Raw genomic sequence first — 137,470 nt, forward strand, 5'->3', positions numbered from 1 at the left:
GTGACAGCGACATAACCTGCGCTAAATCTCCTTTTTTCTTAGCCGCTGGTGACAGCGACAGTATCTGCACTGCATTTCCTGAATAACGTTTGCCCATCCTAAATATCTGTGACATTCAGTAAAAAATTTTCGCCGTTGGTGATAGCGACATTACCTGCGCTACATCTCCTGAATAACGTTTTCGCATCCTAAATAATTTTTTCGCTGCTGGCGGCAGTGACATTACCTGTGCTACATCTTCTGTATAACGTTTGCACATCCTAAATATCCATGACATTCCGTCAAATTTTTTCACTGCTGATAACAGCGCTACATCTCCTGTATAACGTTTGCGTATCCTAAATATCTGTGACATTCAGTCAAATTTTTTCCACGCTGGTGACAGCAACATTACCTACGCTACATCTCCTGTATAACGTTTGCGCATCCTAAATATCTGTGACATTCAGTCAAATTTTTTTGTCACTGGTGACAGCGACATTACCTGCACTACATCTCTGGTGTAACGTTTGCGCATCCTAAATGTCTGTGACATTCAGTCTAATTTATTCGCCGTTGGTGATAGCGACATTACCTGCGCTACATCTCCTGTATAACGTTTGCGCATCCTAAATATCTGTGACATTCAGTCTAATTTATTTGCACTTACACTTACAAAACCTGCGCTACTGTACGTGTGACATACTTGTAAGCATATATACCATTTAATATGCTCAAGGCAAGCAGTAAGGGACGAGGAAGTGGTTGTGCTGCTGATGGTGTGCACAGAGGTCGTGGCCCTGGGCGGGGTGAAACTGTGCCTGCTGCCAGAGCACAAGAAACACACTCATCCATGATACCTAGCTTCATCTCCCAGTTTGCAGGGCAGCACAGAACACCACTCTCGAAGTCACACCAGTGCGACCAGATGGTCGGTTGGATTGCAGCAGATAATGCTTCCAGTCGGTTAAGCACCACCCTGTCTTCCACAAAGTCCAGTCTCAGTAGCAAAGAGTCTGGTCAACAGAATCCTCACCCTGATCCTCCTTCCTCCCACCATGGAGAGTGTTGGCAAACAAGTGATCCCACACTCGGTATTCCGAGGAGCTCTTTTCAGCGCCATTCCTTGATTTGGGACTCTCGCCAAGCCTGCTTGAAGAGGGACATGAGGAGATCTTGTGCACTGTTTCTCAAACTCTTGAGCATCCACAGTCAGAAGAAGATGACGGTGGGGAACGGCAATTAGTGTTTCACAAGGTGGATGATGATGATGAGACACAGTTGTCAATAAGTGAGGTTCTTGCTAGGTCAACAAGCCAGGAGGATGACCAGAGTGAGGAAGTGGAAGAGGAGCTGGTGGACGATGAAATCACTGACCCAACCTGGGAAGGTGGCAAGCCAAGCGAGGACAGCAGTACAGAGGCTGAGGGATCCGCACCACTGCAACAGGCTGGAAGAGGTAGTGGGGTGGCAAAAGGGAGAAGGTGGGCCACGCCAAACAGGCCCACAACTGTTCCCCGGAGCCTCTCCTTTGCGGAATCTCCCTTGCCAAGGGGTAGGTGCTCTGCAAGCTTTTTTGAGGAAAGTGTGGACGATAAGAGAATTGTCATTTGCAACCTGTGCCGTACCAAAATAAGCAGGGGCGTAAACATTAGCAACCTCACCACAACCAGCATGATCCGCCACATGGCATCAAAGCACCCTAATAGATGGGCCTGTGTCCACAATCAGTGTCTGCGGGTCACACCACTACCTCCTCTTCCCCTGTGTTACGTGCTGGCAAATCCCCTGTCCAAGACACAGGCCCGGATGCCTCCCGCCCTGCACCTGGACCTTTGCAAGCGCCATCATCTAGCACATACACTTCTGTGTCCCATCGCAGCGTACAAATGTCTCTAAATATTTCACACAGAGAAGATATAGACAGATTCAACCGAATCATGTTATAAATAGAATCAAACTAAGCATAGGAAACGAACGTGACTTTAAAAATACCTTTAATGTCAAAGTAATGGGTATTGGTACAACGGTACCTATTAACTAACAATATGTGATGTAATCCTCTAAGGGAGATATATTAGTAATAATCTGGCGACGGGAAAAAGATCAAGATGAATCAGGAGAGGAGGATAGTCAGGGGACCACAGGGGATACTATCCCTGTAATGCCCTAACCTATCCTCAGCCCAGGGTTGCCCCCTGATGGCGGAGGTTCCCTGTCCCCGTGCCTAATCCTACAATATTGCTGTTAAAACCCTATAGAAGGGGAACATTGCAAATAATCAGAAATCAGATAAGGAAAAAGGATAATACATGAATATAAAGATAATGTCTGGTGTGCCACAGATAATCATACACCAACACTTCTATAGACGAAAAGAAAACCCCTACGCGTTTCACCTAAGGCAAGGATCATCAGGGGGTGAAATTGATAACACAGTAATGAATAATAATAATTGATAATATAGATTTTTACTTAGCTCCCCATCTGGATACACAGAAGCATTGGTTTTGGCTGAATAATGATATCCTAAAAGTATCAAAAATACATGTCATATAAACAGTGCCATATAGAGTGATGCCAGGTGACATACCTTAGATTACTTACATGCTACCAAGAATATTGATAAACCAATGCTCCAGGGAAGCTGGGGAGTTACCCAGCCTATTACAAATCATTTATATTCTATTATTCCTGCCGCTATACTGAGATCCGGATGCCACACGCGTCACTTCCGGTGCTATGGAACGCACCGGTGTAACGCATCACCTGTCTGTGCGGCACTTCCGGTGCTTTGGAACGCACCGTGGAACGCATCCGAAGATTCTATGCGATTGATAGGTCCCAGAGAGGAGCAGTTAATGCGCATGACTGAGACTTAAAGATGCGATCCCAGGTATTGGGCGAGCAGGCTACCTTGTAAGATGACTTAAGCAGACACTGCCTGATGAGCGTAGTGTCATCATAAAGGCCTATATAAGCTGGAGGGATATGAAGATTAGAATAAAAACACACAAATGAGGTATTATTAGTTTAATTAGGATACAAATGTCCTTACCCCAGGCCTTTGAACGAAAGTGCAAATACCCAGCCACCCACCCACAGGCCATAGCACTAAATGCACACCTTTCAAAATTGCTGGCCCTGGAAATATTGCCATTTAGGCTTGTGGACACTGAAGCTTTCCGCAGCCTGATGGCAGTGGCCGTCCCCAGCCATCACTATTTTTCCAGGTGCGCCGTCCCCGACTTACACCAGCATGTGTCCCTTAACATCACCCATGCCCTGACCAACGCAGTTATTGGGAAGGTCCACTTAATAACTGACACATGGACAAGTGCTTTTGGCCAGGGACGCTACATGTCCCTGACGGCACACTGGGTGAATGTTGTTGAGGCCGGGAGTGAGTCGTACCCTGTGATGGCAGGTGCTACCCATGCCAAGGATCCATCAGGATTTCCCCCACCACCTACATTAGTGGCTGCAACGCCCCTTCTCCTCCTCCACCTTCTACTCCACTTCCACCTCTGAATTATCATCTTGCAGCACCAGTCAGCCATCAGTCAGTAGCTGGAAGCAGTGTAGCACTGCAGTGGGGAAGCGGCAACAGGTCGTGCTGAAACTAATTTACTTAGGTGACAAACAGCGCATCGCCACAGAGCTGTGGCAGGGGATAAAGGACCAGACTGAGCTTTGGCTCTCACCACTCAATCTACAACCAGGCATGGTTGTGTCTGATAATGGCTGTAACTTGGTGGCGGCTTTGGAGCTCGGCAAGCTCACACACTTACCATGCCTAGTCCATGTGTTCAACTTAGTGGTTCAGCGGTTTCTCAAAACCTACCCCAATTTGCCTGAGCTACTGTTAAAGGTGCACCACGTGTGTGCCCATTTCCGTAAGTCATCTACAGCTGCCGCCACTCTGGCAATGCTGCAGCAGCGCTTGCAATTGCCAGCTCACCGACTGTTGTGCGATGTGAGCACACGCTGGAACTCCACGTTCCACATGTTGGCCAGGCTTTGTGAGCAGCAGAGGGCAGTAGTGGAATACCAGCAGCAACATGGTCGTCGCCTTTCCAGTCAGCTTCGGTTCTTCATGAGCGACGAGTGGGCATGGATGTCTGACCTCTGTGAGGTTTTACACAACTTTGAGGAATCAACACAGATCAGCGTAACCATCCCACTTCTGTGTCTATTGAAACGCTTGCTGCTCACAATAAAGGCGGACACTTTGCATGTGGAAGAGGTGGAAATGAGGGAAGACATTACACAGGGTGATAGCCAGACCACCCTCCGTTCGTCTTCTCAGCGCGAATTGGATAATAATGAGGAGGAGGAGCAGGAGACGGTTGCCTCCGGTACAGAGGGTAGTTCCCATAGCAGGTTTATTTCATCTGTTCAGCATGGATGGGCCGAAGAGGTGGAAGAGGATGAGAAGATTGAGAGTCATCCTTCTTTTGAGGACAGCGAAGTCTTGTCTGTTGGGACTCTGGCACACATGGCTGACTTTATGTTATGCTGCCTTTGCCCGTGACCCTCAAGTTATATGCATTTTGGCCAACACCGATTACTGGTTGTTCACCCTTCTGGACCCCCGCTACAAAGAGAACTTCTCATCTCTCCTTCCTGTGGTGGAGAGGACTAGCAAAATGTTGCAATACTAGAAGGTCTTTTTGGAAAAATTGCTCCCAAAATTTCCAGTTTACAATGCTGGCGGCAGAGTACGTAGTTCCTTGGGTAACCAAGGAGGGGAAACAAGGGGAACACACAGCAGGTCCAATAGAGGCAAGGCAACACTCTCCAAGGCCTGGGACAGTTTGATGATACTACGCCAGCACCCTCACCCTGATGCGCGGCCTAGTGTCACAGGGAGGGAAAAGTTTTGGAAGATGGTGAAGGAGTATGTAGCAGACCATGTCAGCATCCTCAGTGATCCCTCTGTGCCTTACAACTATTGGGTGTCCAAGCTGGACATGTGGCACGAACTGGCGCTCTACGCCTTAGAGGTGCTAGCCTGCCCTGCCGCCACCGTTTTGTCAGAGCGGATATTTAGTGCTGCTGGGGGCATAATAACTGATAAGTGCATCCGCCTGTCAACTGAAAATGCTGACAGGTCGACTTTTATCAAAATGAACAAGGCCTGGATTGCACCTGACTTCTCTACTCCACCAGAGGAAAGCGGCTGAACATAAAGGCACTTTAAATGTGGCTTTTATGGTGTATTGAATACACTATTCCCATAAACCCCTTCCACCACAAAATAGTGTATATGGTTCAATCTTCCTTTTCTCGTCCTCCTCCATCATATCAACATGCTTATTAGGCTGCCCTTGCTCCTAATGTTTTAGAGGGTCAGCTCAGCCTCAGACCCTCACCCCTAATGTTTTAGATGGTCAGCTCAGCCGCAGACCCTCACCACTAATGTTTTAGATTGTCAGATCAGCAGCAGGCCCTCGCCCCTAATGTTTTAGAGGGTCAGCTCAGCAGTAGACCCTCACCCCTAATGGTTTAGATGGTCAGATCAGCAGCAGGCCCTCCTAATGTTTTTGAGGGTCACCAGCAGGCCCTCGCACATAATGTTTTAAGGCCATCAATCATAATTTTTCAAGGGTGTGTATGATGCCCTCCTTTATGTGTAATAAAGGGTGTATTGGAGTGTCTGTTCCTTGTAATTTTTGACAGCCCTTTCGCTTAGTGCATAGACTTTGAGTGTAGGAGTCCCACTACCTGAACAATTGTACCACAATGTGAATGAGGCCCTCCTTTATGTGATATACAGGTTGTATCGGAGTGCCTCTTCCTTGTAATTATTGGCAGCACTTGCACTTTATATACAAGTAAATATACAGGAAAGAATGTTTTCTAACAATTTTTCCTCTAAAATTTTATCTTCAGTTTTCTACGCATTATTGTCAGTCTGTAAAATGGCGTACTACTCGGACAACATCGTTCCCAGCAGCGACCTGGGAGTCCAAGGGCATCCAGACATCCTCCTCATGCTGTTCCCGAACCATTTTGGTGGTGTTTCCATCAATTTCTGACCTTTTCCTGTGACCCAGACACCTCCCCTCTTCAGAGCAATGGGTGCCTGGTTTAATGCTCGGGTTCTCCCTTTGACTTCCATTGTGCTACTTGCATTGTTCTACTCGAGCACCCGAGCACTTTGGTGCTCGATCAACACTAACAGCCATGCATGCCCAAGCCATCACACTGCCTCCACCGTGTTTTACAGATGATGTGGTATGCTTTGGATCATGATGCTTTTGCCATACTTTTTTCTTTCCATCATTCTGGTAGAGGTTGATCTTGGTTGGTTTCATCTGTCTAAAGAATGTTCTTCCAGAAACGTGCTGTTTTTTTTTTTTTTTAGCAAAGTCCAATCTAGCCTTCTTATTCTCAAGGCTTATGAGTCGCTTGCAACGTGCAGTGAACCCCTGTATTTCCTTTATGCAGTTTTCTCTTTATGGTAGATTTGGATATTGGTACGCCTATATCCTGGAGAGTGTTGTTCACTTGGTTGGCTGTTGTGCAGGGGTTTCTCTTCACCATGGTAATTATTCTGCGATTATCCACCACTGTTGTCTTCTGTGGGCGTCCAGGTCTTTTTGCATTGTTAAGATCACCAGTGCTTTCTTTCTTTCTCAGGAGGTATCAAACTGTAGATTTTGCCACTCCTAATAGTGTAGCAATTTCTCTGATGTTTTTTTTCTCTTTCTCGCATATGAAAGTTGGCTTGTTTCACCTGCATGGAGAGCTCCTTTGACCGCATGTTTACTTTTTAGCAAAATCTTCTAAATGCAAGCACCACACCTCAAATCAACTCCAGGCCTTTTATGTGCTTTATTGAGAATGAAATAATGAAGGAATTGCCCACACAACAACATTTCAGTCAATTGTCCAATTACTTTTGGTCCCTTTGAAAACAGGGTGCCACATGTAAAGGAGCTGAAACTCCTAAACCTTTTGTCAAATGAAATCTAAAAGTCTGGACTTTATGTCCATGATATAACTATGACTTGAATATGTTTTAGTAAGCAGGTAATGAAAACAAAATTTGTGTCAGTGCCAAATATATATGGACCTAACCGTATATTAGTGTTTTTCTGTTATTTTTTTTCTCTTTTTATTTCACCCATATTAAAAGGATATATTATAATATATAATAATAATAATAATAATAATAATAATAATATTAATAATAATAATAATAATAAAAAAGGCCTTACTATATTGAGAATAGTGTTTTTTTTCCCCTCAAAACCTATAACTAGCTTATTCACAGACACAATATATAATTATAAATAAACCAGTAATATTTATAAGCTTTCTAAAAAAAACTTTAATTCTCAATATGATAAGGAATATATACTTTTCTTATTGGTTAAATATGGAAGGGAAAAAAACGTTGAAGTTTCTCCCAAGATTCAAACCTGGGATCGCACTATGCAAAACCATTTACTTAACCACTAAGCTATAACATTACCACATGTACATCCCTGTCTTTTCTATGATTATAAGCTAACACAAATTACTGATGTCTATATTCATATATTGCATTTGTGAATAAAATATTAATATGTACATTAGCTTTCTGAGCAGATCTCAGTGTGGGGAAGCTATAGTACATGGTGTATATAATATTTTCATGCTAGCACACAGCTCTTGGACAGGGCTCTGCTGTCTAGCCCTGTCAATCAAGGGGAGAGGATAGGGGGTGTTACATAGCAGTGCTCAAAGGATTCAGTCCCGCCTCCTGGTTCTCAAACTTACATTTGCATATGAATAGACACAGATTTCTCTGCAGCTGTTTAGCATACAGACAAACGAAAGGTATTGTTTTAATCAGCATGATGAGACCTACCAAGCAGTATGTCTGGTTTAATAGGGTTCACCGTGGTGAGAGGGCCACTTTAATTCTTCATAAGGTTAGGTGGGCAAAAATTGCATTTCTGTAAGTGTTTTTATATTTAATGGGGTTGCCCTTGTGGTATAATATCAAGCAATAGTTTTTTCATGTTTTACTACTTTTGCATCATAAAATCACTTTATCATCTCCAAATTCTAATGCCTATAACATTTTTTTCTGTTTAGGCCTATGAGAGCTTGTTTTATGAGGGATGAGCTGTAGTTTTTACTGTTTACACCTGGCTTTTTGATAGCTTTTTGTAAAAATTTTTGGAAGGTTAGGTCTGAAAAAATTCTATAGCTGTCAGTGCTTATTTTTTGGGGTTTCCCTATGCAATATAAATTGCATAACTTTTTTGCAGGTTGATATGAATATGGTGCTATCAAATTTGTATAGTTTTTTCATTCTTTTTATACAATAAAATACATTTTTAGGAAAGAAAATGTTATTTAGTCTCCATTTTCTAGGATGCATCACTTATATTTTATCTGTACATTAAGCTATATAAGGGCTTGGTTTTTGCAGGACAAGTTGCAGTTTCCATTGGTGCGATTTTGATGTACAAATGGGCTTTTGATCACTTTTTGTTCTATTTGTTTGGTAAGTAGGATGGCTAAATACAGTAGTGCCTGTAAACCCTTCAGAATAATATGCTATTCTGTGGGTCGATAACGATTAGAAAAGTACATTATAGTTTATAGTGTTTTTTTTTTTTAATGTTTTACTACTAACACTTTTTTTAATAAAATCATTTGAATTTCTACGTTTTTTTTATTTAATCTAGGCAGCTGTGTGTTTTTATTGGTAGCTGTAGTTTTTATTGGTACTATGTAATGTATTAGCGGCTCACCCCACAAGTGATGGACAGAACTGGATGCCGAGTGCACTGACAAAGCTCCAAGTACCTATGAAGCAATTGTAAATAGTACGCTCCCCAGACATACAGTTATCTAGTTACAGTGATTTAAGGGAACCTGTCACCTCCAAAAACCATCCCAAGCCGCCAGCAGTACCTGACAGTAGCCGGCAGTGTGTTTCTGACGATCATGTTCTTCCTGAAGGCAGATGTGGCAAAAGCTCTGAAAATGTTCTTTTATCGCCTGCCCGCACAATTTTCTAGTCATGCTTGAAGTAAAGGGGGCAGCGGCCTCCTTGCTTCAAGTCAAGATAACCGTGCCCCCGTCCCTGCCCCTTCGCCTGTGACTGACAGCGCTTATGCACGAGAGTTTGGCTGGCTTTGCCGAACTGCCGTCTGTCAGTCACAGGTGCCACATTATCTCTCTTTAGCCTTTCCACTGTAAACTGCTGACCCTGCAGCCTCTTTGGGTATGTTCACACAGAGTGTTTTCTGTGCTTTAAAAAAAACTAATGCAGAATCTGCATCAGGTATTTTTTTAATGTGTTTTTTTTCTGACGCATTTTATAATTTTTAATGCAGTTTTGCTGTGGATTTTCATTCCTGCCTATTTTCAATGGGGATTCTGGACATGGAACCCGCATAAAGAATGGCCAGGGCGCTTATTTTTTTCCATGGTGCAGTTTATATGCAGCAAAAAAGGGGTTGTCCCATCCGGGCCCCTGAAGTGAAGGGAGAGCGCAATCTGCATGCATGGCTCTGTAAATAGCTGATCACTGGCAATTCCATAGCAGTGAATGGAGATAATGCTGCACATGCACACTGTTATGGGGGATCTGTGGATGACAGACTGTTATGGGGGATCTGTGGGTGACACACTGTTATGGGGGATCTGTGGATGACAGACTGTTATGGGGGATCTGTGGATGACACACTGTTATGGGGATCTGTGGATGACACACTGTTATGAGGATCTGTGGATGACACACTGTTATGGGAGATCTGTGGATGACACACTGTTATGGGGATCTGTGGATGACACACTGTTATGGGAGATCTATGGATGACACACTGTTATGGGGGATCTGTGGATGACACACTTTTATGGGGATCTGTGGATGACACACTGTTATGGGGGAACTGTGGATGACACACTGTTATGGGGATCTGTGGATGACACACTGTTATGGGGATCTGTGGATGACACACTGTTATGGGGGGATCTGTGGATGACACACTGTTATGGGGATCTGTGGATGACACACTGTTATGGGGATCTGTGGATGACACACTGTTATGGGAGATCTGTGGATGACACACTGTTATGGGGATCTGTGGATGACACACTGTTATGGGGGATCTGTGGATGACACACTGTTATGGGGGATCTGTGGATGACACACTGCTATGGGGGACCTGTGGATGACACACAGTTATGGGGGATCTGTGGATGACACACTGTTATGGAGGATCTGTGGATGACATACTGTTATGGAGGATCTCTGGATGACACTGTTATGGGGGATCTGTGGATGACACACTGTTATGGGGAATCTGTGGATGACACGCTGTTATGGGGATCTGTGGATGACACGCTGTTATGGGGATCTGTGGATGACACACTGTTATGGGGAATCTGTGGATGACACACTGTTATGGGGGATCTCTGGATGACACACTGTTATGGGGGGATCTGTTGATGACACACTGTTATGGGGGATCTTTGGATGACACACTGTTATGGGGGATCTGTGGATGACACACTGTTATGGGGGATCTGTGAATGACACACTGTTATATGGATCTGTGGATGATACACTGTTATGGGAGATCTGTGGATGACACACTGTTATGGGGAATCTGTGGATGACACACTGTTATGGGGAATCTGTGGATGACACACTGTTATGGGGGGATCTGTGGATGACACACTGTTATAGGGGATCTGTGGATGGCACACTGTTATGGGGGATCTGTGAATGACACACTGTTATTTGGATCTGTGGATGACACACTGTTATGGGGGATCTGTGGATGACACACTGTTATGGGGATCTGTGGATGACACACTGTTATGGGAGATCTGTGGATGACACTGTTATGGGGGATTTGTGGATGACACACTGTTATGGGGAATCTGTGGATGACACACTGTTATGGGGGATCTCTGGATGACACACTATGGGGGATCTGTGAATGACACACTGTTATGGGGATCTGTGGATGACACGCTGTTATGGGGATCTGTGGATGACACACTGTTATGGGGATCTGTGGATGACACACTGTTATGGGAGATCTGTGGATGACACACTGTTATGAGGGATCTGTGGATGACACACTGTTATGGGGATCTGTGGATGACACACTGTTATGGAGGATCTGTGGATGACATACTGTTATGGAGTATCTGTGGATGACACATTGTTATGGGGGGATCTGTGGATGGCACACTGTTATGGGAGATCTGTGAATGACACACTGTTATGGGGGGATCTGTTGATGACACACTGTTATGGGGGATCTTTGGATGACACACTGTTATGGGGGATCTGTGGATGACACACTGTTATGGGGGATCTGTGGATGACACACTGTTATGGGGATCTGTGGATGACACACTGTTATGGGAGATCTGTGGATGACACACTGTTATGGGGGATCTGTGGATGACACACTGTTATGGGGAATCTGTGGATGACACACTGTTATGGGGAATCTGTGGATGACACACTGTTATGAGGGATCTGTGGATGACACTGTTATGGGGATCTGTGGATGACACTCTGTTATGGGGGATCTGTGGATGACATACTGCTATGGGGGACCTGTGGATGACACACAGTTATGGGGGATCTGTGGATGACACACTGTTATGGGGGATCTGTGGATGACACACTGCTATGGGGGACCTGTGGATGACACACAGTTATGGGGGATCTGTGGATGACACACTGTTATGGAGGATCTGTGGATGACACACTGTTATGGAGGATCTGTGGATGACACACTGTTAGGGAGGATCTGTGGATGACACACTGTTATGGAGGATCTGTGGATGACATACTGTTATGGAGGATCTGTGGTTGACACATTGTTATGGGGGGATCTGTGGATGGCACACTGTTATGGGAGATCTGTGAATGACACACTATTATATGGATCTGTGGATGATACACTGTTATGGGAGATCTGTGGATGACACACTGTTATGGGGAATCTATGGATGACACACTGTTATGGGGGATCTGTGGATGACACACTGTTATGGGGGGATCTGTGGATGACACACTGTTATGGGGGATCTGTGAATGACACACTGTTATTTGGATCTGTGGATGACACACTGTTATGGGGGATCTGTGGATGACACACTGTTATGGAGATCTGTGGATGACACACTGTTATGGGAGATCTGTGGATGACACACTGTTATGGGGGATCTGTGGATGACACACTGTTATGGGGAATCTGTGGATGACACACTGTTATGAGGGATTTGTGGATGACACACTGTTATGAGGGATATGTGGATGACACACTGTTATGGGGATCTTTGGATGACACAGTGTTATGGGGGATCTGTGGATGACATACTGCTATGGGGGACCTGTGGATGACACACAGTTATGGGGGATCTGTGGATGACACACTGTTATGGGGGATCTGTGGATGACACACTGCTATGGGGGACCTGTGGATGACACACGGTTATGGGGGATCTGTGGATGACACACTGTTATGGGGGATCTGTGGATGGCACACTGTTATGGGGGATCTGTGAATGACACACTGTTATTTGGATCTGTGGATGACACACTGTTATGGGGGATCTGTGGATGACACACTGTTATGGGGATCTGTGGATGACACACTGTTATGGGAGATCTGTGGATGACACTGTTATGGGGGATTTGTGGATGACACACTGTTATGGGGAATCTGTGGATGACACACTGTTATGGGGGATCTCTGGATGACACACTATGGGGGATCTGTGAATGACACACTGTTATGGGGATCTGTGGATGACACGCTGTTATGGGGATCTGTGGATGACACACTGCTATGGGGATCTGTGGATGACACACTGTTATGGGAGATCTGTGGATGACACACTGTTATGACTCTGTGGGTGCACAATCTGGTTGGATGACACACTGTTATGGGGATCTGTGGATGACACACTGTTGTGGAGGATCTGTGGATGACATACTGTTATGGAGGATCTGTGGATGACACACTGTTATGGAGGATCTGTGGATGACATACTGTTATGGAGGCTCTGTGGATGACACTGTTATGGGGGATCTGTGGATGACACACTGTTATGGGGAATCTGTGGATGACACACTGTTATGGGGGATCTCTGGATGACACACTGTTATGGGGGGATCTGTTGATGACACACTGTTATGGGGGATCTTTGGATGACACACTGTTATGGGGGATCTGTGGATGACACACTGTTATGGGGATCTGTGGATGACACACTGTTATGGGGAATCTGTGGATGACACACTGTTATGGGGAATCTGTGGATGACACACTGTTATGAGGGATCTGTGGATGACACTGTTATGGTGATCTGTGGATGACACTCTGTTATGGGGGATCTGTGGATGACATACTGCTATGGGGGACCTGTGGATGACACACAGTTATGGGGGATCTGTGGATGACACACTGTTATGGGGGATCTGTGGATGACACACTGCTATGGGGGACCTGTGGATGACACACAGTTATGGGGGATCTGTGGATGACACACTGTTATGGATGATCTGTGGATGACACACTGTTATGGAGGATCTGTGGATGACACACTGTTAGGGAGGATCTGTGGATGACACACTGTTATGGAGGATCTGTGGATGACATACTGTTATGGAGGATCTGTGGATGACACATTGTTATGGGGGGATCTGTGGATGGCACACTGTTATGGGAGATCTGTGAATGACACACTGTTATATGGATCTGTGGATGATACACTGTTATGGGAGATCTGTGGATGACACACTGTTATGGGAGATCTGTGGATGACACACTGTTATGGGGAATCTGTGGATGACACACTGTTATGGGGGATCTGTGGATGACACACTGTTATGGGGGGATCTGTGGATGACACACTGTTATGGGGGATCTGTGAATGACACACTGTTATTTGGATCTGTGGATGACACACTGTTATGGGGGATCTGTGGATGACACACTGTTATGGGGAATCTGTGGATGACACACTGTTATGAGGGATTTGTGGATGACACACTGTTATGAGGGATATGTGGATGACACACTGTTATGGGGATCTTTGCATGACACAGTGTTATGGGGGATCTGTGGATGACATACTGCTATGGGGGACCTGTGGATGACACACAGTTATGGGGGATCTGTGGATGACACACTGTTATGGGGGATCTGTGGATGACACACTGCTATGGGGGACCTGTGGATGACACACGGTTATGGGGGATCTGTGGATGACACACTGTTATGGAGGATCTGTGGATGACACACTGTTATGGAGGATCTGTGGATGACACACTGTTATGGAGGATCTGTGAATGACACACTGTTATGGAGGATCTGTGGATGACACTGTTATTGGGGATCTGTGGATGACACACTGTTATGGGGGATCTGTGGATGGCACACTGTTATGGGGGATCTGTGAATGACACACTGTTATATGGATCTGTGGATGATACACTGTTATGGGGAATTGTGGATGACACACTGTTATGGGGAATTGTGGATGACACACTGTTTGAGGGAATCTGGGGATGACACACTGTATTGAGGTAATCTGTGGATGAACACTCTGTATGGGGGATCTGTGGATGACACTACGTGCTGATGGGGGATCTGTGGATGGACATACATGCTTAGGGGGGATCTGTGGAGGACACAAAACAGTGTATGGGTGGATCTGTGGATGACCACTGCTTATGGGGGGATCCTGTATGGATGACACACGTTAGTGGGGATCCTGTGGAATGACACAACATGTTAGGGGAGTCTGGTGGGATGACACCAACCTGTTATGGAGGATCGTGGATGACACACTGTTAGGGAGGACTGTGGATGACACACTGTTAGTGAGGATCTGTGTATGACATCACTGTTATGGAGGATCTGTGGATGACACATCTGTTATGGGGATCTGTGGATGACACACTGTTATGGGGGGATCTGTGAATGACACACTGTTATGGGATCTTGTGATGACACACTGTTATGGAGGATCTGGTGATGACACACTGTTATGGGGATCTGTGGATGAACACACTGTTATGGGGGATCTGTGGAATGACACACTGTTATGGGGATCTGTGGAATGAACACACGGTTATTGGGGATCTGTGGGGAATCGTGGATGACACACTGTTATGTGGGGATCTGTGGATGACACACTGTTATGGGGGATCTGGGATGACACCTGTTATGGAGGATCTGTGGATGACACACTGTTATGGGGATCTTTGGATGACACACTGTTAGGGAGATCTGTGGATGACACACTGTTATGGGGGATCTTGTGGATGACACACGGTTATGGGGATCTGTGATGACACACTGTTATGGGGGATCTGGGATGACACACTGTTGGGGGATCTGTGAATGGACCACACTGTTATTGGGATCTGTGGATCGACACACTGTTATGGGGATCTGTGGATGACACACTGTTATGGGGGATCTGTGGATGACACACTGGTTATGGAGGGAGCTGGTGGATGACACACTGTTATGAGGGATCTGTGGATGACACACTGTTATGGGGATCTGTGATGACACACTTGTTATGGAGGATCTGTGGATGACATACTGTTATGGAGGATCTGTGGATGACACACTGTTATGGGGATCTGTGGATGACACACTGTTATGGGGATTCTGTGATGACACACTGTTATGGGGATCTGTGGATGACACACTGTTATGGGGGAATCGTGGATGACACACTGTTATGGGGATCTGTGGATGACCACACTGTTATGGGGGATCTGTGGATGACACACTGTTATGGGGGATCTGTGGATGACACACTGTTATGGGATCTGTGGATGACACCTGTTATGGGGGATCTGTGGATGACACACTGTTATGGGGATCTGTGGATGACACACTGTTATGGGGGATCTGTGGATGACACACTGTTATGGGGATCTGTGGATGACCACTGTTATGGGGGATCTGTGGATGACACACTGTTATGGGGAGTCGTGGATGACACACTGTTATGGGGGATCTGTGGATGACACACTGTTATGGGGGAATCTGTGGAATGACCCCACTGTTATGGGGGATCTGTGATGACCACTGTTATGGAGGGATCTGTGATGACCACTGTTATGGGGATCTGTGGATGACACACTGTTATGGGAGATCTGTGGATGACACACTGTTATGGGGATCTGTGGATGACACACTGTTATGGGAGATCTGTGGATGACACACTTGTTATGGGGATCTGTGATGGACAACACTGTTATGGGGATCTGTGGATGACACACTGTTATGGAGGATCTGTGGATGACACACTGTTATGGAGGATCTGTGGATGACACACTGTTATGGAGGATCTGTGGATGACACACTGTTATGGGGATCTGTGGATGACACACTGTTATGGGAGGATCTGTGGATGACAAACTGTTATGGGAGATCTGTGGATGACACCTGTTATGGGGGATCTGTGGATGACACACTGTTATGGGAGATCTGTGGATGACACACTGTTATGAGGGATCTGTGGATGACACACTGTTTATGGGGATCTGTGGATGACACACTGTTATGGGGATCTTGGATGACACACTGTTATGGGGATCTGTGGATGACACACTGTTATGGGGGATCTGTGGATGACACACTGTTATGGGGGATCTGTGGATGACACACTGTTATGGGGATCTGTGGATACACACTGTTATGGGGGATCTTGGATGACACACTGTTATGGGGGATCTTGTGGATGACACACGTTATGGGGATCTGTGATGACACACTGTTATGGGGATCGGTGGATGACACACTGTGATGGGGGATCTGTGGATGACATACGTAGGGACTGGGAGCACACTGTTATGGGATTGTGGATGACACACTGTTATGAGGGATTGTGGATGACACACTGTATGGGGGATCTGTGGATGACACACGGTTATGGGGGATCTGTGGATGACACACTGTTATGGGGGATCTGTGGATGACACACTGCTATGGGGGACCTGTGGATGACACACAGTTATGGGGGATCTGTGGATGACACACTGTTATGGAGGATCTGTGGATGACACACTGTTATGGAGGATCTGTGGATGGACACACTGTTAGGGAGGATCTGTGGATGACACACTGTTATGGAGGATCTGTGGATGGACCTACTGTTATGGAGGATCTGTGGATGACACATGTTATGGGGGGATCTGTGGATGGCACACTGTTATGGGAGATCTGTGAATGACACACTGTTATATGGGGATCTGTGGATGATACACTGTTATGGGAGATCTGTGGATGACACACTGTTATGGGAGATCTGTGGATGACACACTGTTATGGGGAATCTGTGGATGACACACTGTTATGGGGGAATCTGTGGATGACACATGTTATGGGGGGATCTGTGGATGACACACTGTTATGGGGGATCTGTGAATGACACACTGTTATTTGGATCTGTGGATGACACACTGTTATGGGGGATCTGTGGATGACACACTGTTATGGGGATCTGTGGATGACACACTGTTATGGGGATCTGTGGATGACACACTGTTATGGGGGATCTGTGGATGACACACTGTTATGGGGAATCTGTGATGACACACTGTTATGAGGGATCTGTGGATGACACACTGTTATGAGGGGATATGTGGATGACACACTGTTATGGGGATCTTTGGATGACACAGTGTTATGGGGGATCTGTGGATGACATACTGCTATGGGGACTCTGTGGATGACACACAGTTATGGGGGATCTGTGGATGACACACTGTTATGGGGGATCTGTGGATGACACACTGCTATGGGGACCTGTGGATGACACACGGTTATGGGGGATCTGTGGATGACACACTGTTATGGGGGATCTGTGGATGACACACTGTTATGGAGGATCTGTGGATGACACACTGTTATGGAGGATCTGTGAATGACACACTGTTATGGAGGATCTGTGAATGACACATGTTATGGAGATCTGTGGATGACCACTGTTCTGGGGGATCTGTGGATGACACACTGTTATGGGGGATCTGTGGATGGCACACTGTTATGGGGGATCTGTGAATGACACACTGTTATATGGATCTGTGGATGATACACTGTTATGGGAGATCTGTGGATGACACACTGTTATGGGGAATTTGTGGATGACACACTGTTATGGGGGATCTGTGGATGACACACTGTTATGGGGGGATCTGTGGATGACACACTGTTATGGGGGATCTGTGGATGGCACACTGTTATGGGGGATCTGTGAATGACACACTGTTATGGGGATCTATGGATGACACACTGTTATGGGAGATCTGTGGCTGACACACTGTTATGGGGATCTGCGGATGCCACATTATGGAGGATCTGTGGATGACACTGTTATGGAGGAGCTGTGGATGACACTATTATGGGGATCTATGAATGACACACTGTTATGGGGGATCTGTGGATGACACTGTTATGAAGGATCTGTGGATGACACACTGTTATGAGAGATCTGTGGATGGCACACTGTTATGGGGGATCAGTGGATGACACACTGCTATGGGGGATCTGTGGATGGATGACACACTGTTATGGAGGATCTATGGATGGCACTGTTATGCAGGATCTGTGAATGACACTTATGGGGGACCTGTGGATGACACACTGTTATGGAGGATCTGTGGATGACACACTGTTATGGAGGATCTGTGGATGACACACTGTTATGGAGGATCTGTGGATGACACACTGTTATGGGGGATTAGTGGATGACACACTGCTATGGGGGATCTTCGGATGACACACAGTTATGGAGGATCTGTGGATGACACACTGTTATGGGGGATCAATGGATGACACACTGCTATGGGGGATCTGTGGATGACACACTGTTATGGGGGATCAGTGGATGACACACTGTTATGGAGGATCTGTGGATGACACACTGTTAACGGTCAATACATTTTTATTGAGATTTTCAAAAAGCAAAATCACTGCTTACAGTTAAACATGTAAACCTTGTAAGAAAAATAAATAAGATCAAGTAAAATACAAAATAACAAAGATATCAGTACAATACAGTGTACATATGATGTCCAAAACAGAATCTAACAGTTTTGATAAATGTTCCAACACACAGCAATGAGCGCAGCTACCTTGTAGTAATAAACAAAACAAAAACAAAACAAAAAAAACAGCATGAAGGAGCAGTGTCCCACCGGCGACAGTGCCATCAAGGAAAAGACTTGAGAGGAGCAGGACGGGAAAAATAAGTTACCACAAACATTCAGGCAATGCAATTGCAAATCTGCTAGATAGCCATCGAACCCAATGATTATGTGAACGGATGCGGGCAGAGGACGAAAGACCAAATACCATTTCACAGTGCATGTGGTGGTTAACTGATTGGATTACATCGGCTATTGAAGGAGTATGTGCCCGTTTCCATTGTCGGGCGATAACATTACGAGCAGCGGACAGAATATGAGCCACCACCCAACGCACCTTTGGAGCAACCACCGCCAGGCCCAGCCCAAGGGTGGAAAGGGCAGGGGTAAGGGTAAGTTTGGAGTCAGTGACCCGATGGATCAGGGTATCCATTCTATACTGCATTTCCTCCAACAAAGAGGTGAGTAACCTGGTGAACAGTGAGGTAACCTATTAGGGGTTAAATACCACCGCAATTGGATCCTTCTGGCCTGCTCAACATGATTTAAACATTTGGATCATTTGAAGGACCAGTACATTGAGTCCTTCCTTTGAGCATCAGTAAACCCGAAGTTTAGCTCTTGTTCCCACCTGAACATATATGGCTGTTTAACATCAGCTTGTCTTAAGAAAAGCTCAGAGTACTAGGATGATAGTCTAAGGCGGCATGGTGTGGCAGCTGTAATATATTCTTGACCAATATTAGTACTGGAGTGAAAGTGAGGTTGCGGGAGACTATTTAGCAAGTGTCTAATTCTGAGAAACTGGTAAAATTGAGAGTGTGGAAGAGAGTAGGTAGAATGCAGGGACTGAAAGTCTACCAGGGATGAGCCTGAGTATAGGCAACTGAGATAGTGTATCCCGCTATTGGACCATACTGTTAGGTCCAGGTCCGGGGTATGATATACTAGTGAAACTAGGGGAATTTTTTCCCTTGGGACGCTGAACAGTTTTAGAGTATCCGTGACGTGTGCCCAAATAAATAACGTTGCTTGCATTGTAGATAGTGGTACACTGAAACAAAATCGTTTCAAGCTATAAGCGGCTAGGAGAGCAGGCAGGGACTGCTGTCTAGCGTACGTCTCCTCTATTTGCAACCATTTTTGAGGCGTGGACGGGGACCACCATTCCAGCGCTTGTTCAGTCAAATTAGCTAGGTAGTATTTGTAGAGGGAGGGGACCCCCAAGCCACCCGATTTGATAGAGGGGTAAAGGGAAGTTTTCGGGATTCTAGGGTGCTTGCTTTGCCAAAAAAACTTGGAGAGGTCCGTTTGGAGTTGTGTGATGAGTTTTTTAGGTATTTGCAGCGGGAGACACCTGAAAAAATATAACACTTTTGGTAAGGAAAGCATTTTAGCTGCATTGATAGGCGCCATCCAGGAGAGCTGAACATGTGCCATGTGGGAATAATCAGCCTGTAGCTCCGCCCTCAGGTTTTTGAAGTTAATGGAGATTGTTTCCGCCACACTGCGGGCAAGTTCCACCCCTAGGTATGTAACAGACCTATTCTCCCACTAATAAGGGTAAAGTTGTTTTAGCCTACCGACGGTACACTCCGGAATAAAGAAATCCAGTACTTTAGTTTTAGTGATATTGAGCTTGTAGTACGAGCATTTTGAAAACTTTTGTAACACTCGGGTTAGAGCAGCCAGAGAGCTTTCTGGGTTTGTTAAGGTCAGTAATACATTGTCGGCATATAATCCGATCACATGAGACGTCTTACCTATTTTAATTCCCTCAATTTGGGGACAGGTTCTAATTGTGGCCGCCAGCGCAAATATTAGCGGCGACAACGGACACCCCTGCCGGGTTCCATTGGAGATCTTGAACGAGTCAGACACAAAACCAGAGGCTAGTACTTTGGCGGTTGGATTTGTGTATAAGCCCAAAACGGCTGCGAGGATATTTTCAAGCAGACCAAATGACTGGAGTATATGACCCAGGAACCCCCAATGCATCCTATCAAAGGCTTTTTCTGCGTCTAGGGAAATGAGCATTGTGGGGTTCCTGGATTTTGCTGCTAGTTTCACCAGATTGAGCATCCGCCTAGTGCCATCTCTGCACTATCTCCCTGGGACGAAACCAACTTGATTTAGATCCACAAGGGATGGGAGATATTTATTGATGCAGGTTGCTAAAATTTTAGTTTAAAGTTTTAAGTCCGAATTGAGCTAGGATATGGGATGGAAATTGGCAGGGGTGTCAGGAGATTTGCCCGGTTTTGGGAGAGTAACCACTATGGCGGAGAGATTTCTGTGGGGATTAAACCTGTATTAAAAAGGTAGTTATAAAGGGAACACAGATGGGGGAGAAGCTGAGTCTGAAATACCTTATAATAATTTATTATATAGCCATCGGGCCCTGGGGCTTTACCGATTGGGGTAGATTTGAGAGCTGTCGCTATCTCTTCTTCAGTGATAGGTAGGTTAATTGAGGCTAGGTGAGCATCTGATAATGTAGGCAGGTTGAGGGTGCCCAGAAAAGAGGTCATATCTATGTCATCAGGTTGGGGAGTTGAGGGGTCATCTTTAAGGTTATACAGTTTAGCATAGCATGAGGCTAACGCGTTTGATATTTCTTGCGGATGCGTGATAGTGTTGCCCTCATGGTGTAACTTTTCAATCCTAGAATTTGCAGCCCTTTTCTTGAGTCTATTCGCTAGGAGGGAGCCAGCCCGGTCCCCCGTGTGATAGTAGGTGGTTTGTATCCCGCGTAACGATTTTTCACGATTGTATAAGAGGAGCGACCTAAGATGCGACTGATGGTTCCGCAAATCAGACAAATGTGCAGGGGTGGGGTCAGCTTTATATCGTTCTTTCGCTGTTTCTAACTGCAGCAGGGCGTTTTTAAGCTGTTGGTCTCTTAATTTTTTCCTTAGAGAGGCAAACTGAAGGAGGATTCCCCTCATGAATGCCTTGTGGGCTTGCCACAGGGTAGAAGGTGAGATTTCTGGGGAATTATTGAGTGTGAAGAATTCAGAAAGGTGAGTTCTGAGTTCCTCCAGCCGCTTGGGACATTTGAGTAAGTACTGGTTCAATTACCATGGGGGGGGGGGGGGGATTGGTTTGGCAATCCTGTGGCTATTAGTAAGGAGATTGGGGCATGATCCAACCAGGTGGCTACCAAGATATCAGAGCTGACTACATTATGCAGAAGATCCCTAGAAACTAAAAAATAATCAATTCGGGATTGCGAATGATGCGAGGATGAGATGTGTGTGAAATCACGTTCTCCCCCGTGCTGGTAGCACCAGATGTCGTGCAATCCAGAAGTCTTAAGTGACTTCCTCAGATCATCGTGTAGGACACCAGCACGGGAGAGGCAATCCACCCCGCATCAATCGGAATATTAAAGTCCCCTCCCATTATAATAGCGCCCCTTGCCACCTTTTGTGTTTTTTTACAGATCTTATTGAAGAAAGACTTCTGTCTAACCGTCAGCACAACTAAGTATAAAAACTGCAGGGGGCCCCTTTCAGAAACAGGGGCCCTGGGCAATTACCCTGTTTGCCCCCCCCAATGCCAGCCCTGTCCCTACCTTAAAGTGAGCCTGTTGCCTCAAGAATTTTGTGCAATTTATGGGCAGCGTGTTAAAGAGGAGAAACTGAATAGATTGATATATAGTCTTTGGGAAAATATTCAGTATAACTTGTAATTTATTCAATACAATCCCTGCTCTTTCTCTGATTGGGAGTCCAGTGGGTTGTCTGATTCCTGCAGATCAGACTGTTCAATGTCACAGGTTCACTTTAAAGGATGAAGGTTTCTGTAGAGGAACTCAAAGTTGTCCACCTTATCGGGCCTTTTGGCTAGACCCCTTCACCATGTCACTAGACCTTTGAACGGAAGCACACTAATCTGCTCCCCGACGCTCGGTCCTGGCTCCTTCAGTCCGCTGCTGCACTCTGGTCCCCACCTGTAAACTTCCTGTTTGATGGGGGCCACGTGGCCAATGACTAGCCACAGCATTGGTCTTTCCCCCATGAGACACTTGACCCAGTGATGTGATGCATGGGGGACATGTCACTGCTTCCTTCTGTAGTATGCTTCCTTCTGTAGGTCTGGTGACGTGAGGGAGGGGGGATTGGCCCAAAATGCTTCATCCCTCTACTTCTAAAGTGTAATATGAACCAGCCCTTCTTATACAGAAAATGTCCCAACATGTCACCAATCAACAAAGTTGGCCATGAATCTCTTGTGATTGACACAGATTTACCAATGAGCAGCTTTAATGAATTGAAAATAAAATGGCCGATATAAGTACAGAATATCACCTGTAAATGAATATGTTAATTCAATAGTGTAATAAACCAGCCCAGTATATAATGACTGGCAGGATAAACATTGCTCAATAAATGCCTTCATTAATGTCATACATCTCTGTATACACAGCTCCTAAGCTTTCTCCACTCAGAACCACCTTCAATAACTGCTCACATACTGTCTGGAATTCACTGGAGAGGAAGTGAGAACGTGAGCTTATTAGCTAAGGTTTCAGAAAGCAACTAAAATAAAGACTGCCCTTAACCCCTTAAGGACCAAGCCTGCTTTGCTCTTAAGGATCAGGCCAGATTTGAAAAAATCTGATATGTGTGAACATTTTTGAAAATATCTCTTCCAAAAAAATATCTCCCAAGGATAGAAAACCAGCTTGCTAGTGCCTCATAGCTGGTCTCTTTAAGGAGACCCAGCACCCACCCTGACATTGTAATGGTTTGGTGTATCTGAGTTATTCTGACACTGTTTTCTGGTGACATACTGTACTATACTTTACCACCATTTTCCTGCATGACGCACGTGATTAAGCTAGTCGTGCAATGCTTTTTTAAAAGGTGCACTGGCTTATGGAAGGTACTGGTAATGTCCAAGAGACTGTCCTCACATTTCAGCCCTTCTTTCGTGGCGAGGAACTCTCTCCTGAAAAGAACGGTCTTCTGGAACACAAGGCGGGGCAACACAAGTAGGTGGCGTCAGCAATACCATCCCAACAGAACCAAATAACACAGTGTAGCACAACTATGGAGCAGGGGCTTAGGGGGTGAGGTCACAGCAGTTGAATTAGGAGGGCATATGCGGTCACTTGCTGGGTAAATACGCACCTGATTCTCACAGCATTATTTACCAGCATTATGTACGTGGTCATCGGCAGAGAGGAGGACGTGGGTGGCCCCCTGGGCATCGGCCCACTGGGAAATTTCCCTGTACGGTCTATGGCCAATCCGTCCCTGCCTGTAGCTATTGAGGACCCAAAGGAGAAAGTCCTATGGAGGATGAGAAGTCAGTGGTGCAGAAGAAGGAAGATGATGATGATGACACTGGCCACAACACCCAATGATCTCAGTGCGGGGCGAAGCCAGCAATAACTGGCTCCTTGGGCACACTGACCAGAATGATAGGCTGCATGCTTGCCTGCTTACGTAGTGACAGGCAATCATATCATTCACATTAAGCAGCATGATAATTAGAGGATAGCCTTGCTTTAAGACCTTCTCTAGCAAAGCAAAATGGGGGAATGTTTACCGCCTGCTGAAAGGAAACACATTGTATGCAGTTTGCCACGGCTTTTGGGGAGCAGATGCCTGCCACCAGCATGTCTGAAAGTAAGCTCAAGGGGAGTTTCCTTTCTGCTGCAGCTCAGGGGCCGTGTCCATGCTCTCCCTATCACAGCTCAAGAGGCAGATGAGGGATGAAACTGAGCATGTGCGGCCTTCTCAGTGAGCGGGTCAAAGAAATGAGAAAAAAACAAAACAGCAGGTAGCACTATACAGGTACATTTTATTGAATAACTCAGTGGCTATGCTAAATTTTTAACTACATGCAATTACAAAAGTATTCAGATCCAAGTACTAATTTAAAAACTGTGACAACCCCTTTTAGGGCTCTTTCACATCTGCGTTCTTTTCTTCCGGCATAGAGTTCCGTCGTCGGGGCTCTATGCCGGAAGAATACTGATCAGGATTATCCTAGTGCATTCTGAATGGACAGTCCGTCCTTCAGAATGCATCAGGATGTCTTCCGTTCCGGACGGAACGTTTTTTGGCCGAAGCAAATAGCGCAGCATGCTGCGCTTTTTGCTCCGGCCAAAAATCCGGAACACTTGCCGCAAGGCCGGATCCGGAATGAATGCCCATTGAAAGGCATTGATCCGGATCCGGCCTTAAGCTAAACGTCGTTTCGGCGCATTACCGGATGCGACGTTTAGCTTTTTCTCAATGGTTACCATGGCTGCCGGGACGCTAAAGTCCTGGCAGCCATGGTAAAGTGTAGCGGGTAGCGGGGAGCAGCATACTTACCATCCGTGCGGCTCCCGGGGCGCTCCAGAGTGACGTCAGGGCGCCCCAAGCGCATGGATGACGTGATCGCATGGATCACATGATCCATGCGCATGGGGCGCTCTGACGTCACTCTGGAGCGCCCCGGGAGCCGCACGGACTGTAAGTATACTGCTCCCCCGCTCCCCACTACTACTATGGCAACCAGGACTTTAATAGCGTCCTGGCTGCCATAGTAACACTGAACGCATTTTGAAGACGGATCCGTCTTCAAATGCTTTCAGTACACTTGCGTTTTTCCGGATCCGGCGTGTAATTCCGGCAAGTGGAGTACACGCCGGATCCGGACAACGCAAGTGTGAAAGAGGCCTAAGGCATAATTTTTGGGGGCTTGGTCCTAACAAGTGACCCTTTCTTCTGACAAGTAGCACTTGTGTATCGTAAAGGCAGGCATTGTGCCCCATAAAGGAATGATTTTTGAACACTTGGTTTCCCAACAAGCCACAGTTTTTTTCCCATGACACCATGTGTGTTTAAACACCATCTGCCCCCGATAAGGGAACATTTTTGCAAGCTTTGGAATATGAAAAAGAATGACATGCGAAAGTGTTGTCATTAACGCTGTCATCCAAGAGTTTGCCCATAGCTATGTATATAGAGAATATTAGGAAATACTCAGGGCCCAATAAAATCAGTGATTTGACATGCCAGGTTCTTTAGAGCAAGAGACTCCAGATGAAGCTCATAAATTGGGGACCCCCTTTTAATTAATTTGTAAAATCCCAGTATTGTATTAAAATTGTTTCCAGACGATTCATTTAGATTGAAACATATTAGGTTGACTGAATGATAACTTTCATATAGACATCGCAGAATAGTGAAAATGTTTATTATGTTTTAATTGCCAGTGATTACATGTAGATTATCTGTTAAGCACAAAATGACAATGCGATGTGCAGAAAATATTGCAAATTAAATATATTTGTATAAATAACAGATGCCTTCGCAGCTAAAGTTAGTGACCTAGTGTGATATTACACACTATGTAATAACTGATTCTGCTGACTATTGGTTCACTCTTCATGATATTAACTATATCATAGTAATTGTAAAAGCATTTGTTTAAGGACCTATTCACACAACCGTGGGACCAATGTGCCCTTGTTGGGGACTGCAAACCACGGGGTTCACAAAACAAGTGCACCGACTGTGTGAACTCCGCAAGATGTGGCAAAAGATAGGACATGTTCTATGGAGACGTGGACCCGGAGTCCCATGGAAACACACGGGAAGTTCACGAGAATATATATTGCATATTGTATTACATGTCATGTAATTTCATGTGATATTACTAAAGAGAAAATGCATAGACTGCCAGTGATCTTACATCCAATGCAAGAACAGTTTTATTACTTACGAGCTGAAGGACCCGGCTTCGCTTGGGTATATTTAATCAATTTAATTTAGTGTTTGTGTGTGTTGTTAAAAGATATCAACACTATCCACTATAACAGTGACATCTACAGCACCCCGCCCCCTTAACAGTGACCTCCACAGCTCCCCACCCCTTAACACTGACCCCCCCTCCACAGTGCCCGCCCCTTAAAATTGGACCTCCACAGCTGCCCACTCCCTTAAATTTGACCTTTACAGCAGCCTTCCCCTTGTGAGTTTTACAGCACACCACCCCCTTGACAGTGACCTCCACAGGGGCCTACCCCCTTAACAGTGGCCTTTACATCAATTTACCCCTTAACACTGACCTTTATAGCGGACCATCCCTTTAACTGTAACCTCCACAGCAGCCCGCCCCTAGGGTGGCCAGAGGTCCAGTTTTAGGCCGGACAGTCCGGCTTTCAGACTCTCTGTCCTCCATCTTTTGCAGGGCCTGGACGGACACAAGGATGTCCTCTGAGTGTGAGCTGCAGGGAGAAAATCACCCTCCCCCCCCCCCCCCCCCTGCAGCTGACAGAAGTAAATTTTTAACTTCATTTTTTCAATCCCTGTTGGCTGAGGAGTGGGAGGGGACATGGCCTAACCAGATCGGGACGTATCCTTTTGCTCACTCTAAGACAGCAGCACTGTGCTTTTTGATTGTGAGCTGCAGGTAGAAAGTCACCCTCCCCCACAACCCTGCAACTGACAGAAGTTGATTTTTACCTTCATTTTTTCAATCCCCATCGGCGGAGTGGGAGGGGTGTGGCCTAACCAGATCAGGGCGTGGCTTAACAGGACCTGGGTGCGGGCTTTTAAGTTCGTCTTTTGAGGGTGGACACATTATGGTAGGGGGCGTGTCTGGACCCCTTCTCGCAAGAGTGATACCCCTCTGGGCACCTTACTGGCTCATTTGCTTACCAAATAAACTGGATTTTCAGAGGATAAAAACATCTATTGCTGGAACAATGGCACATCTTGAAATAAGGTACTAAGTGCTATTAGGCCATGGCTTTACTTCAATAGCGATTATCCTAGTGACAGATTTCCTTTAAAGCTCATCTACAGCAGTAAAGAAAAATGTCTGCGTTGTTATGGAAACCTGGTGTACAGCTGTGTATGTGGAGACTAACGGCCTGTGAGCTTCTATTGGCTGATGAGGGTCATGTGACCAAGCTTCTATTGGCTAATGCATTTTTTGGGAATATCTCAGGAACGATACGTCCTAGAGAGCTGAGACCTGGTCTAAAACCTTCCCGGACACCTGATGTACCTGTGTGCCAATTTTTTTATTGTAAATGCGACAGTGCGGATTCCTTTAGTGGACATACATACATACATACATACATACACACACATACACTCAGTTTTATATATTAGATGCATTATCATTTTGTAGTTTAGATCCTTAATGGTTGGTCTTTCTCATCAGGTTCATCTTCGCTACTTGTAGATTCTTCTCCAAATAGATCTGTCCCTACATAATAAGAGCTGTCTTTATCTTTGGACGCAATCTTGAGGGTGACAAGTGAAGGTGTATCGCTCATGCCAATCAGAATGGTTTTTCTGTCAGCAGCTAAGGTCAAACAACAGATTTTACTATCAGGGGTAAAAACTGAAACCACAGTTCCATTGTCCAGGTCCCACAAGCTGACATCACCTATGGATAGACAAAACATAGAACACAATGTCTATCTTTCATGTAAACCATCAATATAGATGTTCTCATTCAAAGAGTTTTCTTTATTTTCTTGACTATAAAAATTGTAGATTCACACTGAAGGCATCAAAACTATGAATTAACACACGTGGAATTATATACATAACAAAAATGTGTGAAACAACTGAAAATATGTCATCTTTTAGGTTCTTCAAAGTAGCCACGAAAAAGTAGCAAGAAAAAAGCAGCTAAGTAAAGAAAAACTAGTGGCCATCATTACTTTAAGAAATGAAGGTCAGTCAGTCCGAAAAAATTGGGAAAACTTTGAAAGTGTCCCCAAGTGCAGTCACAAAAACCATCAAGCGCTACAAAGAAACTGGCTCACATGCAGACCGCCCCAGGAAAGGAAGACCAGTCTAATTGACACCCGGCTCATGCCAGACTGCATAGAGGCGGGCTTAGGGCAGGGGAGTTACAGCCTGGAGTGAGGGAAGGGCTACCCCCTTGACTTCTATCGTGACTTGTGATGCTGGAGAAGAGTACTTTATAAGGTGATTTTTTCATGCATATACATGGCAGAAAAGCGGGAAAAGACTGTATGATAACACAATGAGGATGATCTATAAGGTACTTTTGATAGTTTATTAAGTGAAATGCAGGTGAAAGGTTCGCTTTAAGAGGAGAATGTGTGAATCAGGCCTTCATGGTAGAATATCTGCTAGGAAACCACTGCTAAGGACAGGCAACAAGCAGAAGAGACTTGTTTGGGCTAAAGAACACAAGGAATGGACATTAGACCAGTGGAAATCTGTGCTTTGGTCTGATGAGTCCAAATTTGAGATCTTTGGTTCCAACCACCTTTTCTGCGTCGCACAAAGACACGGTGGTTGGAACCAAAGATCTCAAATGGACGGATGGACTCTACATGTCTGGTTCCCACCGTGAAGCATGGAGGAGGATGTGTGATGGTGTGGGGGTGCTTTACTGGTGACACTGGTGGGGATTTATTCAAAATTGAAGGCATACTGAACCAGTATGGCTACCACAGCATCTTGCAGGGGCATGCTATTCCATCCGGTTCACGTTTAGTTGGACCATCATTTATTTTTCAACAGGACAATGACCCCAAACACACCTCCAGGCTGTGTAAGGGCTATTTGACCACGAAGGAGAGTGATGGGGTGCTGCGCCAGATGACCTGGCCTCCACAGTCACCGGACCTGAACCCAATCAAGATGGTTTGGGGTGAGCTGGACCACAGAGTGAAGGCAAACGGGCCAACAAGTGCTAAGCATCTCTGGGAACTCCTTCAAGACTGTTGGAAGACCATTTCAGGTGACTACCTCTTGAAGCTCATCAAGAGAATGCCAAGAGTGTGCAAAGCAGTAATCAAAGCAAAAGGTGGCTACTTTGAAGAACCTAGAATATGACATATTTTCAGTTGTTTTACACTTTTTTGTTATGTACTGTATGTAAGGGCTCATGCACACAAAAGTACTTTTTGTCTGTATCTGATCCACATTTTCTGTGGATCGAATGCGGACCAATTAACTTTAATGGGGATGCAAAAGATGCGGACAGCACATGGCCCTGCAAAAAACTTAGAACATGTCCTACTCTTGTCGGTTTTACAGACAAGCATAGGACAGTTCTATAGAGGGCAGGGTGTTCTGTTCCGCAAAATGTGGAACACATATGGCTGGTATCCGTGTTTTGTGGATCCGCAATTTACGGACCTCATAAACGGCAAGGGCCGTATGCATGAGCCCTAACAAAATTGTTTTAGACTTCATGCATCCAAACACCCCACACCCTATTCACTATTGTCTTACAGGTATTCACAGAGCTGGGTACACTTACCTGATAGTAAGATTGCTTTTGATCCTCTTTCTATGATTTGTATTTTGCTGTGTACTGTAAGACAGAGGTTTTCATATCCTGGAATTATCTTGTGTTTACGCCTGAAAGGATCCCAGACCTTCAGTCTATAATGAAAAGACAAATACAGTGTTAATACACCAAATAGGACATAAGTCACCTAACATTGGCCAATCCATTACAATTTCGCCAAATAGGAAGGGAATGTTTTCAACCCCTGCATCATGTGCCTTGATGCTAAGAAAAATTTGCATATCTATGTTAAAGGGTCACCGTACTTTCACACAATTTCATTTCATTTAATAGAGAATGGTGTAACTATCACATTTCTAAAATCACTTTATTTAAAGAATGCCTGCATCCACCTGAAAAAAGCTGTAAAGTCATGGCCACTAGTGGTCTCACGTCCACCTAATTTGCAGTTCACTGTCTGTTGTCAAGAAAGATCTGTCCCTAATAACTGAGACGCAGAAGATGGCAAAGAGGAGGTGGTGGCATTTCAGAGCAAGCGGAGATCCAGAGCTTGATAAAAGAGCCTCATGACTTTCTGTATGTGTGATGTCCCCCTTCTTATCTGTTCTGTAAACTTCGGAGTGAAAACAAACATAGTGGGAAGTAAGAGAGAATGTTACAGCAGTACAGTGCTGGCACATTTCACATAGGGAGAAACCCCCTGCTTGTCAGAGAATTGCATCTAGCTGTGCAGCCAAAACAGGGAATAATATGGCTAAAAGAAACATTAGGGAAGCCCCAAAAAACTGTTTCTTTACAGTTATAGTTATACAAAAATGTACGGCCATTATACACACTTTTTTTTAAACCCAGGTACTCTTTAAATGTATTACAAAGTATTAAAACAATACTACTAAATCATTGAACATGTAGGACTACTGAAAACCATGTATGTTGTCCCTAAACTGGAACACCTCTGTACTCGCCACAATATTAAATATAAAAATGTGTACTTGCAAGCAACTGATGCTGTTAAATTAATATGCACAGATGCATATGATTTCATAAAAAATTGTTGAATTTGTGCAAGAAAAGAAATATAGAATTGTAAAACTGTATATGCTATTAGAGATTCATTGCCATAAAAAGCAAGATGCTGAGCATGATTAACAGCTAGACCAGGGTGAGCTGAGATGTAGAAACAGTTTTACAAAGCAGATTTTGTCAATTCAAAGTGAAAATCCACAACCTTTCCAAAACCTAATGGGCCTCCTGTGTAATTTATAATCTGCAGGATGCCCTGAAATCCACAATGCCCGTTTTATCATACATGCAGTTGGGGTACTTCATTAAGCATGCAAAGTCTGAATATGGCCTATCTTTTTGTGACCTCTTTGTCACATAAACTTAAAGGGCTTCTGTCAGCCCACTAAACCGTATATTTTTTTTTTGTTTACTTATAATCCCTATACTGCAATTTATGCCTACATAATCTAATTAATCATTTTGGTTTAGTAGATTGTGTTAGAAACGTGCCTTTAAAATATGCAAATTACCTTGCTACCAGCAAGTAGGGAGGCTACTTGCTGGTAGCAGCCGCATCCTCCGATCCTAAAGACGCCCCCCCTCCGCATGTTGATTGACAGGGCCAGGGAACGGGATCATCCTCTGCTGGCCATGTCTGCTATCAAGGACTCGCGCCTGCGCCGTAACGGTATTCAGTCGGCGCAGGCGCACTGAGAGGCGGCCGCTCCATCCACAATGCGCCTGCGCCGATGACATTACATCTACACCCGGCGCAGGTGCATTGAGGATGGAGCGGCCGAGCGAGCGAACGCCTCTCAGTGCGCCTGCGCCGATTGAAGACAGGTACGGCACAGGTGCGAGATTTTGAATGCAAACAGGGCCAGCAGAGAACGATCCCGTTCCCTGGCCCCGTCAATCAACATGAGGAGGGGGCGTCATTAGGATCGGAGGATGCGGCTGCTACCAGCAAGTAGCCGCCCTACTTGCTGGTAGCAAGGTAATTTGCATATTTTAAAAGCACGTTTTAAACTAAATCTACTGGACCAAAATGATTAATTAGATTGTAGGCATAAATCGCAGTGTAGGGATTATAAGTAAACAAAAAAAACAAAAAAACGGTTTAGTGGGGTGACAGAAGCCCTTTAAAAGAAGGCATACTAGATCTAATTAATATCCATGGGTTCCCAACAGAACGTTGTTGAGATTCCATATGCAGAAGTTCAGTCTGGATCGTTTTTTCAAGGGCCCAGAAAATGATACATTTTTGGGGTGTTGATTAGTGTTGAGCGAGCATGCTCGGCTGAACACCAGTTCTGCTCGAGCATCGCAGTGTTCAGCCGAATATCGCGTGTGCCAAGCGCGATGCTCGAGTCAGTGTATTTAAATCTAATGCCATTGGGTTCCAGCAGTATTCCACTAGTATCGTGACACCCAGTGTATTTAAATCTAATTTAGCGTCTATTTCTGAAAAGTTTCTGGCAGGATTCAAACTCACAACCTTCTACGTTACAGCCAAGAATGTTAACCACTACACTATAGATCCGCATGGCCAGTCTGGCAGGGACAAAGCCTAAACACAGGAAGCACCAGAAGCTTGAATAGGAGGTTGCAGGACAGAAGGATGAAGCAGAGCCAGGCAGGCGGAGCCGTTACCGGTAGCAACGGTGCAGGACCGAAGGATGCAGCAGAGCCGAGGTCAGACGAGCAATGGGTAAGGGCAGGCGGCACAGGAACGTAGTCAAGCAATCCGGGTCAGCAACAGGAGGTAGCAGGATGTCACAGAGTATTAGGGTAAACCGCAAGGAGGAACAAACCAGAGGGCTAGTTCCAAGCAAGAGGACTGCACAAGCAGAAGCTAAACACAATACTCAAGCAATTAGTAACAGGCTTGAAATGTTTAAATGTGAAACAGGAAGTAAGATGGCACCCAGCTGAGACACAATCCACCATCTTAACTGAGGAAGAACTTGAGGGCAAGACAATCTGAACTAAACAGACATAGCAGGTTTTCTGACACTGGGTGTCCCCAAGTACTGACTCCATATATGGACATAGCTATATATGGAGTCAGAGCAGGGACTCCTAAGTCGAACTAGAGTCCCGACACCCACCCTCTTCAGAGCAGGGGGTGCCTGGTTTAATGCTCAGGTTTTCCCATTGACTTCCTTCGTGCTCGGGTGCTCTGTAGAGCACCCGAGCATCGGGAAGTGTTCTACTCGAGCACACGAGCACTTTGGTGCTCAACCAACACTAGTATTGATTTTTTTTTTTTTTAAACGTCATCAGTTTTGATGAAAAAATATTCATGTTTTCCACTTACATGTTTTCAGAAGACACTCCAAAAGCAATTCTGTCAGCTTCGTCGGTGATAGACACACAACAAATATTTGGTTCATTTTTCAGTCTTTTCTTGACCTACAGAGAAATTTCATAAGTCTTCAAACTTAGAAACATAGAAACACGGATTACAGATTAAAAGATGATCATCAAAACATGTAAGAAACATTTCTTACAAAAACCTCTCTAAAATCTAAGTTAACAGATTAAGGACCTTGGACGAGAATGCTCATCCTAAATTGCCAGTATTTAGCAGAGTCCTGCAGTCCGTCCCCTGCCCCACATGCGCTGTCTTGATCAGCGTCACATGATCCACCCCATCAGGTCAACGCCGTAAAAAAAAAAAAAAAAAAAAAAACTGGGCCAAAAAAGGCATTTTTTGTCACCTTACATTACAAAAAGTGTAATACCAAGTGATCAAAAAGCCATATGTACCCCAAAATAGTACTAATCAAACAGTCACCTCATGCTACAAAAAAATTAGCCCCAACATAAGACAATCGCCAGAAAAGTATAAAAAATAAAGCTTTCAGAAAATGGAGACACAAAAACAAAAAATGCTTTTATTGTGTACAATTTATGGGTGGTTTCCACTATGTAAGCCCCACAAAGTGACTTTATAACTGAAAATTTATTCCAAAATTTGCATCCTAAAAAAACTATTACATTTACAAAATAATGCAAACATGAACGTAGACATATGGGAAATGTAAAGTAAGAACTCTTTTATGCGGTATCACTATCTGTCTTAGGCCTCATGCACACGGCCTCAGGTCTCATGCACATCCTAATGCATTCTGAATGGAGAACAATCCATTCAGTATGCATCAGGATATCTTCAGTTCAGTCACTGTACGGTTTTTGGACAGAGAAAAAAAACACAGCATGCTGCAGTATTTTCTCCGTCCAAAATTCCGGAACACTTGCCAGAATGCCGGATCCGGCATTATTTTACATTGAAATGCATTAATGCCGGATACGGCTCTAAGTGTTCTGGAAAAACTGATCCCGTTTTGCGGTCTGTGCATGCGCAAACCTTTAAAAATGTGAAAAAGATAAATACCGTATCCGTATCCGTTTTTACGGATGACAACTGGAGAGACGGATCCGGTATTGCAATACATTTGTGAGACGGATTCAGATCCGTCTACAAATGGTATCCGTTTGCATACAGATTGCCTGATCCGGCAGTTCTGGCGACGGAACTGCCTGCCAAAATCCAGCAACGCTAGTACCCTTAAAAGCAAATAATAAAACATTTTAAAAATTGCTAATTTTTCTAAATTTTCTGTACATTTTGGAATTTATAATAAACAAAGGTGAATTATATAATCTCAAATTTACCACTATCATGAAGTACAATGTATCGCGAGAAAACAGTCTCAGAATCGCTTGGATAAGTAAAAGCATTTTGGAGTTATTACCACATAAAGTAAAACGGCATGGTCCTTAAAGGGGTATTCCCATCTCAGACAATGGGATCTGCACCTATCTCGTAAAGGCAGCTGGCAAAGATGCTTAGCACTTGTTGGCCCTTTTGCCTTCACTCTGTGGTCCAGCTCACCCCAAACCATCTCGATTGGGTTCAGGTCCGGTGACTGTGGAGGCCAGGTCATCTGGCGCAGCACCCCATCACTCTCCTTCATGGTCAAATAGCCCTTACACAGCCTGGAGGTGTGTTTGGGGTCATTGTCCTGTTGAAAAATAAATGATGGTCCAACTAAACGCAAACCGGATGGAATAGCATGCCGCTGCAAGATGCTGTGGTAGCCATACTGGTTCAGTATGCCTTCAATTTTGAATAAATCCCCACCAGTGTCACCAGCAAAGCACCCCCACACCATCACACCTCCTCCTCCATGCTCCACGGTGGGAACCAGGCATGTAGAGTCCATCCATTCACCTTTTCTGCGTCGCACAAAGACACGGTGGTTGGAACCAAAGATCTCAAATTTGGACTCATCAGACCAAAGCACAGATTTCCACTGGTCTAATGTCCATTCCTTGTGTTCTTTAGCCCAAACAAGTCTCTTCTGCTTGTTGCCTGTTCTTAGCAGTGGTTTCCTAGCAGATATTCTACCATGAAGGCCTGATTCACACAGTCTCCTCTTAACAGTTGTTCTAGAGATGTGTCTGCTGCTAGAACTCTGTGTGGCATTGACCTGGTCTCTAATCTGAGCTGCTGTTAACCTGCGATTTCTGAGGCTGGTGACTCGGATGAACTTATCCTACGCAGCAGAGGTGACTCTTGGTCTTCCTTTCCTGGGGCAGTCCGCATGTGAGTCAGTTTCTTTGTAGCGCTTGATGGTTTTTGTGACTGCACTTGGGGACACTTTCAAAGTTTTCCCAATTTTTCGGACTGACTGACCTTCATTTCTTAAAGTAATGATGGCCACTCGTTTTTCTTTACTTAGCTGCTTTTTTCTTGCCATAATACAAATCCTAACAGTCTATTCAGTAGGACTATCAGCTGTGTATCCACCTGACTTCTCCACAAGGCAACTGATGGTCCCAACCCCATTTATAAGGCAAGAAATCCCACTTATTTAACCTTAAAGGGGACACCTGTGAAGTGAAGACCATTTCAGGTGACTACCTCTTGAAGCTCATCAAGAGAATGCCAAGAGTGTGCAAAGCAGTAATCAAAGCAAAAGGTGGCTACTTTGAAGAACCTAGAATATGACATACACTACGTGCAGAATTATTAGGCAAATGAGTATTTTGACCACATCATCCTCTTTATGCATGTTGTCTTACTCCAAGCTGTATAGGCTCGAAAGCCTACTACCAATTAAGCATATTAGGTGATGTGCATCTCTGTAATGAGAAGGGGTGTGGTCTAATGACATCAACACCCTATATCAGGTGTGCAAAATTATTAGGCAACTTCCTTTCCTTTGGCAAAATGGGTCAAAAGAAGGACTTGACAGGCTCAGAAAAGTCAAAAAATAGTGAGATATCTTGCAGAGGGATGCAGCACTCTTAAAATTGCAAAGCTTCTGAAGCGTGATCATCGAACAATCAAGCGTTTCATTCAAAATAGTCAACAGGGTCGCAAGAAGCGTGTGGAAAAACCAAGGCGCAAAATAACTGCCCATGAACTGAGAAAAGTCAAGCGTGCAGCTGCCAAGATGCCACTTGCCACCAGTTTGGCCATATTTCAGAGCTGCAACATCACTGGAGTGCCCAAAAGCACAAGGTGTGCAATACTCAGAGACATGGCCAAGGTAAGAAAGGCTGAAAGACGACCACCACTGAACAAGACACACAAGCTGAAACGTCAAGACTGGGCCAAGAAATATCTCAAGACTGATTTTTCTAAGGTTTTATGGACTGATGAAATGAGAGTGAGTCTTGATGGGCCAGATGGCTGGATTGGTAAAGGGCAGAGAGCTCCAGTCCGACTCAGACGCCAGCAAGGTGGAGGTGGAGTACTGGTTTGGGCTGGTATCATCAAAGATGAGCTTGTGGGGCCTTTTTGGGTTGAGGATGGAGTCAAGCTCAACTCCCAGTCCTACTGCCAGTTTCTGGAAGACACCTTCTTCAAGCAGTGGTACAGGAAGAAGTCTGCAAGGTAAGAAAAACATGATTTTCATGCAGGACAATGCTCCATCACACGCGTCCAAGTACTCCACAACGTGGCTGGCAAGAAAGGGTATAAAAGAAGAAAATCTAATGACATGGCCTCCTTGTTCACCTGATCTGAACCCCATTGAGAACCTGTGGTCCATCATCAAATGTGAGATTTACAAGGAGGGAAAACAGTACACCTCTCTGAACAGTGTCTGGGAGGCTGTGGTCAGAAATGTATATTTGTGAATGTTGAGATGTTATATTGGTTTCACTGGTAAAAATAAATAATTGAAATGGGTATATATTTGTTTTTTGTTAAGTTGCCTAATAATTATGTACAGTAATAGTCACCTGCACACACAGATATCCCCCTAAAATAGCTAAAACTAAAAACAAACTAAAAACTACTTCCAAAAATATTCAGCTTTGATATTAATGAGTTTTTTGGGTTCATTGAGAACATGGTTGTTGTTCAATAATAAAATTAATCCTCAAAAATACAACTTGCCTAATAATTCTGCACTCCCTGTATTTTCAGTTGTTTCATACTTTTTTGTTATGTATATAATTCCACATGTGTTAATTCATAGTTTTGATGCCTTCAGTGTGAATCTACAATTTTCATAGTCATGAAAATAAAGAAAACTCTTTGAATGAGAAGGTGTGTCCAAACTTTTGGTCTGTACTGTAGGTGTGGGTCCCAGTGGTGGCACTTGCACCTATCAGACAATATGGCACCTATCTGGCGATATGCCCCGATTGTCTCAGATGGGATTACCCCTGTAAGGTGAAAAATGGCAAGGTCCTTAAGGGGTTAAGTTACAGCTGCACTGTAACATTTCATGTACGACAATGGTGTTGCAATGTGACATGCGACTTTTACTCTATTGACTTTAGAGGGGTTCCCTGGGAATTAAAAAAATTTAAATACTTAAATATTACTTCATTATAAATATATTCCCAAGTACCTTTCATTAGTTATAATGGCTCGTTTTGTCTGGGGAGCAATCATTAGGAGAAATGGCCGCTGTCCAATTAGTACACACAAAACATGTCCTAATCACACAGCAGGATAAGTTACTTGTGAACACTGAGGTAAAGAGCTGTCTCATCCTCCTCTCTGCTCTGCTTATCAGGGATTATTATCCTGAATACAGATAAGATCTTCAGCTGAATCTCTGTAGGAATGGGGTTCATGAGCAGATGTGGCTAATAAGCAGCAGCACTTGTATGCAGTCTCCATTACCACAGCCTGTCCTGTCCGTCCTCTGTACTTCATGTCTCCTCATGAACTCTATTTCTACAGAAATTCTGCTAAATATCATATTCAACTATATTCAGGAGCATAATCTCTGACAAGCAGAGTAGAGAGGAGGATGAGGCAGCTCTTTATCTCAGTGTTGTGAAGTAACTTGTCCTGCTGTGTGATTAGAACAGGTTTTGTGTATACTAAAAGGATGCAGCCATTTTGTTTCTCCTAATCATTGCTCCCTAGACAAAAAGAACTATTATAACTAATGAAAGGCATTTTGCAATTTATTTATAATAAAGTAATATTTATGTATTTTCCTTTTCTTAATTCTTGTAGAACCCCTTTAATGCAAGTCCTGCATGGCACATGACTCATCTGCAACTTGGCAGTGTTTTAACATACAAATCACAGTTCTAAAATAGTCCAACTTGAAATCTTGCACTACATTTCGCATGTAGCCACACCCTTAGTGATCCAACAGGCACCATTCATTTCCATCATTTGATGGCTCAGGTGCTTCCATCATCCTGCTCTTATAATTTACCTGAGCATTAACTGGAATTAAAAGTGCTGCTTTTGGACCCATTCCTAGTGATGTGTCTGTATGAGCATGTTATGTCTACTGGTTTAAATAACATGTTACCGTAATTCTTTTTTTTACCATATATGCATTTTTTTTTTTTTTCAAAATAAAACTTCTTTTTATGGAAAAAAGTTTTACCGGTAAATATGATTTTTTTAAACTTTTTTTATGAATATTAACAATTTTTTTTACTCCTACTAAGGGACTTTACAGTACAATCATTTGATCACTTATGTGATGCTTTGGCATACTCTGTATACCAAAGCATTATCACCTGTCACTCAAACTGACAGGCTTCTGTCACCCCACTAAACCGTTTTTTTTTTTTTTTTTGGTTTACTTATAATCCCTATACTGCGATTTATGCATACATAATCTACAAACCGGATTCCAAAAAAGTGGAGACACACGATATTCACGATACAAATCGTGAATAAAAACTGAATGCAATGATGTGAAGGTGCCAACTTCTAATATTTTATTCAGAATAGAACATAAATCACGGAACAAAAGATTAAACTGAGAAAATGTACCATTTTAAGGGAAAAATATGTTGAATCAGAATTTCAAGGTGTCAACAAATTCCAAAAAAGTTGGGACAAGGCCATTTTCACCACTGTGTGGCATCTCCCCTTCTTCTTACAACACTCAACAGACGTCTGGGGAACGAGGAGACCAGTTTCTCATGTTTAGAAATAGGAATGCTCTCCCATTCTTGTCTAATACAGGCCTCTAACTGTTCAATCGTCTTGGGCCTTCTTTGTTGCACCTTCCTCTTTATGATGCGCCAAATGTTCTCTATAGGTGAAAGAACTGGACTGCAGACTGGCCATTTCAGTACCCGGATCCTTCTCCTACGCAGCCATGATGTTGTGATTGATGCAGAATGTGGTCTGGCATTATCTTGTTGAAAAATGCAGGGTCTTCCCTGAAAGAGATGACGTCTGGATGGGAGCATATGTTGTTCTAGAACCTGAATATATTTTTCTGCATTGATGGTGCCTTTCCAGACATGCAAGCTGCCCATGCCACACGCACTCATGCAACCCCATACCATCAGAGATGCAGGCTTCTGAACTGAGCGTTGATAACAACTTGGGTTGTCCTTGTCCTCTTTGGTCCAGATGACATGGCGTCCCAGATTTCCAAAAAGAACTTTGAATCGTGACTCGTCTGACCACAGAACAGTCTTCCATTTTGCCACACTCCATTTTAAATGATCCCTGGCCCAGTGAAAACGCCTGAGCTTGTGGATCTTGCTTAGAAATGGCTTCTTCTTTGCACTGTAGAGTTTCAGCTGGCAACGGCGGATGGCACGGTGGATTGTGTTCACTGACAATGGTTTCTGGAAGTATTCCTGAGCCCATTCTGTGATTTCCTTTACAGTAGCATTCCTGTTTGTGGTGCAGTGTCGTTTAAGGGCCCGGAGATCACGGGCATCCAGTATGGTTTTACGGCCTTGACCCTTACGCACAGAGATTGTTCCAGATTCTCTGAATCTTCGGATGATGTTATGCACAGTTGATGATAGATGCAAAGTCTTTGCAATTTTTCGCTGGGTAACACCTTTCTGATATTGCTCCACTATCTTTCTGCGCAACATTGTGGGAATTGGTGATCCTCTACCCATCTTGGCTTCTGAGAGACACTGCCACTCTGAGAAGCTCTTTTTATACCCAATCATGTTGCCAATTGACCTAATTAGTGTTAATTGGTCTTCCAGCTCTTCGTTATGCTCAAATTTACTTTTTCCAGCCTCTTATTGCTACTTGTCCCAACTTTTGGGGGATTTGTTGACACCGTGAAAAATTTAATCAATGTATTTTTCCTTTAAAATGATACATTTACTCGGATTAAACGTTTGATCTGTCATCTACGTTCTATTACAAATAAAATATTGACATTTGCCATCTCCACATCATTGCATTCAGTTTTTATTCACAATTTGTTTAGTGTCCCAACTTTTTGGGAATCCGGTTTGTAATTAATCATTTCAGTTCAGTAGATTCTGTTAAAAACTTACTTTTAAAATATGCAAATGACCTTGCTACCAGCAAGTCGGGCGGCTACTTGCTGGTAGCAGCCGCATCCTCCTATCCTAAAGACGCCCCCTCCGCATGTTGATTGACAGGGCCAGGGAACGGGATCATCCTCTGGCTAGCCCTGTCTGCTATCAAGATCTCGCGCCTGCGCCGTAACGGTATTCAGTCGGCGCAGGCGCACTGAGAGGCGGACGCTCGCTCGGCCGCTCCATCCTCAATGCGCCTGCGCCGATGATGTCATTGAGTACACCCGTCCCTTCCGGGGGGTGTGGGGTGACAGAAGCCCTTTAAGCCATTCCTCGGGCACTACCTAACAGGCATACATCCATGTCAGGCCTGGGTGCATTTGCTAGGCCCCTGGCTGCCAAAACAACCATTAGCACCCTGTCATCGCATTTGTCGGCGCCAATGGGGACAGTGGAAACCCCCTCCCTCTGTCAAACTACTTAGATGCCAGAGTTACTATTAATCAATAATAAAAATGTGCATTTGTGTCAATTACTGACAAATTAACACTGAGGGAAAATGGAAAGGGGCTGCCTTAGGCCCAGGGGCAGATTGGCCATAGACCTTACAGGGAAATCTCGCAGTGGGCCAATGCCCATTGGGCCGCCTCAGCCCTTCTCAAGGCTGCCCAGTAGAAGTTTTTGGGGATGTATTTTGTGCTGCTGGCAGTATTATGTGATGGACTGTGGTATTTGGCTCTGTTGGGGTTGTATAATGTGCCACAGTATGGTATTGCTGGCCCTGCCTTCCATCAGTTTGAACTCAACTACAAAACCAGGCCACTTTTAGTATTTTTTCCAGGGACACTTTGAATTCCCAGTCCGCCCCTGCTTAGGCCACATTCACATCTGCCCTGTGAACTCCGGTAGTCTGTTCCGGTGAAGCCGGACACTGTAGTTCTGTTGCAGTTTACCCGGATATCACCGTGCACCGCCAGATCCCCATTCACTATAATAGCATCCAACGGCCTTCGGCATATATGCCGGCTTTCGTGCAGACAAAGAATGCTGTGTGTAGTATTTTTTGTCTGGCCGAAAGCCGGCATATATGCCGGATACAGTGACCGGATAAGGTGCCGGAGTTCACAGCTGAGATGTGAACCCGGTCTTAGTGAGACTCCTTTAATTTGTGGTTTCCTTCTGTGATTGTGCCTTGGTTTCCTCCTCTTTGTTGAAATAGACTAGATCATTTCAGGTTTAGAAATGCCCCATTTCCAACATTCTCTAGGGTCCAGGGATCTGAGGATTTCCATTTTTATTACTGGAATACAATGGTAAATGCTTTTGTTATCATTGAATGTCAACCACAAAACACAAAGACACAATATCCCATATATCTTACCAGTCCATTCTGAAGATCCCATAAAGTTACATAGCTAGTTTTGTCAGCATCACAGTAATTGGAGAGAGCCAAGAAACTGCCATTGTATGTCAGAGCAGCATTATGTAAAAAGAGCATTGATGTCTTGTCCTCCAGAGTATGCAGGTGGGTGACGGTCTCCAGGCTAAACACACAGAGGTGGTGGGCATAGTATGAGCATACGATCACCTGCAAAATATGAGAGTGATCAGGGTGCACCGGACTCAACCAACGACTTTATAGAAAAGAGACAATAGTTTTTGCTGATTTATTCAGCATCTAACAGCTGATACATTTTAAAAGAAAAATATTACATTTACAAGATATTTTAAAGAAATGTTCAGGGTTGTTTTGTTCCAAAACCAGTGCCACCCCATTCCATAAGTTATGTGTGGTATTACAACTGTCAGTACTGTTTTAAGAAAAAGCAGCCACCTTTTTCGAGTTTTGGAGAACTTTAACATATAGGGGGTCATTTATTAAGGGAAATGCAACTTATTTTAGTCATAAATATAGTCGCAAGTCCCTTTTTAACTGGTTGGATGACAATATTTTATGATTTTCATCATTTTGCCTTCAACCTTCTTTACCATTTGTATATTTTTGGATGTTTTCTAATAGGTGGTATTACCTTTTCATCCTCACTCAAGAGGTACTGATCTATAACATTGTTCTTCTCATTAGCCAGCTGTTGGATCCTTTCCATCTCTTGCTTTATCTCCCTCTCCTTCCTGCGTTGCTTTGCAGTTTTGGTCTCGTTGCGTCTTTCCCATGGTGTGATAATAGCTGAAATTACAATAATACCTAGTTTGTTTCATGTACAGTGTACACACTGGGAGGAAGCTAAAGCCAACATGCCATACAGTCAAGTTTTAAGAATGTCGATTTGTAGGTCATACAGGGAGTGCAGAATTATTAGGCAAGTTGTATTTTTGAGGATTAATTTTGTTATTGAACAACAACCATGTTCTCAATGAACCCAAAAAACTCATTAATATCAAAGCTGAATATATTGTTTTTGAACATTCAAAAACAAAACAAAAACAAATCAGTGACCAATATAACCACCTTTCTTTGCAAGGACACTCAAAAGCCTGCCATCCATGGATTCTGTCAGTGTTTTGATCTGTTCACCATCAACATTGCGTGCAGCAGCAACCACAGCCTCCCAGACACTGTTCAGAGAGGTGTACTGTTTTCCCTCCTTGTAAATCTCACATTTGATGATGGACCACAGGTTCTCAATGGGGTTCAGATCAGGTGAACAAGGAGGCCATGTCATTAGATTTTCTTCTTTTCAGGGGCGTCGTTAGGTCAAAACATTCGGGGCTTGAGCCCCGGATGTTTTGACCAGTGCCCCGAATGTATTGCTTGCAGTGCACTGGCAGGGCCGGCCAGCGCTCTGACTCTCCTGCGCTACACCGGCCCTGCCGCTCAAGTCCTAATCCGCCTGCCCTGTGCCTGCAGAGAGCAGACTTAACTTGAAAAATCATCCCCAGATTCTGCAGCCGGCCGCTCATCTCGGTGATTCCTACTGCAGCTCCGCCTCCGGCAACAGCAGGCAGCGCGGGGCGGCGCTTGCTCACTGACGTCAGGCGTCTGCTCCTCCCACTAGGCGACGCAGGCGTATGACGTCAGCGAGTGAGCACCGCCCGCACTGCCTGGAGCTGACTAGCTGAATAAAACTAGAGAGACTCTCTGACTGGGTAAGACTAGGTCACTATCACAGTATCACTATGAGCAAATTAAGTTAAAGTTACTAGGATTACAGTTTAAAATAATGTCCAGTTGTACACTGCTGTGAGTGGAGGGGAGGGGGATCTGTGGTGGATGGCACTGTTATGGGGAGGGCTGGGGGATCTGTGGGTGGCACCCTTATGGGGAGGGGGGATCTGTGGATGGCACCGTTATGGGGAGGGGGGATCTGTGGATGGCACCGTTATGGGGAGGGGGGATCTGTGGATGGCACCGTTATGGGGAGGAGGGGATCTGTGGATGGCACCGTTATGGGGAGGGGGGATCTGTGGATGGCACCGTTAAGGGGAGGGGGGATCTGTGGATGGCACCGTTATGGGGAGGGGGATCTGTGGATGGCACCGTTATGGGGAGGGGGATCTGTGGATGGCACCGTTATGGGGAGGGGGATCTGTGGATGGCACCGTTATGGGGAAGGGGGATCTGTGGATGGCACCGTTATGGGGAGGGGGATCTGTGGATGGCACCGTTATGGGGAGGGGGATCTGTGGATGGCACCGTTATGGGGAGGGGGATCTGTGGATGGCACCGTTATGGGGAGGGGGTCTGTGGATGGCACTGTTATGGGGAGGGGGTCTGTGGATGGCACTGTTATGGGGAGGGGGGATCTGTGGGGTTGCCCAGACGGCTAGGCCCTTCACTGTAGTTATTAACCCCATTCAGCAGTCCCCCATTCACTGAAGGTGGGACTACTGAAAGGGGTTATGACCACTGTGAAGGCCCCTCACCCTTTTGGTGGCAATGAGGGAGTGGCTTCATGGGATGGGGGTGTGGCTTCATGGGATGGGGGCGTGGTTTCATGTGGGCTCGTGCCCCGGATGTCTTCAGACCCTAGCAACGCCCCTGCTTCTTTTATACCCTTTCTTGCCAGCCACGCTGTGGAGTACTTGGACGCGTGTGATGGAGCATTGTCCTGCATGAAAATCATGTTTTTCTTGAAGGATGCAGACTTCTTCCTGTACCACTGCTTGAAGAAGGTGTCTTCCAGAAACTGGCAGTAGGACTGGGAGTTGAGCTTGACTCCATCCTCAACCCGAAAAGGCCCCACAAGCTCATCTTTGATGATACCAGCCCAAACCAGTACTCCACCTCCACCTTGCTGGCGTCTGAGTCGGACTGGAGCTCTCTGCCCTTTACCAATCCAGCCATCTGGCCCATCAAGACTCACTCTCATTTCATCAGTCCATAAAACCTTAAAAAAAATCAGTCTTGAGATATTTCTTGGCCCAGTCTTGACGTTTCAGCTTGTGTGTCTTGTTCAGTGGTGGTCGTCTTTCAGCCTTTCTTACCTTGGCCATGTCTCTGAGTATTGCACACCTTGTGCTTTTGGGCACTCCAGTGATGTTGCAGCTCTGAAATATGGCCAAACTGGTGGCAAGTGGCATCTTGGCAGCTGCACGCTTGACTTTTCTCAGTTCATGGGCAGTTATTTTGCGCCTTGGTTTTTCCACACGCTTCTTGCGACCCTGTTGACTATTTTGAATAAAACGCTTGATTGTTCGATGATCACGCTTCAGAAGCTTTGCAATTTTAAGAGTGCTGCATCCCTCTGCAAGATATCTCACTATTTTTGACTTTTCTGAGCCTGTCAAGTCCTTCTTTTGACCCATTTTGCCAAAGGAAAGGAAGTTGCCTAATAATTATGCACACCTGATATAGGGTGTTGATGTCCACACCCCTTCTCATTACAGAGATGCACATCACCTAATATGCTTAATTGGTAGTAGGCTTTCGAGCCTATACAGCTTGGAGTAAGACAACATGCATAAAGAGGATGATGTGGTCAAAATACTCATTTGCCTAATAATTCTGCACGTAGTGTATGTTATACCTAATATTTTTATGTTTCTTTCCTTTTTTTCTAATATGGTCTTTGACCTAGTTCACCTAGTGTTTTGGTCAAGCCAGGATCGGAGTCTACACAGAGAGAAGGAATAATGCAAAGATTTGCTCGTGTTTGGCTCACAATCGTTGTGGAACTCACTAATTGAACACTGACCAAAACACTAACAGGAGAACTAGGCCTCACTGAGCGAATTCATCAGTGTATCACTAGAAACCTGTAATTGACTGAGAGAAAAATAACACCATTGCAAAGAGTAAAGTCATATGTACCGGTACCTGCACGCCATTTTACTGGAAATTGGTGTGGATTTGCAATGGTAAGTTTTGTCCTTGAGGTTTTAGCAATTAAAACATCTCAAGGACCTCCTAAAACAGCATTGTCAAACATGGGCATAGCACAATTGCAAGCAGTTTTTGATCTCCCCTCAAAGGGGTTGTCCAGGAGTTCCAAAATTTCAAACAAGTTGTGAAGGCCAATTTACTATTGAAATAAACATAGATTAATAGTGGTGGTTTTTTAATTTTTTTGCCACTTGCCACCCAATCCTCTTAGCACATGCTACTTGACATCACATGTCAAATGTATGGCACATGATCTAGAGTGCTACCTGAAAAGGAAAGAATGGGTCGCGTGACCCCCGCCAAAAATTGGTGGATCGGTATAGAAATGAAACAGGGAATAAATGACAAAATTCTAGACACTGGAATTTGAATTGTTCCATCATGAAAAAAGTCATTGAAAACACTTTTAAAGTTATCTAAATATGACTGTTAAATGACTGAAAAGGAAGCTAAAAAGAGAAGTTCATTAATGTACTTTAAAAAAAATCTTAAAAATAAATCAATAAATAAATCATTTAGACAAATAGTTTTAATATTGTAGTCTGCAGCTCAAGACTTTTGATATCAATCCAATCCAAAATAATTTACAATAAAAAGTTGAGAATTGCCAGGGAATGTATGGCTTTCATGGCAACAACTGTATATAAACCATCACCATCAACTACCGATAAGGCATAGTAATTAGTGAATTATACATCAGATATTTTATACTTCCTGATAGCAGAACTACTGTTGCACCTGAATAAGTGAAAGTGAGATCTGTTTTTACCTGTCTCATTCATTTTCTTCTTTCGCTGCTTCACTTTTTTCTCAATAGTTTCCTTAGATATGTCATTGTCTGCCATTATGTCCAGGACCAAAGACTTAAATTGTGGCCTTAACCGATCCTTTATAAAGCCTGTCTCCATATTCCAAATAACAAAATGATCCCTACAAAACAGCAAAGGACATGGGTTATTTATGGGTTAACATTTTATTTTCGACCCCCTCTTACTTAATATAATAAGATGGCAAGATCATGTCTTTTGGATATAAAATACACAGGGAATGGGCTGGCTACAAGTGCACATGGGCTTTTGGGCAGCAGAGTGCCATTTGCCACATATCTAATCTACCTTTAGCTTGAGAGCATGTCCAAATCACCATGGTTTTCCGTAAGCAGAGTTTCTAAGCGCAGACATCTGTCCAGGTTTTCCTGGTGCTGACGCCAGCTTTGTGCAGAAACAAGAAGGTTTGTACATTCAAAAGGTTTTCCTGGAGTTATCCTTAGGATAGGTCACCCATATCAGATTGTGAGGGGTCTGATTTCTAGCACCCCTGATAATCAGCCTTTTGAGTGAGCCGGGGAGCTTGGACTAGAGTTGTGGCCTGTTCCTGGTGCACAGTACTGAGCATAGCATTGTCTAGCTCAGCCCTATTCACTGGAATAAGGATCTGCAGAATGGACGTGACCATTGGCCGTTATGTCACAGGCCAAGCAAGAGTACGCAGTGCTCACCCAAGGAGCGTGGTCTATTCCAACAGCTGATCTCAGGGGCGGACTGGGAACTTAAAGTGGCCCTGGAAAAAAAACTAAAAGTGGCCCTATGTTGTAGGCGGGTCCAAATTGACAGAAGGCAGGGCAACTGAAGTAGGACGGGCCAACAATACCATAGTGCAGAACAAAATACTGCCCCAGAACCAAATACCACAGTGCGGCAGAAAACACTGCCCACTTTAATTAATGCTGAGAGCATCAGATCTTTATTATCTGGCTGTCGGCCAAGAGGAGGGCTTGGGCGGTTGTCAGGGCATCGGCCAACTGAGAAATTTCCCTGTAGAGTCTCTGCCCAGTTTGCCCATGGCTGATTTGCTATTCCCTGCAATGGGAGCAGTGCTGCAGTAACCAGCTAACCAATGGAGCGGTGTAGTTTTGGCCTCAACCTCTGGTGCTGGAGCTACAGCAGAACAGCCGATTGGCAGGGATGTGGAATAAAAAAGAACCAGAAAACCCCTTTAACTCCTGGAAAACCTGGTTTAAGTGCTAGATGTATGGCATCAGGCATGGGGAAAGGCATTGTAATGCAAGCACATATCATTTTTCATTTGTATCATATACGTGATGAACACTTGGCTATCCCCACATGAATAGAAAATCTATCCCTCCCACTGTAGATTATTCCACATTCTCACCTATTTTCTGAAAGCCCCAGGAGTAGTCCTTTGTCCAGGACCCTGTACTCATGCTTAGGACAAGGTATAACATAGAGGCCTGTCTGCCGGCGGACGTATTTTTTCTTCAGCAAATCATAAGTGAGAAGAGTCTATGAAGACAAAGTAGCCATACAATTATACAGAGTGACCTCCTACTTTATACAGCTCCCAGAAGATACGTTCAAACAATCTACTGCCATTCACATAGCAAAATGGCTTTCTCAAAAATAGTCATGGATTTCTTCTCACCTGAAATATAGGTCTGGGGGTGTCAGTGAATGAGGCCATACCCCTGTCAGTGAGGATATAAAGCTTCATGTCTCTGACTAACACAATGTCGTTGCTCTCCATCAATCCTCGCTCCACGCGCACAGCACTGCTTTTACACTTTGATTTCACAATGTTCCAGACAGTGATCACCCCGGGCCTCACACTTCTGCAGACCGCATATCTGTACAGCACAGACAAGTCATTATCACCATGTTTTATTACATTGTAGACAACATGCATGGCTGCCTGAGTAGAATGGATTGCGTCCATTGCACTGGAAATGTCCATTATTACAGTACATTATTAAAGGGCATCTGTCAGCAGGTTTGTACCTATGAAACTGGCTGCCCTGTTACATGTGCTTTTGGCAGCTGAAGGCATCTGTGTTGGTCCCATGTTCATATATGTCTACATTTATGAGAAAGATTATGTTTTAATATATGCAAATTAGCTTCTAGGAGCAATGGGGGCGTTGCCATTACACTTAGAGACTCTGTTCTCTCTGCAACTCCCGCGCCCTATGCACTTAGAATGACAGGACCAGATGTGATGATGTTGATGAACATGGGACCAACGCAGGTGTCTTCAGCAGCCAAGTGCACATGTAACAGGTCAGCTGCACTTTAACAACTATAGTCTATTACACTGGAATTTTTTTTCCGCCTTTTAATATTAAGCATAAGTAGTATATATTTGTTAAAGATATAGAATATGTTGTCAAAAAGGTGATTGTCTGTATAAGACTTTAATCCTAATTGGAGAGTGCAGCAGCCAGTGACCAGGTAGCATTTCTTCATCATTACATATGAAAATACTTGTGAAAATCATTAAAGTTTTCTCCTGGTTTTAGCAAATACATTTGATTAGAATACAATTTTTATACAATGTATGGGCAATATGGATGTAGATATATAAAATGAGTCATTTTGATATATTTTACTTCAGGCTTAAAGGGAATCTGCCACCAGCGACCTCTTTATCCAGCTGTTTGCATAGAGATTTGGCTGTGGTTTATCTGATTACAATTCTGTTTTTGTTGTGTAGATCCTAGGCTGTGTTACCGAGTTATGATACTTTTTCTTAATATGCAATATGAGAGCATCACCATTGCTCCTGGTGCACACAAGCTCCACTGCTTTCTGCTACCACACTGAGAAGATAAGCCCATGCTCCTCTGTCTCTCTGCTGGACCCCTCAGAAGAAGCAGTACATTGAGTGTATGATCATTTCAGGAAGCAGGGGAGGAGATGACATGGCTCTTAATTGGAGAAGGAGGCTTTTTTCTCTTTTCTTATATTTGCTTGTACTATTGATTTAGGAAAAGTTTGTTGAAACAATGGTGCCTATGTAAGGGATTACCTGGGAAAGTTCTTCATTGTAACAATCTCTTGAAGTCCCATCGGCTATCTTTGCATTGTTGATGTTGACGGTCAGAGACTGGTCATTTATACGGTTGGCTAAATTCCATGATCGTAAGACGTGCTCTCCTTCACAGAAAGCTAGGCAGTACCGAAGATCAAAGCACACTTCTAAGACATTGACACGAAAATATGTTAAAATGGCATTTGTGTACATAAGATCATAATACATGTAAAGAGTTTAAGACAAGCTTGAATGTGACGTTACTACACAGTCGGCTCACATTATTATGACCACCAACCAATATCCAGTGTAACCACCATGTGCAGCATGGACAGCAACTAGACGGGCTGGGAATGACTCATTAAGGTCCTGGTAGGTTGTCGCAGATATCTGGAGCCATGCTGACTGCTGTCCATCCCACAGTTGCTGGAGGGTGCATGAGCGAACATGAGGATTGTCGGTGGTCCAACAGCTGCTCAATTGGGTTCAAGTCTGGGGAATTAGGGGGCCAGGGTAGTACCTGGAAGTTTTGGTCATACCGTTCCAACCGATGTTGGACATTTCTAGCCGTGTGACATGTCACATTGTCTTGATGGAATATCCCATGCACGACCACCCAAGGGAGGACAATCAGCATGTATGGGTGTATGTGATCTGTAAGAATGGATTCATACCCAAATCATTTGAGAGCCCCTTCTACATGGATGAGTGGGCCCAGTGAATGCCATGAACATTCCCCTGACCATAGTATTGCAACCACCAGCTTGTGTTCTTCCAGCAGTGGTTGCAAGGTATTTGTTCTCTGATGTTTCTTGCCTGACACGCCAAAGTCCATCTATTCGATGAGGCAGTAAACATCTCATCATCACTCATCAGAGAATACAACCCTTTGCAAATCAGCTGAGGTCCTATTCTGATACTGCAAAGAAAATTGAAGCTTTTCTACTGATGCAACTTTGTTGGCAGAGGTGCAGTGGCCATCCATCTGCTTCAGAGCCCCATATGCAGTAAGGGTCCCTGAACTGTTGTTTTAGACAAACGTCTGGTAGCTCCCTGGTTCATTTTGGCAGTCAGCTGCTCCACTGTAGCATGTTGGTTTGCCCTTGCGCACTTTCATAGCCAACATTCACCTCTGACATCCATGGCATGAGGTGCTTTGCAGTTTCCATGTTGATTGTTTGCAATGGTGCCATTTGTCCGCTCACTATACACTTTTATCACAGCAGCATGCAAACAGTTCACAAACTGCGCAATTTCTGAAATACTTCCACCCTTGGCCCAAAACACAATAATCGTCCTTTTTTGCAACTCTGATAAATCATACCTTTTACCCATGGCAACAACGAGGGATATGTGTGAAGACACCAAGAAGCTCACAACACCTGACTTCTTTCATGAGCTACATGGCGAAAGTAGGAAGTGGTCATAATAATGTGACTTGACCATGGGTTTGGGTACTGAACATTATAATTAGTACGTGAATGCTAGGAAACACTCTGAGGTTGCCTTGGTTGAGGTGTTGGTCTACATTACCCCAGTGGTTCAGTGCTGTTCACAAGGCTATGCATCAAGGACTATGAATGACTATGACCACGCTCCTGCTATTCAGGTCCGTTCTTAGGCCTCTTTTACACGGGCGTCGCGTGTGAGGGCCGAACAAGATGCGGGTTCGTTGCAGGAAAATGCTCAATTTTTCCGCACGAGTGCAAATCATTTTAATACGTTTTGCACGCAATGAGATAAATCGACATGTTTGGTACCCAGACCTGAACCCGGACTTTGGGTTAGGTGTTCTGTAGATTCTATTATTTTCCCTTAATACAGAATGCTTAGTAAAATGTCCATTGAGGGGTTAAAAATAATAAACAAATTTAACTCACCCCATCCACTTGGTCGCATAGTGGATCTCCTCTTCTTACTACTTTCTTCAGGACCTGGCTAAAGGACCTTTGATGACGTCACTGCGCTCATCACATGATCCATCACCATGGCGACCGACCATGTGATGAGCGCAGTGACGTCATCAAAGGTCCTTTAGCCAGGTACTGAAGAGAAGAGGAGATCCGCTACGCGATCAAGTGGATGGGGTGAGTTAAATTAGTTTATTATTTTTAACCCCTCAATGGACATTTTACTAAGCATTCTGTATTAAGAATTGGGTCCCCATCCTGATTGTCTCCTAGCAACCGTGCGTGAAAATCGCACCGCATCCGCACTTGCTTGCGAATGCTTGCGATTTTTACACAGCCCCATTCACTTCTATGGGGCCTGCGTTGTGTGAAAAACGCACAATATAGAGCTTGCTGCGATTTTCACGCATAAGTGATGCGTGAAAATCACGGCTCATGTACACAGCCCCATTGAAGTGAATGGGTCTGGATTCAGTGCAGGTGCAATGCGTTCACCGCACGCATTGCACCGGCGTGGAATTCTCGCCTGTGTGAAATGGGCCTTAAAGAGGAAGCAATGTCATGGAGGTCTCACATTCTTTATGTTACTAGTGCAATTCAATGATCAGTCTATCTCTAGTACTAAAACAACAATTTTCTCTTTACATGACCATCAGTTTTACTTCTCATTTTGGGTTAATTTCTCTGGACAAATAGTCACACCTCTGTGCCTGATACACACTTATCAAATAACACCATGCGACTGTTCTTATCGGAAAACTACTACTGCTTACCTCCTAGTGGCACCGATGAAAACTTTGCCATGTGTTTATGGTCCTCTGTTTCTAGATTCCAAACTACTATCTCAGTGGTATTGGCGTTTGGGAGCCGAGAAAACGCAACCACGTGAGATCCTTGACGATTCACAGCAAACTTGGTAATGAAGTCATTGCAGCAGCCCTTCACTGTGCGAATATAGGCAAATGTGTGCACACTGAAAAGCTCTATATGCACCATGTCATGTAATTTTGGCGAAGGATACCTGCAAAACAGTGTTTATTAGACTTTAGAGATCAAATACCAATTACTTATGTCCTATATTATTCTGTTTAGTGGAACGCATCCGGACGGAAAACTTGCTTGTGTGAAATTAGCCTTAGAGGAAACGCTTACATTCCTGTGAAAGGGAATATTTTGCATTATTCATTATATACCTGCAGATCAGTAGGAAATATTCCTTTGTTACAGCCACACCTTGAACCGAAGCCACTGGATCTTGTGCAGTGAGTTTGGCAACGACCGCTCCTCGTCTGGCATTCAGTACCATGGCTTCCTTCCCACTCCTGTCACAAAGGAAACACAAGATCATTTCCAATTGCACATTGCTCTGCCCATAGTCATTTTAGCATCTAACTCTGAAAAAAATAAAGAATATAGCAGCAGCTTTGTATTAGTTTGATCAGATTAAGGCCAAGTTCACACTTTCCTTGTTATTATTTCCATCAGTTATTGCCGCAAAGTGAATGTTGCAAAATTTACAATGTAAAAAGACAGTGGTGGTATTGGAGTTTTTTGTTTTTTTCATCCACCCAGCTGTTTCCAAAACGCTTCCATTTTGTCCCTATTCATTGTCAATGGGGACAAAACTGAACTGAAGGGAATGGAGTACACCAGGATGCATTCCGTTCTGTTTCATCGCAGCAAGCAGCGTTTTTGAGTGCGTCCTGGGATGCGGAGCAAGACGGATCCGTCCTGACTCACAATGTAAGTCAATGGAGATGGATCCGTTTTCTCTGACACAAAAGAAAACGGATCCGTCCCCCATTGACTTACAATGGTTTTAGAGAAGGATCCGTCTTGGCTATTTTAGAGATAATACAACCGGATTCGTTCATAATGGATGCAGCCAGTTCTATTATTATGGCGAAAGCGTTTTTGCTGATCCATGACAGATCCAGCAACAATGCTGGCACGAAAGTAGCCTAACTTATGTGTACCCAAAAATGGTGCATTCAAAAATATAACTTGTCCTGCAAAAACAAACCTTCATATGGCTATATCAACTGAAAAATAAAAAAGTTATAGATCTTGGAAAGAAAATGAAAAAATGGAAAAAAAATAAATTCTTGGTCACTAAGACCCAAAACAGGCTGCTCCCTGAGGGGTTAAAGTATGAGTTGAGTCATGTGCTGTACCCTTTGGCTTAGGTTTAGGCCTCTTTCACACGACCGTTTTTTTTTCCGTTTTGCGGGCCGTTTTTTGCGGTCCGTATACGGTCCGTATACGGAACCATTCATTTCAATGGTTCCGCAAAAAAAACGGAATGTACTCCGTGTGCATTCCGTTTCCGTATTTCCGTTTTTCCGTTCCGTTTAAAGATAGAACATGTCCTATATTTGGCCGCAAATCACGTTCCGTGGCTCCATTAAAGTCTATGGGTCCGCAAAAAAACGGAATGCATACGGAAATGCATCCGTATGTCTTCCGTATCCGTTCCGTTTTTTGCGGAACCATCTATTGAAAAAGTTATGCCCAGCCCAATTTTTTATATGAAATTACTGTATACTGTATTTGCCATACGGAAAAACGGAACGGAACAACGGAACGGAAACGGAACCACAACGGAAGCAAAAAACTGAACAACGGATCCGTGAAAAACGGACCGCAAAACACTGAAATGGACATACTGTCGTGTGAAAGAGGCCTTAGGCTGATATCCCAAGTCATTGTTCCAAATCTGTTTAAATGGCCAGACAGTGACAGTTAGTGTCGATATCCAATAGGGGCCCTATAGAGCCAGCGTTTGTCCTATTAAAGAGCTTGCTGTATTCAGTTATGGGCACACAAAAGAAAATTAATTTACAATGAACCAAAATAATTTCATAAGTAAAATATGCACAATTGATGTCGCCGTGTGATCCTTTGTCTCGTTCTTACAACCGAAAACGACCGCCAGAAGTACAATTGGGAAATCCTTGGTGTAGTGTGCGTCGATGTGTGCGCAATTCCTCCAAAATAACATCACAGAGACGTTCTCAAGTAGGCTCCCTCCCAACGGCTAGGCGTGGTTTATTTATACCAGAAGATGGAAGGCGGTCTTACAATCATGACCATTGAGGAGACAGGTTATGGTATGAAGTGATTGGCTGGAAGGCGGTCTTACAATCATGACCAATGGGGAGACAGGTTATGGTATGAAGTGATTGGCTGGAAGGCGGTCTTACAATCATGACCAATGGGGAGACAGGTTATGGTATGAAGTGATTGGCTGGAAGGCGGTCTTACAATCATGACCAATGGGGAGACAGGTTATGGTATGAAGTGATTGGCTGGAAGGCGGTCTTACAATCATGACCAATGGGGAGACAGGTTATGGTATGAAGTGATTGGCTGGAAGGCGGTCTTACAATCATGACCAATGGGGAGACAGGTTATGGTATGAAGTGATTGGCTGGAAGGCGGTCTTACAAACATGACCAATGGGGAGACAGGTTATGGTATGAAGTGATTGGCTGGAAGGCGGTCTTACAATCATGACCAATGGGGAGACAGGTTATGGTATGAAGTGATTGGCTGGAAGGCAGTCTTACAATGGTGACCAATGGGGAGACAGGTTATGGTATGAAGTGATTAGCTGGCGAAGATGTGATTGATCGAGCGTTCACATACATATTTGCGCCCTTTCCATTGCTGCGCTTATCCTCGTGGATGAAGAAAGTATCCTGCAGTAATACCAGGCCGGGCACAAATCAGCTACAGGTCGGGACAACCAGACCATCGTGCGAAAGTCTCTGCGCAGATGCGAACGCGAATGTGAACGAATCTGCGCATCTCCATAGGATAGATGGCGACCATACGGCGAACAATAATTTTTCCACAACACAATAAAGAAAATATTATATTATTATTATTATTGCATTTAGAACCATTCACCTATATTTTCATATACCTGTAAATCAAAGAACTACATAGTCAGCAATAATCATAGTAGATACAGTATACAGACAGCTTGCCCCATACAATTTACTATGTTGGACTTACCTGTAGGCAAATACAATGTACTCTTTAAATGAATTCCGAGAAACCAGAATGGAGTGGTTTTTATGGACTGGTGTTTCATCGGCAGGAATGTCTATCTGACAGATAATCTTACAGGAGTCAGCCAAGTCAAACACCTGGAAGACACAAAATCACAAATAAAATACCAGCAAAATACAAAAGGCACTTTACATGTACATTAAATTCACCGGAGCAGAGTTAGTAAAGCAATATTCATACGCATTGGGGAAGATTCACTCATCCTGACTCACTTTTGAGGCTGAAGGCCTCATGCACTCAACCGTATTTGCGTCCAATCTGCATTTCTTTGTGGATCGCACATGGACCCATTCATTTCTATGGGGCAGTAAAAAATGCAGACAGCACAGGGATGTCATCCATGTGCTGTCCGCCCCAAAAAACTAAAATACAATAGAACATGTCCTATTCTTGTCCATTTTGCAGACAAGAATAGGCAATAGGGCGGGACGTGCAGGACAGTGCGGGACCGTGCGGTTTGCAGATAAGGTTGTGTTCAGACAGTGTAAACTTAGAAATATTGAATACTGACCTTAACTAAATGGCTTCCATCAAAAAAAGCTAAGAGAAGCTGGCCATCCATAGCAGATGTCAGGATAGGGGCATCCAAACAGTCACTGTCAGCGAAGACCATTTTACTACATGAGAGGTCCCATATCTGGAAACTGTGGTCCTGAGTGACAGCGATTATTCTGTTCTGCATACACGCAGTGATGGAGTCGGTGTTCTTTCCAATGCCATGAAGAGTGAATACAGGCTTCCCCGCCGTTAAGTCCCAAACCTTCAGGGTGCCATCTCTGGAAGCGGTCAGTGCTCGTAGATCAACCTGCACTTCTGCAACGGCGGTAATGCTGTCGGTGTGGCCTATACAACAACAGGGAGGTACAAGGTACAATACTGCTTCTTAGTTGTCTTATTGTAATAGAAACGTGTGGTTACTGTATGTTTACTATGGGATTTTCAGTATTAATGTTCAACAGTGTTTTTTAAGGATCCTATTGTCTCTGTCTCGTGATATGTCTGTTTCACTGAAGACTTGTATTCACATTAACCCCTTCCCAACATCAGCTGTACATGTATGGCGGAAGTTAGGACTTTAAAGATGGCTCCCACCCAGCTCAGCAGACCCATGGAGGCAGAGTCCATGATTGGCAATAACGCTGTTCACAGACTTTTACCACCTCAGCTGCCATGGTCAAGTACTGGGAGCGCTATGACAAAATCGCAGGAGGCGTTCGGTTGCTTTGGCAGCCTTGGGCCTTCTGAAGGCAAGAAGGTTGTGCTTCTCCTATTGATGCAGGTTGTAAATCATTGCAGTATATGAGAGAAGTGATCAGATGATCGCATGTTAAAGTCCCCCAGGGGCACTAAAAATAAAGTGTTACAAAAGGTAAAAGAAAGTTTTTAAAAATATAAAAATGTATGAAAATTCAAAGCCTTCTCTTTCCCCGTTTAACAAATAAAAATAAAGAATAAAAATAATAAGCATCCTTAGTATTGCTGCATCCAAAAATGCCAGAACTATTAAAATATAAAAGTATTAATCCCATATTGTAAGCGATGTAATGGGGGGGAAAAATAATCAAAATAGACGATTCACCATTTTTTTGGTTGTATCACTTCCCCAAAAATGGAATCAAATGTGATCAAAATGTCACACACCCCAGAATTGTATTACTGAAAAATACAGATTGCCCTGTAAAAAAATGAACCCTACACACAGCTCCATAGTTATGGGGGGGCAGAAAAGTTATGGGGGGCAGAATATGGCGATGCAAATAATATTTTTTTTTTGTCCACACTAAGGTCCTGTCCATAAAATGGCTGCTGATAGAGGGTCATGTGACCAGACATAACTCAGCCTCCTCCAGTCAAACCCACTGCACCTGCTCTAAACTCCCAACAGAACAAGTAGATATGGTAGGTGCAGTGGATATGCATGGAGGAGGCATCACATGGAGGTGATTTGCCTGGTCACATGACCCTCCATCAGCGGCCATCTTATGGACAGGACCTCTGTGTGGACAGCACAATAGACTTTGTAAACAGAGGAGTATACATTATAAAATATAGAAAATAGTGCAGAATTTCAACAAAGACTATATTAGTAAGGGCCATATACCGTAATCATCTCACAAACACATCGTTCAGCGGTAACCAGAAAGTGGCCAACCCCTTTAAGTATAATGGAGTTTGAATACATGCCCTTAGGCATATCAGCCACTTGACTGTATGGATTTTATTTAAGATATAATGCTCTGGTGCTCACAGGGAGAGTTATTTATGATTGTAAAGGTATCTCATTCTGTATGATATCTTTGTACAATATTTATATACAATAACATTAAAGAAAATCTGCACTTAAAAGTAAGAGAACTAATAAAGAAATGGTCCACACATTTTTTACAGATGTATTTCAAATACAGTTTGCATGAAACTCATGCGAATTATGTGAAATAGACAGCCATCGTACCTGCTAAGGTGTCATAGAGAATCCCTCCAGGTGGCAGAAGGCACGTGAACGAAGGTATGAAAGTGGCAATAGAGGACTGCTGACACTGAGACATCAAGGACGGCAGTATCGGATATTTCCTTGGATCACCTAGAATTAACAAAATTAGTTGGTTAAATGTTAATGTAAAGGCTATCAAAACCTCAGCAGTTTTTGTGATACAGGGGTTACATTTCAGTCTATTTGCAGACTGTCAATTTACGTTTACTCTGTCCTGTCTGATTACAGCTCATGTGCAGCTCTTATCTCTGATCTCCTGACCTCATAAACACTCATTTAAAGGCTATGTACACCTTCGGAGGCAAAAAAAATTATGACTGAATTTTACTCATTACGGGCTAAAATAAAAAGAAATTCAATTGGTCTTTATAAAAAATATTCAGCTGTTCTGTCACAAAGGGTTAACTGTTTTGAATTGTACTTTTTTACTTTCACTTTGTGCCAGTCATCTAATAACCCTTTTCTCTAATTTACTAAGACAAACGCTTATTTAAGTCACATTCTTATCAGTAAACACTGAGCTATAAAGAGCGTTTATAATGTCAGAGAGCAGAGATAAGGAGCCTGTCAGAGCCCCAACTGACAGAGCAGAGAGCAAATTCAGACCCCTCTATTAGAGCATCTCAACCTTGTACAGAAAAAAGGGATCAATATTTGTAATAAAGACCAATTTAAAAATGATTTTTAGCGGAGAATGAGTACAATGCAATAATAAAAAAATGCCCAAAAGATGTACATAGCCTTTAAGCCATATTCTTATCAGTTCAATGATAATATAGCTATACTAAGTGTTTATGAGGTCAGGCGATCAGAGATAAGAGCTGCACATGAGCCGTCAGCTGACAGGACTTACAGTAAACAGAAAGTGATAGTCTTCAAATAAACTGAAATTTAACCCTTGTATCACAGGAGTCCATAGACTTTAAATTGTGCATTGAGATAATTTTCCTGGACATGCTTAGAGACCTGGTCAAACAATTCTTTGATGCTGATCTATCAAGTATACTACCAACACCTTTAAAAGTGCTACAGTACAATCAGTATACAGTATTTTATACTGTGGGTGTTTCAGAGGTTTTAGGTTGAGTTCACACCACTGCTATTTATTTCTTTGTTCTGCTCCATTTGAGGAACAGAACAATAAAAATAACAGAAGTGATGCAGCATATAACTGACCCAAACAGAGCCTAACACAGGTTTCAGCAACCTTCGGCACTCCAGCTGTTGCAAAACTACAACTCCCAGCATGCTCCATTCCCTTCTATGAAAGTTCGGAGAACAGTTCCGAAGCTTTGCATGCTGGGAGTTGTAGTTTCACAACAGCTGTAGTGCCGAAGGTTGCTGAACCCTGGCCTAACAGATCCTATTGACTATAATGGAGTCTGTTGGGTTTTCATTCAGGATCCCGCTTTTATAGATATATAGCGAGATCCTGTAAGGAAGAATTACCTTTTGCTGTGGTTGTACTTTTCTGTAAGATATGTTTACACAGAGCAGATTTTTTTTTGCAAAATTTCTATGACTGTTCCATATATCTGAAGGGAGTTTGCAGAAATCCATGCACATGCTACAGAAACAACTCCATTCGCATGTATAAAACGGATTTCCAGTTGTAGAGGCTTTGCATGTAAAAATACCTTAAAAGGGTTGTCCCATGAAAAACGTTTTTCAAATACTTTTGTAATTGCATGTAATTAAAAATTTAGCATAGCCACTGAGTTATTAAATAAAATCTATATGTATAGCGCCACCTGCTGTTTTTTTTTTTTTTTTATATTTCTTTGACCTGCTCACTGAGACGGCCGCACACGCTCCATTTTATCCTTTAACTGCCCCCTGAGCTGTGATAGGGAGAGCATGGACACACCCCCTGAGCTGCAGCATATAAGACACTCCCCTGAGCTGTGATAGGGAGAGCATGGACACTCCCCCTGAGCTGTCAGTCTGATATAAATCTAGCAGAGCAATGAATGAGGAGATCTCTGGATCCATGTGAGGTACAGGTCTGGTTCTAGCTTTGTTAGAAAGAGATTGTCATGTACTATATGATGTATGATGTTAATTTTTTTATATTAGTCATGGGATAAATCCTTTAAGTTAAACTGAATATTACATTTCCTTAAGGTATGGCCACAAGTAAGCAGGTCCACTGTAGTTTTTATGCAGCCAAAAATCCTCGGTGTATCCTGTCCGAAACCCACAATGGCAAAATCCACACCAAATTGTGCAGATTTTGCTGCAGATTTTCGTTCTGCCTTCTGTATTGCAAAGGATGAAATACACTGTATATATCTGCAACATCAATTGACGTCCTGCAGATTTAAAATCTGCACCACCTGTGCAGTTATGTGCGGATTTCGGTGTGGACTCTGCAGTGTGTGGATGGGATTAGTGAAAATGTCATCCACGTCAGTGCTTCTGTAAATGCTTAGGAAAATCCACACCACTTATATAACCCGTAGCGGCTCCCTTAGAGTTATTGTTGCATCATTACATATATTTCCTATATACATTAAATATTAATATCACATCATTTTGGTTTAATGAGTGAGACTACTGGGGCGTGATAGAAACGAACACAAATATGGCGAAGGCGATCTTTCTTGTCTCTCCTCCAAGAGCGGTTTGCATGGTGGATTTGCAGTAGGTCCAGGCACTGATTTGCAGGATAAGGTATAATATATACTTAACTTGCAGCACAGTATGGGTACGGCCACGTGGTCAAGTTCCTAATGAAGTTTTGGAAGCCAAAATCAGGAGAGGATCATATAGGAGAGAAAGCATACAGGACAGATATGACTTTTCTGTTTTGGGTTCACCCCTGGTTTTGGCTTCCAAAACTGCATAGTTTAAGAAATTAGAAATGAACCGAGTATTATTTAGTTTGGTGCTATAACTTACCGGGGGCAACAGGTATGTCGGTGGCATCTATCTGGTGCAGTCGTCCTTTGAGCTGTGATGCCAGCTGACAGGGGTCTCTCTGTAACACCTTCATAGATAACTGAAGAGTTTCAGATAGCAGATTCAAATCAAGTATTGGCCTGTCAATCAGAAAGCAGAATCAGGGCATGGTCTGTGACGTAATATCATATAAACCGGTAAATTTGCAGATGGGGTACACATTTTTCTGTGAAAACTGATACAAGGCAATGCTAGAAAGAGTCTCAGGTATCCACACCCATGGTAAATCTATACAATAAAAAACCATAGCCAAAATACTGGCTTGGGATGACGGTTTTTTTTTGCAGTTCCTTTATGGTTTTAACACCTTTTTTGGTTCTCTAATCCCTGCCAATCCGCTGGGTCCTGTGGCCAATCACAGGTCTCATCAGTCACAGCAGCTTGAACGGTATCTCACAGCTGTGACGCAACGCTGAAGTCGATGTGACCACTGAGGCCTATGATTGGTAGCAGCAGTCATAGGACCCAGACACTTTCTGGTCACGTGGGGATCATCTGTGGGACCATGGGCAGTTGAGTCTGGATTTTTATGTTCAGAGGCATAGGTCTGGAAGATAGGGGTTGTCAGCTCCAAAGCCAGAGAACCCCTTTAACATACCTCAAATCGGGGTTCCCCATCATAAAAAATGATGGAATATCACATTGACTGATTACTGACTGCCGGGAACCTCAGGATTCCTAATTACGCTCCTTTTCATTACACTGCACTTCATCTCTCAGATATTGATGACCTATTCTGAGGATAGGACATCAATATTAACAGATGGACAACCCCTTTAGGGGGAGATTCATCAAGACTGGCGTTTTCAACACTGGTCTTAATATCCCCTGCATAGCCAGAGGATGTGCTTATTTTATGATGAGGCACGCACCTTGTCATAATGGTGCCTAGAACGAAATCTACTATACCTCTTAGCTGGCGCAGATTTCAGTTATCGTTCACACAAGAAAACTGTCATAAACAATGATAGATCCATCCACACCCATGCCACTCTCCCTTTTCAGAAAGTGGCGAGGGCAAATTGTATTTCTGGAAAGATTTCTACATAAATGGTGTTTAAAAAGTCGTAAACCTAGGGTTTGCAACTTCTTTACACCAATTTTCTGACATCTAGGGATGATAAATCTCCCCTTAAAAGGGGTTGTCCGGGTTCAGAGCTGAACCCGGACATACCTCCATTTTCACCCCGGCAGCCCCCCTGACTTGAGATTCGGAGCAGTTCATGCTCCGATGCTCTCCTTTGCCCTGCGCTAAATCGCGCAGGGCAAAGGCATTTTTTGGAGATCCGGTGACATAACGGTGCTCTCCATAAGGCTGCCAGGAAGCCCAGTGACGTCACCAGTAAATCGGCTACGGCAGCGCTAAAGCCCGTCCATCAGAGCCGGTGACGTCTTCCGAACACACTGCCAGGCACAAGTTTCCGCCCGGCAGTGTGTTATTGAAAACAAGGGAGCGCATCGGAGCATGAGATACTCCTATGCTAGCCTCAGGGGGGCTGTCTGGATGAAAATAAGGGTATGTCCGGGTTCAGCTCTGAACCCGGACAACCCCTTTAAATCTTTCCCCTGCCAATGGCAGGCCAAGTTTTCACCTAAAAGGGTTTTCATAGCTTTAAGGAAAGCTCACATTGATATAGTGCAGTGTACAATATTGCACATTGCTATAATTTTGCACCTTGTATTGCATGCAAAAATCACACATTCTTGTGAATAAGGCCTGAAAATGAGCAGGTAATATTTTCTTGTAGCTGAAGGGTGGACCCCACAATGAATTCCACTGGTGGCCCCAACACACCTCAGTGCAAAACTATGAGTACGGTTTCCCAATCATGGATCAGGTCTGTCACCTGGGATCTCCATCAATGAGCCAGAATGAAGGCCTGCTATATCAGAGCAACTTTGTTCTGGGTCATAGATGAGAGGCCTCTCAAGCAGAGGATTTCATCCATGACGTTCTTATGCCCTTTAAAGAGAATGCTCCATCTATAATTTATTAATTTTTTTTGTATGAGGTGGCACACTTGGTCAGGGTCACCCGGCTGTTTTTGTGTGTAATAACAGTGGCCGAGTGCCACATAATTCTTTACTGAGAAAAATGGTTGTTGAGTGTCTGGGTCGGCTTAGGAGGGGGTTAACATGTGCACTCCTTATTAGTCTACACTAGCCTTCAACTATTCTAAACCCCCTGAAATCCAATAATGGACAATGGGTGGGGAACACAATTGCACGAGTACAAACTATACTTTGGTGACCCCTTTCAAATTTTGTAAAAATACCATAAAGAGGTTTTCCCATGTAAAATATTCTACAGTTTTCAAACCAGCAGCTGGATCTGTTCCACAGCTCCACAAAAAAAGATAGACCATGTCCTATTCTAGTCTGCTTTGCAGACAAGAATAAGCCTTATTACAATAGATCCGCCACAAAAAATGGATGCAACATTGATTCAAAACGGACGTCGTCCGTATTTTTGGCAGATCTTTATTTTGCGGTCGTGTAAATGAACCTTAGAAAGAGGTTGTCATGCACTAGATTATGTATGATATTTATTTTTTACATTAATAATGGGATATCCTCTTTAAAATTAGGCAATGGTAATGAAGCTTGCAGAAAAAGTAAATATTATATATTAAAATTAAGCAAAATTTATGAATTAATTTCAAGAAGATTAAGTCAATAATAACAGATTCTGGAGTAAAACTGGTATCATTTCATATGCAATATCATGACTTTAGGGGAGCAAAAACTTTAAAAATGTTCTCCGTCACCAAGGTAAAAATCTTCTATTATAGCACCATCAGTGGAGGCCAAAATATTAGAATTTAGATAACTTTTACTGCATTCAGCAAATACATGTAGCAAATACGTACTTGTGATACATAAACAATGGCACGTAGTGACTTTTCAAAGTTTTGCTCCTCTCTTATGGTCAAACACGTTCACCTCCATACTAAAGGCCTTACCGCTCAGGATTTATAGCAGCTTTTATGTCATCCTGGATTTCCACCACGGAGATAGCCCAAGCTTTATGGAGCAGGTACTCATAATTGAATATGCACTCTGTCACCAGACGTTGTAGTTGATTAGATTGCAACAGATGATATGATGTTCCAAGGATTTTACGCAGGTTAAACACATGGACAGCTCGGTTTTCATGCTTTACCACCCATGACAGTGGCATGATTGCTGTGACACTATCACTTTTATTAAGTCTATGGCGACTTTGACTTTCCAGGTAGTAATTGGTAAAAGCAGAGTGGATAGAAAGTTGATGCTCCTTTGACTTCACATTTCTATTCATACACACAGACCTAAACTGGTTGTGAGCCCAGTTAATGACATAGCTATCATCTGTCCTTTGTTCCACCAAGTGGATCCCAAAGTCATTACGTAACTTGATCCAGAGTACTTCTGGAAACACTGGTACTACCACTCCCTGGTACTGTCTTATTTCATCCATTACCGCTTGGTCAAGTGACAGCAAGTCTAAGAGTTCTTCTTGTGTTATGCCATTTCTGGACAATGAGATGTATGATGTGGTCTTTTTTACTACTTGGTCTCCATGTTTTTTCTCTAGTCTTGATAGGAGCCAGGAATAAATCTTTGAGATATTAGGATGCAAAAGGATTTCACGGTCAGTGGTATAGGATGTCCACTGATGTGACTCCATATATGAGCAAACTGCGTAGAGTGGAAGAGGGCATGAGGTACAGGCCTCAATCAGGACTCTTCTTTGTTGCCCAGTGAGTTTACGACAATCTCTGTTTAGCCAAGACTCAATCATGTCAATAATTTCCACTGAACTCAATGGTGGTATCTGAATAATATTCTGTTCCAATGTAAGTTTCTGCAACAAAATATAATAGAAACATCTAAGAAAACAGTGGGAAATCTGGCATTTTAATACTGGTGTATTGCAGGCATTTCATGTACGTTGAGTAGTCTACATAATAAAAGGATACTATATGAGAACGTTATGAGAGATATCACATGTAGATCCTTTGACTTGATGATCACCAACAGTTCATTAACCCCCAATTGGCTCAAACCAATCAAACCAACAGCATGTATCACGCTATTCATAGACATGGAACCTTTTCATAGATATAGATCTATAGAAAAAGCCAATGATTCCGGGCTCGTTCACACAAACGTTTTTTCCGTTCCGTATACGAAACCATTCATTTCAATGGTTCCACAAAAAAAACTGAATGTACTCCGTATGCATTCCGTTTCCGTATTTCCATTTTTCTGTTCCGTTCAAAGATAAAACATGTCCTATTATTGCCCGCAAATCACGTTCTGTGGCTCCATTCAAGTCAATGGGTCCGCAAAAAAACCCACCAGAAACACTACTGAAACGAAAAACGGATCAGTTAAAAACGGCCCGCAAAACACTGAAAAAGCCATATGGTCATGTGAACAAGCCCTTTACTTTGTGAGAAAAAGTATGGAGTTTCTGGATCTGCCAAACTCAGGCATGGGGATAATTGTTGTCCACCTGATCCTTCTCCTGTAGCTATCTGGCTGTGACCAGCTACAGTGCACTTAAATATTATAGCACAGGGAATGCCATGGTAAAGTTAACATTATGATTGCCATTACCTACTACTGCCAGATAATGGCAGATACATTTTCCGTTAATACAATAAAAAACACGAAGCAACAATACTTGTGATTACCTGTAAATGCCTGAAGGAGGCACAGTCTGATGAGACAGACACAATGAAGTATACATGTGGGGGCAGCTCTGTGGGTATCCAGGACAGATGTGCTTCACTTTCTGATAACTCGTCTGTACCATCCAAGATTACCATGAGTGGTCTACCTTCAGTAGCCAATTCCAGAACGGTTGAGAACTCATTTATCAATCCTTTGAGAGTCTTAGAATAGAAAAAGTAACAATTACTGATCAACCCAGGCTCTATAAACTTTTTGGTAAATGCACCTCTAGTTCTATTAGGAACAGATTGATATCTAATATATAAAGCTGAGTGTATGTATGTGTGTATGTATGTCTGCTAAAGGAATCCGCATCGTCGCATTTACAATCACGAAATTTGGTACACAGGTACATTAGGTGTCCGGCAAGGTTTTAGACTGTGTCTCAGCTCTCTAGCACGTACCATTCCTGAGATATAAAAAAAAATATGCAAATATGGCACATCACATGACCTTCATTAGCCAATAGAAGCTTGCAGGTCTTTCTCCTCATATCTCAACTGCCATACACACGGTCACATGACCCTTATCAGCCAATAGAAGCTCGCAGGCCCTTAGTCTCCACATACACAGTTTCACACCAGGTTTCCATAACAACCAAGCTATTTTTGCTTCACTGCTGTAGGTCAGCTTTAAAGGAGCAAGGCACTGTGGATGACACTGTTAAGGGAACGGAGTGCTGTGGAGGTCACAGTTAAGGGGGCAGGCTGCTGTGGAGGTCACAGTTAAGGGGACAGGCCGCTATGGAGGTCAGTGTTAAGGGGCAGGGTGCTGTAGAGGTCACTGTTAAGGGGGCAGGTATTGTGGAAATCACTGTTAAGGAGAAGGGGTATTGTAGAGGTCACTAATAAATGGGCGGCTGCTGTGGAGGTCACTGTTAAGGGGGCAGGCACTGTGGAGATCTCTGTTAAGGGGACATGGAACGGTAGTGGTCACGGTTAAGGGGACTTTCCGCTATGGAGGTCAGTGTTAAGGGGCAGGGTTCTGTAAAAGTCACTGTTGAGGGGGCGAAGTATTGTGGAGGTGACATTTTAAGGGAACTGAGCTCTGTGGAGGTCACTGTTAAGGGGGCAGGTTATTGTGGAAATCACTGTTAATGAGACGGGGTACTGTGTAGGTCACAAATAAAGGGCCAGCAGCTGTGTTGGATACTGTTAAAGGGGCTGGCACTGTGGAGGTTACTGTTAAGGAGGTGGGGGACTGTGGAGGTCACTATTAAAGGGGTGGGCACTGTGGAGGTCACTGTTAATGGAACAAGGGACTGTGGAGGTCACTTATTAAAGGGGCAGTGGGGTACTGTGAGGTCACTGTTAAGACAGCGGGGTACTGGAAGGTCACTGTTAAGGGAGCGGGGTACAGTGGAGGTCACTGTTAAGGGAGCATGGTACTGTGGCAGTCACTGTTAAAGGGGCAATCACTGTGGAGGTCCCTGTTAAGGGGGCCGGGAATGGTGGAGGTAACAGATAAGGGGACTGTAACCTATGGTCAGTGTTGAGGGGCAGGTGCTGTAGAGGTCACTGTTAAGGGGGCAGACCCCTGTAACGGTCACTGTTAAGGGAGTAGGGTGCTGTGGAACTCACTGATAAAGGGGCAGGCTGCTGTGAAGGTCAAAGTTATCAAAGTTATGGGGTGGGCTGCTGTGAAGGTCCTATTTTAAGGAGGCGGGGCACTGTGGGGGGGGGTCAGTGTTAAGGGGTGGGGGTTGTGGAGGTCACTGTTAAGGGGGTGGGGTACTGTACATGTCACTGTTATAGGGGATACTATTGATATATTTTAACTGACACCCACACTCCGGGTCCTTCTGCTAGTATGTATATATTCTGTATTTAAAGGCCAATTATCAGGGCAATTATCAGGGAGGAGCGTTCCTAGGAATTCTCATTGCCAATAACTGCCATGTGTAAAGATGCCGCCGATCACCAAATGAATGAGCAAACGCTCGTTAATAGGAAAAGAACATTGTTAATGCAGACTCCAATATGATCATTTCTGGGAGCAGATCGCTCATCCCCATAGAGAACAGATGATTGCTGCGTATAAATGCAACTCTCACCTCCTATGATCAGCAGGCGACTATCAGGAAAGAATGATTCAGTTCATCAGTTTCGATCTTTTCACAGCTATTGAGAATCATTTATGGATTTGAAGACATATTTATAGAAATACAATGGAAACTGTAATTACTTAGGTCGTCATTCAAAGGACAGTGCAATGGAAGCTTACTGAGTGCACTGGTTGGACAAACCCTTAAATATTCTGAATAACTTAGCAGGGATCAGCTCTCCAGATGCCCTTCCATTGTATAACATCTATGGAAATATAAATGTATAGCCCAGATATATGCAGCAGCATGCCATAAAGTTGTATACGTCGCCCGTGTTGTCAACAATGCTTTTCAATGCAATTACCCCTCAGGTTTAAATACAGTTTTAATAAAAAAGTATGCCAATGCACGGATGTATGCTAAAAGGAGAGTCCATAATGGTCTATGGGAATGTCCAGTGTACTGCATATAGCGAGAATATTTCCAAGTGTAGACAGAGCCTAAGGAGACATTCAGTCTGAGTTTCTAGTTGTGTCATTTGTGTCATTTAATACATTGCCAGTGTGCCTGCATTAAAGGTGATGTAACATACTATATCTAAGGGGTAAAGGTGATGTAACATACTATATCTAAGGGGTAAAGGTGATGTAACATACTATATCTAAGGGGTAAAGGTGATGTAACATACTATATCTAAGGGGTAAAGGTGATGTAACATACTATATCTAAGGGGTAAAGGTGATGTAACATACTATAAGGGGTAAAGGTGATGTAACATACTATATCTAAGGGGCAGTTACATTTTCCCCGTCTATTCACTCATGCCCCAAGTTCGACCAATGAAATACAAATTCAGTTACATCATCCGTTACCATTACATCCTTACTCTTTCCTCCAGGACTATGTGCTGCATCCACTATTATTAGACTCACTCCTGCCAATCACAGCATTAAAAAGGGTTACTTAATGAGGTTTTCCACAACTGAAATATGTCATCAATATCAGATCAATTGGAGCTTCTGAAAGAAGATGCTACAGCACACTAGATCTTGCACAACTCCGTGCACTTGTGTAGCTGCAGGGAACGTACTGCAAGCTCAGCCCCATACAGAACCCACAGATCTTTTCTCGGCCACTACATATTGTTTTTGTAAAGAAAAAAAAAAGCAGATTGGGTTTCTTATCTTGAGTAACCTCTTTTAAGGATGTGATTGAGAGGAACTAATTTTATGTAACCTCTTTGAATATTCCTTGAAAACCACAAAAAAACCTAACTTGCTACTTTCACATCTGCGCATTGCCTTTCCGCTACGGAGATCCATCATAGGATCTCAATACCGGGGGAAAAACGCTTCCATTTTGTCCCTATTCAATGGGGACAAAACTGAACTAAACGGAATGCACCAAAATGCATTCCGTTCTGTTTGGTTGCGTTCCCATCGCGGACAGAAAAACACTGCAAGCTGTGTTTTTCTGTCTGCGATGTGGTCCGGAGCAAGACAGTTCAGTCATGACACACAATGTAAATCAAGGGTGGCGGATCCGTTTTCTCTGACACATTAGAAAACGGATCCCGTCATGGCTATGTTAAGGAAAATACAACCGGATCCGATGGTTGTATTATCATGACGGATGCTTTTTTTTTGCTGATCTATGACGGATCTAGCAAAAGCGCTAGTGTGAAAGTAGCCTTAATGCGCTGGTATCACTATTCACTCTATATCTGGTCCACTGGACAAAATTTGCACTTTGTGTCTGTTGGGTCACTCTAGTATGCTCTTTAGCTTGTCAGCTTTTTTGCTTTAACTTTTATTATTGGTGTTAAATAAATTGTAAATTATAAATTGTTCTTACTGTTATTGCATTTTTTTTAAATGCAGATATTCATAAGTCTGCAGTCTAACATTACATGCCAGACATTTCAGCGTTAGACACCATTCAATCTTGTGTACAGCCCTGTAAGGTTTTTAAATACTTTTTCCCATTCATTGGCCCCTTACTGGGTCAGATTTACTAATCCTGGAGCTGGTAGAAGCTTAGACAAAGGGGGTTATTTATCAAAGGACTTGTGACCAGTGTTGAGCGAACTTGTGTTTTAAATTCGGCGTCTAAAGTTCGGGTTTTGGTTATCCAAGAATCGCATTATGGATTCCGCTACCACGGACCATAACGGAATTTAGAATCCATAACGTGATTCTTCTATAACCCGAACTTTAGATGCCGAACTTAAAACACAAGTTCGCTCAACACTACTTGTGACTATTTTAGATGTAAAAATAGTCACAAGTCCTCTTTTTGACCAGCCTTGCGACAATATCAAGTTGAACGGCCGTTATCAAAAATGTATTGACAGTTGGATGGGACGGGGCGGAGTGAGGGCATGTCAGGGCAGCGCCAGGACCTTCAGGCCCAGTAAATTTTCTAACATGTATGCCTGGAAACAGGCGTACATGTTGGCTAAGAAAGACGCCAGCATGGGGCTAGTGTAGTTTTTTCACCAGGCGCACGACTGCCTCGTCATAAATTAAATTAATCCTCTGGCAGAGCAAGGGAAAACCAGCGTGAAAACTCTGTAAATGTGCCCCAGGCTGTCTAGACCTGCACCAGATTCAGAAAGGCTCAGGCTGGATGATAAATGGCGAACAGAGATAGACACTTTGTGGGAGATTTATCATCTCCCTGCTGATGTAGATTTCCGTTTATGTGCCGCATCCTCTGGCAGTGCACGGGATATCAAGAACAGAGCAGAAAGTGCCTGTCTGCATAAATCTCCCCATTTATACCAACTATTGGTTGGCTTAGTTTGAGACAGAATTTTACATCAAATTTTGTGCTAAACTGAGTCACATTTTGGCACATTTACACCAGACTGTAGGTGCAATCACATTAGTAAATGTGGGCCATTGTCTCTTTAGTGCTGCGTATACATGGTAATATGTGATCATATAATATATAACTGGTACCTCAGAGAACTGTGTTTTCAGGTTATATATATCAGCTATCTGGTAGCACAGGTTTTGTAGCAGTAGGCGAGTGTGTCGGCTGTTCCCAGTAGCACCGATAAATCGAGTCACGACCCTCAGGTCCCTAATTATTCAAAAAAGAGTGAAAATACTGAATATACAGTAACTTTGTTAATTATAGGTAATTATAATACCTCATTACTGACACGTCACACAACAGCTCTCTTTCATGTCCAGGACATAACACGTACCAACATGCAATATTTCTACTTTTTTCAAGCTAGTAAGTGCAATATCATTAGAATTAAAAGGCATAGTATCTGATGTTTTATGTAGTTAACCAGTGTATTTTGGTTGCTATCATTATTACTCCATCAAATACCATCACAGAGATCACTTAAATATGAGAACTGGTGGGAATCAGCTGATTACTGCAGATCCTGTTCTCAAAACCCCTGGCAGATAGCTGATATTGCCCAGAGATTGTGCGACTGGCTGTATATTTCAGAAGCTGCAGTGGATATGTAGTATAACATTGAAGGCCTTTCAGATGAATGGCCGTCCATTTGCACACAAATATGATACAAGTCCACAGGAGAAAGTACTACTGCTTGTTGGAATCTCTTTGCTCAGGTTCATAGACCTTCTCTATGTCCTCTATACAGTATATCCTAATAGGGCATATGAATAGGGATTGTCCCATCAGGATATTTTCTTACCCTTAGAAGAGATAGAATACCTTACGTTTCATCTGGAATATCAGTTGGAAGTTGATTGGTTGCTGCGAGTAATAGCGCTGTTCTTTTTTACCCTTTTTTTTTAACATACCTACAGAGCTGGGGATTGGAGATCTACTATTCTTTCTGGGAAATCATGTACAGTTGCAAGAAAAAGTATGTGAACCCTTTGGAATGATATGGATTTCTGCACAAATTGGTCATAAAATGTGATCTGATCTTCATCCAAGTCACAACAATAGACAATCACAGTCTGCTTAAACTAATAACACACAAAGAATTAAATGTTACCATGTTTTTATTGAACACACCATGTAAACATTCACAGTGCAGGTGGAAAAATTATGTGAACCCCTAGACTAATGACATCTCCAAGAGCTAATTGGAGTGAGGTGTCAGCCAACTGGAGTCCAATCAATGAGATGAGATTGGAGATGTTGGTTACAGCTGTCCTGCCCTATAAAAAACACACACCAGTTCTGGGTTTGCTTTTCGCAAGAAGCATTGCCTGATGTGAATGATGCCTCGCACAAAAGTGCTCTCAGAAGACCTATGATTAAGAATTGTTGACTTTCATAAAGCTGGAAAGGGTTATAAAAGTATCTCCAAAAGCCTTGCTGTTCATCAGTCCACAGTAAGACAAATTGTCTATAAATGGAGAAAGTTCGGCACTGCTGCTACTCTCCCTAGGAGTACGCCGTCCTGTAAAGATGACTGCAAGAGCACAGCGCAGACTGCTTAATGAGGTGAAGAAGAATCCTAGAGTGTCAGCTAAAGACTTACAAAAGTCTCTGGCATATGCTAACATCCCTGTTAGCGAATCTACGATACGTAAAACACTAAACAAGAATGGATTTCATGGAAGGATACCACAGAGGAAGTTACTGCTGTCCAAAAAACTCATTGCTGCACGTTTACAGTTTGCACAAGAGCACCTGGATGTTCCACAGCAGTACTGGCAAAATATTCTGTTGACAAATGAAATCAAAGTTGAGTATGTGTGGAGAAAAAGAGGCACAGCACACCAACATCAAAACCTCATCCCAACTGTGACGTATGGTGGTGGGGGCATCATGGTTTGTGGCTGCTTTGCTGCGTCAGGGCCTGGACGGATTGCTATCATCGAAGGAAAAATGAATTCCCAAGTTTATCAAGACATTTTGCAGGAGAACTTAAGGCTATTTGTCCACTAGCTGAAGCTCAACAGAAGATGGGTGTTGCAACAGGACAACAACCCAAAGCATAGAAGTAAATCAACAACAGAATGGCTTAAAAAGAAGAAAATACAACTTCTGGAGTTGCCCAATCAGAATCCTGACCTCAACCCGATTGAGATGCTGTGGCATGACCTCAAGAAAGCGATTCACACCAAACACCCCAAGAATATTGCTGAATTGAAACAGTTCTGTAAAGAGGAATGGTCAAGAATTACCGTATTTTTCGCCCCATAAGACGCACTTTTTCTTCCCCCAAAATGGGGGAGAAATGCCCCTGCGTCTTATGGGGCGAATGCTGCCAGTTTTACATCGCAAGCTGCGATGTATGAGCAGAGCGGGGACTCGGGGAGGGACTGGGAGGAGGAGCTGGGGGCCGGCAATAGCGGCGGGGCGGTGCAGTCAGTGTAGTATAGCACCGCCCCGCCGCTCCAGTATACTAATATAAGATCTCATATTCAAGTAATAGTTATTAAACATGCCCCCCAACTGCTATTACTACCTTACATCCTAATCGCTACTGTAGAATTCAGGCAGGCCGGGCGGGCGGCAGCGTAACTCGTGTCACCCTGCGCCGCCTACTTTATGAATGAAGTAGGCGGCGCAGGCAAGTGACGTCAGTGAGACCCGCCGGCCGTCCGGCCTGAATTTTACAGAAGCGATTAGGATGTAAGGTAATAATAGGAGTTGGGGGGCATGTTTAATAACTATTAATTCAATATGACATCTTATATTTGTATGGCGGCGGCGGGGTTCGGATTGCGATCTGTGGATGGCACTGTTACAGGGGGGGGGGTAATCTGTGAATGGCACTGTTATGGGCTGGGGGGTCTGTGCATGGCACTGTTATGGGCTGGGGGGTCTGTGGATGGAACATATATAACAGTGCCACCCACAGATCCCCCCCAGCCCATAACAGTGCCATCCACAGATCCCCCCTGTAACAGTGCCATCCACAGATCCCCCTGTAACAGTGTCAGCCACAGATCTCCCCCTGTAACAGTGCAAGCCACAGATCCCCCCATAACAGTGCAAGCCACAGATCCCCCCATAACAGTGCAAGCCACAGATCCCCCCCATAACACTGTCCGTCATCCACAGATCCCCCCATAACAGTGTCCGTCATCCACAGATCCCCCCTATAACAGTGTCCGTCATCCACAGATCCCCCCTATAACAGTGTCCGTCATCCACAGATCCCCCCATAACAGTGTCCGTCATCCACAGATCCCCCCATAACAGTGTCCGTCATCCACAGATCCCCCCATAACAGTGTCCGTCATCCACAGATCCCCCCATAACAGTGTCCGTCATCCACAGATCCCCCCATAACAGTGTCCGTCATCCACAGATCCCCATAACAGTGTCCGTCATCCACAGATCCCCCATAATGGTGTCCGTCATCCACAGATCCCCCCCATAACAGTGTCCATCATCCACAGATCCCCAGTAATAGTGCCATCCACAGACCACCATTAGTTCCAAACCCACCAAACACACAGCACACCTTTTGGTTAAAAATATTTTTTTTCTTATTTTCCTCCCCAAAAACCTAGGTGCGTCTTATGGGCCGGTGCGTCTTATAGGGCGAAAAATACGGTACTCCTGACCGTTGTGCACGTCTGATCTGTAACTACAGGAAACGTTTGGTTAAAGTTATTGCTGCCAAAGGAGGTTCAACCAGTTATTAAATCCAAGGGTTCACATACTTTTTCCACCTGCACTGTGAATGTTTACATGGTGTGTTCAATAAAAACATGGTAACATTTAATTATTTGTGTGTTATTAGTTTAAGCAGACTGTGATTGTCTTTTGTTGTGACTTAGATGAAGATCAGATCACATTTTATGACCAATTTGTGCAGAAATCCATATCATTCCAAAGGGTTCACATACTTTTTCTTGCAACTGTATAACAAAAAAAATGCAACAAAATATCACGGAAAGCAGGGAATGTAAAGCATATAACAGACAAAGTATATATTGTTGTATGTAAAAAACTTACCCGGCAACCCAGTATGATGCTTCTGCGGACACCTTAGCCATCAGAGAACTTTTCCCACTGCCGGGCTGTCCATGTAATACAACCAGGCGTCTGTTAGAAGATGTCACACAGTCTTGGAGCTGTATCAAAGAAGGCTTTCGACCAAGAAAGTTCTGGACTCTACGGAATAAAATGCAATCACAGATGATTATCCTGTCCAACTATATTTCATTCATTCTCTCTCCAATTCCCCCGTTTGTATACAGCCTCTCCAGTGTGAAACCAACTATATCACTTCACACGTAATATGTTCAAAGACCTCATATACAGTATGTTCATAGACGGCATATACAGTATGTTCATGGACAGCATATACAGTATGTTCATGGACAGCATATACAGTATGTTCATGGACCACACATACAGTATGTTCATCAACCTCATATAAAGTATGCCCATGGGCCTCTGTAAGCCGTGAACCGAGGTGGGCTCCCCAGGACACAGCGAAGTCACGAACGAGGAAAGCAACTCCAACACCAGCTTTCGCCAAAACAGAATTTTACTAAAACGTGGTAATGAACAACCACAAATGCTGGGAACATAAGATAAATTTACATACACCCAGCCCAAAGGCTGAGATCCTTGTGCTGCACAACACGGCGCCCTCCGATGGATGCAGGAGGAAAATGCTGTAATAATTTTCTTACTGGCGGGCACAACAAATCTGCCACACCTTTCCGGTTATTACCCTAAAAGAACAAGAATTACTCTATGGGTGTGCGGTACGGGCTAGCCTGTGGTGCAGCACAACAGCTTACAATCTTACACAGATCTACAGTATTCCCCCTCCCATAACTGGTCCTGTAGCACGTGCCTGAGTATTCATTCTGAGCAAAATGCCAGCCTGGCTTGAGTTTTTGGGGATTTATCAGCTCCCCAAGGTGAAATGTCCCTTTAAGTTATGGAGTCCTTGCAATAAACAGTATAATACTTGTGGCCTGACACAAATAGAAACCCTAAGTAACTAACTACAGGCCTGGTCTCAGTCTCTAGGCGCCAACAATGTAATGAGGTGCGTGCACAATCTTACAGACCCAGGTCTGCTTTGCATCCGCTGGTGACTCTGAACAGAACAAATGTCTCTCCAACAAGCATGCGGTACCGCAGTGTATGTAGCTTTGTTTCTCTGCTCTCATCAGCGTTCCTGGCAGCAATCTTCCTTGCTCTGGACAGGATCAGGGTCTTGGGCATGATCAGCTTCACTTAGCATCCAGGTGTGAGAGTGACCAGAGCTGCAGCTGTCCGATTCACTGCTCACACAGTCTCTCAGTGTCTCTCACAGCCTCCTTCTAAGATGGCTGCTGGCTTCCTCTCCAGACTTGTAACTCCCCCCCTCTCATGAACATGGAGATATATGTACAGTCTGTAGCTGTTATAGGAAACAGCAGCATATTGTGGCCAAACAGCAGAATGTCAGTCCAGAACATTTAGTTTAATCACACAAACAGTGTTCAGACAAGGAGAGCTGTTTCCCCATCTCACACCTCATATACAGTATGTTCGTGGACCTCATACAGTTTGCTCATCAATCTCATATACAGTATGTTGGTGGACCTCATATACTGTATGTTCATGGACGGCATATACAGTACGTTCATGGACCACACATATAGTATGTTCATGGACCTCATATACAGTATTTTCATGGACCTCCTATACAGTATGTCCATGGACCTTATATAAAGTATGTCCATGGACCTCATATACAGTATGTCCATGGACCTCATATACAGTATGTTCATAGACCACACATACAGTATTTTAATGGACCTCCTATACAGCATGTCCATGGACCTCATATACAGTATTTTCATGGACCTCATATACAGTATGTTCATGGACCACACATACAGTATTTTCATGGACCACACATACAGTATTTTCATGGACCACACATACGGTCAGGGCCGGCCTTAGGTGTTCAGGCGGCCTGTGCGAGCTAACCTTGTGGTGACTGGGGGGGGGGGGGGCGGCACAGAGATGTGCTGATGCTGCCCATCTGGAGGGGACAGGGAGAAATGTGCCAATGCCATGGTGACTGGGGGGGACAGAGATGTGCTGATGTTGCTGCCCATCTGGAGGGGGCAGGGAGAAATGTACCAATGATTGGTACATTTCTCCCTGTCCCCTCCAGATGGGCAGCATCAGCACATCTCTGCCCCCCCCCAGTCACCATGGCATTGGCACATTTCTCCCTGTCCCCTCCAGATGGGCAGCATCAGCACATCTCTGTCCCGTCCCCCCATCCCCCATTGCACACTGTTGGCACATTTCTCCCTGTCCCCTCCAGATGCTGCATCTCTGTCCCGTCCCCCCATCCCCCATGGCACTGTTGGCACATCCATTTCTCATTCTCCAAATAAATACATACTTGTTCTTGTTCTTGTAGATAGACCAGGTCCATAGACGACTAGCTCTAGCCTCCTCTAGCTGTAGTGCTGCCGCGCCGCCTGCCGCATGGGCCTTGCTGTGTCTGCTGGGCGCGCTCCGTCTTCTCTCTGGGGGCGGAGCTCAGTGGCACTGGCAACGTCAAAAGGAAAGATGTGCCTGTGCAGTGCGGGCCGCGGCAGCTACGCTCCGTCTCCAGCAGCCACTGGTCTGCCGTCTGCTCTCTTAAAGAGACAGGCAGGCCAGCCAGGCAGCAGAGAGAGCGAAGCTCAGAGCGGCCGCGAGCCCCGCCCCCTCCTCACTCCTTCAGTCCGGACCGGAGCGCTACCTGTGTCACACTGTGACTGTGTAAGTCCGCCGCCCGCCCTCCCTGCAGAATAAAGATTCGCGTCACGGCGGGCTGTCAGCCGCCCGGCGCCCCTGTTGCTATGGCGCCCTGTGCGGCCGCACAACCCGCACACCCCAAAGGCCGGCCCTGCATACGGTATGTCCATGGATCTCATATACAGTATGTCCATGGACCTCATATACAGTATTTTTATGGACCTCATATACAGTATGTTCATGGACCACACATACAGTATTTTCATGGACCACACATACAGTATTTTTATGGACCTCCTATACAGTATGTTCATGGACCACATATACAGTTTGTGACAAGCTGTTTCACCTATATTTTTAGCTTCTGCTCTGCACAAGAAGCTAGAACTCACAGTGTATGGCAGTGCGCGGCATGCTCTAAAATCTCCTCGTTTCTCTGATTCTGGAAAAATTTCTTTCTCATCCAAGTCTTCTCTGGTTCACTGGGCACTTGGCATGTTCTACAATGAAATATTACATATGTTTGTTAATTTAGCTATTGCTTATACAAACACAGGTTACAGTTGCAGTATATGCTATCTCCCAAATGCTCTCTGTTAAAATGATCAGATTACTAAAGAAAAATGATTGTACTGCACCCCAAGTGTTGGGTGTGATGTAACATAGCATAACATGTGCATGCTTTTATTATTAAGTCTAAATCTTTGCAGCATGAACACAGGTCACACTGTATTTCTGTATAGTTAGTGGGGCATTCCAGGGTACATAGCCATCATTAGGCTGATTATATACTGCACAGTTTCTCAATGCTTTGGGGCTGATAAAAATAGCAGAACATTGATACAGATAAATATGAGGTTGCTGCCGCTGCATCTTTTCCACCCTGAAAGTCATGCGTTTATTACAAGCGTTTTGTGGGTGGTGTTTATTAGTCAAATAATGTTTTCTTATGATAGTTTCCAATAGAGAAGTCTGTTGGAAAATGTCTGACAACGCTAGACCCAAAACATGCTGCAATGTAAAAAAAATGTCATAACACTCCTACCAAAAAATTAAAAAAAAGAAATCGCTTTTTAAAATTTCCTATAGGACTGCATTTAACACCTGGTTGCAGCATTTATTTTATTTATTTTTTTAAATGGGAATTATTTTTTTTTTTAAGTAGTGTGAAAGCACCATTAATAAAGGGGAGCTCCAACTTTCAAATCTCTGAATGAAAATCCAGAGCATTACATAGAAACCCACACGGCTTTTGCACTGCATGGAGATGTCTACTGCTTGGTATGTGCAGACTCTTACCGAACACCCAACCGACCCACGGCCCCTCAGTGTTGTCTGCATGGTATGTCATAATATACATTTCTGCTGGGTTTTTCCGATGGTTTCTTCGAAACACCTATGATTAAACAGGCTACAGATATTGATGACCTATCCTGAGGATAGGTCACCAATATCTGTAGACTGGACGACTTAAGGACACAGATGGGACATAAAAATATCTTACCCAAGTCGCAGTCAATTACTTCAAAGATGTTCAATTATCAATTAATCATATGATTTTTTTGTGAGCCTTTAACATGATGTGAAACTAAATACAGTATAAACTAGAAAGGAAGCCTTGTGCCAGGCTGTAACTGATTTACCAGATTACCAAAGTGGTCAAATCTCTGGCACTATAGACCTACCGCATGAGGTCCCACAGCAGGCCATCGCCTCCAAAGCTGATAATAAAGTGGATCACTTAGATTTTAACCTTTTAGTCATTTGGTCTCTATGTCACATAAATGCAGACCACATGATATAAAGTGGACATGATCCAACTCTGCACACCTGGGGGTTGGACCGGGTACTATTTTAGGCTACATGTAGTTTTTCTACTGACCTGCTGAAGTGCCCAATGACCTTCCTCTGGAAATCACTACACAGGCGCTCCAGATAGTATGCATGAGATCGGTTGCTAACAGGATTTATTCCTTCCCATCCCCAGCTGACATTGTACTCGTAGATGTTTGTGTGACGTAGCTGGAAAACAACAGTCCAAAATTCACAAAAGGAAGATGTGTGATGATTCCTCACAGATTCTCAAATTCTGCATCATTAAAACCGAATTCAGAGGAATTTCTTTTAAATACTTGCAGCTGGTGCTTTATGGACATGTGGATGTCTATGAATATTCATATATGGAACCGAAACTGCCATCCATACCTACCCTGTGATGAATTCCCTTGATAAGCGCCTGCTGGGCATCATACAGGGTCTTATTGATCTCAGGCTTAACGGGAAGGACATCAATGTAGTCAGACGTTCGACTGCTGGACAGGTTATATTTAATGTCACTGATGATTCGTTTAAAGCAATGAAAGTGATCTTCCGGGCTTCCTCCAACATTAAACGCCTGGTCTATTTCTTGTTGAACCACTTTAAATAGAGATACATACACAATAATGTTGTTTCCATTCCAAAATTACCCAAGCACTCATGTGATTATGGGGCACATCCCTGTTATCCCTCTACCCAAGAATCTTTACAGTGGTCTTCAATCACTTTCGGATGACGCAGCATCCTTTTTCAAGCAGTTAGTAGTATTGGGGTAGAATTGCCTGAAGCATTCTGATGCACCACCACTGGATCATCTCCACACACCAGGCACAGAGGTTCTACTACTCTGGTTGCCCAGTCAGGCAAGTCTAGTCCCATACCACTAACTGCCTGAAAGGGGGTGCTGCATCATCAGAAATGTCACACTGTATATTTGCTTGGTGGTGACACCTAATTAAATACCTAAACTGCTAATGCATGCCATGTTCAGAATGTAAACTGGTATAACTGCACATGGAGTCCCTACAGAACTATTATACACATACATAACCACTCCTTGTGCTTCCCCTGCCGCTCTGTCTCTTCACTATCCAATAATCCAAAAAAACTCTTTGACGCTTTCACTCCCTCCTCAGTCCTAATGTGTAGACGTCCATCACTGACCTCTGTGTTGAAGATCTGTCCTCTTACTTCAAAGAGAAAATATCTAGTGTGAAATTATCTCAACATCTCCAAGTATCATTAATTCCCTTCCCTCCTCTTCAATTATCATCAATCCGCTTCTGTCCCACACTTCCTTTGGTTCTCTTCTCACCCTACTATATGCACTACTGACCCTATTCCCTCACACCTCCTCCAGTCTCTCTCCCTGACTGTCCTTTTTCAAACATTCTGTCATAACCCTTTTACTAAAGAAAACATTGCTTGACCGATCCTGCACATTTAGCTACAGACCTGTCTTCATCTCTACCCCTGGGGCACCTGGTCTATTCTCACCTCATCCACTATCTCTCTGTTAAAGGGGTTGCCTGGGTTCAGGAGTGATATCCCTGTTTTCACCCAGACAGCACTTCTGACATGAGCATCAGGGTCTTTCATGCTCCGATGTTCTCCTTTGCCCTGCGCTATTTTGTGCAGGGCAAAAGCTTTTAATGGAGATTCGGTGACGTACCGGCACTCTCCATGGAAAAAGTTAGACGGAGGCTTCCACCTAGCAGTGAGCCCGGTGACGTCACCGGCACTAAAGGGCAGGCTTTAGCGCTGCACTAGCCTGTAAAACGGCTAGGGTAGCACTGAAGTCTGCCCATCTGTGCAGGTGACGTCACCGTGAACACTGCTAGGCGGAAGCCTCTGCCTAGCAGTGTTAAAAATATAAACAAACAGCTCTTGCGATACAGCGCAGGGCAAGGGAGAGCATCAGAGCATGAAATGCTCCGATGCTCATGTCAGACGGTCTGCCTGAGTGAAAATGGGGATGTGTCTTGGTTCAGCTGAACCCTGACAACCCCTTTAACTCGCTCCTTGACCCTTTATAATCTGGTTTCTGAACTCTACAGAAACTGCCCTTACAAAAGTTATAAATGACCTTCTGACAGCTATATGCAATGATGACCGCTCTCTACTCATTGGTTTGGATCTCTGTCTCATTTGACACTGTAGACCACAAGCTCTTACTTGGCATACTTCAAACTATTGGCCTCAGAACTCCCTCTTGGCTTTTTTCCTATCTCTCTGGCTTTTTTCCTATCTCTCTGGCTGCTCTTTCAGTGTTTCGCTTGGCTCTTCTTCCTCTCCTCTCCTTCTTGGTGTTGGGGTTCCCCAGGGCTCAGTCCTAGGTCCTCTCCTCTTTTCTCACTACACAGCACTATTGGACAGACAACCAGTAGACTTGGTTTTCAGTACCATCTGTATGTTGATGACACCCAACTACACACTTCCTCCTGTGACATCATCCCTGTTGTACTACAGAACACCAGTGACTGTCCGCTGTCTCTAACATCATGTCCTCTCTCTATCTGAAACTGAATCTTTTAGAAACAGAACTACTTGTGTTTTCTCGATCTACTAACCAACCTAATCCTAGATAACAATTGGGATTGTATACTAACCTGTCACCTACCATAGCAGGCTAACAATTCCTGGCAAGAAAAGCTATTCTTCTGCAGTCCCTGGCCTAGCCCTTATAAAGAATGCTATCCAAATACTGAAGAAGAGGAAGCTATATCTATCTTTTCAGCTTGGCATTGGATACATATATAGTAAATGACTGGGTATCTACTGGTTATTTAAAACTGGTAATTTCCAAAATATAACCAAAATCTAAAAGTATTCACATATTATTTAGCAAATGACATACAATTACAAAGGATCTACTAATTACCTGAATTTAGAAGCTTCCCCGCTGCTTCTTTACCCACCACCTGAGGACAGTATTCCTGGAGAATATCATACAGTCTTTGCATTGTACCAATCCATTTGCTTTTGGCTTGTTGTCGGCGTACAGGATCCTTACTAAATACATCTCCATAATGCACGCTGCAATGAAAAGCAGTCCAATAATTTCTCGTATTTTTCAGGCTGTATGAACAAGACAAGGCACAGAAAAAATACAACTGCCCCTAAAACAACGTGTAGAATACAACTGCATGATTTATAACTTATTCACATATCAGTGTTTTGGTCAGTGATTTCCATCAGTAATTGTGAGCCAAAACCAGGCGTGACTCTAGAAACAGAACAGGTGCAGATGTTTCCCTTATCTGTGTAGGCTTCACGCCTGGGTTTGGGTCACAATCGCTGATGGAAATCACTGACCAAAACATTGATGGGTGAATAAGGGCTCCTTCACACGAGCGTGTCCCTTGCGGCAATCATGCTCCGTGTGAGAGAGAGATCATGTGATCTGGGCTACAGAAGCGTGCGGCATGAACAAGATCGATAATGCAATGTGCCTCTGTGTTACCCTTCTGTAACGGAATCATACTGACAGCTTTATGTCAGTATGATTCCGTTATTGCATAGTAATACTTTTCTCTGTTAATGCGCAGTGCTGTTTATCCTTCTGGTTCACCTTCTCCTGCATTCAGTGGTGGACCAACATGCTCATTAGTGTCCCTAGTCCCTTCCTCTTCTCAGTGCCAGCATAGTCACTGCAGTGGGTGTGTAACCACTGTGTCAAATGAATAGATTTGACTTGGGACTACTCCTAAGAGTATATACTGGCAGCCCCCTGGTTTTCACCCTTTAACCCCTATACAGGGATCTAGACATCACTGCAGGGGAAACACCAGGCCGCTACCTCTTGGAGTAGTCTGGAGACCCTTTTGTGGAGCACCTAGAGTTCAGACACAATCATACTCAGGGATAGGACAAGGTAGAGACTAGGAACCGCATTGCTCAGGCACCCTTCCACTGTGGAAGATGCCTTAAATACCCCAAAGGTGGCCAGCCATAGGCTGGTGAAGATTAGTGCAGGCAGAGTAAGAGAGGCCACAGACTGCATAGAGGGACAGAGCTACCCCGCTGGGTCTGCACCACCGGCATCTGGATCACCAGAACGGGGGAGCAAGACAGTGGGTGATACAGTCAAGACATCTTTCATTTATTAGGTACTATAGAAACATATCACTATATCTCTCAAGACAGTGGAGAAGGAAATTGGGGAGGGTGAAGTATTGCAGACCATAGTGCTATTTATTAGTGGAATCGCTGAGGCTGTGTGCAAGGGAATATTTTCTATGCCAGGGAGGAAGGGGTTAACAAGAGCTGACTACAATGCTCTCCTGGCAGATGCAGGTGCAGGATTGTCACATGGGACAAGCTACTGCCCATGTACATAATTAGTGATGAGCGAACTTATGTTTTAAGTTCGGCGTCTAAAGTTCGGCTTCCGGTTAGCGGAGAATCCCGATATGGTTCCCGATATGGATTCCGACTTCCGTTGTGGTCCGTGGTAGCGGAATCTATAATGGCCGATTATTGATTCCGCTACCACGGACCACAACGGAAGTCGGAATCCATATCGGGAACCATATCGGGATTCTCCGCTAACCGGAAGCCGAACTTTAGACGCCGAACTTAAAACAGAAGTTCGCTCATCACTATACATAATGTAAAAAAAGAGCTGCAGATGGTTTGAGTAAAGCTAAAAAGGGTGAACGGGGGGAGAGTTTTTGCGCTGATATAGGTAATATAATCACATATATTACTCACAAATTTTGTACAATTATTTATAATTTGTGGGATAGCCACTTTAAGCTGTTGATATCACTGTAATACTATGTGTATGGCCAGAAATAAAGCTTTTCTGGAAATTGGAAAACAATCCTACAGGAAGTTCAAAAATCTTCTTGCCATTATGTGATCCTTTACTTCCCTTATAAAACAGAGGATCACAACAGGATGGTATCGTGATGGAGGGCAGAGTGAAGATTCCTTCACTGAAGTTGACATTAGTATGTGTGGGCAGATTTAAACCATTGTGTTCTTGCATACGATTACCATTACACTACATTGATTCATTTACCTGATGGCCTGAAGTCTGTATACACTTGGCACGCAGTTCTCATCCAGTTGAAACCACTGTGTAAGAAGTGCTAGATCTCTGTCATATTTCAGTGACAGTTTTTTGTGAGTTGGCTCAAACATGTTCTTGTCGTCAGGATCTTGAAGTGTGTCTTCCGTATCTGAATGTGTTGACTTCTCCTCTGCAGAATCCTGCTGATAGTCTGATTCATTTGTTCTCCCATCTTTCACCGAGGAGTCATCTGTTCCTGTAAATCCTGCTGCACCAAGAACTGTCTGGGCTGCTGTTGTCTTCATCGTTTCCAGCAACGATTTGATGCCTTCAAATATTTCTTTAGCTAAAATAGCCGGGATAGTCATCTGATCACATTTCTGTCCTACAAAGCACTAAATGTGAACAAGCAAGGTTAAAGGACCATTAAACACAGACTGTCCAGAGATGATGATCACAGTAGAAGGGTTGTGCTGAGCTAACATTACTTTAGGTACCTGTCTCCCACCTCATGGTAGACTTACAAAGAATGCTTTGTGTCCTGCATCCTGGCATTCCTGAAGGGTCTTAAGATGTAGGGCAGGCATAACATGGTCATTGCTGATGCCATCCTTCAAGCCCCACCTCAGATCAAACATACGGAACTCAATGCCTCTTTCCTTGAAGTAGATGTAGAGATCTGGATAACACTTGACAAACAACGCATTTCTTTCTGGGTAGGAATCTAATGTAAGAAAAAAAATCTCAGATTGTGGTTTTCACCTAGGTCTTCCATCTTACCAAAAAGCAGGCCTGCCAAGTTATGCAATGATACAACACCTCTGGCTTTTCCATCCCTTCTATGTACCCTGAGTTGTATTGATGACCATAATAGAATTTTCAAGAACTTCTCAGGATAGCATGGCCTAAGGACCTGTATTTTCTAATGATTTTATGTGAGAGCTCTTTAAATGGATCATTTATTTCTATTACAGTTATATTTGGGAAATTAAGCTGCCATCACCTTGGTATCCTCCACAGATATACACCATGAAAACCTTCTTCCTTGATGTATACTGTATATTTATGTATCCTTGAATTATCTTGCGCTCAGCATCAGAGAACCTCTCAAAGTCATCATCTTCAGTGTTATCTACATATCTATTTTGGATATCTCCCGATAGTTTTTCCTTTACACCAAACTCATTCCATATGCCATTTCCACTGAAGAAACACTTAGCCTCTGCACTTGAAGCATTTCCATTCAACAGTCCCCCCTCCTGTAATGGCTCAGGGTTTGTATCTTCTGCTTGTGTAGTATCATATGTTGATAGAGTCCATGCTCCAGTATGAGTTTCTCTGTTAGATTCAATGTCTTCATCCAGTAGAGTAGAGGGAGACCTCTGTTCAGCAAGACTGTCACCCTCCCCAGCTGTTTTCTGCCGAGACTGCAAAGGTAATAAAGAAGATTGAACTTTATTACAAAGGTGTGATCTCATGAAAATGAGATTTGAATCCAAGAATATTATAGACCTGTAAGTGTTTTATGCTACACAAAACAGTATTTTTGTCCAGTCATTATGAATTTTAATGCACTATTACTGTGAATTAATTAACGCTATTATCTTACAGGTAATAATAATAATTAGAGATGAGCGAAGGTTAGAAAAATTGGGTTCGTCAGTTTCACTGAAATTCCCCAAGACATTTGATTAATCACGAATTAATTTGTCACTCTATCTCAGTGTACGGCAACATTGAGCGGTCGTGCTATGGACGAGTTGCGGCTATGCTGCAGTGAAGAACCGTGCAGCCAATTATCCCACAGCTCCTTTCATTTAATAATGAAGACCGCACTGTATAGTCGGTCTTCATTATTAATGGCTGCGTGGCACTTTTAATGCAACTTTACACAGGGGCTTTCGCAGGTTAGGTTGGGGGGGCAATATGCAAATTATTTCTGTTCTGTCCTGCAATCTGCTGCAGGTTGACAGGAAACACAGACGATTAATCAGCTCTGGCATACCCACTTCTCCAACCCCAGTGTTCTCCTGCCCTACAGGTGGGAGCCCTTTTTCTGCCATCTGCTTTTCCTCCTTTTCCACATCTAATATCGATGAGAATATGTCATCAGGAACATCCAGCTCCTCCTCCCTCTGCATCTTGCTGACTTTTCTAGAATGTAAAACCAGCAAAAGATGAGGATGGTCATCATTAGAACCTGACCCCCCTAAGGGGTGTAGACTGGATGGTATTGGTTGGCACACTGGCACCAGAATAATAAAGGCTTCCACCTTATTGGTATTGAATTCTTCTATTCATTCTTTTCAGCAACACTGTCCCTAGCGCATGAGCCCTTGCCACGTCTCTCCCTATGCTCAGCTCACAGGACAATGGTGGAGATTACGTAGGATGAGGGTTTTATAGGGCTGTGACATCACTGGGGATGGCTATCTACGGATTGGCTGGTTGCACGGCATTATGGGTGATTTTGCGTTCCTGGGCTTGTCTTCTCTACACTTAGTTTTGCTTTGTAACACGTGCAGCTGCCATTTTAGGAAAAATGTATTCATTACCATGAAGCGTGAGGAAGTCAAAGTTTTCCTAATCTTCGGACCGAATTTCGCTTCGTATGCTTTGCTTCGCTCAACACTAATAATAATGATACATTATTAAACATTTTTAATATTTGTGTGCTTATGACTTTGATTGCCATCACTTCAATCACATGAAGATGCAGTATCTTCTCTAATTTATTATATGATTGTACCCAGATGAAGCAATTTCTGAGTGCCAGGAAAGAACTAGCTTACATCAGAGCACAAATACTGAAATCCACTATATATGGCTTTTACTGCATAGCAGAAATTCAAGGAAAATATGACATTACCTTTAAGAGAAAGGACTCTGTGCTCTCCAGAATGTACGGATTTTCCTCTCCTAAGCCTGTCTCATTAATGACTCTTTTGACCCTCCGATGATAGAGGTTATTCTAGAACAAGTGAATAATTCCATCAGTAAAGCATCTGGTGATCAGGCAATATCAATGGTCAACATACAGTAGTATTAAAGGGCATCTGTCTGTCGTTTTCTCAGCTAAAAATAAATAAATTCCCATCACTCATTTGAACCACATGCCCCTTGGGGTTTTAGTTTAGGGAGAGTTAACATCACCGTTATTTTTACGTTCTTTTGATCCATCAGAAGAACAGGAAAAAAACAACAGCATCCATTTGAGCCATTTCTGTCTGAGATCTGTTTTTTAGACAAAAAAAAAAAAGTACTGCATGCAGGCCTGACGGAAATGGCTCAAACAGATGCCAAATGTGCAGAACTGATGCACAGGAGCCATTTTTTTTTTACAGATCAGAACAATTTTTGGACTGATCAGAAGAATGGAAAAATAAAGCTGATGATGAACTCTCCCTTACAATTTTTTAAAAAAATGCATTGTTTCGAGTAAGCATCTTAAATTGAAAAACAGTTCATATGAAAGACTGTATCACGGTACTGCTTTTACAAGAAAGGTTTTCATCCAACTTTTCATACTATTTTCTGTATGGGCCATTGCACACTTAAAGGGGTACTACAGCACAAATAAAAATGTTTCCACATGCTGCAAAAAATATCAGCACTTGTGCTCACCTCACCGATCCCCCACTGCTGCTGGGTGCCGGGGATTCCTGACGACCTCCGCGTCCTGCTCCTGTCTTGACACGACAGGAAATAGCTGTCAATGCCAGTCGGCCAGTGCTGACGGCAGCAATGACCCTCCTCAGCCAGTGATTGGCTGAGTGATAGTCCCAGCCATTTCCTGCCACATTGACACAGGAGCAGAAAGTGGATCATAGCGGGGACCACAACACTGTCAGAACACAGCGGTGGGGGACTGGTGAGTATAACTTCTGTTATTCGTTATACAGCGTGTGCTGCTGTGGAAGTAGTGTTTTTGTGCTAGAATACGCCTCTGAAGGGAACCTGTCAAGTTGAATGTGGCGTTTGAGCTGCAGGCATCATGTTAAAGAGCGGGAGGAGCTGAGAAGATTGAGCTTCAGCTCCTCACCATTTTCAAGATATATGTTTGCTGACTGTTTTGACATTCAGAGTCGGTGACTCTTTAGGTATATAAGAAACCTATATATAGCCCAAAATCCAAGTTTAGGACCCACACCTAACTATATCATGAAAACCAACCAAAGATAATGGGTCAATTAAATACAAAAACACATATAAGACTAAAGTAATCACAAAATAGCATAATTTTATTGAAAATCACATAAAGACATAATTAGCACAAGCCACAAAAAACTATTAACACAAGCCACAATACATTTAAAATATTAAAAACCAAGTGGACCGATGGTGGGCTGTCAGTATATATTAAAAAGTACAATAGTCATGATTGGTCACTAGAAACAAGGTTGTTCAACCAAACCACTATGGCTCAAAAATACCTGATAGCAAAAATTCATATACACATATGTACAACAAACGCTTAACCATGTGGGTGATGGTACACACCACAAGAAGTGACTATAGCAGAAAAAACAACAAAATGTAATAGGCACCTAGCAAATACTGACCAAGTAGTGTTATATCACAGATATAACACTACTGAAATTTGGAGCAATCCCAAAGGAGGAAAATACTGGAGACCTCTGATCAAGAATGCTGGTGGTCTAACCAAACCTCATGGGGTAAACAGGGAATATACTGTGCATTGAAAGCTATTAATCATTTAGCAAGTCCTTGACCATATGTCTGAATAGTGATTACCTTTAAATGTGCCTTGATCTGCATGCTGGTCTCTCCACTTATTTTCTTATACGGAACATTCCAGTGGCAATCTTCCAACTAAACCAAAGATTTCATTAAAGACATATTTACATCAAATGTTTAGTTAAAAAGATTTTCAGAAATTGAAATACTGATGACCTATCCTAAGTATAGGTCATTAATATCAGATCAGCGGCAGTCTGACACCCGGGACCTCCACCGATCAGCTGTTTGCTCCTGTGAGCGCCACAGCCTTCTCCATGCTCACCGAGCCTAGCGCTACACATTGTATAATGGCTGTGCTTGGAATCGTGCTCAGCCCCATTCACTTCTATGGGGCTGAGGTACGTCTAGGCCACGTGACTGATGAACGTGTCATCACTGGCCTAAGGGAAGCAGTGAAAGAGCTGCCATGCTACTGTGAGCGCCGGTGCCTTCCCAAACAGCTGATTAGCGGGGGTCCTAGGTGTCGGAACCCCATCGATCAGATACTGATGACCTATCCAAATGATTAAGTAAGAGTATCTAAATCTCCGAAATCCCCTTTAAAGAACATCTGTCAGCAGGATTAATCCTATTGAACCAAGTATAATACTTGGCAGAGCTGACCCTGTTGATAAACAGCATGTCTTTATTTAGAAGACTCATCACTCCATGGCCTTTCTTTAGTTTATCCGGTACGCCATAACTCAAAATTTTTTGTTTTAGTTAAGTGCACTGAGGGTGGGCCCTACATGGCCTATTGGTTCACCTTACCTTTGCAGTGCTGGACACTCCCCCTCCACTTGATTGACATGGCTCGGTGAGATGGCGTTGCTGATGCCTGGTCCTGTCAATCAAGTGAAGGCGGTGGACAGCACTGCAGAACTAAGGTAAACCAATAGGCTACCTAGGGCCCACCTTTGGTGCACTTAAGCCCACTTTGAATAGTATTTAAAACAGTCATTTCTCAGTTATGGTGCAACAGATCTGCTAAAGTAAGGCTTGGTTTTAATCAGCAGGCTCAGCCCTACCAGGCATTAAGCCTGTTTAATAAGGTTCATCCTGCTGACTGATGGTCTTTAAAAATATGCTTTATAAGGTTTTCATACCATAACCTATCATACAAGAACAAGATATAAAAATTCCAAATATACGCAGATAAATATCCTCAATATATCATGCACTACATCAAATCTAACAAGAGACAAGAATATCATAAAAGAAAATTAATATTGTATTTTACATTCATACAACACCTGTCGGGTATCACTATCTATATAACTTATTTTCATCCTTTCTCCCCCATTCCTTTCTTTTTTCAGGTCAGTAAAACTGCATTCTGCTTTTCCTTCCATTACATTCCTCATACAGAAACAAATACAAGACATTTATGTCCATGGGTTCTCCAGGATTTTGATATTGATGATGGCCGATGCCCGGGATAGGTCAACAATATCTGATCAGTGCCTCCCGATCAGCTGTATGTAGAGGTCGCAGTGCTCCATGAGTGCCTGTGACTCATGTACATTGATGTCACACTAAGTGCAGTTCAATTCCATTCAAGTGAACGGGCCTGAGCTGCAATACCAATGGATGGTGCAGTGCTCAGTAAGTTCTGAGCAGGCCGAGGTGCTCACCAAAGCTCTGGTGACTGCCATGATTTCCTCAAACAGCTGATCGGTGGGGGTGCCAGGAGATGGACCTCCTCTGATCTTATATGGATTACCAATTTTGAGGATAAGCCATCAATATGAAAACCCCAGAGACCCTCTTTAATTGTAAATATATAGATGTCAAAAAGAATAAAGGAGCACAGCCTATGTGTAGAAAGGGTACAAATCCTGCCAGAAGAGACGACTCAGTGTCACCTCCCATCAAGTAAAATCCAAATATGAGGTGGTATTCCTAATGTAGTAAATAGAAATACTTCACTATGCTGTCCCACTGTGATGGTGGCTCAGCAGTTAGCACTGCTGCCCTGCAGTGCTGGGTTCAAATCTAACCATGGGCATACAGTGATGGCTAACCTCCGGCCAGGGGGCGTAGCTAATGGCTCATGGGCCCTGGAGCAAGAGTTCAGCTTGGGGCCCCCATTTCCCACAGTGCTTTGTGGCCAGGGGCAGGAAGCACAAGGCCTTTGTGCTGCCCGAGGCAAAAATTGAAACGGCACCCCCTTGAGCCAGAGGTGTAACTTGACCAGCATGCACTTTCTATAATACCAGCGCTTTCTTATCCACCACAAGGGTCTTTGGGCCCCGTAGCGACTGCTACCTCTGCACCCCCTATAGCTACGCCCCTGCCTCTGGCACTCCAGCTGTGGTGAAACTACAACTCCCAGCATGCTCCATTTATTTCTATGGAGTTTTGAGAACAGCCAAGCAAGGGGGCATCTTGGGAGTCGTAGTTTTACCACAGCTGGAGTTCCGGAGGTTAGCCATCACAGTCATAGAGTATGTATGTTCTCCCTTTGTTTGCAATGGAAAAATGTGAATGCAAATGTCCTGTGTTAAATATACATATCAAGTATTATAATAATGACCTTACTAAGTGCATTCAGTGGATCCTATCATCACAGTGATAATACTATAGTATTATTATATGTATTACATGCTGTAGGTCGCCGCATCATGGGTCGCCGCATTGTTCAGTCAGGTGATATTTGAATAAAACCTCTTGTTCTGTGTTCACTAATGTGCAGGCACAGTTCAATCAGCCCATATTACACCAGTACTGCATCACTTTTTACACCTTTGTATGCTGGAAAAAGGCCCCATGGGCTGAAATGTAGCACTTGGATTTCATTGTAGTGCAGCTGGATATTTGGATTTAGCTAAATACTGTATACTGATAGATAGACATACTCAGGGTTGCCAACTGCCTAGAAATTTCTGGACAGTCCGTAAAAATAGGCAACTTTTGTCCTGTGTGCCTGTGAAAAAAATGGATGCGTAGGTGATTTCTTTTTTAGGCTGGTGGTAGTTGAATAGATTATTTTGGTGGTAATTATAATAATCTTACAGCTCTCAATAAATACTGGTAATGAGGTGTTATCAGTATATTGTGCTATAGACCTGCATGACTTATAATATTTATTATCCATTATGGTTTTCCAATATGTCTGTAAAAAAATTTGGCTGTCCGTGATTTTGGGATAAGTTGTCAAGAAAAAAGAAAAACTCTGGTTGTCAACCCAGGACATACTCCCTTGACTCCTTCATCCAGAGGATAGGAGATAAGAGTCTGATCATGAGGGTCTATCCTCTAGGACCCCCAATGGTCATGGGAACAGGGGTGCAGCTCCAGTCATCTCTACTGCCATAGAGATGAATGGAGTGACAGCGCACATACTTGACTGCCTCTCCATTCACATCAGCAGACATAGGACCCCTTCTCTCAGTGGTTGGACCCCTACCAATAAGAATCATATCTCCTATCCTGTGAATAGGGGATACGTTTAAATCTGGGCACACATCCTTTAAACTCAAAGAAAGTTTATGGAATGTGGATGACAAATGACAGATTATTAAAGTCTTGTAATCAGACTATGAATGATGATATTCTTCAGTTGCTGTCAGACCTGCATTAGGTATCATCTCTCATAGCTATGTTATGTTTGCTATTGTGTCCAGTTACACTCGGATAGTTGTGCAACGCACATTTTCCAGGCTAGTCCTATGGGCTGTTGATTTCCACTTAGCACTGTTTTGGCTGGGTCTCAGGAACTAACTCATTGATTTTCATCTCTTGACAAACGTTTCAGGAAGTCTCTTAACTTTGATTTGACGTCTTAAAACTGAAGTGTGATCCAAAATGGATTAATCAGGAATGAAGGCTTCCCTTGTTCTATACAACAATTCAGAGCTAACCAAACAATGATCAGCCAGGGACACCGAAATGTATTCTCTAGTTACTGAATGTGAAAAATATTGGAAAAGCTTTTATCTAAATTAGACCAGTCACATACTGGCATTTCCCATTAAAGGGGTTTTCTGGGAGCAGAATGTTAATTACCTGTTCTCAGGACAGGTCATCTGATCGGTGGGGGTCGGACTCCTGGCACTGTCACAATCAGCAGTTTGAAGAGCTTGCGGCCTCCTAGCATACCACAGCGCCGTTCAGTGTATTGTGCTTGGTATTGCAGGTTTTAGGTAGAGCTTTTTGTACCACATATCAACAAGTAAAATATCAGACTCGCTTAGGGCTTGTTCACATCTGCAGTTATATTTCTGTTCCATTCTGATTCATCCATTGACTATAATGCTAAAAAAGAGGAACGCTCCATTCCATCATAAAACCATTATTTTTTTTATTATTTTTTTATTTTATTTTTTTTCTGTAAAGAAAAATCCATCGGGCAGGACCTCCAAAAAAAGCAGAAACCTAATGGAGCGGACATAAACTGGGGATTAAAAATGTTTTTTTTTTCCAGTTTCTCTGATGGAACAGAATCCAGGAAATATCAGTCCAGATGTGAACTGAGCCTAAGCCTATAAAAAGATCACCTCATCTTTGGCTGCATTCTACATGTCCCATTCTCACTGGTTAGGACACACTCTCGCTCACTGGAACCAAAGTGCATTCAACACTCCATACAGGAGCGGTAGCTAGAGTATAGTGCATTCATCTGAAGAAGATCTGGGGACATCTGAAGAACATTCAAACTGTTCTCTTAGGGCTCATGCACACGGCTGTTCTTTGGCCATTCCGTGCATTGGGGACCCCAATCTTCAGTCCTCAATGCACGGGCAACATCCATGCGGATTCCGCAGACAGATCCAGACCCATTCAACTTGAAAGGGTCCATGATTAGTCCGCACCGCAAACAAATAGAACATGTTCTATCTATTTGCGATGCAGAGGCATGGACTGAAATCCCACGGAAGCACTCCATGCGTCCGTTCCACACCGCACCTTCTGGGTTGCGGACCCATTCAAGTGAATGGGTCCGTATCCGTGATGTAGTGCAAAAACGCCCGAGGGCGGTATATTCCAGACCCGCTGTTTCCGCGGGCTGCAATACAGGTCTGGCCGCCACAGGTTTGTGTGCATGAGCCCTTACACATGACATCTACCTATAAAGTTTTAAATATTAAAATCTAATATGTACCGTATGTAATTAAAATATACATTTCAATCACGGTAAGTGATAGCTTGTGTGCACTTACGCCAACATCCTTCAGACTATGTCTGTTGAGTGACCTCTGTGGGTCAGAGAGTTGCGTGGAGAAGAATAGGTCCTGGACGGATCTAGTTCCTTGCCCAGACCAGCTGCTTCTCTGTAAAAGAACAAGGGAGACGTCTATCACTGTGGTTGAAAGCTGGTTAGTGTAAGGGGCTGTTCACATGTCATTTTTGCTTTATGTTTAAGGTTAGTTTCACACTAGAGTTAGAGCTATGGCCGAAAGAGCCTGCTGGAGAGCTATCCCAGATGTAAAGAAATAAAATAGAAAATGGCGGCACACGGCTCTTCATTTGCAATTTAAGGCCTTTTATTCATATCGCATCACATAGAATTCATGATCCAGTAAAATCTCTGAAGTGCAATTAATTCTGGGATTTTGTGACCGGACGTTTCGGCCTGTCAAGGCCTTCCTCGGCGGTCTATTATTTTTCTGTGGCTTCAGGACTGTGATCCAGCGCAGAGACCACATTGAAGCCACAGAAAGATAATAGACCGCAGAGGAAGACCTTGACAGGCCGAAACGTCCGGTCACAAAATCTAATACCCAGAATTAATTGCACTTCAGAGATTTTACTGGATCATGAATTCTATGTGATGCGATATGAATAAAAGGCCTTAAATTGCAAATGAAGAGCCATGTGCCGCCATTTTCTATTTTACTTGCTACGACTGACAAGTCCTTGCTGGCACTGGCAACTACGGTGTGCGGTGCTCTATCTTTAAGATACAGGTGTAAATAAAGGCCTTAGGTATAAAATGGGTTACTTTCACACTGGCGTTTCTGGGTCCGTCTGTGAGATCTGTTTCAGGGATCTCACAAGCAGCCCAAAATGGATCAGTTCAGCCCCAATGCATTTTAAATAGATAAGGATCCGTTCAGAATGCATAACTTTGGCTGCGTTTGGTCTCCGTTGCGTTTTTTAGAAGGTCGCTAAGACGCAGCTTGCAGCGTTTTGGTGACCGTCTGACTATACGCAGCCAAACGGATCCGTCTAGACTTACAATGTTAGTCAATGGGGACGGATCCGTTTTTTACTGACACAATATGGTGCAATTGAAAATGGATCCATCCCCCATTGACTTTCAATGTAAGTCAAGACGGATCCGTTTTGACTTAGACTTTTTGAATAATGCAAACGGATCTGTTATTAATGGCTACAAGCGTTTGCATTATTCGTGCAGATCTGTCTGTGCAAGACGGATCCGCACAAAACGCGAGTGTGAAAGTAGCCATAGATGTACAGAAAAAATGTATCCAAATGTATGCAATTTTGTGGTTGTTTCTTTTTTTTTTACGTTACGTTTCATGGATGTACTTACATTTCAATACATTTGTGTCCATTTTTAAAAAGAGAGTTTTTTTGTGAAACCTTTCTGTTTTTAAACAAAGATTTGAAAATTTTAAAGCATCATCTAAAAAAAATGAATACTTTTGACGGATAAACACGGTGTCTTACTTTTCTATCCTTCCCTCAATGACTACAGTGTAAAAAAAGAGGTATACAGTTCTATCTGGGTTTTTTTTTTTTTGGGCAACACAGAAAAGCCTGGTATGCTACGTTGTTCCGTCCTTCAAAAAAAAGGACGGCAACATAAACAATGAGAAACGGAGTCAGAAGTGTGCACTTTTGAACTATGTTTGCCCAGTGATAGTCTATGGGAATATCAAGAATTGCCTTTCAATACAATAAATTTTTACTGTTTACAAAAGTATCTGCCTGACGTGTAACAAAAAGAGATGTGAACAGCCCCCAAGAAGCATGTCCAGAGTCATTTTTTTTTTGTGTCTGGTGCTATCAGTTTAATGCCAAGCGTCAAAACTTGTTCAACTGATACAGTGTTTTAATCCAGACTTTAAGACTGTGTTCACATCGGCGAAAATGATTTCCATTGTCCTGCTCCGTTATAGGAAGGAGAATAATGTAGCAGTAAGTGCCAGATGCAGCAAGGTAGGTGACTAGATTATTACGTGGATTGAGATGTCTCTCTTATAATAAGATGTTCAGCTTGGAAGTGTGGAAGGTATACAGTATGTATAAATATATGTATAATATATGTGCGGTCAATACAAAAAAACTGGCACATGATGTTTTTTGTTCCCAGGACTTTACAAAGGACTAGGGAATATTATTACATGTGAGGGAAAGGAGCTGTAGACATTTATATAGGAAATGGGATTTTTTACAGTTAGAGAAGTTGTGGAACGCTGTACCCTCAGAGGTAGTAAAGGCAGATACTATGTCAGCATTCAAAAAAGGTCTAGATGCTTATCTAATGGCATTAATTATAATTAATGTAATCATTAATGTTGCATACTTGATGTGAGAAAGGTTAGACTTGATGGACCGGTCTTATTTCCACCTATGTAACTGTGTCACCATATAACTGTACTACCCTTGATGACCCTGCCTGTGCCCCGGGGATGATGCAGTTATAAAACTAGCCATCATATGTCAGTGTAGACATTTCTTCTGGGCCCACCCATCATTTGTAGTAATATATGTCATTTCACCCAACATAGATGGGCTGGGTTCTATGCAAGACATAACAAGGTATGTACAGTATGCGGATATGTGCATTCGTTCTTATATTACTTACCCTTAGAGTGTGTGATATCACTGCAGGGGGTGTTCTGCTAATTGGAGGAAGTGCAACGGTCTCCTTCTTTTCCTAAAATAATTATAATTATTATTAACCATTTCAACATATAATTATTATGCATGTTATGTAGTCACAAATACAAGTGACCCAGGGAACAGAATATTGTGACTGACTGCTAAACTAAGATTGACCAAGTAAGTAGATAATACTGTACTATTCTCCAAGTATGATTCTGGATTTAAGTCTGAAAAAAATTATCTAAAATAATAATGTGCAAAGAGCTTTATACTCACTATTAGCTTAGTCCGTGCGGTATATTTGTAAGATGGTCAAACTGTTATTCTGCTGCATAATTATTTCGACATTTTACTCTGGATTTGGCTTTTCTCCTGGTAACAACTTCTTTCACACATCAAGCAAAGTGTGACTATTATATGTTTTTTTTTTTTACAATCTCCCAGTATATATGATAAGTATAGGACCATAATGTGATGCGAACACAGCAAAAAAGGAAAAGGAGTAACAAATGAAAGTATTTATGGGAAGGGGAGGAAATACCATGTTTGATATACTCACATTGATAAGTGGCGCTTACCACAATAACCACCCCAGTACATTAGATACGATTATAAGACCAAACAGTATGGGTGGACAGGTAATACAACTAGTTTTGCCTATATTGAAAAGTGGTGCCAGTCCCAAAACGGGCCAAAAACAGGGGAAGAACCCTCTTCAACTGAAGTTCAGCTTCTCGCATTAAGCATCAAATTAAACTTGGCTACATCTGAAGTTTTAAAAATAGGGTTGACAGGCACACTTTCACCTAGGAGATGCACTCGAATATCAAAAATATATATCAATTTATTGTTATTAAAACACATATAAATCAAAACACATGTAAAGCAAAATATAACGTAGGCCTATAAAAATAAATTAATATATTTTGTTTTACATTTGTTCTGATTTATATGTATTTTAATGACAATAAATTGATATATATTTTTGATATTCGAGTGCATCTCCTAGGTGAAAGTGTGCCTGTCAACCCTATTTTTATTTATTATAACTTTTTTGGCAGTGGGTAAGCCAAGTGCCAGTGCACCTTGATCCAGGGTTTTAGAGGGGTGAGCCACTATAAAAATATATTTGACCACATCTGAAGCTTTGCCTGTGTACTCCAATCCACACGCACAGCCCTATAAATCACATTTTGACCTATAGCTGAGCTGCAGTGCTATTCCACCAAATGTGACTGCATCTGCTTTGCTGATTCTATACTTTCATTTTTTACTCATCGACCCTTCGGTTTTGGCTATCTATATCTATGCCTATCAAGAGAACAACAGAGTTGCTGTTCTGTTATTCAAATCTTCCACCTACTAGTATAATAATTACCTCGAGGGTAGGTTTTACCTGTACAGTGGCAGTAAACTAATATTGCTTTGATCTACTCTTCGGGCAATGTAAAGCATTGGAATAACGGCTAGAGAAGGACAATATTTTATATTTATTTTTTAATTGTATAGTACTGCTGAAATGAAAAATAAAAATTGTTTTTCATTACAAAAAATTTAAAAGATACCCCTTTCTGATGGAAGTGTCACTTGCGATAAATTAAAGCAATGTTAAAGAGGACCTTTCACCGATTATGACAATGTGAACTAACTATACAGACATGGAGAGCGGCGCCCGGGGTTCTCACTGCACCTACTATTATCCCTGGGCGCCGCTCCGTTCTCCCGCTATGCCCTCCGGTATCTCCGCTCACTAAGTTATAGTAGGCGGAGATTTCAGTCACTAAGTTATGGTAGGCGGAGTCTGCCCTTGTTCTGCTGTAGCGCTGGCCAATCACAGCGCAGAGCTCACAGCCTGGGAGGTTATTTTCTCCAATGTAGCTCTGCAATGTGATTGGCCAGCGCTACAGCAGAACAAGGGCAGACTCAGCCTACTATAACTTAGTGACTGAAATCTCTGCCTACTATAACTTAGTGAGCGAAGATACCGGATGGCATAGCGGGAGAACGGAGCGGCGCCCGGGGATAATAGTAGGTGCAGTGAGATCCCCGGGCGCTGCTCTCCATGTCTGTATAGTTAGTTCACATTGTCATAATCGGTGAAAGGTCCTCTTTAAGCCAAGAAGTCATTGGAGTATTCCTTGTGGGAATTAACAATATGATACTGTGTGGCTCCGATGAATAGGAAAAACTAATGTCAGTTTACAATCTGCTGCAAAGGGAAGAGTTTACAATCTATCTGCAAAGTATTCCTCATCATAGTAGTAGATGGAGGATGGAATTACAAAATCACAACTTCCCCTCACCAAACTCCCTCCCCTCCAATCTGTGCTGAATGAGGCAGCCATGCTCATGTATCTGTCCACCTGCTACTCCGATACCTCTTCCCTGTGCCAGTCATTGTAGTGGTTTCCCATACAGTATAGAATTCAATTTAGACATCTCACTCTCACCCACAAAGCTCTCCACAGTGCTCCATCCTCTACATCTCCTCCTTCATCTCTTCATCTACCAACCTACCCATGCTGTCCGTTCTGCCAGTGATCTAAAACTAACAACTTCCATAAGCCAAACCTCACTTTCTTATCTCCAAGACTTTTCTCAAGCCATACAAGTTTTATGGAAAGTGTTACTCTGGACAGTCACACAAATTGCCAACATCCAGTTTTAAAGGGAACCTGTCATCACCTTTATGCTGCCCGTACTAACGGCAGAATAAAGTAGAGACAGGTGAGTTGATTTCAGCGGTCTGTCATTTATAAGTTAAAAGTAAGTGGTTGCCGAGAACCAACACCACAATCATTGCAGACTGGGCCTGGAAAAGAGTCCCGGCCACCTGAGAAGAGTCATGGTGATTCATGAATTCCTGCTCTCCTGCCCACCTGCTGATGACTGACAGTCTTCTACCTAGTTTTCTCGCTTTCTCTCTAGGAGAGAACTGCCAATCATCAGCAGATGGGTGAGAGAGCAGGAGATTATGGATAACCAGGACTCTTCTCAAGTACATTTGACGCTTTTCCAGGCCTGGGCTGCAATGATTATGATGCTGGTTCTCAGCAACCACTTACTTTTGGCTCATGAGTGACACACCGCTGACATCAGCATTTCTGTCACTAATGTATACTGCCCTCAGTGAGATCAGCATAAAGTTGATGACAGGTTCCCTTTAGGGGTACCCGAAAAACACATCTCTTCAGGTGCTGGCTTATCACATTCTCTAATCTAACCTTTGCTGTATATCATTCCAGTCTGCAGCAACCATAATGCTAGCACAATGCATAACATATGATCTTTCTGCACTTTTAGTACCAGTTAAATCCACTTACATATGCCGTTTTATTTTACTAGCACTGGATTTACCTTACCGTTGATCATGTAAAGGGCTTCAATTTTACTGTGTAACTTATTTTGACCACAACCAGCCCTGGTCATCCACTACGTGAGCAATCATTTCTAAATATATTTATTAAGATCCACATGAGTGACTATGAACATCGAACTAAGATAATCACATAGTTACAGTTTAGTAAACTGCTAATAGCTGCAAACATTCACAATGTTCTCTCTGTGCTGCAGGATTACGGTATGTGATTCATTGTTTCATGTCATAATCCGTGTAGCCATATTCCTTTCAGCAGACTGTTGCAGTCACAGCTATGAACCCGGGGATTAGATATTTTAACATATCCCAATAATTTCAAACTGATTCTCTGACATTCCAATGTTACTCTTTTAGCCTCTTCAACATCTGAATCAATTACTGCATTTTCGTAATCAGTCCGCATTGTTTCCAGTAGAGAAGTGGCGCAGGAGCGGTCTTCCAGTCCCAGCCGTTCCTTCCGATAGAATATACAGGACCTGATTATAGGGAGAATAGAAGGGACAGTTCTCTGCATTCTCCAATACTGAGGGGCTTTACCACTTATTTCCCTGCATGTGAATTTGGAGTCCAACTCCTAGCTCCCCCACTGATCAGCTGTTTGAAGGGGTCATGGCGCTCATACTAGAGCCGCTTCCTCTTCAAAGTATACTTGCGAACCAACTCCTTTGTAGCAGCGGCGCAGTGTAATTACATCTGCTCGTCCCATTCACTTCAATGGGATGGAGCAGTTATAATTATTCTGTGCCACTGCTACAAAGGAGACAACATAAAGTTCAACTTTGAAAAGGAATAAACCCTCACATGAGCGCCATGACCCCTTCAAACAGCTGATCAGCAGGGATGCCGGGAGTTCTATCCTGAGGATCGGTTAGAAATATTACACCACCGCACAACCCCATTAAACCATACCTAAAATATTATTAGGGCACAAGAATTTATGCCATATATGTTATTGCCACGGATCGGTGCTCTTTTCTCCTGAGAAATGAGGTTCAGTGCCCCAATTGCCTACAATACTATCTAGAAGACATCTGGTGTTTAAGTATGCACTTTTTTTTTTAAAGGAATTAGGATACATATGGATTCCTGTTTATCTCCCAGGATAAACACTAAAGAAATACAGTATACCTTTTATATGTTCACACCTCAGTGACAAATATACAAGCGCTACGTTTTCTTCCCTTTTTACCGGAAACAGTATAATTACAGCTTATTCTTCCCATACAAGTGACCAGGATGGAAAAACTGTAATTATACTGCTCCACCGTGTGCAATGTTGACAACAAGCCATGAAGAGACTGCAGCTCTTCTACCAGCTCTGAGATCTCTTCAAAAAGCTGATTGGCAGGGGTGCCAGGAGTCCGACCCCTCCCGATCTGATATTGATGACTTATCCTAAGGATAAGACAACCCCTCTATGTACCTGTTACAAACGGTGATGCCAGGCAAATAATGACTTGTATAATGTTTATCAGCATTCAATTAAACCCGTACAGTACCAGCGCCGTACATGTATGGCGCTGGCTACTGTGTTTAAAATACCAATGCCGTAGTACTATGGCGCGCTGATCAGGCAGGCGCAGGAGCTGTGCCCGCCCGATCAGCTGCAGGGGTCCGGCAGTCACTGATAGCGGGACCCCTGCTGTATGAGTCGGCATCGGTGAAACATTGATGCCGGTGCATTAACCCTAGATATGCCGCGGTCAGCGCTGACTGTGGCACGTGCAATGTATAGGGAGGGAGTGAGCGTCCATGAGATCCCCGGGCTACTGTGATGGGGACCCGATGGCTTGGACGGCAGCCCAATGCCTTCCTTAGGCATTGTGGCTGCCTTCCTGTGAGCCTGTGAGATCCAGGCCCCTGGATCTCACAGGCAAGCAAGCTGTAAGTGTATTGCTAAGTGTAATACACTTACAGCCAATGCATTACAATACAGATGTACTGTACAGGGGATCAGACCCCCAAAAGTCGCAGAGTGGGACAAAAAAATTAAGTAAAAAAGTACAAAAAAAATAAAGTTTTACACAATAAAAAAATTAAAGTTTAAAGTAAAATAAATAAATAAACAATAAAAATTGTAAAAAAAAATAGGTTAAAAAAAGAAAGGTAGACATATTCAGTATCGCCGTGTCCGTATCAACTGGCTTTATAAAAATATCACATGATCCACCCCGTGCCAAAACAGACATTTTCTGGTCACTTTGCCTCACAAGAAGCAATGAAAAAGGCATATGTATCCTAAAATAATACCAATCAAACCATCATCTCATCTTGCAAAAAATTAGCCTGTACCTAAGACAATTGCCCAAAAAATAAAAACAACTATGGCTCTCAGAAAATGGCGACACAAAAACAAGATTTTATTCTGTTCAAAAAGGCTTTTACTGTGTAAAACTTAACAAAAATAAAAACTATTGACATATTAGGTATCGCCGCGTCCATAACAACCTGCTTTATTAAATTATCACATGAGATGGAACCTCAGGTGAATGCTGATCCCCGGATCTTAATCCATCAGAAAACTTGTGGGGTGACATCAAAAATGCAGTCTCTGAGGCAAAACAAAGAAATAGAGAAGAACTGTGGAATGTAGTCCAATCATCCTGGGCTGGAATACCTGTTCACAAGTGCCAGAAGTTGGTTGACTCCATGTAACACTGATGTACAAGAGTTCTCAGAAACATTGGTTATACAACTAAATATTAGTTAAGTGATTCAAAGGAAAGCAAAATCTTCAAACATTTTTCAGTTTATATAGCGAATGTTTGAGTTTGTAAAAAATACAGTTTTTTTTTTAACAGTCTAATATTAACTTTTCTTCAATTTTTTTAGAGGAACAACACAAATTTGATATATTTTTCTTCATGTTTTGATTTGGAATAGACTGTGTAGTGTTCCCAAGGCATTTGTGTGTATGGAAATAAAAGCTAATAGAAGGATTTTGAGCTTTTTTCACTTTTTTAACCACAGTGCTATTAACACAACTGTATGGGGAAAGCTTGTTTATAACTTTTTTTTTAGGTATTACTCTTTCTTAAAAGTAGAGAAATTCAAATTTAGAAAATTGTGAATTTTTCCAAATTTTTTGTAAATTTGGGTATCTTTTATAAATAAAGGTGAAATATATTGACTCAAATTTACCCGTGTCATGAAGTCTCAGAACGGCTTGAATAAGTAAAAGCGTTCCAAAGTTATTAGCACATAAGTGACATGTCAGATTTGCTAAAATCAGCCTGGGATTTAACGTGAAAAGTGGCGCAGTAGTGAAGGGGTTAAAGTGCCTTTTACATGGCCTGATGCAAAATGAATGGGGGACAAAGGATCATTAGTATGATCATTCATTACCTATTCAATCTGTATGTTTAGACAGGATGATGTTCTGTTGAAAAATTATGATTTTAGGCCATGTGCAATCACACGACAAATTCCATTTGCTTGTTAGTGGGGTGATTGTCGGCACCTTTAGGGTCCATTCACACGTGCACAAATTGCGGATCCGCAAAACACGGACACCGACCATGTGTGTTCCGCATTTTGCGGACCGCACATGGCCAGCACTTTAATAGAAATGCCTTTTCTAGTACGTGTCTGCGGACAAGAATAGGACATGTTCTATTTTTTGCGTAACGGAAGTGTGGATGCGAAACAGAAGTGCAGATGCGGAACGGAAGTGCGGATGCGGACATCACAATGCGTGCTGTCCGCAGCTTTTCTGGCCCCATTGAAAATGAATGGGTCCGTATCCGCTCCGCAACATTGCAGAACGGATCCGGATCCATTTTGCGGAGTTCGCATGAACATTCGCTCCTGATTATTTGTCCTGTTCTCGGACCTTAGAATAAATTTTTCGGCGTTTGGGGCAATCCCATCACTAACAGGTAGGTATGGAACACCTTCTTCCACTACTAGTCTACTAGTCAAATGAACCCCCATTCACATGCATGTTTTGTGAACTGCACATGTGCTTTAAATCAATCTGGTAGCAGCCTGTGTCCCTTGAGGGACAAGGGAGGGCATGTTTAAATCCAACATGCCTGACTACTCTCTGCCCTGGCATCTGCCATTGGGGGAGAGTTGGAAAACCACCATACACACTAGATGAAGGTGCTCTTTGTAACAATTTTTCTGCAATTTTGTGGAACGGGTGAGGACTCATTCATTTCAATGGGGCCGCAAAAGATGCGGACAGCTTCCATTCTACGGCCCCGCAAAAAAGATAGAACATGTCCTATTCTTGTCCGCAATCAAGAATAGGCATTTCTATCAAGGTACGCTGTTCTTCTGAACAATGTCTGGAACTATCCATATCAATTTGTGGACCGCAAAACACTACTGCCGTCTGAATGAGCCCTTAGTCTTATTAGGTATATCAAAATTGTTTTTCTAAACTACAGTGCATAGTCCCTATGATGAATTATTCGCTACTCTCTGTATAAGCTTTGATATTATGAATGCCTCATGTATATTATCTGATATATCTCATAAGATTGCTGACACAGTATATTTGTATAGCTATATTAGTGTATACTGTGAATGGTGGTATTTGCATTCCCAGTTAGCGCCTTACAGTATAGCAGAACATACTCTAAACCCCGCCGCTTGGGTTAGTTCATCTCTTGACATAAGAACGAGTTCAGCAAGTGTTCAGGTTACTTACTTTCTGTACATTTTTTCGAGGAGTAATCCGTTTCATATACAGAGTCCACATCGTCCTTCAGTAGGGTTAATACATCACTAACTACTGAAAAAAATCTTCAGGTTCAAAAGGTGCAATCCAGATCTTAACATGAAATAGTTATATCATTATGGGACCCCAGGAGGTGCTTTGTGCTGCTATACAGGGTCAGTCAGCAGACGGGTGCTGGGATGACAAGTCTTCACAATATATCAGTTTATTCACTCGGTCCAATCCATTTAGTCCAATTTTGCTTTGTCACAAGCATGAAAGACCTTGTACAGCCTGGACGACAAGCTCCATTTACCGATATGTCAGGAGGCGTATTAAAAAATAAAATAAAAAGGACCATAAGAATCGAGCTGATAATCCACAGTAGATATCCTTGTATCAATAGGGTTTGCTTGTCGAGTTGCTGTTTTTGGAAAAATAAGTATTTTAGCCTTTAGGAGGTACTTGATGGAGAGGACTTCTCTGAGAGAAGCTCCGGATCCACATAAGTAGAAAAAACAGTGTCAGTTTCACCTGCTGGAGCTCTTTAATGGACACTGTCCAAGGGAAGTACCTGTAGCCAGAACCAAGCTGATGTCCCCTTAGCAACATACACTCTACCTGTTTGTGTTCTCCCCTGGAGGGCATCACAGCTCCGCTGCTAATTACACACCTCCTCCCTCCATGTATTTACCAGTAGATCAGAACTGTCAGTCAGCTGAACCACAATGAGGAAGCGGGGTCACTGCCTTCCCACACATTACATGCTACTTAGCAGAAGCTTACATGAGCTTGTTTATGTCTGCTGGATACAAAGAGAAACAATGACACATTGCTAATGTCCACAGCCTTTTTAAGGTAGCTGGACGGTATTTCCAAACCAGCTCAGTCAACATAAAGGGGCAGACTTTTACTATTAACAATGCACCATAATTATGTTGTGCCGTGTTTTGCAGTCCGCAAATTGCAGATCCGCAAAACACGGATGCCGCCCGTGTGCATTCTGCAATTTGCGGATCGGAACAGGCGGCATAACGGACAAGAATAGGACATGCTCTATAATTTTTGCGGCGCACACGGAGTGCTGTCCGCATCTTTTGTGGCGCCATTGAAGTGAACGGGTCCGCATCCGAGCCGCAAAAAAATGCAGCTCAGGTGAGGAACCAAACCACGTTCGTATGAAACTTTTTTTCCAATACATCAGACAAGACATGAAGCCTTGGAACATCATACACCACAAAATGAACCAAAAAATTGCCACATTTTGGACCAAAACTAAGCCGGCAAATAGTTGGTGTTAAAGGGGTTTTCCCCTCTCAGACAATGGGGGCATATCGCTATGATATGCCCCTATTGTCTGATAGGTGTGGGGTCCCAGCCCTGGACCCGCACTGCGCTGTCTACTCAAACAGCTGATCTCCAATCTATGCATCCCAGCTCTTTAATAATAATCCCTGGAGGCTTATGCCCCCACTTTGTCATCATTGTATGGTGCAATGTATGGTATGGAGAAAGTTGACTGATTTGCCTGGTTACATGACCCTCCATCAGCAGTCTTTTTATGGACTGAACCTCTGAATAGACCGCACAAAAGACTGACAACAAGGTAACATACCTTATGAAATTTAGAATATGGAGCAGAGTGCTGAAGATTAGCAAGGGCTATATTAATAAGTGCCATATATTCATCTAACAAACACATTGGTCCACAGCAACCAGAAAATGGTCCGATTCAAGTGAATGGGAATGAGCTGCATCACCCCACATGACCAATGATCGTGACGTCACTGGCCTAGGGTAAGCATTGAGAAGGCTATGGTGCCTTCAAACAGCTGATGGGTGGTGGTCCCAGGTGTCGGACCCCCACTGATCAGATACTGATGATCTATACAGAGGATAGGTTATCAGTTAACTTTATTCTTCTTTAACCATTCTTTGGTAGAACAACGTGTGCTTGGAGTCGTTGTCTTGCTGCATGACCCACGTTCTCTCATAGATATCCTGATATTTTCCTTTAGACTTTGCTAGTATAATTCACAATTCATTGTTCTACCAATGATGACAAGCATCCTGACCCAGATGTAGCGAAACAAGTCTTAACCATGATTCTACCCCCACCATGTTTTACAGATGGGATGAGGTTTGTTTGCTGCAATGCAGTGTTTTCCTTTCTCCAAATATAACGCTTCTCATTTAAACCAAAACGTTATATTTTTGGCCTCATCTGAACATTCTTCCAATAGCCTTCTGGGTTGTCCAGGTGATCTTTAGGAAATATGGGCAGCAATGTTCTTTTTAGTGGCTTTCTCCTTGCAATTCTGCCATGCACACCACTGTTGCTGTGTCCTTTTGATGGTGGACTCATGACTATTAACATTAGCTAATGTGAGAAAAGCTTCTAGTGGCTTACAGATTACTTTTATGACGTTGCAGACTATTACACACCTTGCTCTTAGCATGATCTTTTCTGGTCAACCACTCCTGGGGAGGATAATAATGGTCTTTAAACTTCCTCCGTTTGTACACAATCTGTCTGTGGATTGTTGGAGCCCAAACTCTTTAGAGATGGTTTTGTAACCTTTCCACGTCAATACCTCTTCTTCGGAGGTTCTCAGAAAACGTCTTTGTTAGTGCAATGATACACTGCCACAAATGTGAGGATCAGCTTTTGATGGATCCCTGTTATTTAAATAAAACAGGTCTCCCTCTCACACCTGAATATCATCCCATGCATACCATATTCATATAACACTGTGGATGACTGAAGTGTTCTTCGAAAAAAGTGCATGGCTCTGTTCTGGAACTGCAATGGAAACCTCATGGACCTCATTATAGCAAAATGGGATGAATTCAGCTGCTAACTTCAAAGATCCTGTTACTCAACCTTGTAGAATAGAGATCCTATTTCGTACCCAGTGCTAGTTCACCATCTTTTTTCTTTTTAACTATAAGAAAGGATGAAGCTTATCCAAAAGGCATGCATCTGAACTGTTTTCTATCTGTTTCCAGTGATGCTCCATCTAATTCTGTACAGAACACATCTGCAAATGTGCATGCCCACTTTACTAATTCCTTAAAGGGAACCTGTCACCCAAAAATCGCCTATTAAGCTGTTTACAGTACCTTATAGTGCTGTATAGTCGTTTCCTGATGCACTTTTTGTTAGTTTTGCAGCATGTATGCTCAGTCAGAAATCGATGTTATATTCAGCTGCTGCCCCGTGCTTCAAGTCAGGCTTGAAGTCACGGGGGCAGCGGCCTCGGCGTCTTACATGGCCCTCTCCCCGCCCCCTGCCTCTGTGACTGACAGCCGAAATCCATCTGGGCGCGGGCGCGTTTGATACAGGATGTCGGGCGCATGCGCAGTGCGGCGAAAGTAAGACGGCGCGTAGTACGCGCGGCAGCCGGGACCGCGCTCCTGCCGCCCTTTACTGCGCATGCGGCCGTTGAGCGCGGTCCCGGAATCGGATTTCGGCTGTCAGTCACAGAGGCAGGGGGCGGGGAGAGGGCCATGTAAGACGCCGAGGCCGCTGCCCCCGTGACTTCAAGCCTGACTTGAAGCACGGGGCAGCAGCTGAATATAACATCGATTTCTGACTGAGCATACATGCTGCAAAACTAACAAAAAGTGCATCAGGAAACGACTATACAGCACTATAAGGTACTGTAAACAGCTTAATAGGCGATTTTTGGGTGACAGGTTCCCTTTAAAGAACCCTGATATCAATGTACACACAGGTCATGTCATCAATGAATTCTAAAATGTGTATCTAGATTGACTTCAAATTGGTTTCTCAGAAGTGGTCAAACATATTGGATAGCTATTTGGCTCTCAGCTATTTCTTCCAACACCTCATACACCCCCATTCTAGTCTAAGTGTGCATGTGTTCTGAATGGGGAGAGGGGAATTAGCTGCTACTGGACACCTCTGACTGCAGCTTATCTACCATGAGAACATCTACCATGAGCTCAAGCATACTGAAATCCAACCGACTGATTTGTCTCTCCTCAACACCTACGATCAGAGGAGAGTTAATGTCCCCATACACATTAAATGACCAGCCAATCAAAATAAGCAGGTCAGGCCAATATTAAAGAGGTTGTCCCATGAAAAATACTCTACAGTTTTCAAAGTAGAGCCTGGATCTGAATTCTTTTCATGTAAATTCATGTAATTAAAAACTTACCATAGCCGTTGAGTTATTGAATGAAATGTGTCTACCTGCTATTTTTTTCTTCTTATTTCTTTGACCTGCTCACTGAGAAGGCTGCACATGCTCAGTTTCATCCTTCAACTGCCTCCTGAGTTGTGATAGGGAGAGCATGGACACGCCCCCTGAGTTGGGATAGGGAGAGCATGGACACGCCCCCTTAGCAGCTGGTTATAGCTTTGTTAGAGATTGTCATATACTATATATCCGATTTTCATTTTTTACATCAGTCATGGGATAAACCTTTTAATCTAATGTGTATGACCAGTGTAATGGAGTTGTCATCTGCTGGACCTCCAGGGGCCATTACTGTGTCATAACTCGGGCCCACCAATACTCAGATAGGCCACTCTGACCATGATGACAAACACAAAATAACCTGAATTGTATCCAAAATGTTTCTTCAAAACTGCTATTAACCACAGGGATTGCAAATATAATTTTTATAATACTGAAAAATGAACATTACCAGTACGAGTCTAGCTGATGAAGTGAAGAATCTTGGTATCCCAATGATGGTGTTTTCTTTAAATAAATGTAACTTTGCTTCATTTCTTTTCCGGTGTGGTGTATTAGCAGTGCGACTCCTTTGAGTGTAATCCATATGAATAATCTATAGATAAGGCTGTGTCCCTATGTACTTTTTAGTCATCACCTTATGGGTCTGCAGAGAAAAAACAAACTTAGAAAGACAAAGTTTTATTTTTGCATACCATATTCATATAACACGTGTATGTTACTGTGGATGACTGAAGTGTCCTCCGAAAAAAGTGCATGCAACATTTAGGCTTGTAGAACAGAGATCAATATTTTTACATCCAGTGCTAGTTCACCTCCTTTTTTCTTTTAAAGATAAGACTTAGGATGAAGCTCCTCTAAAGGCATGCATCAGAACTGATATCTGTTTCCTGGGGTTCTCCATCTCATTCTTTGGATCGCATTATAAGCCAGAAGCCATGATGAAGTGCTGGATCCACTGCACGATGGACACCACCAGTGTCCAATGGCTCGTATGGACATAATACTCATAAGTAGGATGCGGCACTCGTGTCCTGTGGTTTAGGTGCTTGGGATTTATGGGGACCCAGTAGGTCTCCTTGATTTGCCCTAATACTATTGCACCCTCTGCCCACCCATAATCTTTCCTATAGATCTATTTTTCATAGTTATTAAACATCTCCATATCACTTCTGGTTTGGAGGTAGTACTTCGGGCCTACACACTATTTTAATTCTACCTAGGACAAGTAGACAACATGGTGTGAACATACCCCCTACATACTGCTATCATCTACATTCTTCCTTTCCATGGCAACTAGGTGAGTTCCGTTTTCCTCCACCATTGATGGTACCTGGTGTAGTATAGCCTATAGAATGTTTTCAATTTACAATAGATTACATTTGACCCTTAACTTAAATTTACAGTGTATTGTCTTCATCTGATGTATGTCATGCACGTGGTACATTAATACGTATTCTACGTGGAACCAGCATTTGGATCCAGATAACAACTGTCCTTACACCACCTGAGGTTCTGCCCGTTTAGAATGTTAGCCTCGTCCTCTGATTTACTTTATTATTTGGCTGTCAAGTTCTGTTTTTATTTCTGTTTTCTGAATTATAATATCTATACAACAAATATGGTCCCTACTAGATGATATCAGTGTCTATTAACATACTCTACCTGAGCCCACTTTTGTGGTTCTAGATATTATTGTGTATTATGCGCTCTTTATAACTTTACTGTTAACTTGCTTTATAACAGTATAATCATAGACAGATACTGCATACCTTGGGTTTTATTACTACCATCATTTCCTGCAATGTTCTGATACTCATATGTAATTTTTGGTATTTTGTAATTTAGTGTTTGATAAAGGTCCAAGTAGGACGGAAACGTCACATGTACATGTTAAAGTTGCTTTGAATATGAAAACCCCAAAAAATAAGCACAGTACTTTAAACAAATCTTAAGGAGTGCCGAAGGTTATTTTCTTTATTGGTTCTTATAGACATGAATCAGAATGGGGTCCATCAGGTTCTCTTGAGGTTTTCAGTGTTTTGATGGGAAAATTACCCTTGCGGGCACTATAATTTACCCAACAAATGTGGCTGCGATGGATGCTCTAAACAGATGTGTGGATGTTAACGTAGCCTACAATGCAACGTTTTTTTTTGTTTGTTTTTTTTGCAACATTTCAGTTATTTATAAAAACACTAGAACATATATGGGTAGAATCAAAGCACATTACTGACTACTTTATTATATACAACATTTAAAAAATTAAAATAAAATGTATTCATTATTCACTTCATTATCCTGCATAATACATCCACTGGCCAGTAGGCATCTAATTTATCCCAGACATATACAATTAATTTATTTTCCCTGCACACATGCTTTTACACTGGTGGTTTTTGTTCACTAATTAAAAAACACCCCAGAAACTACGTACATATTTTTTCAAGACACATATGGTTTTTATGGCATTTAAAAAAATAAAAATTTCATTAACTCCATTGAAAGCAGTGCTGCAGTAACCAGCTCCATCCGCTATGTAATAGACAGAGCTGTGTAGTCCTGGAGCTTCCCGTGACAGATCTACTTTGGGATGGCTGATAGGGCAGGGGCGTGAGGTGTTGGACCCCCAATGATCAGATATTCACAGCCTATCCTGCGTATAGGCCATCAGTATAAACCCCTTTGAGTATATTAGGTAATACTTTGCTCAAATATGGCTGAAGTAAATGTATGCACACACACTGAAACAGAATAAACGGATGGAGACAGCACGTTCCTCTGTGTTTGTTTTTATTCCAGATGCAAAATTTTGGGTAAAGAGCGTTTCTCAAGCATGTTCTCAGCTCCATCTGTTTATTTTGTTTGTATTATCCGTTTTGGGAGATTGAACCTATATTCCAGGGGTGAGCGCCCACATGTCATACATGTCTACAGCATGTCCTGTACCTCCGTTCCTTTTAGTGGGTATAAATCAATGTGCAATATGTGCAACTATGCATCATTTCTGTGAATATGGGAAATGTCTGAAAAATTTGAATTATTTTTAATGAAACAAGGTTCTTTGTAAAAGGACACAATGAGGGGGGAAAAATATCACAAATAGTTAAATGGCTGTACAATACACTTATGTGTCACTGACTGAAGACTAATATCTATAATGACAATATGAATACCATTCATGTAGCTCCAACATCCTGTGTGGTGCTCTAAAATGTTGAAAAAAATGTGTGTGAGAACAAAAAAAAATAGTCAAATCATGGCTAAAAACATCTGTCATCATAAATGGTAGGAGAAAGTCCTAATGCTACAAGTTTTTGAGGACATGACATCCATAAAGCCTTTCTACCACTGTAATTTGTGACATTTTATAAATTTTATCTGGGCATAAGGAGCCTCTAGATAGACTTCCATATGACCGTGAAAGCAACTTACCTCTCCCACGGTGGTCTTCTTACTACTTATTTATCTCCACCGATCAGAATTGATTAGGCTGCCTTCACGATGAGTAGTGGCCTTGGATAATATTCAGAAAGATGCTGCTTGCTACGTACAAGCAGAAAGGCCTGCTTCCCGATGTGAAAGCTGCAGTAGCTGAGTAGCCTGAAGTATTCATTCCTATGGAAACACACAATACAATGGAGAGAGAAGGACGGGGGGGGGGGGGGGGGAAAGATACTTAAATTGGTTTGCACCATGTAGGTGAAAGGCCTTGTAAAATATGTTCACTCTACTAAGCAACTCTGAGCGACAATCCAGTGTCCCACGATATCTCCAGCAGGACAACCACTAAAGGTTGCTTACATGAAAAATGCAACATGACTCATCATGTCATGGATGATGGTAGGTATAATCTAAACATAATTTTTGAAAGACTGAATGCTTAACAGAATGGAGAACTTGTGTAATTTAGACAAATGAGGACGAGGCCCAAGTGGTACTGTGAGGGTACAGTCACACACTGAAGATGTGGCCACCTTCTGGCCAAGTACCATGTGGATCTACCAGCTGCAGCGGGATCATATTTTTTTTTTAAAGCAAAATTTTCTTTCTTTTTCGAGAAAAAGACATGTACAAAGTAAGGTACAAAGCAATGCTTGTCGGTTACAAATCATTTTCACAAAGCATACAATGATGTTTCAGTCAGAAGGTAAAAGATTCAGACCATGTGACCCTCAAAATCAATTTTCTTATTTAGAGCCCCCCCTCCCAGATCTGATAAGACCCAAACCCCCCTCCCTCTCCCCCCAACCCCAAACCAAAACTAACTTTCGTCCTGCTAGAACAATTACTATGCCTCTTGACAGACCTGGGCTAAAGGCAAAATGTCGGTGTATGAGTAATGTCTCGAGATAGTCATAGTAGAACACGTCAATGTGCCAAGCGACCTAGCATCCCTTTCAACTGCTCTTCTAGGTACCACTTCGTTAGTGTGAAAGGTTTCATAATGCTCTCAATTTCGGAGTCAGAGAAGAACTGTGTCAGGAAGCCTCTCCATCTCTTGAGAAAATTTACCTCCCTTCCCTTCCTTATGTTTTATTACATCCCCTCGCTCTAAAGTCAGTAATTCTTTGACACAGGCTACAATGTCATCTCTAGAGGGGACTGAAGGCTGAAGCCAGTGTTGTAGTATGCTCTTTTCGGCTACCATACAGAGTAAATGGAAAAGGGACGGCAGTCTACAGTAATGAAACAAGAATATCATAGGGCTCAACGGGACCGTCAGATTCCAGCTATCTTTTGCTATCTGAGTTATCTGGATCCATAGACGTTGAATTTGAGGGCAGGACAATAGGCCATGAAGTAGGTCAGTATGCATTGTCTTACATTTTGGGCAACTAGTGATCCTGTCCAACCTATTGGGAGCCGCCGGTAGATTGAAAGCATAGATGGCATTATGCATTATTCTAAAGTGCGTATCCCTCCAGGTTTCATTAATGACTGAATTCCTTAAAGCCCACCATCCTTTTAAGATCTTCTCCCCTGCCTCATCATCCTCTAAGATACGGGCCCATGGGCGAAACGCCAGTTGTGGCAGACCGTCCCCCAAAATTTCCCTTAACTGGGAGTATAAGAGAGATATGGACTGTGGGCCTGTACCCTTATCAAAAGCGGGATCATATTAACTGATTAGAACGGAATTGTTTATTTGGTACATAACTGATGGCGTGTGTTTTTTTTGGGTTACCACTAGGCCAATAAACACAGAATTAACAATTCGGCTATAACTAGGTAATGTAAACCTGATGAAGCTTGGGATGTAGACCCTGGGAGGTGTAAGCAGCATCCACGAATTGGAACCAAATTGTTTATTCTGCATTTTTTGTTAATGGCCACGTGGTAACCTGAAAAACTGTGCGGCCATTAACAATGAGCACTGAATAAACAATGCGGCCACATCCCAACCGCAGAACTGCAGTGTGGTTGTACCCTTAGGGCTCATGCACATGGCCATAGCTGTTTTTTTCAATCCGCAAACTGCGGATCCGCAAAACATGGAAACCAGCCTTGTGTGTTCCGCATTTTGTGGATCGGTACATTCTGCCCTCTGTTAAAACTGCCAATTCTTGTCTGCAAAACAGACAAAAATAGGACATGTTCTATTAAATAACACTGTGTATGGCACTGCTCATGTGCTACTCACCCATGCCATGTTCAGTGTTATTCAGTGGAGGATGTTAAGGGGATTACTGGCTGTAGACTCTACAGGCAGCTCGGATGAGGACCCAAACAACGGTTGTGTGCATGAGGCCTTAGAATAAAGTGGCCAACCCCTTTAATACAGTCTGTAGTGCTGGACCAGGGAGTTTTTTTTATCTAGTCAAACATTATATGTACATAACCAAGGTATACATAAACAGTTTTATTATTCCTACTGTCAATCAACCCCACATACCACAGTCCATGAGTGCTGTGTGACTGGAATATAACAGAGCCTTCCAACTAACATGACTTGTTTAACCACACAGCATACAGACCTGAGAAGACTAGAATATATACTGTAATTTTCTGTGCCAAAAATAAGTATAATGTAGTAGAAATTGAAGCACTCAGATTGTTCAGCTTTACATTTTTAGAAAAAGTTTATTGATGCAATGATTTCATACTCCAGTTGTCCAATTTTTACATCAAACTCAATAGAGAAAAATGACCGAACGTTTCGGTCCCAGAAGACCTTTCTCAGCGGTCAAATTATCTGTGTGGCATATGGGAAGGATGGCAGGGCGCTGGGACCGAAACGTTCGGTCATTTTCCTCTATTGAGTTTGATGTAAAAATTGGGCAACTGGAGTATGAAATCATTGTATCGATAAACTTTTTCTAAAAATATAAAGCTGAACAATCTGAGTGCCTCAATTTCTACTACATGTATCGTGGTTAACCCAGCCCTTGATGGCACCAGAAACTTCCAGAGTGCAGTTCTCCATTTTTCTACAAAAATAAGTATAATGACAAATAATCAATAGGATTAACAAGACAAAAAGAAAGAGATTCCTTCTCATAAGAGCTCAAAATCTAAACTGAACAGAAGAAGTGATATAATAGGTACATAAAAGGAGATTTACAAAGCCTTTTATGCCACAAAAGTGTTGCTAAAAGTCCCAAATAATGGTGCATGTCATATTTGCTCCATAGGTTGTGTTTTTTTGTGCTTCTTGCCACTTTTCTAAAAAGGCTAGAAAAGGGGGAGGGATAAGTGGGAGGGGGCGAAGGCTACAGCGGGCCACCTGATTTACTTCAATTTATATCAGAATCTGGTGTACATTATGGCTCAAGTCTATGCCATCCCCTAGGCATGCCTCATAAAAATGAATTAGGGGCATCTCACTCGAGCACACAGATGTAGACTGTCGTGGGAAACACCAGTCTTGATACATCTCCGCCATCATGCTAAGGTTGAGGAGATAGCAGAGCGACATGGTCAGGTTGTGTATGGCTACTAAGTATGACTGAAGTCGATATAATATTATGTGACATAGATCTATTAAAGAATGGGACAAACTGGTATAAGAAAATCCATCATCTCCAACACCTGAAGGAACTAATGGATAGGTCCCAGACAACATCAGAGATCTACACCACTGCATGGAGAAACTGGAATCTTTGGAGTCTCCTCCGTATATAGTTAATACATAATGTTTTAGGGCTCGTTCACATGAACGTGTGAAGCCCGTTGCTGTGCTGTGGACCGCAAATTGCGGTCCGCAATGCACTGGCACCATCCGTGGGGCAGGCGCATGGGGATCGCAGACCCATTCACTTGAATGGGTCTGCGATCCTTCCGTTCTGCAAAAGATCAAGTTCTATCTTTTTGTGGTGTGGAAGCACGGAACGTAACCCCAAAAAGCACTCCGTAGTGCTTCCGTAGTGTTACGTTCTTCTGTTCCACATCTCCGGATTTGCGGACCCATTGAAATTAATGGGTCCGCATCAGTGATGTGGAATGGCCACAGAATGGTGCCCGTGTATTGCGGATCCACAAATGTGGTCCGCAATACGGCAATGGCCAGCACACGTTCGTGTGAATGAGCCCTAATAATTATCTCTTTTCTCTTGTGTTCTTGATCTTCTTCCATGTTGGCCTCCTCTCCCCATGGTTTATTATCTTTAATGCTGATTTTCTTTATGTGGTATTTTCAGGCGTACTCCCTCGACCGTTGTGTCATACAGATATATTTTTTGCCATTATGGATTTTATATATGTGGAACCAAAAGAAATGTGTACCAAAAGGATGAAAAAAGAACAGTATGAAGGAAAGAAGGACGTGTTATCTGAAGCATACTACATCATCTGTTAAATCTGATGGAAGCAATTCAATGGCATGGGCTTGTACCACTGCCAATGAAACTGGCTCTCTAGTGATTGGAGACAGAAACAGCATGATGAATTCTGAAGTGTATAGAGCTAGACCTTCTGCTCAGATTCAGTCTGAAGTGTATAGAGCTAGACCTTCTGCTCAGATTCAGTCTGAAGTGTATAGAGCTAGACCTTCTGCTCAGATTCAGTCTGAAGTGTATAGAGCTAGACCTTCTGCTCAGATTCAGTCTGAAGTGTATAGAGCTAGACCTTCTGCTCAGATTCAGTCTGAAGTGTATAGAAGCTAGACCTTCTGCTCAGATTCAGTCTGAAGTGTATAGAGCTAGACCTTCTGCTCAGATTCAGTCTGAAGTGTATAGAGCTAGACCTTCTGCTTAGATTCAGTCTGAAGTGTATAGAGCTAGACCTTCTGCTCAGATTCAGTCTGAAGTGTATAGAAGCTAGACCTTCTGCTTAGATTCAGTCTGAAGTGTATAGAGCTAGACCTTCTGCTCAGATTTAGTCTGAAGTGTATAGAGCTAGACCTTTTGCTCAGATTCAGTCTGAAGTGTATAGAGCTAGACCTTTTGCTCAGATTCAGTCTGAAGTGTATAGAGCTAGACCTTCTGCTCAGATTCAGTCTGAAGTGTATAGAGCTAGACCTTCTGCTCAGATTCAGTCTGAAGTGTATAGAGCTAGACCTTCTGCCCAGATTCAGTCAAAAGCTGAAAAACGGATAGGAGGCCAATTAACAGTATAGATAATGGCCAAAACATACCACAAAAGCAACCTGGGAGCTTCCTAAAGCAAATAAATAGAAAATTATTTTATGTCCGAATCATTCTCCTGATTTCAACTTCATTGACCATGCTTTTTCTCTTATAGTAAAGAAAACAAAAACTGAAGACGGAAAGACCCCCCCAAACAAGCAGCAGCTGAAGGCAGCTGTAGTAAAGGCCTTGCAAAGGACCTTAAGGGAGGAAATTTCACATTTTCTGACTTCAGGTAGCCATTGACTGCAAATTATTTGTATCCATCTTTACAATTATGTTAGTTTGTACTATGCAACAAGTGACTTGAGTTGGCGCATGCATGTGTTCTCAGTAGAAAGAAAGGAGGATGCTGCTGTTACAAAAGGAATAGCAAGTTAAAAATCTACCATACTAGATCATTATCTCCTCCAATATCTGCCATTAGGGGACATTCAGCCTCCATACACAATAAATGGTCATCCGGTCTCTGTGACAAACATCTAATATGTCAGCTAGGGAGAACAAAAGGATCGGATAAAAAAAAAAAACAACCTCCTTTTAATGGATCCTTCCCTTCTCTGACATAATCTGTCGGGGAGGAGCAGTTGGGAGCTCCCCATACACATTAAGTTGTCACCAGAACCCACCGTTCTCAGTGGATTCGGATAACAATACACTAACATGTATGGGGCTCATAAGTTCATACCACCTATTAGTGGGCCTGATTTGTGCCAAAATTCAGGTACTATTTTGGCAAAAACAACTTAATCCACATCCCATTCCTCTTGCCCATGCCCCTTTCCAACTAAGATACAGGAGGGTAAGCCTCAAAGAGTGACCAAGACACTGAAGATGTTGCAAGGCATTATCAATTTGAGCATTTTTATTTGTAAATCTTCCCTAATAAGTTTGTCAAAGCCAAAATACTTTTTCATACAGAGAATGCCGTGTTTCCGCTCAGTCTTTTACCTATATTTGATTGTTTCTGTGTAAAAGGTGATTTTCATCATGGTAGACCTTCAGTGACGTCTGTATTATTACAGTAGATTTCTACCTTATCAAGGCTGCCTACTACCCCTGCAGTACAGATTGTCACTGTAGAAAATAGGCTGGAAGGTGCCTAGAGCACGACATACATAGACCTTAAAGAGGACCTTTCAAACATAATGAAATAAGTAGGGGGTTGTGTAGGGAATAGTTCAGGCATCTTAGATCACTTACTAGCTTATCTGTCCGGTGCTCTGTTCCCTCTCTGTCCCCCACTTTAACTTTTCCCGCATGGTATGGGAATGGATCGGTCCAGGGAGGAGGAGACTGCCCTGTTTCTCAATGGGCGTCTCCTTCTCCCTGGCTGTAGCACGGTCCAATCACAGCGGAGAGCGTCACAGCCAGGGAGAAGGAGACGCCCATTGAGAAACAGGGCAGTCTCCTCCTCCCTGTACCGATGATATTCATTTCCATACCAGGCTGGAAAAGTAAAAGGGGGGCACAGCGGGGGAATGGAGCACCGGACAGATAAGCTAGTAAGTGATCTAAGATGCCTGCACTATGCCCTACACAACTCCCTACTTATTTCATAATGTCTGGACCCATGAAAGGTCCTCTTTAACACCTATAATTACATTCCAGAAGACTGTGTCTATGATTTTCCAGTACTTCTGCTAACACCCTATTCAGCTCTCCCACACAATGACTCAGACTTAAAGGGAATGTGTCATCAGAAAATGGCCTATTGTTTAAATTGTGTTTTTATGTTTAACATATTTGTAAATAATTTTTGATGGCGTTATTTTTAATTTTTCATGTCAATATTTATACTTAAAGAAAAAACATAAAATGCTACAGTTTTCCCACTGGTCACTAATCCCAATAATATGCGCCACTTCTTGGTCTGTACAAATCACTTTACTGCAGTTATCTCCTTATATCTATGTAATCACAGACAGGTTTAGAATTACACATATCATCTGTGCATATAGATAAGACAGGATCCTCCATTCACAACAAGTGATTGGCAAAGCTTCTCTCTTCTTTCCTTGTGCAATGACCTCTGCACAGGACACAGAACATGCCCAGAAAACTCTCCTATAGAAGACAATGAGGTCCCCTCCTGACCATTGCGTCTATGGACCATGGGGCTGCTGTAATGTAATTTTCTTAATGCTTTCTAAATGCTGTTAAGAACAGCTCAGGCAAGATGGCCGCCCCCATAATCATGTTCAAGAAATAGAATAAAGAAATCTGCAATCAGGAAATAAAAACTGTTTGGAAAAGGAGATGTGTCACTATCCGTTAGGCTAGTTTCACAATAGGGGCAGTGTTTTTTCTTTGGCTGATTCTCAGTATATTTGCTGAGTAACGGATGGATCTCTGCTGGACCCCATTTTTGTTAATGGGGCTGGCAGGCATTCTGGTACTGTCCAGCAATGCCAGATTCAAAGAGCTCTGGCAGAGAACAGCCAGTCAGATCTCTTGTCTCAAACTGAAAAGATTTTAATGACATATTTGCTATAACTGGAAAAAAAAAACTCAGTGTGACATGATCTTGTCTCGTAAGGCTGAGGTGACACATGTTAAGGTGGATTTAGATGAACAAATAATTGTTTAGATGATTAACGGTGCAATCAGTCCAGTTAATACACCAGTTTACAGATTGGGTAATGCAGTCCCTGAAATACATGGGACACTTCTCTACTTTCCCCCTTAGGCCACTTTCATGTGGTCAGTATTTGGCCATTTTTTTCCAAGCCAAAACCATGTAAGCAGTCACCATTCATATGACTAGTGGTGGAATCAGGATGTTTATTGTGCTTTTTACAGTAACTACATTACTGTGTGTATTTACCTATCTGTAGGTCATTTTTTAAATTAGCTGCCTGTATGTAGGTGATGTTGTAAAATGGCTGCCTGTCTCTAGGTGATGTCATATTGTTAATAAAGTTTAGTGTAAAAAAAACAAATACAACATAAACAGATCTGTTTCTACTCAGACACTGACAGACATGACGGGATGCTGCTGCAGGTAGTAATACTATATATACTGTACAAGCTCTGCTCCTTAATACATTACTATTCACCTGTTAGATACCTGGGCCGTAACTGAAAGTCAGGTCACATGATACTTGAGAGGGTCAAGTGACGGCTCACATGACTGACACCATGTTCAGTCCTATCCAGCACTCCTATGGATGCATTTTACAGGATTCAAATGGGCCAAACCAATTTTTTTTCAGGGACAGGCTCTTGTATGGGTATAATAAAGACCAGCAGGCAAAATTTTAATGAGAAGTATATTAGAAAATTGTTCAACATCGTATTATCTAAATAAATAAATGTAATCATTGAAACCGGAATGCCTCTTTAACTAGAAACCAACACAACCAATAACTACATAATAGGAGTGCTATATGCTCTTCAAAGAAAAGAAAAGCATGTGCCGATTTCCAACATCAAGAGATGGTTTTGAACAGGTTCATAAAACAAAAATCAAATTTCCAGGATTAATCCACAGCGATCTAAATGTATTGTCCATTTATGCAATTTATATAATTTGTGTTTAATTTTTAACAATTGTGAACATTAAAATGGACCTTAAGGTGATCACGAGAGGACCAATGATTTAGTCTCCTCTGATAACTTTGTTATTTTCTGTAACTGACCTTAGGTACAGTCAGGGCTAGAGACGGTCGCGTGGCGGCAAAGCATGCTTACTTCTTGCTTTTTTATTTAGGGTCAAGTAGTTTGCCTAAAAACCGCGCAGCCATTAATAGTGATCACCTGACAGTGGCCTAAGGCTTTGTTCGCTCTGATGTTTTGACGTTAAGGGGGATCTACGATTTCCACCATGGATCCTGTAAAAATGAAACACATGACACCAGGGTGAACAGAACCTGAAACTCCACATCTAAACATTTCTTGCGATGGTTTGCTACAATGTATCAGGGTAGATAAGAGCTATCATTTTATCTATGGTTATAGATGATCTCCCAGATTGCATACTGTATGTTGTAGCCAATTCTCCCCTGTGAAAGACGAGGGTGGGTATACACACTGCAGTTTTTGTCATAGTAAAAATCTGCAGCCAAAAGGTGCGAGTTTTAACAGGAATTGCAGCTTTTAGAGGTGAAAAATATTGTCACCTAAAAAACGACATAGTCAATTTCTACATGAAAAAATGCAGCAATCACGGTAAAAGTGCATGCAAAGTGATGTGCTTTTGTCACTTTTTTTTATTGGCAGCAGTCCAAAGACCTGCACTCCAACCAATCAGCTGTTACCTCGTAGCTCTTGCTCCACAGGTTGTCGCCGGAACTACACAGCACTGTCCATTGTGTATTAAACGGAGCTAACTGCAGCTCTGCTCCGACTGAAGTGAATAGTAGCTGTGCCGCACTTACCAGCTCTCCTCACTGCGCGGTGCATTCCCGGCACTGGAGCTACAAGGTAAGGCTAGTTTCAGGCATCTCTGGCAGGCTGTTCTGACAAGGAGCAGCATGCCGTTGATGTCTGGATCTCGCACTGCCGAATGCTAGCCGACACCCCACCAGTCCTATTCACTATGATGAGGACTGGTGGAGATCCGGTTGCAACCCAGCAAACATGCCGAGAATCGGTCAGACAAAAATCATGCAGCGATTCCCGGCATATATGCCCGACATATATGTTCCCAGCCGAGACAGCATGCCGGATCTGCAAAACGCAGATATGAAACAGGCCTCACAGCTGAATAGCAGGAGTACAGTGTATTCAACCACCGCCACACTGATATAGATGACTTATATTGAGGATCATCAATATCAAGATCCTGGAATATCCCTTTATTCACCCCCCTTGACTTTTTTCATATTTTGTTACATTACAGCCTTAAGTTCAATGTTTTGTTTATCTGAATTTTATGCGATGCATCAGAACACAATAGTCTAAGTTGGTGAAGGGAAATGAGAAAAATATATAAATAAAACTATTGTTTAGAAATAGAAAACAGAAAATTGGCGTGTGCCTATGTATTCACCCCATGTGTTAGGAAGCCCATAAAAAGCTCTGGTGGAACCAATTACCTTGAGAAGTCACATAATAAGTGTAATGATGTCCACCTGTGTGCAATGTAAGTGTCACATGATCTGTCATTACATATACACACCTTTTTCGAAAGGCCCCAGAGGCTGCAACACCTAAGCAAGAGACATCACTAAGGCTACTTTCGCACTTGCGGCAGAGTGATCCGGCAAACGTATGCCAACTGATGGCATTAGTAAGACTGATCAGGATCCTGATCTGTCTTACAAATGCATTGAAATGCTGGATACGTCTTTCCGGTGTCATCCGGAAAAAAAACGGATCCGGCATTTATTTTTTTCACCTTTTTTTCGGTCTGCGGATGTGTAGACCAGAAGGACGGATCCGGCATTCTGGTATTTTGAATGACGGATCGGGCACTAATACATTCCTATGGAAAAAAAAATGCTGGATGCGGCATTCAGGCAAGTGTTCAGTTTTTTGGGCCGAAGATAGAACCGTAGCATGCTGCAGTATTATCTCCGTCCTGATCAGTCAAAAAGACTGAACTGAAGACATCCTGATGCATCCTGAACGGATTACTCTCCCTTCAGAATGCATTAGGATAAAACTGATCAGTTATTTTCTTGTATTGAGCCCCTAGGACAGAACTCTATGACGGAAAAGAAAAACGCTAGTGTGAAAGTACCCTAACCAAACACTGCCATGAAGACCAAATGGAAAGAACATGGCACAACAGCAGACCTGCCAAGAGACGGCCGCCCACCAAAACTCACGGACCGGGCAAGGACGGCATTAATCAGAGAGGCAGCACAGAGACCTAAGGTAATCCTGGAGGAGCTGCAGAGTTCCACAGCAGAGACTGGAGTATCTGTACATAGGACGACAATAAGCCGTACGCTCCATAGAGTTGGGCTTTATGGCAGAGTGGCCAGAAGAAAGCCATTACTTTCAGCTAAAAAAAAAAAGGCACGTTGTGAGTTTGCGAAAAGGCATGTGGGAGACTCCCAAAATGTATGGAGGAAGGTGCTCTGGTCTGATGAGACAAAAATTAAACTTTCCGGCCATCAAAGAAAACGCTATGTCTGGTGCAAACCCAACACATCACATCACCCAAAAAACACCATCCCCACAGTGAAACATGGTGGTGGCAGCATCGTGCTGTGAGGATGTTTTTCAGCAGCCGGGACTGGGTAACTGGTCAGAGTTGAAGGAAAGATGGAAGGTGCTAAATACAGGGATATTCTTGAGCAAAACCTGTACCACTCTGTGTGATTTGAGGCTAGGACGGAGGTTCACCTTCCAGCAGGACAATGACCCCAAACACACTGCTAAAGCAACACGAGTGGTTTAAGGTAAAACATGTAAATGTGTTGGAATGGCCTAGTCAAAGCCCAGATCTCAATCCAATAGAAAATCTGTGGTCAGACTTAAAGATTGCTGTTCACAAGCGCAAACCGTCCAACTTGAAGGAGCAGGAGCAGTTTTGCAAGAAGGAATGGGAAAAATCCCAGTGGTAAGATGTGGCAAGCTCATAGAGACTTATCCAAAGTGACTTGGAGCTGTGATTGCCGCAAAAGGTGGCTCTACAAAGTGTTGACTTTAGGGGGTGAATAGTTATGCACATTGATTTTTTCTGTTATTTTGTCCGATTTGTTGTTTGCTTCACAATAAAACAAACAAACATCTTCAAAGCTGTGGGCATGTTCTGTAAATTAAATGATGCAAATCCTCAAACAATCCATGTTAATTCCAGGTTGTAAGGCACCAAAACACGAAAAAAGTCAAGGGGGTGAATACTTTTGCAAGGCACTGTACTAACTATAGCACTTAGAAAGGCTTTTCAAAAAGCATTGAGGTCAATTAACAACATAGTCAACAACAAAGTCCTTAGGGATTACAGAGATATAATGACCATTCACCTGTCAATGTGTCAATAAGGACTGACCAGCCATTATTACTGTAAATGCCTCAACCTGAAACAAACAGGAACGTGCACAATGCCCACACTTCAGAAGTCGGGAGGGTCAATGCGACAATAGCATAAGAATATGGCAAACACTTCACATGCTAAGGGGCACCCCCCAGGCCCTGCCACACAACCACACTAGCCTGGATATGAATGCTTGTGTACACCAGATGAAGTTGTCACCTTGGTAGCAAAGGGAAACTTTTAGTAATTACAGTTCAAGAGACCAAACCCCTTAGTTCAGTACCTTCAGGTGATGCATACCTACCATTTATCTTAGTATCATGAGTTCATTTTTTTATGTAAATGGTCTATCCTTAACGTTTCCTATTTAAATTGCTTTAGAGCAGTGTTTCCCAACCAGTGTGCCTCTAGCTGTTGCAAAACTACAACTCCCAGCATGCCCGGACAGCCTTTGGCTGCGCGGGCATGCTGGGAGGTGTAGTTTTGCGACAGCTGGAGGCACACTGGTTGGGAAACACTGCTTTAGAGTATAATTGATTTTGTGTTCAAAATGGTAAAATTTTTCTTTACATAAATAACTTTCCATCAACTAGGCTTTGGCCATGATATCCTTGGGCATTCAGTTCTCACACAAGCCCTGAGTATGTAGTGCATTCTTAAGACCCCTTTATACTGCCACATGTTCGGGCAGATCATCGGTAATAAGCGTTTCTACAATGACTTGCTGGTGTAAAGGTGCTGCGGATTTCCCGATGATCATTGTGACTCATGCTCTTTAAATCCAACCCCCTATAATGACCCCCCCAATGCCGGCCCCTTGTATACAATATACTTACCTGCTCCCCACACCTGCGTCACTCCGAATCCTTGCACGGGCGCTGCTGTATCTCCCTGTTGCTCAGATAAAAACATCCACCAAAAGCCATGGGCCCTGAGTTATCATCGAGGACAATTTGAAGATTGTCTGTATACGGCCTCTTGCCCGTTGCTGTATTGCAGACCTCATATGCGGATTCGCAATAAACAGGCACCGTTCCGTGTGCATTCCGCATCACGGATGCGGACCCATTGACTTGAATGGGTCCGCAAATCTGGAGATGCGGAGCGGTGCGGGCCGGAAGCACGGAGCGGAACCCCTCGGAAGCACTACGGAGTGCTTCTGTGGTGTTCCGTTCCGCAAAAAGATAGAACTTGTCCTATCTTTTTGCGTAACAACGGATCGTGGACCCCATTCAAGTGAATGGGGTCACAATCCGCATGCGGCTGGCCCAGGGTCTGTGCCCTTGCAATTTGCGGCCCACGGAGCCATTACATTTGTGTGCAAGAGGCCTAAAGGTAACAGTCTGTGAGCCAAATTTATGAAAGAAGTGCAAAGCAATTGTTGAATATAGCACAGTCCAAACTATCACATGCTGACGTATTTCCACTTGTCACAGCTAGGGCAGGTCAGGTGTAGAGTGCAGCTAACACGATTTTAGAGACAAACCCCTAGTATAAATAAGGCCAAAAACCACAAACGACCACAGACTTCATTTCGGAAGTTGGTTTAGCAGGAGGAAAATAAATCTTTGGCCTGTTGCAGACCATTGATTAATTGGTTTTACAAGTAAAACTACAGAAAAGCTGCAATTTACTCCGAAATAAAGACAAAATCAATTTGATAAATCAGGGTCAAAATGTTTTATCTTTTCCATCAATATATGTGTATGGGGGCTTTTTTTTTTTTATGAGGCCGGTGCAGGCAGCGCGATGACGCCGCCTGAGCCGTACAGTGCGGAACACAGTCTGAAAGAGGTAAGTAGGTGACTTTTTTTTTTTATATGGTACAATACAGGAGAGGACCACTATGGGGGCACTTCTTACTGGCACATGATTGGGGGCATCTATGGGGGCACATCTTACTGGCACATTATTGGGGGGCACTGTGGGGGTATCTATGGGAGCACATATTACTGGCACATTATTGGGGGGCACTGTGGTGGCATCTATGGGGGCACTTTTTACTGGCACATTATTGGGTGGCACTTCTTACTGGCACATTATTGGGAGGCACTATGGGGACATCTACTGAGGCCACAAAGAAGGGGTATTTTATATGGGGGCACTATGGGGGAAGGGGGGAGAGGAACACTATGGGGGCTTCTACTGAGGGCACTTTATACTGGGACACATTATGGTGGGTACTATGGGGTCATCTACGGGGGGGACTAAGAAGGGGTATTTTATACTGGTACATTATGGGGGGCACTAGGAGGAAAGGGGGAGTTTAGCAATATGGGGGCACTATATAGGGGTATTTTATACTGACATTATGGGGCACTATGAGGACATTTAGCTCAACTGGGGGGCTTTAAAAGAGGGTATTTTTTGTAAGGAGAATTATGTTTTGTAAGGGTATTTTTTGTAAGGAGAATTATTACTACTGGGGGGTATTATGATGGGCTTTTTTACTACTGGGGGTCTATGTGGAACATGATTACTAGTATGGACACTATGGAGCATTATTACTTCTGGAGCACAGTGAGGACATGTTGGGGGCACTGTAGGAGCACTATTACTACCATGTGTACTCTAGCAGAAAAGTATTAATATTGGTGGGACTTTTAGGAGCACTATTACTGTGGGGGCACCTTGGCACAGTATCAGCTTACCACAATTATTTTTGGGAGACGTTATGTTTACACTATTAGTGTCAGGGGCACTATTTGCTGGGCGCAGTTATTTTAGGGCACTGTGTGCCAATAATTAATGAAGGGCACTATCTGCGTGGTACTACTATTAACAGGGGGTTTATCTGTTTCTGCAGTATAGTATTGGGGAGCACAGCAGCACAGTATTGGGGGTGGTAGGATGATTTGTTCAGAAGATGGGAGGATGATGAAAAAGTAGTAAACTAAGATTTTTTTTGTCAAACTGCAGGCACGAGAGATGGATGAAAAATGGTGGTCTGGTCTGAAGGTCTGAAAGGAGAAGATGAGGAAAGAGAACATCTACATCAAAGAGACGTCACTGGATGTAAGAGGTATGTTGCGCTGTATTAGGCCTCATGCACACGACCGTTGTTTTATTCCGTGTCCGTTCATCCGCACTTGCTTGCAATCTTCACACAGCCCCATTCACTTCTATGGGGCCTGCGTTGCGTGGAAAACGCACAAAGAGGAGCATGCTGCGATTTTCACGCAATGCACAAGTGATGCGTGAAAATCACCGCTCATATGCACAGCCCCATAGAAATGAATGGGTCCGGATTCAGTGCAGGTGCAATGCATTCACCTCACGCCTTGCACCAGCGCGGAAATCTCGCCCCTGTTAAAGAGGCCTAAGTTAAACAACTGGCATTAATGCCAAAATCAGCATGTAGCCCCAGCCTTAGCAAGTACTTGCATTCCCCAGAAATAACACTTCTGGTGCATCTTTTCTTACAACTTTATGTTGTGCCATTCTTTTCTTCTTATACATTTATCAATGAATAGCCAACTGAGTGCTCCCAAGCATTCCCCTTGTCAAAGGGATGTGTCGGACACTGACAGCTCTGACTGCAGGGACACATCTACACTTGGTAGCACCCAGTTGGAAATGTAAAAATCTAGCAGGGATAATAGAGGAATGGCACAACATCCAGTTATAAGAATAGATGTTTCAGAATAATTTCATGTGGAATACAATAAATTACTAAAATAGATATGTTTCTGAACGGTGACAGGTCCACTTCAAGTCCCACTAGCAGACTTGAAGTTGTGGTCATCGGATCACATTCATAACACACTGAAGCATTATAATCTGTCAGTGTAACTTTGATAGGCTACCTGACAGGTCGCCATGCTGTGTCAGCATCCCACAATCATACTGCCTGAGGAGGGAGCCCACATGCACCCCCCCTCCCGGTCAAATTCCAAAAATGCCATGGTCCCTATTGACTGAGGCATTTAAGGAGTTAAAAAGTCAGGATCAGAGGTTTCTCCTATCCTAGTCATTACAACTGGGCTACTGCTGCTGATCACACAGAATGACATACTAGTACAGGGATCAGCAACCTCCGGCACTCCAGCTGTTGGGAAACTACAATTCCCAGCATGCTCCATTCATTTCTATGGGAGTTCTGAGAAGAAAAGAGCAAGTAGACATTTTATTATATATGTCTTAGTCTTGGATGTCTATATATATATATAATTTCTTTGATGTAAGGTCCATGGACAATCAGTGATTCATTGATTCTGCTTTACAGCATATACCCTTCCTTGGGTTAATCTTACTATCTGCTATGCAGTATTGGTTGTCCATGCACCATAATAATTTTTACCTGTAGGCTATCCATGCTTATCCTCGTGTGGACATACATGGTCTCGCAATTGTGTACATTGCCCTATGTTTCTCTGTATACTGTTTACCATCCTGTCTTTTCCCCTACTTTATATTTGAGAATAAAGTGATATTTTGATAGATTATCTCCACTTGCTTTTTCGTTTATACATACACTCACTCACTGACATAAATACACAGGCAGACACTCACTCAGTCAAACACCTAAACACTCACCTCCCTGGGGTCCAATGTGGTGCATCTCCTCAGTCCTCCAGCGTGCCATTTAGTATGCCGGGGCCGGAATGACGTCATATTCCGGCATCACAGAGGGCGCACGAGGGAGGAGTGGGGAGCTGCTAGAACAGCCTCTGTTGCCGCCCGCCTCCTCTCCTCCGGTAATTTACTGGCAGAGCAGGCACCTGCCATCAGGGTAAGCAGATGCCTGCTCTGCCATATTTAAGAAGGACCTCCACCTCCTGGCCCCCCTGTAATGGTGCTAGGGGCGGCTCAAGAGCCGCTCGCCCTGTCGCCCAGGGCTGCAGCCCCAGTCAGGGGGAGCCCACCAGGGCGCCCCCAGCAGGCCGGCGCACTAAGCGAACGCCTAGTTCACCTATATGGCCCTGCCCCCAAGTGCCTCCATCAGCCCCCCAAGTGCCTCCATCAGCCCCCATATGCCTCCATCAGCCCCCAAGTGCCTCCATCAGCCCCCAAGTGCCTCCATCAGCCCCCATGTGCCTCCATCAGAACCCCATATGCCTCCATCAGCCCCATGTGCCTCCATAAGCCCCCATGTGCCTCCATAAGCCCCCATATGCCTCCATAAGCCCCCATATGCCTCCATAAGCCCTCCATATGCCTCCATCAGCCCCCCATATGCATCTATCAGCCCCCATATGCCTCCATCAGCCACTAAGTGCCTACAACAGCCCCCATATGCCTCCATCAGCCCCCATAAGCCTCCATCAGCCCCCAAGTGCCTCCATCAGCCCCCAAGTGCCTCCATCAGCCCCCATGTGCCTCCATCAGAACCCCATATGCCTCCATCAGCCCCATGTGCCTCCATAAGCCCCCCATGTGCCTCCATAAGCCCCCATATGCCTCCATAAGCCCCCATATGCCTCCATAAGCCCTCCATATGCCTCCATCAGCCCCCCATATGCCTCCATCAGCCACCAAGTGCCTACAACAGCCCCCATATGCCTCCATCAGCCCCCATAAGCCTCCATCAGCCCCCATAAGCCTCCATCAGCCCCCCATATGCCTTATCAGCCCCCCAAGTGCCCTGATCAGCCCCCCAGTGCCTCCATCAGCCCAAGTGCCTCCATCAGCCCCCATATGCCTCCAACAGCCCCCCATATGCCTCCATCAGCCCCCAACAGCCCCCAACAGACTCCATATGCCTCCATCAGCAGTGTGCCCTCCCCCCTCCGCGGTAATCATTGGTGGGCAGTGTGCCCTCCCCCGCCCTTCCCAGTATTAAAAATCATAGGTGGGCAGTGCACCCCCCCTCCCCCCGCCGACCCCGGGGACTCCGATCGGCGCTTTTCCCACCATTAATTTTTAATACTGGGAAGGGCGGGGAGAGGGCACACTGCCCACCAATGATTACTGGGGGGGGGGGGGGGGGGCGCACTGCCGACCAATGATTACACTGCCCACCAATGATGACTGCAGTGTATTTTCTATTACACTTAGCCTGGTCAGACTCCTGCCTTTAGTAGGAGCCTGATAAGGCTTAGATATACCATGGCAAGCCAGATGCCTGTGAAGGCGTCCGATTGCCATGGTAACCGTCGGGGCTGACACAGCAGGGCAGCGCCCGATGGGGGAGGGAGCTCCCTCCCTGCTCTTCCATACAGTGGTCCCTACGGACCGTGGGATGGAAGGGGTTAACTGACATCAGTGCCAGCATGGGGCATGGGGTTCCGCTCATTCTGAAATTGAAAGGGGAGGGGTGCCAAGCAGCACAGCAGCGCAGCCCCGATCTCCTCACCACTCACTGATGAGATCAGGGCTGCGCTGCGAATCGATCACAAAGCACGGACAGCTCCCCTCCTCCTACCTTGATTTCACATCATTCTCTCCCACTACGGCCGTGCAGCATACAGAGCATGCGTGGCTCTGTATCAGACAGCTGTGAAGAAAGATGAAACGTGCATGCACAGCTCTGTAGCAGACGTGCGCGCTCTCGTGGGTATGACCGGCTGCCTGGGTGAAAAGTAAGTGCGGTCTGCGCAAGCGCAGCCCATAGATGCGGCCGTGGAGCGGTGGCCGTATCTATTGGTTGCCGTATCTATTGGTTGCCAAGTGTAAGCAATGGGGTAGGAGGGAAGGCAATTTATCTAAATAGGTGCATTATAAATAATAGAAGCAATTTAGGAAAATGAAGTATAGCACCAGTGTAAACATTTGAAACATGATCATGAAGATGGGAATACCCCTTTAAGGTACTGTGGTTGGTTTAATATGTGTTTTCCAGGTGACAGGTTCCCTTTAAAGAGTAACTAAACCTTTATCTAAACTTTTAATATGATGTCCCTAATGCCCTAATAAAACTATCTTTAATATTAAACTAGAAAATTGATTTCTAAAGTATGAAACTTTTGCTTCCCTAAAGAGCACCAGTGTGCGCTTAAAACAGTTCTCGCTGAGCGGTGTACTGAGTACCGCCTACACATTTTATGAATGGGGCTGCAGCAGCGCTGTGAGTACGGGCAGGAGCGCATATTGCTGCTCCTGCCTGTGCCCCCCGAAGGTTTACTAAATCCTGGCATAGCACATGGGTTCCCTGTAGCCATGTGCTATGCCAGGATTAGTAGAGCGGAGCAGGCTCCTGCTTCGCTAAGCTAAGAGAGCTGCATGTCATCTCCATGTGCTATGCCAGGTAAACCTCTGAGGGGCATGGGCAGAACCAGCTATATGGGCTCCTGCCCGTACTCACAGCGATGCTGCGGCCCCATTAATAAAATGTACTCCGTACACCGTTGAGCTGTCAGCTGACGAAGCCTCTCCAGGTGAAACGTACGTCGAGGTGCAGCTTTTGGTCACACGCCCGGGGTCCAGCATATCATGGGTAATACATGTTTTGCTCAGTTAGTTGTTACATTTCTCTATTGCCACCTGCACTTGGCACGTTGCCTCTGTCTGTATTGTACAGTTCAATGGCTATGTGCATATCTTATGCGGCCATCCCAGGTCTTTGGGTGGGCTAGTTTGCCTTGTGCTACTTGCACATTTTTTCATTTATCTTTCTGTGCATGCAACATACATACCAGTACATGTTACTTTGAGTGAACCTACAGGTCTCACAATTTTCATGCTGATGTATACCTAGGGCTGTGACATCTTTTTCCCTGCCAGCTGGGTGTTATGTAAGGAGGTCAGATACAACCTCTCTCCCAGAGGTCCCCCCCCCCTCCTGTACACTTGTGCCTTTTGTTTCATATATTGTTTGTTATGTGATCATATCTCATGTCTAAATTACATATATTTTATATGTGTGTCTCCCACTTTTCTTTGGGGTTATTGGTTCTGTTTTTGGGTTGGCAGCGGTGTACAGAGAACTGAGTTTTAAGCCCACAGTGAAGTAAGTAAGTGTAGTAAGAATATAAAATTGATTAATAAAGTATATTAGACATAGTTTCATTAGGGCATTAGGAACATCATATGAAAAGTTTATATAAAGGTTTAGTTACTCTTTAAAGGAACATTTAATATGGGAAATTCACAATAAATTTAATAAATGCCTAATTTCCTTTAACTCTATTTTGTCTTATACTACAGTCAAAACTGAGAAATATGTAAAGAAATCTTTTCGCTGTCCTAAGAGATCAACTACTGTATGCCCCCACCTCCTCTTCACTTGTTTTGACAAGCCATAAAACAAAAGGGTGGAGCGGGAGCTTCTCTGCTGTGTCCCATCTGCATCAGGACAAAACGGTTAAATACATGTATGGCGGATGCTGGGGCTTTGGACACGGCACCCAGTCAGGAGACAAAACCAATCACAGATATTTAATAGTAACTATGGTATCCAAATGGTCATTTGGAGGGAACGTTTTCAGCCAGTGACCTAATGGGCCCACCCACTATGAGATTATGGGAGCCGTCTAGTTGCTGTGGCAGCCTGGTTCCTTCTGAAGGCTTCCAGGCCTACCACAGTAAAACTTCTATTAAATCCTTTCTCTGCCAGGGTTAAAAGGGAACCTGTCACCAGTTTTCTGCTGCCTTCACTTTTAAATCCTAACAGTGCGAGCATCCGGGTTTTTCACAGCATCTAAAGGCTATATTACAGCAATCGGCATTATTGCTGTTTGAAACAGCAGAGACCTGCCAGCCATGATACCCTCTGCAAGTGCGAGCGGGCGGCATATTTGCCTATTGCTCCAGCACTGTACATGTATGGCGCTGGTAGCGAAAGGGTTAAAGGTGTAATTCCAGTTCCCTGATCTTGGTCTGCTTGGAAAGTATTAAACAGGTTTTACAAATGTCTAATATACTGTAATAAACGTTTTTGCACTAATCTCCAATAATATCTACTTCTTAGTCTTCCTCTGCCTTGTTTACCCTCCTGCATCCCTTATTTACGACCTTTCTGCTCTCTCCTGCCGCTGGTCGAACATGCTCTGTGTCTAGTCTCTTGCACCTGGGACTGCTCTGGCCCAAGCTTCTCTGCTCTGAACTTCCCGTCTGCTGAGAGAGGGAGCAGACAGCTGATTACACAAGGCATGTAAGGGAGCGGTGCTCTACATCACCTGAAGCTGGCTTGCTGAATAAACCTGACATGTAGCAGCAGTAAGCTGAGGTATAGCTTTTTCTGTTTTTTTTTCCCTCCTGCTTGTAGATCTTTCTCAGAGTGATTTGGTCTTTCCTTATCTTCCTCATCTATCTGTTGCTTGCCATTTCAAACTGCTTTTCGTGTCTTGATGCTGGTATGTTTCTGCCTTTTACATAGCTGTCCATGTCTTTTTCTGTATTACTGTGTGTCTGTCTGCAAATCTTAGGGTCCATTCACACGTCCGTTTTTTCTTTCCTGATCTGTTCCGTTTTTTGCGGAACAGATCAGGACCAGATCTGGACCCATTCATTTTCAATGGGTCCTGGAAAAAATCGGACAGCACAATGTGTGCTGTCCGTTTCCGTTGTTCCGTTCCGCATGTCCGTTTAAATATAAAACATGTCCTATTCTTTTCCGCAAAATTCGGATCCTGGTACAATACAAAGTCAATGGATCCGCAAAAAACGGAAGACATTCGGATGTAATTCCGTATGTCATCCGTTTTATGCGGAATCCGTTCCTGGAAACACAATTTTATTTATTTATTTTCAAAGAAATCCAAACAACTTTATTTGATTATTGAAATTTATATATGTTTCCGTTTTTTGCGGATCCGCAAAAAACGGATGACATACGGAAACATTTTCAGGAACAACGGATCCGCAAAAAACAGACCGAAAATCGGGATATAGGAAAATACTGACGTGTGAATGTAGCCTTACAGTGTGTCTGTATGCTTATTATTATGTATCACTCACTATTTTCCATCGCTCTCTGTATGGATTGTTCTGTCTTTCTCACAAACATCACATGACAGAGGATGCGCTCTTCAGAAGTGGGGTGCATAATTTAAATACAGAGTCACTTCAGAGGCTGATATGTATCAGGTCAGTTTAAGTGCACCACATACACACCAACGCTACAGGAAATGAAAAGTTACGTTACCAGAATGCCCCTTTAACAGCTGAGCAGAGCTTGGGCAGCAGGGTGAGGGGCTGAGATAAGTCTTCATATCTCGGGCTCTTTAGAACCAGAAATATGGCCTTGGTTTTGTTTGAAAGATGGAAATTGAACCGGAGTGACAGCAGCTGAAAAAGAAAGCAGATTTCATCTGCTTTATACCCGCTCCTATTTCCTAAGGTTATGTCTACCAATTTAGAGGAGATAATGTTGTGATTATGGCCTTGTTTTAAAGCTTATATTGCCAGCTTTCAAACATGACCATCTCTCTATCTTTTACAGAGCCCGAAATATCAAGGCTCAAGGCAGCTGTTCTCCACCCTTCAGCTGGTTGTGATATCAGCCAGGCTGGAGGAGAGGGGGGACAGTGGGGGGGGGGGAGCCGACAGCCTGCAGGACAGGAGAGAAAAGAAAAAAAAACATCCTCTCTCATGATAACAATTATCACTAGAGAGGAATGCAATATATTTGTCCTCACACAGTTGTCAGAACATAAAAAATGTTCTGGGTCTTGGAATGCAGCAACACAAGAACAGATTATTTTGTAATAACAGGTGTTTTTATTATGCAAGTAGAATAAAATAATAAAAACTACATACATTTTGCATCATCATAACCGTGCTGACCCACAGAATAAAATTATCATGATAGTTATACCATACAGAGAATGCTGTAAGAGTAAATCACACAAAATAATGTTAAAATTGCTGTTTTTAAATCTTCATACACTACATGTACCCAAAAATGTTGTAAAAATAACTACAGCTTGTCCTGCAAAATTCAAGTTCTCGTACTGCTTAATTGAAAAATAAAAAAAGTTATGCCTGCTGGAACACAAAGGATGAAAAATGTTACTGGTACTTAAAGTAGTTTTAAAATCAGCACCTGGAATTTAATATTTTTGTAAATGAATGTAATTAAAAAATTTGTATAGCCACTGAGTTAGACAATGAAATCCTATCTGTATAGATCCACCTGCTGTTTGCTCTTTTCCTTATTTCTTGTCCACCTCATTAGGATGGTCGCACATGTGCGCTCAGTTTAAATCTATAACTGCCACCAGCCCCATCTTAGAAGCTGGGGCAGTTACAGGGAAGAAGGTACAGCACCCTTGAGGAGCCAGCCTGAAATAAATGTAGCAGCACAATTTCAGCAATAAATGGGGAGATCTCTGGATTCATGTGAGGTACAGGGCTGATTCTAACTTTAGTATTTAACTGAATAAATTCTTAATGGGTAGTTGTATCATAGAATAATATCACTGGGGCCAACTACCTAAAATATAACTTTTAATCTGAATATCTTAAAAAATTACACATGTGGGTCCCTCACATGGGGACTGGTACACAAACAAAAAAACAACACACAGACAGCAAGAGCCAATTCAAGGACTAGGTGGGAGAGGCTGTGTATGGTGATACACCAGGGCCAGAACCATATGGGTCCCTAATATGTCCCTATGGTATCCCTGTACTTATGTCAGCCCAGAGATGCACCCTGGTGGTGGGAGCACTCCGTCCCTGTACCTAACCTGCCTGTCCTTAAATTGCCCTTATAGTATACCGACCCATATGGATGTCTGGGTCCTGCAACAATATTATAACAATATAATTCGTCCTAATTGAAGATCCAAACAAATTTATACCTGGGTCAATCAATAGAAAAAAAACCACAATTTGCATAGATAGTTGTGAAAAAGTGTTCTGAGTCTCGACGCGTTTCCCCTTAATGATATGGTTCATCAGGAGACTATGAAGATATAGACGAATGTCGCTGCCACAATCCAGAGACCACATAACAATGGTTCAAACAAGAACCGTAATCACAGTCCAAAATGAATAAATGAAAAAAACAAAGTTACTGGAGCACTCCACTGTCAGAGATAAAACATCCAGCTATAATATACAATACGGGTACTACTGATAATAGTAATGTACTTATCCGTTTCCTGTGGATCCTCTCCGAACAGTGGACCGTGGCCTGGGGCGCTCCAGGGGGCAAACAAAATAAGGAACCTTATTTTGTTTGCCCCCTGGAGCGCCCCAGGCCACGGTCCACTGTTTCCAGAGATTCCTTAATGGCAGAACAACAGGAGGTT

The 137,470-nt window shown here is 43.3% G+C and overlaps 2 protein-coding genes across 2 annotated transcripts; both read right to left on the reverse strand.

The window, feature by feature from the left end:
• Positions 1 to 28,198: 28,198 nt before the first annotated feature.
• On the reverse strand, positions 28,199 to 50,468 carry LOC122934253. The gene is made up of 9 exons (XM_044289624.1): positions 50,313 to 50,468; positions 48,933 to 49,134; positions 48,663 to 48,793; positions 47,260 to 47,420; positions 43,180 to 43,334; positions 42,531 to 42,737; positions 33,717 to 33,811; positions 30,401 to 30,525; positions 28,199 to 28,540 (listed from the first exon to the last, which is right to left on the reverse strand). The coding sequence occupies exons 1-9, from the start codon at positions 50,351 to 50,353 to the stop codon at positions 28,281 to 28,283; spliced, it is 1,377 nt and encodes a 458-aa protein (XP_044145559.1). The 5' UTR covers positions 50,354 to 50,468; the 3' UTR covers positions 28,199 to 28,280.
• Positions 50,469 to 52,987: 2,519 nt separating this feature from the next.
• Positions 52,988 to 91,419, reverse strand: LOC122924955 (NACHT domain- and WD repeat-containing protein 1-like). The gene is made up of 21 exons (XM_044276501.1): positions 91,399 to 91,419; positions 90,871 to 90,876; positions 89,780 to 89,857; positions 87,894 to 87,995; positions 86,028 to 86,451; positions 85,549 to 85,748; positions 85,034 to 85,419; positions 82,889 to 83,043; positions 80,399 to 80,607; positions 80,072 to 80,211; positions 78,582 to 78,689; positions 75,439 to 75,597; positions 71,484 to 71,607; positions 66,437 to 66,637; positions 64,718 to 65,601; positions 61,695 to 61,834; positions 58,755 to 58,883; positions 56,814 to 57,145; positions 56,246 to 56,379; positions 53,419 to 53,547; positions 52,988 to 53,246 (listed from the first exon to the last, which is right to left on the reverse strand). Exons 1-21 carry the CDS (start codon positions 91,417 to 91,419, stop codon positions 52,988 to 52,990), a joined length of 4,320 nt encoding a protein of 1,439 aa, XP_044132436.1.
• Positions 91,420 to 137,470: the final 46,051 nt, after the last annotated feature.

This window comes from Bufo gargarizans, chromosome 1, assembly GCF_014858855.1.
Source record: "Bufo gargarizans isolate SCDJY-AF-19 chromosome 1, ASM1485885v1, whole genome shotgun sequence".
Taxonomy (NCBI): domain Eukaryota; kingdom Metazoa; phylum Chordata; class Amphibia; order Anura; family Bufonidae; genus Bufo; species Bufo gargarizans.

Excerpts from the sequence above, each read along its gene's own strand:
- LOC122934253 (XM_044289624.1), bottom strand. The coding sequence starts at position 50,353 with ATGGGACTTCAAGAGATTGTTACAATGAAGAACTTTCCCAG. Across the intron at positions 47,421-48,662 it reads CTGGGGCTTTCAGAAAATAG|GGATCATTTTGTTATTTGGA; the intron begins GTGAGAATGTGG and ends GCTGTTTTGTAG. Across the intron at positions 42,738-43,179 it reads TCTTGAGTGAGGATGAAAAG|GTGATCGTATGCTCATACTA; the intron begins GTAATACCACCT and ends CATATTTTGCAG.
- LOC122924955 (XM_044276501.1), bottom strand. The coding sequence starts at position 91,419 with ATGGCAGTCACCAGAGCTTTG. Across the intron at positions 86,452-87,893 it reads CAGAGTCCTTTCTCTTAAAG|TCTCGGCAGAAAACAGCTGG; the intron begins GTAATGTCATAT and ends TTACCTTTGCAG. Across the intron at positions 75,598-78,581 it reads GCCGCGCACTGCCATACACT|AGTCCAGAACTTTCTTGGTC; the intron begins GTGAGTTCTAGC and ends TTTATTCCGTAG.